The sequence below is a fragment of the Musca autumnalis genome, unplaced genomic scaffold (genome assembly GCF_047663935.1).
Source record: "Musca autumnalis isolate F117 unplaced genomic scaffold, ASM4766393v1 scaffold_5, whole genome shotgun sequence".
Classification (NCBI taxonomy): Eukaryota; Metazoa; Arthropoda; class Insecta; order Diptera; family Muscidae; genus Musca; species Musca autumnalis.
The window spans coordinates 146,449,274-146,593,452 of record NW_027412088.1 but is presented as its reverse complement, the minus strand read 5'-3'; the positions used below and the strand labels follow the sequence as shown (position 1 = coordinate 146,593,452).

General features: G+C 38.5%; 1 pseudogene; it reads right to left on the bottom strand.

The window, feature by feature from the left end:
* Positions 1-80,864: 80,864 nt before the first annotated feature.
* On the bottom strand, positions 80,865-116,933 carry LOC141386786 (uncharacterized; annotated as a pseudogene).
* Positions 116,934-144,179: the final 27,246 nt, after the last annotated feature.

Sequence of the window (144,179 nt, the reverse complement as noted above, 5' to 3'; positions counted from 1 at the left end):
AACTTTTGTATGGGAAAAGTCATGCCCGGTGAACTTTTGTATTGGGAAAGTCATGCCCGGTGATATTTTGTACTGGGAAAGTCATGCCCGGTGAACTTTTGTACTGGGAAAGTCATGCCCGGTCAAATTTTGTATGGGAAAAGTCATGCCCGGTGATCTTTTGTACTGGGAAAGTCATGCCCGGTGAACTTTTGTATGGGAAAAGTCATGCCCGTTGATCTTTTGTACTGGGAAAGTCATGCCCGGTGAACTTTTGTATGGGAAAAGTCATGCCCGGTGAACTTTTGTATGGGAAAAGTCATGCCCGGTGAACTTTTGTATTGGGAAAGTCATGCCCGGTGAACTTTTGTATTGGGAAAGTCATGCCCGGTGAACTTTTGTATTGGGAAAGTCATGCCCGGTGATCTTTTGTACTGGGAAAGTCATGCCCGGTGAACTTTTGTATGGGAAAAGTCATGCCCGGTGATCTTTTGTACTGGGAAAGTCATGCCCGGTGAACTTTTGTATGGGAAAAGTCATGCCCGGTGAACTTTTGTATGGGAAAAGTCATGCCCGGTGAACTTTTGTATTGGGAAAGTCATGCCCGGTGATCTTTTGTACTGGGAAAGTCATGCCCGGTGATCTTTTGTATGGGAAAAGTCATGCCCGGTGAACTTTTGTATGGGAAAAGTCATGCCCGGTGATCTTTTGTACTGGGAAAGTCATGCCCGGTGAACTTTTGTATGGGAAAAGTCATGCCCGGTGAACTTTTGTATTGGGAAAGTCATGCCCGGTCAACTTTTGTATGGAAAAAGTCATGCCCGGTGAACTTTTGTATGGGAAAAGTCATGCCCGGTCAAATTTTGTATTGGGAAAGTCATGCCCGGTGAACTTTTTTATGGGAAAAGTCATGCCCGGTGATCTTTTGTACTGGGAAAGTCATGCCCGGTCAACTTTTGTATGGGAAAAGTCATGCCCGGTGAACTTTTGTATTGGGAAAGTCATGCCCGGTGAACTTTTGTATTGGGAAAGTCATGCCCGGTGAACTTTTGTATTGGGAAAGTCATGCCCGGTGAACTTTTGTATTGGGAAAGTCATGCCCGGTGAACTTTTGTACTGGGAAAGTCATGCCCGGTGAACTTTTGTATTGGGAAAGTCATGCCCGGTGAACTTTTGTACTGGGAAAGTCATGCCCGGTGAACTTTTGTATTGGGAAAGTCATGCCCGGTGAACTTTTGTATTGGGAAAGTCATGCCCGGTGAACTTTTGTACTGGGAAAGTCATGCCCGGTGAAGTTTTGTACTGGGAAAGTCATGCCCGGTGAACTTTTGTATTGGGAAAGTCATGCCCGGTGAACTTTTGTATTGGGAAAGTCATGCCCGGTGAACTTTTGTACTGGGAAAGTCATGCCCGGTCAACTTTTGTATTGGGAAAGTCATGCCCGGTGATCTTTTGTACTGGGAAAGTCATGCCCGGTGAACTTTTGTATGGGAAAAGTCTTGCCCGGTGAACTTTTGTATTGGGAAAGTCATGCCCGGTGAACTTTTGTATTGGGAAAGTCATGCCCGGTGAACTTTTGTATTGGGAAAGTCATGCCCGGTGATCTTTTGTACTGGGAAAGTCATGCCCGGTGAACTTTTGTATGGGAAAAGTCATGCCCGGTGATCTTTTGTACTGGGAAAGTCATGCCCGGTGAACTTTTGTATGGGAAAAGTCATGCCCGGTGAACTTTTGTATTGGGAAAGTCATGCCCGGTTATCTTTTGTACTGGGAAAGTCATGCCCGGTGAACTTTTGTACTGGGAAAGTCATGCCCGGTCAAATTTTGTATGGGAAAAGTCATGCCCGGTGATCTTTTGTACTGGGAAAGTCATGCCCGGTGAACTTTTGTATGGGAAAAGTCATGCCCGGTGAACTTTTGTATGGGAAAAGTCATGCCCGTTGATCTTTTGTACTGGGAAAGCCATGCCCGGTGAACTTTTGTATGGGAAAAGTCATGCCCGGTGAACTTTTGTATGGGAAAAGTCATGCCCGGTGAACTTTTGTATTGGGAAAGTCATGCCCGGTGAACTTTTGTATTGGGAAAGTCATGCCCGGTGAACTTTTGTATTGGGAAAGTCATGCCCGGTGATCTTTTGTACTGGGAAAGTCATGCCCGGTGAACTTTTGTATGGGAAAAGTCATGCCCGGTGATCTTTTGTACTGGGAAAGTCATGCCCGGTGCACTTTTGTATGGGAAAAGTCATGCCCGGTGAACTTTTGTATGGGAAAAGTCATGCCCGGTGAACTTTTGTATTGGGAAAGTCATGCCCGGTGGTCTTTTGTACTGGGAAAGTCATGCCCGGTGAACTTTTGTATGGGAAAAGTGATGCCCGGTGAACTTTTGTATGGGAAAAGTCATGCTCGGTGATCTTTTGTACTGGGAAAGTCATGCCCGGTGAACTTTTGTATGGGAAAAGTCATGCCCGGTGAACTTTTGTATTGGGAAAGTCATGCCCGGTCAACTTTTGTATGGAAAAAGTCATGCCCGGTGAACTTTTGTATGGGAAAGTCATGCCCGGTGAACTTTTGTATTGGGAAAGTCATGCCCGGTGAACTTTTGTACTGGGAAAGTCATGCCCGGTGAACTTTTGTATTGGGAAAGTCATGCCCGGTGAACTTTTGTACTGGGAAAGTCATGCCCGGTGAACTTTTGTATTGGGAAAGTCATGCCCGGTGAACTTTTGTATTGGGAAAGTAATGCCCGGTGAACTTCTGTATTGGGAAAGTCATGCCCGGTGATCTTTTGTACTGGGAAAGTCATGCCCGGTCAACTTTTGTATTGGGAAAGTCATGCCCGGTGAACTTTTGTATTGGGAAAGTCATGCCCGGTGAACATTTGTACTGGGAAAGTCATGCCCGGTCAACTTTTGTATTGGGAAGGTCATGCCCGGTGATGTTTTGTACTGGGAAAGTCATGCCCGGTGAACTTTTGTATGGGAAGAGTCATGCCCGGTGAACTTTTGTATTGGGAAAGTCATGCCCGGTGAACTTTTGTATTGGGAAAGTCATGCCCGGTGAACTTTTGTATTGGGAAAGTCATCCCCGGTCAACTTTTGTATTGGGAAAGTCATGCCCGGTGATCTTTTGTACTGGGAAAGTCATGCCCGGTGAACTTTTGTATTGGGAAAGTCATGCCCGGTGAACTTTTGTATTGGGATAGTCATGCCCGGTGAACTTTTGTATTGGAAAGTCATGCCGGTGAACTTTTGTATTGGGAAAGTCATGCCCCGTGAACTTTTGTATTGGGAAAGTCATGCCCGGTGAACTTTTGTATTGGGAAAGTCATGCCCGGTGAACTTTTGTATGGGAAAGTCATGCCCGGTGAACTTTTGTATTGGGAAAGTCATGCCCGGTGAACTTTTGTATTGGGAAAGTCATGCCCGGTGAACTTTTGTACTGGGAAAGTCATGCCCGGTGAACTTTTGTACTGGGAAAGTCATGCCCGGTCAACTTTTGTATTGGGTAAGTCATGCCCGGTGATCTTTTGTACTGGGAAAGTCATGCCCGGTGAACTTTTGTATGGGAAAAGTCATGCCCGGTGATATTTTGTACTGGGAAAGTCATGCCCGGTCAACTTTTGTATGGGAAAAGTCATGCCCGGTGAACTTTTGTATTGGGAAAGTCATGCTCGGTGATCTTTTGTACTGGGAAAGTCATGCCCGGTGAACTTTTGTACTGGGAAAGTCATGCCCGGTGAACTTTTGTATTGGGAAAGTCATGCCCGGTGATCTTTTGTACTGGGAAAGTCATGCCCGGTCAACTTTTGTATTGGAAAAGTCATGCCCGGTGAACTTTTGTATGGGAAAAGTCATGCCCGGTGAACTTTTGTATTGGGAAAGTCATGCCCGGTGAATTTTTGTATTGGGAAAGTCATGCCCGGTGAACTTTTGTATTGGGAAAGTCATGCCCGGTGAACTTTTGTATTGGGAAAGTCATGCCCGGTGAACTTTTGTATTGGGAAAGTCATGCCCGGTCAACTTTTGTATTGGGAAAGTCATGCCCGGTGAACTTTTGTACTGGGAAAGTCATGCCCGGTGATCTTTTGTATTGGGAAAGTCATGCCCGGTGAACTTTTGTATTGGGAAAGTCATGCCCGGTGAACTTTTGTATTGGGAAAGTCATGCCCGGTGATCTTTTGTACTGGGAAAGTCATGCCCGGTCAACTTTTGTATTGGGAAAGTCATGCCCGGTGAACTTTTGTATGGGAAAAATCATGCCCGGTTAACTTTTGTATTGGGAAAGTCATGCCCGGTCAACTTTTGTATTGGGAAAGTCATGCCGGTCAACTTTTGTATGGGAAAAGTCATGCCCGGTGAACTTTTGTATTGGGAAAGTCATGCCCGGTGATCTTTTGTACTGGGAAAGTCATGCCCGGTGAACTTTTGTATTGGGAAAGTCATGCCCGGTGAACTTTTGTATGGGAAAAGTCATGCCCGGTGAACTTTTGTATGAGAAAAGTCATGCCCGGTTAACTTTTGTATTGGGAAAGTCATGCCCGGTCAACTTTTGTATTGGGAAAGTCATGCCCGGTGATCTTTTGTACTGGGAAAGTCATGCCCGGTGAACTTTTGTATTGGGAAAGTCATGCCCGGTCAACTTTTGTATTGGGAAAGTCATGCCCGGTGAACTTTTGTATTGGGAAAGTCATGCCCGGTCAACTTTTGTATTGGGAAAGTCATGCCCGGTGAACTTTTGTACTGGGAAAGTCATGCCCGGTGAACTTTTGTATTGGGAAAGTCATGCCCGGTCAACTTTTGTATTGGGAAAGTCATGCCCGGTGAACTTTTGTATTGGGAAAGGCATGCCCGGTGAACTTTTGTATTGGGAAAGTCATGCCCGGTGAACTTTTGTATGGGAAAAGTCATGCCCGGTGAACTTTTGTATTGGGAAAGTCATGCCCGGTGAACTTTTGTATTGGGAAAGTCATGCCCGGTGATCTTTTGTACTGGGAAAGTCATGCCCGGTGAACTTTTGTATTGGTAAAGTCATGCCAGGTCAACTTTTGTATTGGGAAAGTCATGCCCGGTGATCTTTTGTACTGGGAAAGTCATGCCCGGTGAACTTTTGTATTGGGAAAGTCATGCCCGGTCAACTTTTGTATTGGGAAAGTCATGCCCGGTGAAATTTGTATTGGGAAAGTCATGCCCGGTGAACTTTTGTATTGGGAAAGTCATGCCCGGTGAACTTTTGTACTGGGAAAGTCATGCCCGGTGAACTTTTGTATTGGGAAAGTCATGCCCGGTGAACTTTTGTATTGGGAAAGTCATGCCCGGTGAACTTTTGTACTGGGAAAGTCATGCCCGGTGAAGTTTTGTACTGGGAAAGTCATGCCCGGTGAACTTTTGTATTGGGAAAGTCATGCCCGGTGAACTTTTGTATTGGGAAAGTCATGCCCGGTGAACTTTTGTACTGGGAAAGTCATGCCCGGTGATCTTTTGTATTGGGAAAGTCATGCCCGGTGAACTTTTGTATTGGGAAAGTCATGCCCGGTGAACTTTTGTATTGGGAAAGTCATGCCCGGTGATCTTTTGTACTGGGAAAGTCATGCCCGGTCAACTTTTGTATTGGGAAAGTCATGCCCGGTGAACTTTTGTACTGGGAAAGTCATGCCCGGTGAACTTTTGTATTGGGAAAGTCATGCCCGGTGAACTTTTGTATTGGGAAAGTCATGCCCGGTGAACTTTTGTATTGGGAAAGTCATGCCCGGTGAACTTTTGTACTGGGAAAGTCATGCCCGGTGAACTTTTGTATTGGGAAAGTCATGCCCGGTGAACTTTTGTATTGGGAAAGTCATGCCCGGTGAACTTTTGTACTGGGAAAGTCATGCCCGGTGAAGTTTTGTACTGGGAAAGTCATGCCCGGTGAACTTTTGTATTGGGAAAGTCATGCCCGGTGAACTTTTGTATTGGGAAAGTCATGCCCGGTGAACTTTTGTACTGGGAAAGTCATGCCCGGTCAACTTTTGTATTGGGAAAGTCATGCCCGGTGATCTTTTGTACTGGGAAAGTCATGCCCGGTGAACTTTTGTATGGGAAAAGTCATGCCCGGTGAACTTTTGTATTGGGAAAGTCATGCCCGGTGAACTTTTGTATTGGGAAAGTCATGCCCGGTGAACTTTTGTATTGGGAAAGTCATGCCCGGTGATCTTTTGTACTGGGAAAGTCATGTCCGGTGAACTTTTGTATGGGAAAAGTCATGCCCGGTGATCTTTTGTACTGGGAAAGTCATGCCCGGTGAACTTTTGTATGGGAAAAGTCATGCCCGGTGAACTTTTGTATGGGAAAAGACATGCCCGGTGAACTTTTGTATTGGGAAAGTCATGCCCGGTGATCTTTTGTACTGGGAAAGTCATGCCCGGTGAACTTTTGTACTGGGAAAGTCATGCCCGGTCAACTTTTGTATGGGAAAAGTCATGCCCGGTGAACTTTTGTATTGGGAAAGTCATGCCCGGTGAACTTTTGTATTGGGAAAGTCATGCCCGGTGAACTTTTGTATTGGGAAAGTCATGCCCGGTGAACTTTTGTATTGGGAAAGTCATGCCCGGTGAACTTTTGTATGGGAAAAGTCATGCCCGGTGAACTTTTGTATTGGGAAAGTCATGCCCGGTCAACTTTTGTATGGAAAAAGTCATGCCCGGCGATCTTTTGTATGGGAAAAGTCATGCCCGGTGAACTTTTGTATGGGAAAAGTCATGCCCGGTGAACTTTTGTATTGGGAAAGTCATGCCCGGTGAACTTTTGTATTGGGAAAGTCATGCCCGGTGAACTTTTGTATTGGGAAAGTCATGCCCGGTGAACTTTTGTATTGGGAAAGTCATGCCCGGTGAACTTTTGTATTGGGAAAGTTATGCCCGGTGAACTTTTGTATTGGGAAAGTCATGCCCGGTGAACTTTTGTATTGGGAAAGTCATGCCCGGTGAACTTTTGTATTGGGAAAGTCATGCCCGGTGAACTTTTGTATTGGGAAAGTCATGCCCAGTGAACTTTTGTATTGGGAAAGTCATGCCCGGTGATCTTTTGTACTGGGAGAGTCATGCCCGGTGAACTTTTGTATGGGAAAATCATGCCCGGTCAAATTTTGTATTGGGAAAGTCATGCCCGGTGAACTTTTGTATGGGAAAAGTCATGCCCGGTGATCTTTTGTAGTGGGAAAGTCATGTCCGGTCAACTTTTGTATGGGGAAAGTCATGCCCGGTGAACTTTTGTATTGGGAAAGTCATGCCCGGTGAACTTTTGTATTGGGAAAGTCATGCCCGGTGAACTTTTGTATTGGGAAAGTCATGCCCGGTGAACTTTTGTATTGGGAAAGTCATGCCCGGTGAACTTTTGTATTGGGAAAGTCATGCCCGGTGAACTTTTGTATTGGGAAAGTCATGCCCGGTGAACTTTTGTATTGGGAAAGTCATGCCCGGTGAACTTTTGTATTGGGAAAGTCATGCCCGTTGAACTTTTGTATTGGGAAAGTCATGCCCGGTGAACTTTTGTATTGGGAAAGTCATGCCCGGTGAACTTTTGTATTGGGAAAGTCATGCCCGGTGATCTTTTGTACTGGGAAAGTCATGCCCGGTGAACTTTTGTATTGGGAAAGTCATGCCCGGTCAACTTTTGTATTGGGAAAGTCATGCCCGGCCAACTTTTGTATTGGGAAAGTCATGCCCGGTGATCTTTTGTACTGGGAAAGTCATGCCCGGTGAACTTTTGTATTGGGAAAGTCATGCCCGGTGATCTTTTGTACTGGGAAAGTCATGCCCGGTGAACTTTTGTATGGGAAAAGTCATGTCCGGTGAACTTTTGTATGGGAAAAGTCATGCCCGGTGAACTTTTGTATTGGGAAAGTCATGCCCGGTGAACTTTTGTATGGGAAAAGTCATGCCCGGTGATTTTTTGTACTGGGAAAGTCATGCCCGGTGATCTTTTGTACTGGGAAAGTCATGCCCGGTGAACTTTTGTATTGGGAAAGTCATGCCCGGTGAATTTTTGTACTGGGAAAGTCATGCCCGGTGAACTTTTGTACTGGGAAATTCATGCCCGGTGAACTTTTGTACTGGGAAAGTCATGCCCGGTGAACTTTTGTATTGGGAAAGTCATGCCCGGTGAACTTTTGTATTGGGAAAGTCATGCCCGGTGAACTTTTGTATTGGGAAAGTCATGCCCGGTGAACTTTTGTATTGGGAAAGTCATGCCCGGTGAACTTTTGTATTGGGAAAGTCATGCCCGGTGAACTTTTGTACTGGGAAAGTCATGCCCGGTGATCTTTTGTACTGGGAAAGTCATGCCCGGTGAACTTTTGTACTGGGAAAGTCATGCCCGGTGAACTTTTGTATGGGAAAAGTCATGCCCGGTGAACTTTTGTAGGGGAAAGTCATGCCCGGGGAACTTTTGTATTGGGAAAGTCATGCCCGGTGAACTTTTGTATTGGGAAAGTCATGCCCGGTGAACTTTTGTATTGGGAAAGTCATGCCCGGTGATCTTTTGTACTGGGAAAGTCATGCCCGGTGAACTTTTGTATTGGGAAAGTCATGCCCGGTGAACTTTTGTACTGGGAAAGTCATGCCCGGTGAACTTTTGTATTGGGAAATTCATGCCCGGTGAACTTTTGTATTGGGAAAGTCATGCCCGGTGAACTTTTGTATTGGGAAAGTCATGCCCGGTGAACTTTTGTACTGGGAAAGTCATGCCCGGTGAACTTTTGTACTGGGAAAGTCATGCCCGGTGAACTTTTGTATTGGGAAAGTCATGCCCGGTGAACTTTGTATTGGGAAAGTCATGCCCGGTGAACTTTTGTATTGGGAAAGTAATGCCCGGTGAACATTTGTACTGGGAAAGTCATGCCCGGTCAACTTTTGTATTGGGAAAGTCATGCCCGGTGATCTTTTGTACTGGGAAAGTCATGCCCGGTGAACTTTTGTATTGGGAAAGTCATGCCCGGTGAACTTTTGTATTGGGAAAGTCATGCCCGGTGAACTTTTGTATCGGGAAAGTCATGCCGGGTGAACTTTTGTATGGGAAAAGTCATGCCCGGTGAACTTTTGTATTGGGAAAGTCATGCCCGGTGAACTTTTGTATGGGAAAAGTCATGCCCGGTGAACTTTTGTATTGGGAAAGTCATGCCCGGTCAATTTTTGTATTGGGAAAGTCATTCCCGGTCAATTTTGTATGGGGAAAGTCATGCCCGGTGAACTTTTGTATGGGAAAAGTCATGCCCGGTCAACTTTTGTATTGGGAAAGTCATGCCCGGTGATCTTTGGTACTGGGAAAGTCATGCCCGGTGAACTTTTGTATGGGAAAAGTCATGCCCGGTCAACTTTTGTATTGGGAAAGTCATGCCCGGTGATCGTTGGTACTGGGAAAGTCATGCCCGGTCAACTTTTGTATTGGGAAAGTCATGCCCGGCTAACTTTTGTATAGGAAAGTCATGCCCGGTGAACTTTTGTATTGGGAAAGTCATGCCCGGTGAACTTTTGTATTGGGAAAGTCATGCCCGGTGAACTTTTGTATTGGGAAAGTCATGCCCGGTGAACATTTGTATGGGAAAAGTCATGCCCGGTGAACTTTTGTATTGGGAAAGTCATGCCCGGTGAATTTTTGTATGGGAAAAGTCATGCCCGGTGAACTTTTGTATTGGGAAAGTCGTGCCCGGTGAACTTTTGTATTGGGAAAGTCATGCCCGGTCAACTTTTGTATTGGGAAAGTCATGCCCGGTGAACTTTTGTATTGGGAAAGTCATGCCCGGTGATCTTTTGTATTGGGAAAGTCATGCCCGGTGAACTTTTGTACTGGGAAAGTCATGCCCGGTGAACTTTTGTATTGGGAAAGTCATGCCCGGTCAACTTTTGTATTGGGAAAGTCATGCCCGGTGATCTTTTGTACTGGGAAAGTCATGCCCGGTGATCTTTTGTACTGGGAAAGTCATGCCCGGTCAACTTTTGTATTGGGAAAGTCATGCCCGGTGAACTTTTGTATTGGGAAAGTCATGCCCGGTGAACTTTTGTATTGGGAAAGTCATGCCCGGTGAACTTTTGTATTGGGAAAGTCATGCCCGGTGAACTTTTGTACTGGGAAAGTCATGCCCGGTGATCTTTTGTACTGGGAAAGTCATGCCCGGTGAACTTTTGTACTGGGAAAGTCATGCCCGGTGAACTTTTGTATGGGAAAAGTCATGCCCGGTGAACTTTTGTATGGGAAAGTCATGCCCGGTGAACTTTTGTATTGGGAAAGTCATGCCCGGTGAACTTTTGTATTGGGAAAGTCATGACCGGTGATCTTTTGTACTGGGAAAGTCATGCCCGGTGAACTTTTGTATTGGGAAAGTCATGCCCGGTGAACTTTTGTACTGGGAAAGTCATGCCCGGTGAACTTTTGTATTGGGAAAGTCATGCCCGGTGAACTTTTGTATTGGGAAAGTCATGCCCGGTGAACTTTTGTATTGGGAAAGTCATGCCCGGTGAACTTTTGTACTGGGAAAGTCATGCCCGGTGAACTTTTGTACTGGGAAAGTCATGCCCGGTGAACTTTTGTATTGGGAAAGTCATGCCCGGTAAACTTTTGTATTGGGAAAGTCATGCCCGGTGAACTATTGTATTGGGAAAGTCATGCCGGGTGAACTTTTGTATTGGGAAAGTCATGCCCGGTGAACATTTGTACTGGGAAAGTCATGCCCGGTCAACTTTTGTAATGGGAAAGTCATGCCCGGTGATCTTTTGTACTGGGAAAGTCATGTCCGGTGAACTTTTGTATTGGGAAAGTCATGCCCGGTGAACTTTTGTATTGGGAAAGTCATGCCCGGTGAACTTTTGTATGGGAAAAGTCATGCCCGGTGAACTTTTGTATTGGGAAAGTCATGCCCGGTGAACTTTTGTATGGGAAAAGTCATGCCCGGTGAACTTTTGTATTGGGAAAGTCATGCCCGCTCAACTTTTGTATTGGGAAGGTCATTCCCGGTCAACTTTTGTATGGGAAAAGTCATGCCCGGTGAACTTTTGTATGGGAAAAGTCATGCCCGGTCAACTTTTGTATTGGGAAAGTCATGCCCGGTGATCTTTGGTACTGGGAAAGTCATGCCCGGTCAACTTTTGTATTGGGAAAGTCATGCCCGGTGAACTTTTGTATGGGAAAAGTCATGCCCGGTCAACTTTTGTATTGGGAAAGTCATGCCCGGTGATCTTTGGTACTGGGAAAGTCATGCCCGGTCAACTTTTGTATTGGGAAAGTCATGCCCGGTGATCTTTGGTACTGGGAAAGTCATGCCCTGTCAACTTTTGTATTGGGAAAGTCATGCCCGGTGAACTTTTGTATGGGAAAAGTCATGCCCGGTGAACTTTTGTATTGGGAAAGTCATGCCCGGTCAACTTTTGTATTGGGAAAGTCATGCCCGGTGAACTTTTGTATGGGAAAGTCATGCCCGGTGAACTTTTGTATTGGGAAAGTCATGCCCGGTGAACTTTTGTATTGGGAAAGTCATGCCCGGTGAACTTTTGTATTGGGAAAGTCATGCCCGGTGAACATTTGTATGGGAAAAGTCATGCCCGGTGAACTTTTGTATTGGGAAAGTCATGCCCGGTGAACTTTTGTATGGGAAAAGTCATGCCCGGTGAACTTTTGTATTGGGAAAGTCATGCCCGGTGAACTTTTGTATTGGGAAAGTCATGCCCGGTCAACTTTTGTATTGGGAAAGTCATGCCCGGTGAACTTTTGTTTTGGGAAAGTCATGCCCGGTGATCTTTTGTATTGGGAAAGTCATGCCCGGTGAACTTTTGTACTGGAAAAGTCATGCACGGTGAACTTTTGTATTGGGAAAGTCATGCCCGGTCAACTTTTGTATTGGGAAAGTCATGCCCGGTGATCTTTTGTACTGGGAAAGTCATGCCCGGTGATCTTTTGTACTGGGAAAGTCATGCCCGGTCAACTTTTGTATTGGGAAAGTCATGCCCGGTGATCTTTTGTACTGGGAAAGTCATGCCCGGTGAACTTTTGTACTGGGAAAGTCATGCCCGGTGAACTTTTGTATTGGGAAAGTCATGCCCGGTGAACTTTAGTATTGGGAAAGTAATGCCCGGTGAACTTTTGTATTGGGAAAGTCATGCCCGGTGAACTTTTGTATTGGGAAAGTCATGCCCGGTGATCTTTTGTAGTGGGAAAGTCATGCCCGGTGAACTTTAGTATTGGGAAAGTCATGCCCGGTGAACTTTTGTATTGGGAAAGTCATGCCCGGTGAACTTTTGTACTGGGAAAGTCATGCCCGGTGAACTTTTGTATTGGGAAAGTCATGCCCGGTGATCTTTTGTAGTGGGAAAGTCATGCCCAGTGAACTTTTGTATTGGGAAAGTCATGCCCGGTGAACTTTTGTATTGGGAAAGTCATGCCCGGTGAACTTTTGTATTGGGAAAGTCATGCCCGGTGAACTTTTGTACTGGGAAAGTCATGCCCGGTGAACTTTTGTATTGGGAAAGTCATGCCCGGTGAACTTTTGTACTGGGAAAGTCATGCCCGGTGAACTTTTGTATTGGGAATGTCATGCCCGGTGAAATTTTGTATTGGGAAAGTCATGCCCGGTGAGCATTTGTACTGGGAAAGTCATGCCCGCTCAACTTTTGTATTGGGAAAGTCATGCCCGGTGATCTTTTGTACTGGGAAAGTCATGCCCGGTGAACTTTTGTATGGGAAAAGTCATGCCCGGTCAACTTTTGTATGGGAAAAGTCATGCCCGGTGATCTTTTGTACTGGGAAAGTCATGCCCGGTGAACTTTTGTATGGGAAAGTCATGCCCGGTGAACTTTTGTATTGGGAAAGTCATGCCCGGTGAACTTTTGTATTGGGAAAGTCATGCCCGGTGAACTTTTGTATTGGGAAAGTCATGCCCGGTGAACTTTTGTATGGGAAAAGTCATGCCCGGTGAACTTTTGTATTGGGAAAGACATGCCCGGTGAACTTTTGTATGGGAAAAGTCATGCCCGGTGAACTTTTGTATTGGGAAAGTCATGCCCGGTGAACTTTTGTATTGGGAAAGTCATGCCCGGTCAACTTTTGTATGGGAAAAGTCATGCCCGGTGAACTTTTGTATGGGAAAAGTCATGCCCGGTCAACTTTTGTATTGGGAAAGTCATGCCCGGTGATCTTTGGTACTGGGAAAGTCATGCCCGGTGAACTTTTGTATGGGAAAAGTCATGCCCGGTGAACTTTTGTATTGGGAAAGTCATGCCCGGTGAACTTTTGTATTGGGAAAGTCATGCCCGGTCAACTTTTGTATTGGGAAAGTCATGCCCGGTGAACTTTTGTATTGGGAAAGTCATGCCCGGTGATCTCTTGTATTGGAAAAGTCATGCCCGGTGATCTTTTGTACTGGGAAAGTCATGCCCGGTGAACTTTTGTATGGGAAAGTCATGCCCGGTGAACTTTTGTATTGGGAAAGTCATGCCCGGTGAACTTTTGTATTGGGAAAGTCATGCACGGTGAACTTTTGTATTGGGAAAGTCATGCCCGGTGAACTTTTGTATGGGAAAAGTCATGCCCGGTGAACTTTTGTATTGGGAAAGACATGCCCGGTGAACTTTTGTATGGGAAAAGTCATGCCCGGTGAACTTTTGTATTGGGAAAGTCATGCCCGGTGAACTTTTGTATTGGGAAAGTCATGCCCGGTCAACTTTTGTATGGGAAAAGTCATGCCCGGTGAACTTTTGTATGGGAAAAGTCATGCCCGGTCAACTTTTGTATTGGGAAAGTCATGCCCGGTGATCTTTTGTACTGGGAAAGTCATGCCCGGTGAACTTTTGTATTGGGAAAGTCATGCCCGGTGAACTTTTGTGTTGGGAAAGTCATACCCGGTGAACTTTTGCATTGGGAATGTCATGCCCGGTCAACTTTTGTATTGGGAAAGTCATGCCCGGTGAACTTTTGTATTGGGAAAGTCATGCCCGGTGAACTTTTGTATTGGGAAAGTCATGCCCGGTGAACTTTTGTATTGGGAAAGTCATGCCCGGTGAACTTTTGTACTGGGAAAGTCATGCCCGGTGAACTTTTGTATTGGGAAAGTCATGCCCGGTGAACTTTTGTACTGGGAAAGTCATGCCCGGTGAACTTTTGTATTGGGAAAGTCATGCCCGGTGAACTTTTGTATTGGGAAAGTCATGCCCGGTGAACTTTTGTACTGGGAAAGTCATGCCCGGTCAATTTTTGTATTGGGAAAGTCATGCCCGGTGATCTTATGGTACTGGGAAAGTCATGCCCGGTGATCTTTTGTATGGAAAAAGTCATGCCCGGTGAACTTTTGTATTGGGAAAGTCATGCCCGGTGAACTTTTGTATTGGGAAAGTCATGCCCGGTGAACTTTTGTATTGGGAAAGTCATGACCGGTGATCTTTTGTACTGGGAAAGTCATGCCCGGTGAACTTTTGTATGGGAAAAGTCATGCCCGGTGAACTTTTGTATTGGGAAAGTCATGCCCGGTGAACTTTTGTATTGGGAAAGTCATGCCCGGTGAACTTTTGTATTGGGAAAGTCATGCCCGGTGAACTTTTGTATGGGAAAAGTCATGCCCGGTGAACTTTTGTATTGGGAAAGTCATGCCCGGTCAAATTTTGTATGGAAAAAGTCATGCCCGGTGAACTTTTGTATGGGAAAAGTCATGCCCGGTCAAATTTTGTATTGGGAAAGTCATGCCCGGTGAACTTTTGTATGGGAAAAGTCATGCCCGGTGATCTTTTGTACTGGGAAAGTCATGCCTGGTCAACTTTTGTATGGGAAAAGTCATGCCCGGTGAACTTTTGTATTGGGAAAGTCATGCCCGGTGAACTTTTGTATTGGGAAAGTCATGCCCGGTGAACTTTTGTATTGGGAAAGTCATGCCCGGTGAACTTTTGTATTGGGAAAGTCATGCCCGGTGAACTTTTGTATTGGGAAAGTCATGCCCGGTGAACTTTTGTATTGGGAAAGTAATGCCCGGTGAACTTTTGTATTGGGAAAGTCATGCCCGGTGAACTTTTGTATTGGGAAAGTCATGCCCGGTGAACTTTTGTATTGGGAAAGTCATGCCCGGTGAACTTTTGTATTGGGAAAGTCATGCCCGGTGATCTTTTGTACTGGGAGAGTCATGCCCGGTGAACTTTTGTATGGGAAAATCATGCCCGGTCAAATTTTGTATTGGGAAAGTCATGCCCGGTGAACTTTTGTATGGGAAAAGTCATGCCCGGTGATCTTTTGTACTGGGAAAGTCATGCCTGGTCAACTTTTGTATGGGAAAAGTCATGCCCGGTGAACTTTTGTATTGGGAAAGTCATGCCCGGTGAACTTTTGTATTGGGAAAGTCATGCCCGGTGAACTTTTGTATTGGGAAAGTCATGCCCTGTGAACTTTTGTATTGGGAAAGTCATGCCCGGTGAACTTTTGTATTGGGAAAGTCATGCCCGGTGAACTTTTGTATTGGGAAAGTAATGCCCGGTGAACTTTTGTATTGGGAAAGTCATGCCCGGTCAACTTTTGTATGGGAAAAGTCATGCCCGGTGATCTTTTGTACTGGGAAAGTCATGCCCGGTGATCTTTTGTACTGGGAAAGTCATGCCCGGTGAACTTTTGTATTGGGAAAGTCATGCCCGGTGAATTTTTGTACTGGGAAAGTCATGCCCGGTGAACTTTTGTACTGGGAAAGTCATGCCCGGTGAACTTTTGTACTGGGAAAGTCATGCCCGGTGAACTTTTGTATTGGGAAAGTCATGCCCGGTGAACTTTTGTATTGGGAAAGTCATGCCCGGTGAACTTTTGTATTGGGAAAGTCATGCCCGGTGAACTTTTGTATTGGGAAAGTCATGCCCGGTGAACTTTTGTATTGGGAAAGTCATGCCCGGTGATCTTTTGTACTGGGAAAGTCATGCCCGGTGATCTTTTGTACTGGGAAAGTCATGCCCGGTGAACTTTTGTATGGGAAAAGTCATGCCCGGTCAACTTTTGTATTGGGAAAGTCATGCCCGGTCAACTTTTGTATTGGGAAAGTCATGCCCGGTGATCTTTTGTATTGGGAAAGTCATTCCCGGGGATCTTTTGTACTGGGAAAGTCATGCCCGGTCAACTTTTGTATGGAAAAAGTCATGCCCGGTGAACTTTTGTATTGGGAAAGTCATGCCTGGTGAACTTTTGTATTGGGAAAGTCATGCCCGGTGAACTTTTGTATTGGGAAAGTGATGCCCGGTGAACTTTTGTATTGGGAAAGTCATGCCCTGTGAACTTTTGTATTGGGAAAGTCATGCCCGGTGATCTTTTGTACTGGGAAAGTCATGCCCGGTGAACTTTTGTATTGGGAAAGTCATGCCCGGTCAACTTTTGTATTGGGAAAGTCATGCCCGGTCAACTTTTGTATTGGGAAAGTCATGCCCGGTGATCTTTTGTACTGGGAAAGTCATGCCCGGTGAACTTTTGTATTGGGAAAGTCATTCCCGGTGATCTTTTGTACTGGGAAAGTCATGCCCGGTGAACTTTTGTATGGGAAAAGTCATGCCCGGTGAACTTTTGTATGGGAAAAGTCATGCCCGGTGAACTTTTGTATTGGGAAAGTCATGCCCGGTGAACTTTTGTATGGGAAAAGTCGTGCCCGGTGATCTTTTGTACTGGGAAAGTCATGCCCGGTGATCTTTTGTACTGGGAAAGTCATGCCCGGTGAACTTTTGTATTGGGAAAGTCATGCCCGGTGAATTTTTGTACTGGGAAAGTCATGCCCGGTGAACTTTTGTACTGGGAAAGTCATGCCCGGTGAACTTTTGTACTGGGAAAGTCATGCCCGGTGAACTTTTGTATTGGGAAAGTCATGCCCGGTGAACTTTTGTATTGGGAAAGTCATGCCCGGTGAACTTTTGTATTGGGAAAGTCATGCCCGGTGAACTTTTGTATTGGGAAAGTCATGCCCGGTGAACTTTTGTATTGGGAAAGTCATGCCCGGTGAACTTTTGTACTGGGAAAGTCATGCCCGGTGATCTTTTGTACTGGGAAAGTCATGCCCGGTGAACTTTTGTACTGGGAAAGTCATGCCCGGTGAACTTTTGTATTGGGAAAGTCATGCCCGGTGAACTTTTGTATTGGGAAAGTCATGCCCGGTGAACTTTTGTATGGGAAAAGTCATGCCCGGTGAACTTTTGTATTGGGAAAGACATGCCCGGTGAACTTTTGTATGGGAAAAGTCATGCCCGGTGAACTTTTGTATTGGGAAAGTCATGCCCGGTGAACTTTTGTATTGGGAAAGTCATGCCCGGTCAACTTTTGTATGGGAAAAGTCATGCCCGGTGAACTTTTGTATGGGAAAAGTCATGCCCGGTCAACTTTTGTATTGGGAAAGTCATGCCCGGTGATCTTTGGTACTGGGAAAGTCATGCCCGGTGAACTTTTGTATGGGAAAAGTCATGCCCGGTGAACTTTTGTATTGGGAAAGTCATGCCCGGTCAACTTTTGTATTGGGAAAGTCATGCCCGGTCAACTTTTGTATTGGGAAAGTCATGCCCGGTGAACTTTTGTATTGGGAAAGTCATGCCCGGTGATCTCTTGTATTGGAAAAGTCATGCCCGGTGATCTTTTGTACTGGGAAAGTCATGCCCGGTGAACTTTTGTATGGGAAAGTCATGCCCGGTGAACTTTTGTATTGGGAAAGTCATGCCCGGTGAACTTTTGTATTGGGAAAGTCATGCCCGGTGAACTTTTGTATGGGAAAAGTCATGCTCGGTGAACTTTTGTATTGGGAAAGTCATGCCCGGTGAACTTTTGTATTGGGAAAGTCATGCCCGGTCAACTTTTGTATGGGAAAAGTCATGCCCGGTGAACTTTTGTATGGGAAAAGTCATGCCCGGTCAACTTTTGTATTGGGAAAGTCATGCCCGGTGATCTTTTGTACTGGGAAAGTCATGCCCGGTGAACTTTTGTATTGGGAAAGTCATGCCCGGTGAACTTTTGTGTTGGGAAAGTCATGCCCGGTGAACTTTTGTATTGGGAATGTCATGCCCGGTCAACTTTTGTATTGGGAAAGTCATGCCCGGTTAACTTTTGTATTGGGAAAGTCATGCCCGGTGAACTTTTGTATTGGGAAAGTCATGCCCGGTGAACTTTTGTATTGGGAAAGTCATGCCCGGTGAACTTTTGTATGGGAAAAGTCATGCCCGGTGAACTTTTGTATTGGGAAAGTCATGCCCGGTCAACTTTTGTATTGGGAAAGTCATGCCCGGTCAAATTTTGTATTGGGAAAGTCATGCCCGGTGAACTTTTGTATTGGGAAAGTCATGCCCGGTGATCTCTTGTATTGGAAAAGTCATGCCCGGTGATCTTTTGTACTGGGAAAGTCATGCCCGGTGAACTTTTGTATGGGAAAGTCATGCCCGGTGAACTTTTGTATTGGGAAAGTCATGCCCGGTGAACTTTTGTATTGGGAAAGTCATGCCCGGTGAACTTTTGTATGGGAAAAGTCATGCTCGGTGAACTTTTGTATTGGGAAAGTCATGCCCGGTGAACTTTTGTATTGGGAAAGTCATGCCCGGTCAACTTTTGTATGGGAAAAGTCATGCCCGGTAAACTTTTGTATGGGAAAAGTCATGCCCGCTCAACTTTTGTATTGGGAAAGTCATGCCCGGTGATCTTTTGTACTGGGAAAGTCATGCCCGGTGAACTTTTGTATTGGGAAAGTCATGCCCGGTGAACTTTTGTGTTGGGAAAGTCATGCCCGGTGAACTTTTGTATTGGGAATGTCATGCCCGGTGAACTTTTGTATTGGGAAAGTCATGCCCGGTTAACTTTTGTATTGGGAAAGTCATGCCCGGTGAACTTTTGTATTGGGAAAGTCATGCCCGGTGAACTTTTGTATTGGGAAAGTCATGCCCGGTGAACTTTTGTACTGGGAAAGTCATGCCCGGTGAACTTTTGTATTGGGAAAGTCATGCCCGGTGAACTTTTGTACTGGGAAAGTCATGCCCGGTGAACTTTTGTATTGGGAAAGTCATGCCCGGTGAACTTTTGTATTGGGAAAGTCATGCCCGGTGAACTTTTGTACTGGGAAAGTCATGCCCGGTCAATTTTTGTATTGGGAAAGTCATGCCCGGTGATCTTATGGTACTGGGAAAGTCATGCCCGGTGAACTTTTGTATGGGAAAAGTCATGCCCGGTGAACTTTTGTATTGGGAAAGTCATGCCCGGTGAACTTTTGTATTGGGAAAGTCATGCCCGGTGAACTTTTGTATTGGGAAAGTCATGCCCGGTGATCTTTTGTACTGGGAAAATCATGCCCGGTGAACTTTTGTATGGGAAAAGTCATGCCCGGTGAACTTTTGTATTGGGAAAGTCATGCCCGGTGAACTTTTGTATTGGGAAAGTCATGCCCGGTGAACTTTTGTATTGGGAAAGTCATGCCCGGTGAACTTTTGTATGGGAAAAGTCATGCCCGGTGAACTTTTGTATTGGGAAAGTCATGCCCGGTCAACTTTTGTATGGAAAAAGTCATGCCCGGTGAACTTTTGTATGGGAAAAGTCATGCCCGGTCAAATTTTGTATTGGGAAAGTCATGCCCGGTGAAATTTTGTATGGGAAAAGTCATGCCTATGATCTTTTGTACTGGGAAAGTCATGCCCCGTCAACTTTTGTATGGGAAAAGTCATGCCCGGTGAACTTTTGTATTGGGAAAGTCATGCCCGGTGAACTTTTGTATTGGGAAAGTCATGCCCGGTGAACTTTTGTATTGGGAAAGTCATGCCCGGTGAACTTTTGTATTGGGAAAGTCATGCCCGGTGAACTTTTGTATTGGGAAAGTCATGCCCGGTGAACTTTTGTATTGGGAAAGTAATGCCCGGTGAGCTTTTGTATTGGGAAAGTCATGCCCGGTGAACTTTTGTATTGGGAAAGTCATGCCCGGTGAACTTTTGTATTGGGAAAGTCATGCCCGGTGAACTTTTGTATTGGGAAAGTCATGCCCGGTGATCTTTTGTACTGGGAGAGTCATGCCCGGTGAACTTTTGTATGGGAAAATCATGCCCGGTCAAATTTTGTATTGGGAAAGTCATGCCCGGTGAACTTTTGTATGGGAAAAGTCATGCCCGGTGATCTTTTGTACTGGGAAAGTCATGCCCGGTCAACTTTTGTATGGGAAAAGTCATGCCCGGTGAACTTTTGTATTGGGAAAGTCATGCCCGGTGAACTTTTGTATTGGGAAAGTCATGCCCGGTGATCTTTTGTATTGGGAAAGTCATGCCCGGTGAACTTTTGTATTGGGAAAGTCATGCCCGGTGAACTTTTGTATTGGGAAAGTCATGCCCGGTGAACTTTTGTATTGGGAAAGTCATGCCCGGTGAACTTTTGTATTGGGAAAGTCATGCCCGGTGAACTTTTGTATTGGGAAAGTCATGCCCGTTGAACTTTTGTATTGGGAAAGTCATGCCCGGTGAACTTTTGTATTGGGAAAGTCATGCCCGGTGATCTTTTGTACTGGGAAAGTCATGCCCGGTGAACTTTTGTATTGGGAAAGTCATGCCCGGTCAACTTTTGTATTGGGAAAGTCATGCCCGGTCAACTTTTGTATTGGGAAAGTCATGCCCGGTGATCTTTTGTACTGGGAAAGTCATGCCCGGTGAACTTTTGTATTGGGAAAGTCATGCCCGGTGATCTTTTGTACTGGGAAAGTCATGCCCGGTGAACTTTTGTATGGGAAAAGTCATGCCCGGTGAACTTTTGTATGGGAAAAGTCATGCCCGGTGAACTTTTGTATTGGGAAAGTCATGCCCGGTGAACTTTTGTATTGGGAAAGTCATGCCCGGTGAACTTTTGTATTGGGAAAGTCATGCCCGGTGAACTTTTGTATTGGGAAAGTCATGCCCGGTGAACTTTTGTATTGGGAAAGTCATGCCCGGTGAACTTTTGTACTGGGAAAGTCATGCCCGGTGATCTTTTGTACTGGGAAAGTCATGCCCGGTGAACTTTTGTACTGGGAAAGTCATGCCCGGTGAACTTTTGTATTGGGAAAGTCATGCCCGGTGAACTTTTGTATTGGGAAAGTCATGCCCGGTGAACTTTTGTATTGGGAAAGTCATGCCCGGTGAACTTTTGTATTGGGAAAGTCATGCCCGGTGAACTTTTGTATTGGGAAAGTCATGCCCGGTGATCTTTTGTACTGGGAAAGTCATGCCCGGTGATCTTTTGTACTGGGAAAGTCATGCCCGGTGAACTTTTGTACTGGGAAAGTCATGCCCGGTGAACTTTTGTATTGGGAAAGTCATGCCCGGTGAACTTTTGTATTGGGAAAGTCATGCCCGGTGAACTTTTGTATGGGAAAAGTCATGCCCGGTGAACTTTTGTATTGGGAAAGACATGCCCGGTGAACTTTTGTATGGGAAAAGTCATGCCCGGTGAACTTTTGTATTGGGAAAGTCATGCCCGGTGAACTTTTGTATTGGGAAAGTCATGCCCGGTCAACTTTTGTATGGGAAAAGTCATGCCCGGTGAACTTTTGTATGGGAAAAGTCATGCCCGGTCAACTTTTGTATTGGGAAAGTCATGCCCGGTGATCTTTGGTACTGGGAAAGTCATGCCCGGTGAACTTTTGTATGGGAAAAGTCATGCCCGGTGAACTTTTGTATTGGGAAAGTCATGCCCGGTCAACTTTTGTATTGGGAAAGTCATGCCCGGTCAACTTTTGTATTGGGAAAGTCATGCCCGGTGAACTTTTGTATTGGGAAAGTCATGCCCGGTGATCTCTTGTATTGGAAAAGTCATGCCCGGTGATCTTTTGTACTGGGAAAGTCATGCCCGGTGAACTTTTGTATGGGAAAGTCATGCCCGGTGAACTTTTGTATTGGGAAAGTCATGCCCGGTGAACTTTTGTATTGGGAAAGTCATGCCCGGTGAACTTTTGTATGGGAAAAGTCATGCTCGGTGAACTTTTGTATTGGGAAAGTCATGCCCGGTGAACTTTTGTATTGGGAAAGTCATGCCCGGTCAACTTTTGTATGGGAAAAGTCATGCCCGGTGAACTTTTGTATGGGAAAAGTCATGCCCGGTCAACTTTTGTATTGGGAAAGTCATGCCCGGTGATCTTTTGTACTGGGAAAGTCATGCCCGGTGAACTTTTGTATTGGGAAAGTCATGCCCGGTGAACTTTTGTGTTGGGAAAGTCATGCCCGGTGAACTTTTGTATTGGGAATGTCATGCCCGGTCAACTTTTGTATTGGGAAAGTCATGCCCGGTTAACTTTTGTATTGGGAAAGTCATGCCCGGTGAACTTTTGTATTGGGAAAGTCATGCCCGGTGAACTTTTGTATTGGGAAAGTCATGCCCGGTGAACTTTTGTATGGGAAAAGTCATGCCCGGTGAACTTTTGTATTGGGAAAGTCATGCCCGGTCAACTTTTGTATTGGGAAAGTCATGCCCGGTCAAATTTTGTATTGGGAAAGTCATGCCCGGTGAACTTTTGTATTGGGAAAGTCATGCCCGGTGATCTCTTGTATTGGAAAAGTCATGCCCGGTGATCTTTTGTACTGGGAAAGTCATGCCCGGTGAACTTTTGTATGGGAAAGTCATGCCCGGTGAACTTTTGTATTGGGAAAGTCATGCCCGGTGAACTTTTGTATTGGGAAAGTCATGCCCGGTGAACTTTTGTATGGGAAAAGTCATGCTCGGTGAACTTTTGTATTGGGAAAGTCATGCCCGGTTTACTTTTGTATTGGGAAAGTCATGCCCGGTCAACTTTTGTATGGGAAAAGTCATGCCCGGTAAACTTTTGTATGGGAAAAGTCATGCCCGCTCAACTTTTGTATTGGGAAAGTCATGCCCGGTGATCTTTTGTACTGGGAAAGTCATGCCCGGTGAACTTTTGTATTGGGAAAGTCATGCCCGGTGAACTTTTGTGTTGGGAAAGTCATGCCCGGTGAACTTTTGTATTGGGAATGTCATGCCCGGTGAACTTTTGTATTGGGAAAGTCATGCCCGGTTAACTTTTGTATTGGGAAAGTCATGCCCGGTGAACTTTTGTATTGGGAAAGTCATGCCCGGTGAACTTTTGTATTGGGAAAGTCATGCCCGGTGAACTTTTGTACTGGGAAAGTCATGCCCGGTGAACTTTTGTATTGGGAAAGTCATGCCCGGTGAACTTTTGTACTGGGAAAGTCATGCCCGGTGAACTTTTGTATTGGGAAAGTCATGCCCGGTGAACTTTTGTATTGGGAAAGTCATGCCCGGTGAACTTTTGTACTGGGAAAGTCATGCCCGGTCAATTTTTGTATTGGGAAAGTCATGCCCGGTGATCTTATGGTACTGGGAAAGTCATGCCCGGTGAACTTTTGTATGGGAAAAGTCATGCCCGGTGAACTTTTGTATTGGGAAAGTCATGCCCGGTGAACTTTTGTATTGGGAAAGTCATGCCCGGTGAACTTTTGTATTGGGAAAGTCATGCCCGGTGATCTTTTGTACTGGGAAAATCATGCCCGGTGAACTTTTGTATGGGAAAAGTCATGCCCGGTGAACTTTTGTATTGGGAAAGTCATGCCCGGTGAACTTTTGTATTGGGAAAGTCATGCCCGGTGAACTTTTGTATTGGGAAAGTCATGCCCGGTGAACTTTTGTATGGGAAAAGTCATGCCCGGTGAACTTTTGTATTGGGAAAGTCATGCCCGGTCAACTTTTGTATGGAAAAAGTCATGCCCGGTGAACTTTTGTATGGGAAAAGTCATGCCCGGTCAAATTTTGTATTGGGAAAGTCATGCCCGGTGAAATTTTGTATGGGAAAAGTCATGCCTATGATCTTTTGTACTGGGAAAGTCATGCCCCGTCAACTTTTGTATGGGAAAAGTCATGCCCGGTGAACTTTTGTATTGGGAAAGTCATGCCCGGTGAACTTTTGTATTGGGAAAGTCATGCCCGGTGAACTTTTGTATTGGGAAAGTCATGCCCGGTGAACTTTTGTATTGGGAAAGTCATGCCCGGTGAACTTTTGTATTGGGAAAGTCATGCCCGGTGAACTTTTGTATTGGGAAAGTAATGCCCGGTGAGCTTTTGTATTGGGAAAGTCATGCCCGGTGAACTTTTGTATTGGGAAAGTCATGCCCGGTGAACTTTTGTATTGGGAAAGTCATGCCCGGTGAACTTTTGTATTGGGAAAGTCATGCCCGGTGATCTTTTGTACTGGGAGAGTCATGCCCGGTGAACTTTTGTATGGGAAAATCATGCCCGGTCAAATTTTGTATTGGGAAAGTCATGCCCGGTGAACTTTTGTATGGGAAAAGTCATGCCCGGTGATCTTTTGTACTGGGAAAGTCATGCCCGGTCAACTTTTGTATGGGAAAAGTCATGCCCGGTCAACTTTTGTATTGGGAAAGTCATGCCCGGTGAACTTTTGTATTGGGAAAGTCATGCCCGGTGATCTTTTGTATTGGGAAAGTCATGCCCGGTGAACTTTTGTATTGGGAAAGTCATGCCCGGTGAACTTTTGTATTGGGAAAGTCATGCCCGGTGAACTTTTGTATTGGGAAAGTCATGCCCGGTGAACTTTTGTATTGGGAAAGTCATGCCCGGTGAACTTTTGTATTGGGAAAGTCATGCCCGTTGAACTTTTGTATTGGGAAAGTCATGCCCGGTGAACTTTTGTATTGGGAAAGTCATGCCCGGTGATCTTTTGTACTGGGAAAGTCATGCCCGGTGAACTTTTGTATTGGGAAAGTCATGCCCGGTCAACTTTTGTATTGGGAAAGTCATGCCCGGTCAACTTTTGTATTGGGAAAGTCATGCCCGGTGATCTTTTGTACTGGGAAAGTCATGCCCGGTGAACTTTTGTATTGGGAAAGTCATGCCCGGTGATCTTTTGTACTGGGAAAGTCATGCCCGGTGAACTTTTGTATGGGAAAAGTCATGCCCGGTGAACTTTTGTATGGGAAAAGTCATGCCCGGTGAACTTTTGTATTGGGAAAGTCATGCCCGGTGAACTTTTGTATTGGGAAAGTCATGCCCGGTGAACTTTTGTATTGGGAAAGTCATGCCCGGTGAACTTTTGTATTGGGAAAGTCATGCCCGGTGAACTTTTGTATTGGGAAAGTCATGCCCGGTGAACTTTTGTACTGGGAAAGTCATGCCCGGTGATCTTTTGTACTGGGAAAGTCATGCCCGGTGATCTTTTGTACTGGGAAAGTCATGCCCGGTGAACTTTTGTATGGGAAAAGTCATGCCCGGTGAACTTTTGTATGGGAAAGTCATGCCCGGTGAACTTTTGTATTGGGAAAGTCATGCCCGGTGAACTTTTGTATTGGGAAAGTCATGCCCGGTGAACTTTTGTATTGGGAAAGTCATGCCCGGTGATCTTTTGTACTGGGAAAGTCATGCCCGGTGAACTTTTGTATTGGGAAAGTCATGCCCGGTGAACTTTTGTACTGGGAAAGTCATGCCCGTTGAACTTTTGTATTGGGAAAGTCATGCCCGGTGAACTTTTGTATTGGGAAAGTCATGCCCGGCGAACTTTTGTATTGGGAAAGTCATGCCCGGTGAACTTTTGTATGGGAAAAGTCATGCCCGGTGAACTTTTGTATTGGGAAAGTCATGCCCGGTGAACTTTTGTATGGGAAAAGTCATGCCCGGTGAACTTTTGTATTGGGAAAGTCATGCCCGGTCAATTTTTGTATTGGGAAAGTCATTCCCGGTCAATTTTGTATGGGAAAAGTCATGCCCGGTGAACTTTTGTATGGAAAAGTCATGCCCGGTCAACTTTTGTATTGGGAAAGTCATGCCCGGTGATCTTTGGTACTGGGAAAGTCATGCCCGGTGAACTTTTGTATGGGAAAATCATGCCCGGTCAACTTTTGTATTGGGAAAGTCATGCCCGGTGATCGTTGGTACTGGGAAAGTCATGCCCGGTCAACTTTTGTATTGGGAAAGTCATGCCCGGCTAACTTTTGTATAGGAAAGTCATGCCCGGTGAACTTTTGTATTGGGAAAGTCATGCCCGGTGAACTTTTGTATTGGGAAAGTCATGCCCGGTGAACTTTTGTATTGGGAAAGTCATGCCCGGTGAACATTTGTATGGGAAAAGTCATGCCCGGTGAACTTTTGTATTGGGAAAGTCATGCCCGGTGAATTTTTGTATGGGAAAAGTCATGCCCGGTGAACTTTTGTATTGGGAAAGTCATGCCCGGTGAACTTTTGTATTGGGAAAGTCATGCCCGGTCAACTTTTGTATTGGGAAAGTCATGCCCGGTGAACTTTTGTATTGGGAAAGTCATGCCCGGTGATCTTTTGTATTGGGAAAGTCATGCCCGGTGAACTTTTGTACTGGGAAAGTCATGCCCGGTGAACTTTTGTATTGGGAAAGTCATGCCCGGTCAACTTTTGTATTGGGAAAGTCATGCCCGGTGATCTTTTGTACTGGGAAAGTCATGCCCGGTGATCTTTTGTACTGGGAAAGTCATGCCCGGTCAACTTTTGTATTGGGAAAATCATGCCCGGTGAACTTTTGTATTGGGAAAGTCATGCCCGGTGAACTTTTATATTGGGAAAGTCATGCCCGGTGAACTTTTGTATTGGGAAAGTCATGCCCGGTGAACTTTTGTACTGGGAAAGTCATGCCCGGTGATCTTTTGTACTGGGAAAGTCATGCCCGGTGAACTTTTGTACTGGGAAAGTCATGCCCGGTGAACTTTTGTATGGGAAAAGTCATGCCCGGTGAACTTTTGTATGGGAAAGTCATGCCCGGTGAACTTTTGTATTGGGAAAGTCATGCCCGGTGAACTTTTGTATTGGGAAAGTCATGCCCGGTGATCTTTTGTACTGGGAAAGTCATGCCCGGTGAACTTTTGTATTGGGAAAGTTATGCCCGGTGAACTTTTGTACTGGGAAAGTCATGCCCGGTGAACTTTTGTATTGGGAAAGTCATGCCCGGTGAACTTTTGTATTGGGAAAGTCATGCCCGGTGAACTTTTGTATTGGGAAAGTCATGCCCGGTGAACTTTTGTACTGGGAAAGTCATGCCCGGTGAACTTTTGTACTGGGAAAGTCATGCCCGGTGAACTTTTGTATTGGGAAAGTCATGTCCGGTGAACTTTTGTATTGGGAAAGTCATGCCCGGTGAACTTTTGTATTGGGAAAGTCATGCCCGGTGAACTTTTGTATTGGGAAAGTCATGCCCGGTGAACATTTGTACTGGGAAAGTCATGCCCGGTCAACTTTTGTATTGGGAAAGTCATGCCCGGTGATCTTTTGTACTGGGAAAGTCATGCCCGGTGAACTTTTGTATTGGGAAAGTCATGCCCGGTGAACTTTTGTATTGGGAAAGTCATGCCCGGTGAACTTTTGTATTGGGAAAGTCATGCCCGGTGAATTTTGTACTGGGAAAGTCATGCCCGGTGAAATTTTGTATTGGGAAAGTCATGCCCGGTGAACTTTTGTACTGGGAAAGTCATGCCCGGTGAACTTTTGTATTGGGAAAGTCATGCCCGGTGATCTTTTGTACTGGGAAAGTCATGCCCGGTGAACTTTTGTATTGGGAAAGTCATGCCCGGTGAACTTTTGTGTTGGGAAAGTCATGCCCGGTGAACTTTTGTATTGGGAATGTCATGGCCGGTCAACTTTTGTACTGGGAAAGTCATGCCCGGTGAACTTTTGTATTGGGAAAGTCATGCCCGGTGAACTTTTGTATTGGGAAAGTCATGCCCGGTGAGCATTTGTACTGGAAAAGTCATGCCCGGTCAACTTTTGTATTGGGAAAGTCATGCCCGGTGATCTTTTGTACTGGGAAAGTCATGCCCGGTGAACTTTTGTATGGGAAAAGTCATGCCCGGTCAACTTTTGTATGGGAAAAGTCATGCCCGGTGACCTTTTGTACTGGGAAAGTCATGCCCGGTGAACTTTTGTATGGGAAAGTCATGCCCGGTGAACTTTTGTATTGGGAAAGTCATGCCCGGTGAACTTTTGTATTGGGAAAGTCATGCCCGGTGATCTTTTGTACTGGGAAAGTCATGCCCGGTGAACTTTTGTACTGGGAAAGTCATGCCCGGTGAACTTTTGTATTGGGAAAGTCATGCCCGGTGAACTTTTGTATTGGGAAAATCATGCCCGGTGAACTTTTGTATTGGGAAAGTCATGCCCGGTGAACTTTTGTATTGGGAAAGTCATGCCCGGTGAACTTTTGTATTGGGAAAGTCATGCCCGGTGAACTTTTGTATTGGGGAAGTCATGCCCGGTGAACTTTTGTACTGGGAAAGTCATGCCCGGTCAACTTTTGTATTGGGAAAGTCATGCCCGGTGATCTTTTGTACTGGGAAAGTCATGCCCGGTGAACTTTTGTACTGGGAAAGTCATGCCCGGTGAACTTTTGTATTGGGAAAGTCATGCCCGGTGAACTTTTGTATGGGAAAGTCATGCCCGGTGAACTTTTGTATTGGGAAAGTCATGCCCGGTGAACTTTTGTATTGGGAAAGTCATGCCCGGTGAACTTTTGTACTGGGAAAGTCATGCCCGGTCAACTTTTGTATTGGGAAAGTCATACCCGGTCAACTTTTGTATTGAAAATCATGCCCGGTCAACTTTTGTATTGGGAAAGTCATGCCCGGTGATCTTTTGTATTGGGAAAGTCATGCCCGGTGAACTTTTGTATTGGGAAAGTCATGCCCGGTCAACTTTTGTATTGGGAAAATCATGCCCGGTGATCTTTTGTACTGGGAAAGTCATGCCCGGTGAACTTTTGTACTGGGAAAGTCATGCCCGGTGAACTTTTGTATTGGGAAAGTCATGACCGGTGAACTTTTGTATTGGGAAAGTCATGCCCGGTGAACTTTTGTATTGGGAAAGTCATGCCCGGTGAACTTTTGTATTGGGAAAGTCATGCCCGGTGAACTTTTGTATTGGGAAAGTCGTGCCCGGTGAACTTTTGTACTGGGAAAGTCATGCCCGGTGAACTTTTGTATTGGGAAAGTCATGCCCGGTGATCTTTTGTACTGGGAAAGTCATGCCCGGTGAACTTTTGTATTGGGAAAGTCATGCCCGGTGAACTTTTGTGTTGGGAAAGTCATGCCCGGTGAACTTTTGTATTGGGAATGTCATGCCCGGTCAACTTTTGTACTGGGAAAGTCATGCCCGGTGAACTTTTGTATTGGGAAAGTCATGCCCGGTGAACTTTTGTATTGGGAAAGTCATGCCCGGTGAGCATTTGTACTGGGAAAGTCATGCCCGGTCAACTTTTGTATTGGGAAAGTCATGCCCGGTGATCTTTTGTACTGGGAAAGTCATGCCCGGTGAACTTTTGTATGGGAAAAGTCATGCCCGGTCAACTTTTGTATGGGAAAAGTCATGCCCGGTGACCTTTTGTACTGGGAAAGTCATGCCCGGTGAACTTTTGTATGGGAAAGTCATGCCCGGTGAACTTTTGTATTGGGAAAGTCATGCCCGGTGAACTTTTGTATTGGGAAAGTCATGCCCGGTGAACTTTTGTATTGGGAAAGTCATGCCCGGTGATCTTTTGTACTGGGAAAGTCATGGTGAACTTTTGTACTGGGAAAGTCATGCCCGGTCAACTTTTGTATTGGGAAAGTCATGCCCGGTGATCTTTTGTACTGGGAAAGTCATGCCCGGTGAACTTTTGTACTGGGAAAGTCATGCCCGGTGAACTTTTGTATTGAAAAAGTCATGCCCGGTCAACTTTTGTATTGGGAAAGTCATGCCCGGTGAACTTTTGTATTGGGAAAGTCATGCCCGGTGAACTTTTGTATTGGGAAAGTCATGCCCGGTGAACTTTTGTACTGGGAAAGTCATGCCCGGTCAACTTTTGTATTGGGAAAGTCATGCCCGGTCAACTTTTGTATTGAAAAAGTCATGCCCGGTCAACTTTTGTATTGGGAAAGTCATGCCCGGTGATCTTTTGTATTGGGAAAGTCATGCCCGGTGAACTTTTGTATTGGGAAAGTCATGCCCGGTCAACTTTTGTATTGGGAAAATCATGCCCGGTGATCTTTTGTACTGGGAAAGTCATGCCCGGTGAACTTTTGTACTGGGAAAGTCATGCCCGGTGAACTTTTGTATTGGGAAAGTCATGCCCGGTGAACTTTTGTATTGGGAAAGTCATGCCCGGTGAACTTTTGTATTGGGAAAGTCATGCCCGGTGAACTTTTGTATTGGGAAAGTCATGCCCGGTGAACTTTTGTATTGGGAAAGTCATGCCCGGTGAACTTTTGTATTGGGAAAGTCATGCCCGGTGAACTTTTGTACTGGGAAAGTCATGCCCGGTCAACTTTTGTATTGGGAAAGTCATGCCCGGTGATCTTTTGTACTGGGAAAGTCATGCCCGGTGAACTTTTGTACTGGGAAAGTCATGCCCGGTGAACTTTTGTATTGGGAAAGTCATGCCCGGTGAACTTTTGTATGGGAAAGTCATGCCCGGTGAACTTTTGTATTGGGAAAGTCATGCCCGGTGAACTTTTGTATTGGGAAAGTCATGCCCGGTGAACTTTTGTACTGGGAAAGTCATGCCCGGTCAACTTTTGTATTGGGAAAGTCATGCCCGGTCAACTTTTGTATTGAAAAAGTCATGCCCGGTCAACTTTTGTATTGGGAAAGTCATGCCCGGTGATCTTTTGTATTGGGAAAGTCATGCCCGGTGAACTTTTGTATTGGGAAAGTCATGCCCGGTCAACTTTTGTATTGGGAAAATCATGCCCGGTGATCTTTTGTACTGGGAAAGTCATGCCCGGTGAACTTTTGTACTGGGAAAGTCATGCCCGGTGAACTTTTGTATTGGGAAAGTCATGCCCGGTGAACTTTTGTATTGGGAAAGTCATGCCCGGTGAACTTTTGTATTGGGAAAGTCATGCCCGGTGAACTTTTGTATTGGGAAAGTCATGCCCGGTGAACTTTTGTATTGGGAAAGTCATGCCCGGTGAACTTTTGTATTGGGAAAATCATGCCCGGTGATCTTTTGTACTGGGAAAGTCATGCCCGGTGAACTTTTGTATTGGGAAAGTCATGCCCGGTGAACTTTTGTATTGGGAAAATCATGCCCGGTGAACTTTTGTATGGGAAAAGTCATGCCCGGTCAACTTTTGTATTGGGAAAGTCATGCCCGGTGAACTTTTGTACTGGGAAAGTCATGCCCGGTGAACTTTTGTATTGGGAAAGTCATGCCCGGTCAACTTTTGTATGGGAAAAGTCATGCCCGGTGAACTTTTTTATAAGAAAAGTCATGCCCGGTGAACTTCTGTATTGGGAAAGTCATGCCCGGTGAAATTTTGTATTGGGAAAGTCATGCCCGGTGAACTTTTGTATTGGGAAAGTCATGCCCGGTGAACTTTTGTATTGGGAAAGTCATGCCCGGTGAACTTTTGTATTGGGAAAGTCATGCCCGGTCAACTTTTGTATTGGGAAAGTCATGCCCGGTGAACTTTTGTACTGGGAAAGTCATGCCCGGTGATATTTTGTATTGGGAAAGTCATGCCCGGTGCACTTTTGTATTGGGAAAGTCATGCCCGGTGAACTTTTGTACTGGGAAAGTCATGCCCGGTCAACTTTTGTATGGGAAAAGTCACGCCCGGTGAACTTTTGTATTGGGAAAGTCATGCCCGGTCAACTTTTGTATTAGGGAAGTCATGCCCGGTGAACTTTTGTACTGGGAAAGTCATGCCCGGTGAACTTTTGTACTGGGAAAGTCATGCCCGGTGAACTTTTGTATTGGGAAAGTCATGCCCGGTGAACTTTTGTATTGGGAAAGTCATGCCCGGTGAACTTTTGTATTGGGAAAGTCATGCCCGGTGAACTTTTGTATTGGGAAAGTCATGCCCGGTGAACATTTGTACTGGGAAAGTCATGCCCGGTCAACTTTTGTATTGGGAAAGTCATGCCCGGTGATCTTTTGTACTGGGAAAGTCATGCCCGGTGAACTTTTGTATTGGGAAAGTCATGCCCGGTGAACTTTTGTATTGGGAAAGTCATGCCCGGTGAACTTTTGTATTGGGAAAGTCATGCCCGGTGAACTTTTGTATGGGAAAAGTCATGCCCGGTGAACTTTTGTATTGGGAAAGTCATGCCCGGTGAACTTTTGTATGGGAAAAGTCATGCCCGGTGAACTTTTGTATTGGGAAAGTCATGCCCGGTCAACTTTTGTATTGGGAAGGTCATTCCCGGTCAACTTTTGTATGGGAAAAGTCATGCCCGGTGAACTTTTGTATGGGAAAGTCATGCCCGGTCAACTTTTGTATTGGGAAAGTCATGCCCGGTGATCTTTGGTACTGGGAAAGTCATGCCCGGTCAACTTTTGTATTGGGAAAGTCATGCCCGGTGAACTTTTGTATGGGAAAAGTCATGCCCGGTCAACTTTTGTATTGGGAAAGTCATGCCCGGTGATCTTTGGTACTGGGAAAGTCATGCCCGGTCAACTTTTGTATTGGGAAAGTCATGCCCGGTGAACTTTTGTATGGGAAAAGTCATGCCCGGTGAACTTTTGTATTGGGAAAGTCATGCCCGGTCAACTTTTGTATTGGGAAAGTCATGCCCGGTGAACTTTTGTATGGGAAAGTCATGCCCGGTGAACTTTTGTATTGGGAAAGTCATGCCCGGTGAACTTTTGTATTGGGAAAGTCATGCCCGGTGAACTTTTGTATTGGGAAAGTCATGCCCGGTGAACTTTTGTATGGGAAAAGTCATGCCCGGTGAACTTTTGTATTGGGAAAGTCATGCCCGGTGAACTTTTGTATTGGGAAAGTCATGCCCGGTCAACTTTTGTATTGGGAAAGTCATGCCCGGTGAACTTTTGTATTGGGAAAGTCATGCCCGGTGATCTTTTGTATTGGGAAAGTCATGCCCGGTGAACTTTTGTACTGGAAAAGTCATGCACGGTGAACTTTTGTATTGGGAAAGTCATTCCCGGTCAACTTTTGTATTGGGAAAGTCATGCCCGGTGATCTTTTGTACTGGGAAAGTCATGCCCGGTGATCTTTTGTACTGGGAAAGTCATGCCCGTTCAACTTTTGTATTGGGAAAGTCATGCCCGGTGATCTTTTGTACTGGGAAAGTCATGCCCGGTGAACTTTTGTACTGGGAAAGTCATGCCCGGTGAACTTTTGTACTGGGAAAGTCATGCCCGGTGAACTTTTGTATTGGGAAAGTCATGCCCGGTGAACTTTAGTATTGGGAAAGTCATGCAGGGTGAACTTTTGTATTGGGAAAGTCATGCCCGGTGAACTTTTGTACTGGGAAAGTCATGCCCGGTGAACTTTTGTATTGGGAAAGTCATGCCCGGTGATCTTTTGTACTGGGAAAGTCATGCCCTGTGAACTTTTGTATTGGGAAAGTCATGCCCGGTGAACTTTTATGTTGGGAAAGTCATGCCCGGTCAACTTTTGTATTGGGAATGTCATGCCCGGTCAACTTTTGTATTGGGAAAGTCATGCCCGGTGAACTTTTGTATTGGGAAAGTCATGCCCGGTGAACTTTTGTATTGGGAAAGTCATGCCCTGTGAACTTTTGTACTGGGAAAGTCATGCCCGGTGAACTTTTGTATTGGGAAAGTCATGCCCGGTGAACTTTTGTACTGGGAAAGTCATGCCCGGTGAACTTTTGTATTGGAAAAGTCATGCCCGGTGAACTTTTGTATTGGGAAAGTCATGCCCGGTGAGCATTTGTACTGGGAAAGTCATGCCCGGTCAACTTTTGTACTGGGAAAGTCATGCCCGGTCAACTTTTGTATTGGGAAAGTCATGCCCGGTGATCTTTTGTACTGGGAAAGTCATGCCCGGTGAACTTTTGTATGGGAAAAGTCATGCCCGGTCAACTTTTGTACTGGGAAAGTCATGCCCGGTGATCTTTTGTACTGGGAAAGTCATGCCCGGTGAACTTTTGTATTGGGAAAGTCATGCCCGGTGAACTTTTGTATTGGGAAAGTCATGCCCGGTGAACTTTTGTATTGGGAAAGTCATGCCCGGTGAACTTTTGTATTGGGGAAAGTCATGCCCGGTGAACTTTTGTATGGGAAAAGTCATGCCCGGTGAACTTTTGTATTGGGAAAGACATGCCCGGTGAACTTTTGTATGGGAAAAGTCATGCCCGGTGAACTTTTGTATTGGGAAAGTCATGCCCGGTGAACTTTTGTATTGGGAAAGTCATGCCCGGTCAACTTTTGTATGGGAAAAGTCATGCCCGGTGAACTTTTGTATGGGAAAAGTCATGCCCGGTCAACTTTTGTATTGGGAAAGTCATGCCCGGTGATCTTTGGTACTGGGAAAGTCATGCCCGGTCAACTTTTGTATTGGGAAAGTCATGCCCGGTGAACTTTTGTATGGGAAAAGTCATGCCCGGTGAACTTTTGTATTGGGAAAGTCATGCCCGGTCAACTTTTGTATTGGGAAAGTCATGCCCGGTGAACTTTTGTATGGAAAAGTCATGCCCGGTGAACTTTTGTATTGGGAAAGTCATGCCCGGTGAACTTTTGTATTGGGAAAGTCATGCCCGGTGAACTTTTGTATTGGGAAAGTCATGCCCGGTGAACATTTGTATGGGAAAAGTCATGCCCGGTGAACTTTTGTATTGGGAAAGTCATGCCCGGTGAACTTTTGTATGGGAAAAGTCATGCCCGGTGAACTTTTGTATTGTGAAAGTCATGCCCGGTGAACTTTTGTATTGGGAAAGTCATGCCCGGTCAACTTTTGTATTGGGAAAGTCATGCCCGGTGAACTTTTGTATTGGGAAAGTCATGCCCGGTGATCTTTTGTATTGGGAAAGTCATGCCCGGTGAACTTTTGTATTGGGAAAGTCATGCCCGGTGAACTTTTGTATTGGGAAAGTCATGCCCGGTCAACTTTTGTATTGGGAAAGTCATGCCCGGTGATCTTTTGTACTGGGAAAGTCATGCCCGGTGATCTTTTGTACTGGGAAAGTCATGCCCGGTCAACTTTTGTATTGGGAAAGTCATGTCCGGTGATCTTTTGTACTGGGAAAGTCATGCCCGGTGAACTTTTGTACTGGGAAAGTCATGCCCGGTGAACTTTTGTATTGGGAAAGTCATGCCCGGTGAACTTTTGTATGGGAAAGTCATGCCCGGTCAACTTTTGTATTGGGAAAGTCATGCCCGGTGAACTTTTGTATTGGGAAAGTCATGCCCGGTGAACTTTTGTACTGGGAAAGTCATGCCCGGTCAACTTTTGTATTGGGAAAGTCATGCCCGGTCAACTTTTGTATTGGGAAAGTCATGCCCGGTCAACTTTTGTATTGGGAAAGTCATGCCCGGTGATCTTTTGTATTGGGAAAGTCATGCCCGGTGAACTTTTGTATTGGCAAAGTCATGCCCGGTCAACTTTTGTATTGGAAAAGTCATGCCCGGTGATCTTTTGTACTGGGAAAGTCATGCCCGGTGAACTTTTGTACTGGGAAAGTCATGCCCGGTGAACTTTTGTATTGGGAAAGTCATGCCCGGTGAACTTTTGTATTGGGAAAATCATGCCCGGTGAACTTTTGTATTGGGAAAATCATGCCCGGTGAACTTTTGTATTGGGAAAGTCATGCCCGGTCAACTTTTGTATGGGAAAAGTCATGCCCGGTGAACTTTTTTATAAGAAAAGTCATGCCCGGTGAACTTCTGTATTGGGAAAGTCATGCCCGGTGAAATTTTGTATTGGGAAAGTCATGCCCGGTGAACTTTTGTATTGGGAAAGTCATGCCCGGTGAACTTTTGTATTGGGAAAGTCATGCCCGGTGAACTTTTGTATTGGGAAAGTCATGCCCGGTCAACTTTTGTATTGGGAAAGTCATGCCCGGTGAACTTTTGTACTGGGAAAGTCATGCCCGGTGATATTTTGTATTGGGAAAGTCATGCCCGGTGCACTTTTGTATTGGGAAAGTCATGCCCGGTGAACTTTTGTACTGGGAAAGTCATGCCCGGTCAACTTTTGTATGGGAAAAATCACGCCCGGTGAACTTTTGTATTGGGAAAGTCATGCCCGGTGAACTTTTGTACTGGGAAAGTCATGCCCGGTGAACTTTTGTACTGGGAAAGTCATGCCCGGTGAACTTTTGTATTGGGAAAGTCATGCCCGGTGAACTTTTGTATTGGGAAAGTCATGCCCGGTGAACTTTTGTATTGGGAAAGTCATGCCCGGTGAACTTTTGTATTGGGAAAGTCATGCCCGGTGAACATTTGTACTGGGAAAGTCATGCCCGGTCAACTTTTGTATTGGGAAAGTCATGCCCGGTGATCTTTTGTACTGGGAAAGTCATGCCCGGTGAACTTTTGTATTGGGAAAGTCATGCCCGGTGAACTTTTGTATTGGGAAAGTCATGCCCGGTGAACTTTTGTATTGGGAAAGTCATGCCCGGTGAACTTTTGTATGGGAAAAGTCATGCCCGGTGAACTTTTGTATTGGGAAAGTCATGCCCGGTGAACTTTTGTATGGGAAAAGTCATGCCCGGTGAACTTTTGTATTGGGAAAGTCATGCCCGGTCAACTTTTGTATTGGGAAGGTCATTCCCGGTCAACTTTTGTATGGGAAAAGTCATGCCCGGTGAACTTTTGTATGGGAAAGTCATGCCCGGTCAACTTTTGTATTGGGAAAGTCATGCCCGGTGATCTTTGGTACTGGGAAAGTCATGCCCGGTCAACTTTTGTATTGGGAAAGTCATGCCCGGTGAACTTTTGTATGGGAAAAGTCATGCCCGGTCAACTTTTGTATTGGGAAAGTCATGCCCGGTGATCTTTGGTACTGGGAAAGTCATGCCCGGTCAACTTTTGTATTGGGAAAGTCATGCCCGGTGAACTTTTGTATGGGAAAAGTCATGCCCGGTGAACTTTTGTATTGGGAAAGTCATGCCCGGTCAACTTTTGTATTGGGAAAGTCATGCCCGGTGAACTTTTGTATGGGAAAGTCATGCCCGGTGAACTTTTGTATTGGGAAAGTCATGCCCGGTGAACTTTTGTATTGGGAAAGTCATGCCCGGTGAACTTTTGTATTGGGAAAGTCATGCCCGGTGAACTTTTGTATGGGAAAAGTCATGCCCGGTGAACTTTTGTATTGGGAAAGTCATGCCCGGTGAACTTTTGTATTGGGAAAGTCATGCCCGGTCAACTTTTGTATTGGGAAAGTCATGCCCGGTGAACTTTTGTATTGGGAAAGTCATGCCCGGTGATCTTTTGTATTGGGAAAGTCATGCCCGGTGAACTTTTGTACTGGAAAAGTCATGCACGGTGAACTTTTGTATTGGGAAAGTCATGCCCGGTCAACTTTTGTATTGGGAAAGTCATGCCCGGTGATCTTTTGTACTGGGAAAGTCATGCCCGGTGATCTTTTGTACTGGGAAAGTCATGCCCGTTCAACTTTTGTATTGGGAAAGTCATGCCCGGTGATCTTTTGTACTGGGAAAGTCATGCCCGGTGAACTTTTGTACTGGGAAAGTCATGCCCGGTGAACTTTTGTACTGGGAAAGTCATGCCCGGTGAACTTTTGTATTGGGAAAGTCATGCCCGGTGAACTTTAGTATTGGGAAAGTCATGCAGGGTGAACTTTTGTATTGGGAAAGTCATGCCCGGTGAACTTTTGTACTGGGAAAGTCATGCCCGGTGAACTTTTGTATTGGGAAAGTCATGCCCGGTGATCTTTTGTACTGGGAAAGTCATGCCCTGTGAACTTTTGTATTGGGAAAGTCATGCCCGGTGAACTTTTATGTTGGGAAAGTCATGCCCGGTCAACTTTTGTATTGGGAATGTCATGCCCGGTCAACTTTTGTATTGGGAAAGTCATGCCCGGTGAACTTTTGTATTGGGAAAGTCATGCCCGGTGAACTTTTGTATTGGGAAAGTCATGCCCTGTGAACTTTTGTACTGGGAAAGTCATGCCCGGTGAACTTTTGTATTGGGAAAGTCATGCCCGGTGAACTTTTGTACTGGGAAAGTCATGCCCGGTGAACTTTTGTATTGGAAAAGTCATGCCCGGTGAACTTTTGTATTGGGAAAGTCATGCCCGGTGAGCATTTGTACTGGGAAAGTCATGCCCGGTCAACTTTTGTACTGGGAAAGTCATGCCCGGTCAACTTTTGTATTGGGAAAGTCATGCCCGGTGATCTTTTGTACTGGGAAAGTCATGCCCGGTGAACTTTTGTATGGGAAAAGTCATGCCCGGTCAACTTTTGTACTGGGAAAGTCATGCCCGGTGATCTTTTGTACTGGGAAAGTCATGCCCGGTGAACTTTTGTATTGGGAAAGTCATGCCCGGTGAACTTTTGTATTGGGAAAGTCATGCCCGGTGAACTTTTGTATTGGGAAAGTCATGCCCGGTGAACTTTTGTATTGGGGAAAGTCATGCCCGGTGAACTTTTGTATGGGAAAAGTCATGCCCGGTGAACTTTTGTATTGGGAAAGACATGCCCGGTGAACTTTTGTATGGGAAAAGTCATGCCCGGTGAACTTTTGTATTGGGAAAGTCATGCCCGGTGACCTTTTGTATTGGGAAAGTCATGCCCGGTCAACTTTTGTATGGGAAAAGTCATGCCCGGTGAACTTTTGTATGGGAAAAGTCATGCCCGGTCAACTTTTGTATTGGGAAAGTCATGCCCGGTGATCTTTGGTACTGGGAAAGTCATGCCCGGTCAACTTTTGTATTGGGAAAGTCATGCCCGGTGAACTTTTGTATGGGAAAAGTCATGCCCGGTGAACTTTTGTATTGGGAAAGTCATGCCCGGTCAACTTTTGTATTGGGAAAGTCATGCCCGGTGAACTTTTGTATGGAAAAGTCATGCCCGGTGAACTTTTGTATTGGGAAAGTCATGCCCGGTGAACTTTTGTATTGGGAAAGTCATGCCCGGTGAACTTTTGTATTGGGAAAGTCATGCCCGGTGAACATTTGTATGGGAAAAGTCATGCCCGGTGAACTTTTGTATTGGGAAAGTCATGCCCGGTGAACTTTTGTATGGGAAAAGTCATGCCCGGTGAACTTTTGTATTGTGAAAGTCATGCCCGGTGAACTTTTGTATTGGGAAAGTCATGCCCGGTCAACTTTTGTATTGGGAAAGTCATGCCCGGTGAACTTTTGTATTGGGAAAGTCATGCCCGGTGATCTTTTGTATTGGGAAAGTCATGCCCGGTGAACTTTTGTATTGGGAAAGTCATGCCCGGTGAACTTTTGTATTGGGAAAGTCATGCCCGGTCAACTTTTGTATTGGGAAAGTCATGCCCGGTGATCTTTTGTACTGGGAAAGTCATGCCCGGTGATCTTTTGTACTGGGAAAGTCATGCCCGGTCAACTTTTGTATTGGGAAAGTCATGTCCGGTGATCTTTTGTACTGGGAAAGTCATGCCCGGTGAACTTTTGTACTGGGAAAGTCATGCCCGGTGAACTTTTGTATTGGGAAAGTCATGCCCGGTGAACTTTTGTATGGGAAAGTCATGCCCGGTCAACTTTTGTATTGGGAAAGTCATGCCCGGTGAACTTTTGTATTGGGAAAGTCATGCCCGGTGAACTTTTGTACTGGGAAAGTCATGCCCGGTCAACTTTTGTATTGGGAAAGTCATGCCCGGTCAACTTTTGTATTGGGAAAGTCATGCCCGGTCAACTTTTGTATTGGGAAAGTCATGCCCGGTGATCTTTTGTATTGGGAAAGTCATGCCCGGTGAACTTTTGTATTGGCAAAGTCATGCCCGGTCAACTTTTGTATTGGAAAAGTCATGCCCGGTGATCTTTTCTACTGGGAAAGTCATGCCCGGTGAACTTTTGTACTGGGAAAGTCATGCCCGGTGAACTTTTGTATAGGGAAAGTCATGCCCGGTGAACTTTTGTATTGGGAAAATCATGCCCGGTGAACTTTTGTATTGGGAAAATCATGCCCGGTGAACTTTTGTATTGGGAAAGTCATGCCCGGTGAACTTTTGTATTGGGAAAGTCATGCCCGGTGAACTTTTGTATTGGGAAAGTCATGCCCGGTGAACTTTTGTACTGGGAAAGTCATGCCCGGTCAACTTTTGTATTGGGAAAGTCATGCCCGGTGATCTTTTGTACTGGGAAAGTCATGCCCGGTGAACTTTTGTACTGGGAAAGTCATGCCCGGTGAACTTTTGTATTGGGAAAGTCATGCCCGGTGAACTTTTGTATGGGAAAGTCATGCCCGGTGAACTTTTGTATTGGGAAAGTCATGCCCGGTGAACTTTTGTATTGGGAAAGTCATGCCCGGTGAACTTTTGTACTGGGAAAGTCATGCCCGGTCAACTTTTGTATTGGGAAAGTCATGCCCGGTCAACTTTTGTATTGAAAAAGTCATGCCCGGTCAACTTTTGTATTGGGAAAGTCATGCCCGGTGATCTTTTGTATTGGGAAAGTCATGCCCGGTGAACTTTTGTATTGGGAAAGTCATGCCCGGTGATCTTTTGTATTGGGAAAGCCATGCCCGGTGATCTTTTGTACTGGGAAAGTCATGCCCGGTGAACTTTTGTACTGGGAAAGTCATGCCCGGTGAACTTTTGTATTGGGAAAGTCATGCCCGGTGAACTTTTGTATTGGGAAAGTCATGCCCGGTGAACTTTTGTATTGGGAAAGTCATGCCCGGTGAACTTTTGTATTGGGAAACTCATGCCCGGTGAACTTTTGTATGGGAAAAGTCATGCCCGGTCAACTTTTGTATTGGGAAAGTCATGCCCGGTGAACTTTTGTATTGAAAAAGTCATGCCCGGTCAACTTTTGTATTGGGAAAGTCATGCCCGGTGATCTTTTGTATTGGGAAAGTCATGCCCGGTGAACTTTTGTATTGGGAAAGTCATGCCCGGTGATCTTTTGTACTGGGAAAGTCATGCCCGGTGATCTTTTGTACTGGGAAAGTCATGCCCGGTGAACTTTTGTACTGGGAAAGTCATGCCCGGTGAACTTTTGTATTGGGAAAGTCATGCCCGGTGAACTTTTGTATTGGGAAAGTCATGCCCGGTAAACTTTTGTATGGGAAAGTCATGCCCGGTGAACTTTTGTATGGGAAAAGTCATGCCCGGTGAACTTTTGTATGGGAAAAGTCATGCCCGGTCAACTTTTGTATTGGGAAAGTCATGCCCGGTGAACTTTTGTACTGGGAAAGTCATGCCCGGTGAACTTTTGTATTGGGAAAGTCATGCCCGGTCAACTTTTGTATGGGAAAAGTCATGCCCGGTGAACTTTTTTATGGGAAAAGTCATGCCCGGTGAACTTCTGTATTGGGAAAGTCATGCCCGGTGAACTTTTGTATTGGGAAAGTCATGCCCGGTGAACTTTTGTATTGGGAAAGTCATGCCCGGTGAACTTTTGTACTGGGAAAGTCATGCCCGGTCAACTTTTGTATGGGAAAAGTCATGCCCGGTGAACTTTTGTATTGGGAAAGTCATGCCCGGTCAACTTTTGTATTAGGGAAGTCATGCCCGGTCAACTTTTGTATTAGGGAAGTCATGCCCGGTGAACTTTTGAATTGGGAAAGTCATGCCCGGTGAACTTTTGTATTGGGAAAGTCATGCCCGGTCAACTTTTGTATTGGGAAAGTCATGCCCGGTGAACTTTTGTACTGGGAAAGTCATGCCCGGTGATCTTTGGTATTGGGAAAGTCATGCCCGGTGAACTTTTGTATTGGGAAAGTCATGCCCGGTGAACTTTTGTACTGGGAAAGTCATGCCCGGTGATCTTTTGTATTGGGAAAGTCATGCCCGGTGAACTTTTGTATTGGGAAAGTCATGCCCGGTGAACTTTTGTACTGGGAAAGTCATGCCCGGTCAACTTTTGTATGGGAAAAGTCATGCCCGGTGAACTTTTGTATTGGGAAAGTCATGCCCGGTCAACTTTTGTATTAGGAAAGTCATGCCCGGTGAACTTTTGTACTGGGAAAGTCATGCCCGGTGAAATTTTGTATTGGGAAAGTCATGCCCGGTGAACTTTTGTATTGGGAAAGTCATGCCCGGTCAACTTTTGTATTGGGAAAGTCATGCCCGGTCAACTTTTGTATTGGGAAAGTCATGCCCGGTGATCTTTTGTACTGGGAAAGTCATGCCCGGTGAACTTTTGTATTGGGAAAGTCATGCCCGGTGAACTTTTGTATTGGGAAACTCATGCCCGGTGAACTTTTGTATGGGAAAAGTCATGCCCGGTGAACTTTTGTATTGGGAAAGTCATGCCCGGTGAACTTTTGTATGGGAAAAGTCATGCCCGGTGAACTTTTGTATTGGGAAAGTCATGCCCGGTGAACTTTTGTATTGGGAAAGTCATGCCCGGTGAATTTTTGTATTGGGAAAGTCATGCCCGGTGAACTTTTGTATTGGGAAAGTCATGCACGGTCAACTTTTGTATTGGGAAAGTCATGCCCGGTGAACTTTTGTACTGCCCGGTGAACTTTTGTATTGGGAAAGTCATGCCCATTGACTTTTGTACTGGTAAAGTCATGCCCGGTCAACTTTTGTATGGGAAAAGCCATGCCCGGTAAACTTTTGTATTGGGAAAGTCATGCCCGGTGAACTTTTGTACTGGGAATGTCATGCCCGGTGATCTTTTGTATTGGGAAAGTCATGCCCGGTGAACTTTTGTATTGGGAAAGTCATGCCCGGTGAACTTTTGTACTGGGAAAGTCATGCCCGGTGAACTTTTGTATTGGGAAAGTCATGCCCGGTGAACTTTTGTATTGGGAAAGTCATGCCCGGTGAACTTTTGTATTGGGAAAGTCATGCCCGGTGAACTTTTGTATTGGGAAAGTCATGCCCGGTCAACTTTTGTATTGGGAAAGTCATGCCCGGTCAACTCTTGTATTGGGAAAGTCATGCCCGGTGAACTTTTGTACTGGGAAAGTCATGTCCGGTGATCTTTTGTATTGGGAAAGTCATGCCCGGTGTACTTTTGTATTGGGAAAGTCATGCCCGGTGAACTTTTGTACTGGGAAAGTCATGCCCGGTCAACTTTTGTATGGGAAAAGTCATGCCCGGTGAACTTTTGTATTGGGAAAGTCATGCCCGGTCAACTTTTGTATTAGGAAAGTCATGCCCGGTGAACTTTTGTACTGGGAAAGTCATGCCCGGTGAACTTTTGTATTGGGAAAGTCATGCCCGGTGAACTTTTGTATTGGGAAAGTCATGCCCGGTCAACTTTTGTATTGGGAAAGTCATGCCCGGTCAACTTTTGTATTGGGAAAGTCATGCCCGGTGATCTTTTGTACTGGGAAAGTCATGCCCGGTGAACTTTTGTATTGGGAAAGTCATGCCCGGTGATCTTTTGTACTGGGAAATTCATGCCCGGTCAACTTTTGTATTGGGAAAGTCATGCCCGGTGAACTTTTGTATGGGGAAAGTCATGCCCGGTGAACTTTTGTATTGGGAAAGTCATGCCCGGTGAACTTTTGTATTGGGAAAGTCATGCCCGGTGAACTTTTGTATTGGGAAAGTCATGCCCGGTGAACTTTTGTATTGGGAAAGTCATGCCCGGTCAACTCTTGTATTGGGAAAGTCATGCCCGGTGAACTTTTGTACTGGGAAAGTCATGCCCGGTGATCTTTTGTATTGGGAAAGTCATGCCCGGTGAACTTTTGTATTGGGAAAGTCATGCCCGGTGAACTTTTGTACTGGGAAAGTCATGCCCGTTCAACTTTTGTATGGGAAAAGTCATGCCCGGTGAACTTTTGTATTGGGAAAGTCATGCCCGGTCAACTTTTGTATTAGGAAAGTCATGCCCGGTGAACTTTTGTACTGGGAAAGTCATGCCCGGTGAACTTTTGTATTGGGAAAGTCATGCCCGGTGAACTTTTGTATTGGGAAAGTCATGCCCGGTCAACTTTTGTATTGGGAAAGTCATGCCCGGTGAACTTTTGTACTGGGAAAGTCATGCCCGGTGATCTTTTGTATTGGGAAAGTCATGCCCGGTGAACTTTTGTATTGGGAAAGTCATGCCCGGTGAACTTTTGTACTGGGAAAGTCATGCCCGGTCAACTTTTGTATGGGAAAAGCCATGCCCGTTAAACTTTTGTATTGGGAAAGTCATGCCCGGTGAACTTTTGTACTGGGAAAGTCATGCCCGGTGATCTTTTGTATTGGGAAAGTCATGCCCGGTGAACTTTTGTATTGGGAAAGTCATGCCCGGTGAACTTTTGTACTGGGAAAGTCATGCCCGGTGAACTTTTGTATTGGGAAAGTCATGCCCGGTGAACTTTTGTATTGGGAAAGTCATGCCCGGTGAACTTTTGTATTGGGAAAGTCATGCCCGGTGAACTTTTGTATTGGGAAAGTCATGCCCGGTGATCTTTTGTATTGGGAAAGTCATGCCCGGTGAACTTTTGTATTGGGAAAGTCATGCCCGGTGAACTTTTGTACTGGGAAAGTCATGCCCGGTGAACTTTTGTATTGGGAAAGTCATGCCCGGTGAACTTTTGTATTGGGAAAGTCATGCCCGGTGAACTTTTGTATTGGGAAAGTCATGCCCGGTGAACTTTTGTACTGGGAAAGTCATGCCCGGGGAACTTTTGTACTGGGAAAGTCATGCCCGGTGAACTTTTGTATTGGGAAAGTCAGCCCGGTGATCTTTTGTACTGGGAAAGTCATGCCCGGTCAACTTTTGTATGGGAAAAGTCATGCCCGGTGATCTTTTGTATTGGGAAAGTCATGCCCGGTCAACTTTTGTATTGGGAAAGTCATGCCCGGTGAACTTTTGTATTGGGAAAGTCATGCCCGGTGAACTTTTGTATTGGGAAAGTCATGCCCGGTGAACTTTTGTATGGGAAAGTCATGCCCGATGAACTTTTGTATTGGGAAAGTCATGCCCGGTGAACTTTTGTATTGGGAAAGTCATGCCCGCTGAACTTTTGTACTGGGAAAGTCATGCCCGGTAAACTTTTGTACTGGGAAAGTCATGCCCGGTCAACTTTTGTATTGGGAAAGTCATGCCCGGTGAACTTTTGTACTGGGAAAGTCATGCCCGGTCAACTTTTGTATGGGAAAAGTCATGCCCGGTGAACTTTTGTATTGGGAAAGTCATGCCCGGTGAACTTTTGTATTAGGAAAGTCATGCCCGGTGAACTTTTGTACTGGGAAAGTCATGCCCGGTGAACTTTTGTATTGGGAAAGTCATGCCCGGTGAACTTTTGTATTGGGAAAGTCATGCCCGGTCAACTTTTGTATTGGGAAAGTCATGCCCGGTGAACTTTTGTACTGGGAAAGTCATGCCCGGTGAACTTTTGTATTGGGAAAGTCATGCCCGGTGAACTTTTGTATTGGGAAAGTCATGCCCGGTCAACTTTTGTATTGGGAAAGTCATGCCCGGTGAACTTTTGTACTGGGAAAGTCATGCCCGGTAAACTTTTGTACTGGGAAAGTCATGCCCGGTCAACTTTTGTATTGGGAAAGTCATGCCCGGTCAACTCTTGTATTGGGAAAGTCATGCCCGGTGAACTTTTGTACTGGGAAAGTCATGCCCGGTGATCTTTTGTATTGGGAAAGTCATGCCCGGTGTACTTTTGTATTGGGAAAGTCATGCCCGGTGAACTTTTGTACTGGGAAAGTCATGCCCGGTGAACTTTTGTACTGGGAAAGTCATGCCCGGTCAACTTTTGTATGGGAAAAGTCATGCCCGGTGAACTTTTGTATTGGGAAAGTCATGCCCGGTGAACTTTTGTATTAGGAAAGTCATGCCCGGTGAACTTTTGTACTGGGAAAGTCATGCCCGGTGAACTTTTGTATTGGGAAAGTCATGCCCGGTGAACTTTTGTATTGGGAAAGTCATGCCCGGTCAACTTTTGTATTGGGAAAGTCATGCCCGGTGAACTTTTGTACTGGGAAAGTCATGCCCGGTGATCTTTTGTATTGGGAAAGTCATGCCCGGTGAACTTTTGTATTGGGAAAGTCATGCCCGGTGAACTTTTTTACTGGGAAAGTCATGCCCGGTCAACTTTTGTATGGGAAAAGTCATGCCAGGTGAACTTTTGTATTGGGAAAGTCATGCCCGGTGAACTTTTGTACTGGGAAAGTCATGCCCGGTGATCTTTTGTATTGGGAAAGTCATGCCCGGTGAACTTTTGTACTGGGAAAGTCATGCCCGGTGAACTTTTGTATTGGGAAAGTCATGCCCGGTCAACTTTTGTATTGGGAAAGTCATGCCCGGTGAACTTTTGTATTGGGAAAGTCATGCCCGGTGAACTTTTGTATTGGGAAAGTCATGCCCGGTGAACTTTTGTATTGGGAAAGTCATGCCCGATGAACTTTTGTATTGGGAAAGTCATGCCCAGTGAACTTTTGAATTGGGAAAGTCATGCCCGGTGAACTTTTGTATTGGGAAAGTCATGCCCGGTGAACTTTTGTATTGGGAAATTCATGCCCGGTGAACTTTTGTACTGGGAAAGTCATGCCCGGTGAACTTTTGTATTTGGAAAGTCATGCCCGGTGTATGGTCTAGGACCATACTTATTGCGAGCACTGTAGCGTTGTTTTGATGAATTTTTGGCTAGCGGTCCGCAGTATTTACATTTGTACATATATACACACATACATATAACCCGCGGTCGCTAGCTATTAACATATTGCTCTCTTTTCCAATAAATCATGGAAGTTGTCTACTTTAAAAGCAGTGCAAAGGACAGCAATCAATTAGTCCGTCATCAACCTTAAAATCGTGCGATCGTGATACAAGTTACAGTCAACAAATACAAGTTACATTCAACATCAAAACGATACACTTATCCTTGTTGAACATAAAATTTCACATAAAACAAAAGTTATAAAACATTACATTTGTAAATACGCACAAAAAACATTGAACATAAATTTAGTTTTAACATACAACATTGAATTCAAATACAAAAAGTACAAATTATCTACTTAAAACTAAAATTTGTTAATTAACCTAATATTGCACTGTGTAAAATTTGCCTAAAATTAACTAAAACTTACATCTACTTAAAATACCCTAAAAATTGTGAATTTAAACTTACCTTACATTGTGCTAGTTAAAAACCTAAATTGCATTACAAAGCCTAGTTAAAATCAACACACATTGTATATACACACTCACACATAACATCCATTGAATTACAACACAAAATAAAACCAAACACTTGAAATTAGAAAACATAAAATACCTACTTATTATTTACAAATAAAAAAGGCAAAAGGTTTGTAAATAAACATTTGGTCCATTGCGAGCCAGATAGTGTTTTTTATAAATTAATTAAAAAGTGCAAAAGTGATTTGTGAGACAAAAAAACTACAAAATTAAAAAAAAAATAATAATTTTCAAATAAATAAAATTAGTGAAAAAAGTGAACTTGAACGGTTGATTCATTACAGTGAACACATAGCAGTTGAACAGTAAAAGAAAATAAGCGATAACAAATAGAAGTAAATACTCAGTGACATTTAACAAATTAAAAGAAAAGTGCTACAAAAATACAAAAAGCAACAAAAAACACATTTTGGAATAAAAATAGTGACAGTGATAAAGGTGAAAAACGAAAAATGTCAAACAAAAGTGTTCCAATAAGAGTGAGAAAAAGCCGGTAAAACTACATTTAAATACAACAACAATACGAACAAGTGATATTTTGGAAACATCCAGTACACAACAACAACAAACATAGAAACATATTGTGAGAGAAGTGAGAAAAGAAACAATAAAAAAAACCCCAACATACAGTGGTCCCAGTGATTATTATCAAAAAATTTAAAATCAATTAAATATTTAATTAAATATTGAAACACACAAAAATACAACAACATACTGTGAATTACAACAACAAATACAAGATCTACAAAATCTACAGTGGGCCACAGATAAAACAAACAGTGAAACCAAATAACAAAACGACATAATTTTGGTGAACAAATACAATTACATTATCAAAAAGTGGAACATAGCAACAACAAATAGTGAAACAGGACAGTGGAACATTGTGAAAAACAACAAATAAATACGAAAAACAGAACTTTGGCAAATTTTTACAACAAAACAAATCAACAAAATTCAACAATTAATTATCGGTCGGTTCGGGCAAATAACAATTGCAAACCAACAGCAACAACACAAGGCGCCAAAACAGAGAGGAAGAGGAAGCACTGGACACAACACCAGGGTAAAAACACACAGACACACTCCCAACTATACAAAGAGAGTCAAAGTGAGTACCAATGAGTTTTTTGTGCTTTGAAAGCGTGGAAAGGACTACAGGGTGCGGCGAAATTTGACACCGACACTGTACCTTAAAGATTAAAACGCTATAAAACATACAATTTGACACCCTTTGACCCTAGTTTAACAACATTTTGCAACCAAGGACTGATGTTGACCCTTTCTTTGTTCGTGGGAATACACAAATACGTCCACACTTTTACACATACATACACGACTCTCTATTTCTCTCCTTGAATATTTGGAAAATTTGGAAATTTCTTCCAAAAATTGGGAAATTACCAGTGTGTTTTCAAAGGGAGATAATTTTACTGGAAAAATTGGAGCATTTGGAAAGAAATATACTCTCTTTCCTCTCTTCCTAATCTCAATATCTGTCCGTTTACAGTGGGACCTTTATGAAATTGACCCGCCATAATTAAACTTTTCCTACATTACACGTTGGTGGAGCCATATTGGAGGAAAACATTTCATATTGCCACAAACACTTTACAAATCAATTCTCTTCGAAATTATTGATTCTTTTTGGAAATAACTGTTTGTTTTTTGGAATCTTGCTGTCTCATTTTTTTGGAATATTCTGTTTACATACACAACAAGAGATTTTTTTGCAATTTGGCGCAAATTTGAGGCGTCATAATTGTGACACAATAATTTACATAAATAGAATATTTTACACAACAAGTACAATAAACACATACATAGCGTTTATATGAAAATTTTGGCGCAACTTTTGGGCGTCATCATTTAACAAACATAACCTTGCAATTTTTACATAAATTTTTGTGGGAACTTTTTTTGGAGACACAGACACTTTTGAACAAAAATTGTAGGCATCTTCTTCGACCTAAACCCCTACCTCGTGCAAAATTTCGTGACTATTGATCTATAATTGCGACCTGTATTTTGCTTTTAATTACATTACTAGCAAAACACTGGATATATTAGGCTGTAACTCTGTTATCTGACCACATAAATCAACATAATTGTCATTAATTGAAAGGGCAAGAGTTGTCCTTCCAAATATTATTTATGTGGACGGAATGTGTGGTCCAGGAATAAAAATATTACCGGTATATTAAAAATTTTCACAATTTTTACACAAAAGTTGTTGTCCATTTAACCATCTAAACATTATCCGATCACCATCTCAAAATGCAAGTTTCTTCTTTGTCATGTAATCTTACATTATTTAAAATTTCGAGGCGATCGGACTATAATTGCGACATACAGAACCGCCACAAAATCGGATAAAAATTTTGTTTTTGGTCCATTTCACCCGCTAAATATTTCTCGATCATCACCAATAAGAATAGGGATATATTCTGGCCTGAACCATAATTGCGGCCTGGAGCGTGTTTACAATTTATAATGGACAGACGGACGGACGGACACACATCTCAATATCGCTTTATCTCGTCGAGATATAAAGATTGGTATACCACATTGGGGGTCTCCGACGAATATTTCGCGGTGTTACATGAATTTTTACCAAAACAAACTTATAATACCCTTTCCACATTTTGGTGTAGGGTATAAATAGTTACAAAATCTAGGAAACGAGTTAAAAAATATGAAACAAAAATTATAAACATTGGTTTTATAAATTGCATATTATAGCAAAAACAAAAGAGAAAAAACTTATTGTTAAAATATCATTCGAAATGTATTTTTTTCATCAAGAAATATGGTTTACCTTCGCGATAGCTTAACTGCTTACTGTAATAATTTATAAGGATAGGAAATTAAGAGTAATATTGAAATTACAATCATTCAATATCTTTCAATATCGATTCATATTTCGATGTTTTACTCAGCGGTCATTGTGTGCCGTCAGTTGCATTTCACAATGCCAAAAACCTTAACGTGGGTAAAAGTCGCGCAATGTGCATACGATTTTGATGATTATAGTGGATGGATTCGATCGCGGAAGGGCTCATTAGATCCGTCGAGTAAAAAAACTAAATTCACGCTGTGTTCAATGGAAATTGAATGACATGTGTCAATTTTAAATGCAAAAAATAGGTTTTTTTAAGAAAATTCAACCATCAAATTTCTGTTTAAGACTTCAATTACTAGGATACTGTAAGTAGCGCACTCATGAGATATACATTAAACGATGTTAAATCACGAGTTCTATAATCTTATTATGAGCTTGGAATATTATCTATTATTATTATTATCCGAATTATTGAAATAATTAAAAAACCCAAAATTCCGGCTTCAAATTGTCAGCATCAATTTTACGTAGATGCAGTGGATTTATCGAAAAATTATACTATTAGCATGTTGCGGGGGTATTCTGTCATTCATTCTTTGGGCATTGGTCTATAAAATGTAAGGTTAAGCCAGAAATCGGAAGGGAACATAAAAAAGCTTATTGGCTTCAACCCACTTTTACCCATTTTTCTACCTTGATAACAACACAGCTTCCACGAAAATTAATTTTAATGGTCGACATTATGGAATCCCTCCAAAAACACTTCATTTTAAGGCATTTCAGTCATACTGTATAGAATATGTTAACAGTTCGCGAATTGTGAATGGGTGAAACTCGGATTCATCGGTTGTAAAACATTTTTGGTTTTTACCATATACTAATAATAGGAGTGTCCATACACAAAAGGGAATGCACAGTGGATGCGCCCAACGACAAAAATCAAAAAATTTATGTCGTCGTTTCAAAAATTTAAAAATGCAAATAGCTTCGAAACATTCCAAATTTTTCGAAACTCAACTTATTTTTTCCATTTTTCGCGGTTCTTAAGGAGAAAACGCCTCATGAACATGACAAATTTTGAAGAAAAATATGTATTTAAAAATGAGAAAAAAATACTTATATTCTAAGCGAATTTATGAAACAAAGGACTATTTTTAACGCCTTAACTTAAGATGACTCATTTAGTAAATTGCCTAAGCTTCATTTTTCTAGTTATGAAAATTCCTCTAAATCGTAAGGGTTGCCAAATATTTTGGTTATAATATTGGTAAAAATGAAATTATTTAATATAGATGTATGGATTTCCTTAAACTTTTAGTCACTTTCAACAAATTCGAACAAATGGCCACTAATGCCAAATTGTAGCCTAGCGCCTGTTGATTTCAAAACTGTATAGACTTTTTGCGGAAATTTGCGGTTTTGGCAGTTATTATCAAAAGTTTAACTCCCTTTTTTATTTATATTTTTTTTTGAATTTTTAAAATTATTTTTATTATTTTTTTTTATTATATGTACGTTGAATGAAATGTTTTTTGTGCTTATATATTCTAATAAGACTATTATTTATGCTATTAGCAATTTCATTTGCCATGACGTGGACAATTTTTAAATATAAATAATTATTAAGGATATAGGTATGATATGTTTAAATATAATGAATAATTCATGCAACTAAATAAAAAATAATTCTACTGTACAAAATAGTATTGACAAACCAATTACTAATTCGTGGGTCTTTATTTCAACATATTTTACAATGTTCAAAACATTTGCATAAAACAGTTTTTGCGTATGTTTGGGAATATTTTCGAGATATTCACTTCCTACTGTTTGGCCATGCCAAAACGCTGATCTGTACAGAACAATTTAAGAAGGAATTTCCCACTCTGAAAAGCAATATTACATTATTACCGGCAATTCTGTTGGAAAAGTTGGTTAAATCCTATAAAGTATAGAAAGTGGATGGTAACCCTATATGGAGGCTGTGGCCAAAATGAAGCGATATCCCATTTCCTTATAAGGTGATGTTCTCAACTCTGAGTTCGCTATTAAAGCCTACTTCGTTTGAAAATTTTGTTAATATATTTAAACTACCTTAAATCGATATAAAAATCATAGAGGGAGTAAACCAAATCATGGACCAGTACCGACAATTTTTCGCGGGGAGGTTTACTATACAATTATAACTCTTTGTACGGCATTACAGCAAATTCGGTGGAAAATGTGTTGGTAACAGTAAAATACTTCAAATCCGGATTATTCGTTGTGTGGGAACAACGCGAAAACTTGGATCTAGGGCTACAATATTTTTGTTATAGTATTTGTAGCCCGCTACGGGCCTTTGATACAAATTTCAGCTCGATAGCTTATCTAGAAGTATTTTTGTCACACCTTCCCATGTAAGTGCCACCACTGTGGAATGGTCCGAAAACAGGGTTAAATTTTTCCATTTTGGCCAATACTGTATTTGTTTATCATTGTTGACATCTCAACTGTTAATTCATTGACAAAAATGTGGCAATATGTTTTAAACTATTTACTGTCCACACCAACATTATAAATCGTATTAAAGGACGATGAAGATAAAGGACAATGAAAATATTTTTAGTAGAGTTTACGACCAAAACTGTAAATATTTTAGTTGATAGTAGTAAATCCAATAGAATTGAAGTTTGTTTGGAAACAAAAGTCCTTCGGTGGTAGCCAAAAACAGGCTATTGTCCTTGTGGCGATTTTCCCGTAGATTGGGCAATTATTGGGCAAATCAATGGATTTTAGAGGCAAAACCTTTAGTGATTAGAGTTGTTTAATACTCTGGCTGTTACCTCGAACAATTTTTAATGGTTGGTATCCCATTATTTTTTTTTTGTATTTTGATCCTTGAGCACAGGTTAAGCAAATTTCCATTAGCCCTTTATATAAGGAAGCGTATCTATAAAGCATTTATTCCTCAACCAAATAATATTTTGAGGTCCTCAGGATGTAACTTTGCGTATATAATCAATTTCGCTTCTATAAAAAAATTGTTAAAGCATGATCGGTTGAAATGTAGTTTTTTACCATTTTGTGATAGGCAGGATTTGATTACACTATGGTTGGTATATACTGTACCATATTTGTCTAAATAAACTTACGCTTTTCCTTCAAAAATACTTCATTGAGATTAGATCCATGAGAAAACTGTGTTTTTACGATGCAAAACCTAATAAACATATTTGTAGGGCAACTTCAAAAGTATTTCTCTAAAATTTCGCGTTTTGGTCATAACCGTTGTGGTGGAGGCTACCCGTGAGCACTACTTCCCATTATAAAAAAATAACTAAAAACCTATTCTCACACCTAACGATTCTACACACCAAATTTCATCGAACTCCGTCCAGCCGTTTCGAAGGAATTCAGTGTCGAACACCGTGACAGGATAATTTTATATATACATATATCTAAGTATAGATAGATATATATAGATGTCTAATAATCTATGAGATTTTGCGTTGGAAGCTGCTATTTCAGACATTTTGAAGAACTTTGGCTAATTTCCCAATCGATTGTTTTGGAATTTTGGTCAAGTGCCATTTCAAATTACCAGGATTTTGCGGTATTCCAAATTGTGAAATTTATCGCGATATCTAACTTATTGAAGCCAGTGTTTATAGCGTTTTTAAAACCACACTTACTAACATTACGGATATTATCTGCAATTATAAATTTAAAACCAGTAGGAAAAGACCAAAGTCGGGCGGGGCCGACTATTTAATACCCTACACCAGTCGAAATATGTAAAAATGGAATAATTAGATTTTAATTAATATGGAAGCTATACCAAAATTCGGGGCTATATCAAAACGTGGACATATGCATGTCCATAATTCTTGGTGGAGAAGTTTTTTAATAACCCAAAACAAACATTAAAGTAAACTTTTTGAACTCATTAAACTTCAAATGGCAAATTGGAGCCATATTTGGGGAAAATCGTTAAAATACCTAAAATCGGGAGGTACCGTTATATGGGGGCTACAAAAAAACATGGACCTATCTTAACAATTTTAAGTAGCGAAATTTCGTGGCCACTGGGAACCACATATGTAAAATTTCAGCTAGTTCAAGCAAAAAATGTGGCTAAGATCCCTAAAATACCTTAAATCGGGAGGTATCGTAATATGGGGACTATACCGAACCGTAGATCTATCTTGACAATTTTTAGTGGAGCAATTTCGCGGCCATTGGGAACCTCAAATGTAAAATTTATGCTTCATTCGGGAGGCCCTTTTTTATGGTGCCTATATCTAACTATGTATGTTGACAATTTTTGGTGGGCTAGAAATTGGGAGGTACTGTTATATAGGGGTTATAATAAAACATGGGCCTATGTTGACAGTTTTTGATGGGAGCCTTTAATGTCAAATAACTCCTAATTCGGTTAAAAAATTTAGCTAGAATCTTCAAAATATCGAAAATCGGTACATAACGTGGGAACTTCAAATGTCATTAACAGCTAGTTCGGAGGTATCTGGGCTATACGAAAATATGAACTTTAATGGGCCGTTATATGGGGGCTATACCAAAACCTGGACCTATGTCCACAAGTTTTGTCATATAAGTTTATTGACATTTAAGAACTTTAAATGTCAAATTATAGCTATATCGGTCTGAAAATGTAGCTACAAACGTCAAAACACCGCAAATCGGACGTACCGTTATATGGGGGCTATACCAAAACGTGGACCTATGTCCACAAGTTTTGTTATATAAGTTTATTGACACTTAAGAACCCTAAGTGTCAAAATATAGCTAAATCGGTCTGAAAATGTAGCTAAAACTGTCAAAATACCGTAAATCGGGGGTACCGTTATATGGGGGCTATACCGAAACGTGGACCTATGTCCACAACTTTTGTTATATAAGTTTATTGACATTTAAGAACCCTAAATGTCAAATTATAGCTACATCGGTCTGAAAATGTAGCTAAAATCGTCAAAATACCGCAAATCGGAGGTTACCGTTATATGGGGGCTATACCAAAATGTGGACCTATGTCCATAACTTTTGTTATATAAGTTTATTGACACTTAAGAACCCTAAATGTCAAATTATAGCTATATCGGTCTGAAAATGTAGCTAAAAACATCAAAACACCGTAAATAGGGGTGCACCGTTATATGGGGGCTATACCAAAACGGGGACCTATATCCACAACTATTGTTATATAAGTTTATTGACACTTAAGAACCCCAAATGTTAAATTATAGCTACATCGGTCTGAAAATGTAGCTAAAAACGTCAAAATACCGCAAATCGGAGGGTACCGTTATATGGGGGCTATACCAAAACGTGGACCTATGTCCACAACTTTTGTTATATAAGTTTATTGATACTTACGAACCCTAAATGTCAAGTTATAGCTAAATCGGTCTGAAAATGTAGCTAAAAACGTCAAAATACCGCAAATCGGGGGGTGCCGTTATATGGGGGCTATACTAAAACGTGGACCTATGCCCACAAGTTTTGTTATATATGTTTATTGACCCTTAAGAACCCTAAATGTCAAATTATAGCCAAATCGGTCTGAAAATGTAGCTGAAAACGTCAAAATACCGTAAATCGGGGGGTACCGTTATATGGGGGCTATACCAAAACGTGGACCGATATATCCCATCTTCGAACTTGATCTTCCGACGGCTAAAAAAATGGTATTCCCCAATTTTCAGCGAAATCGGTCAACAAATGCGACCTGTATGTTGCGAACGGACGGACGGACGGACGGACGGACGGACGGACATGCATAAATCGACTTAGAAAGTGATTCTATGTATATCCCTAGAAGGAACTATGGGTCTATCTCGCTTCCTTTTGTATGTTACATACAAATGCACTAACACATAATACCCCTTACCACATAGTGGTGTAGGGTATAAAAAAATGCGGACCGTGATATTTTACTTCCGTGACGACCCTTCAAGGTCAAGACAGTAATTACCATAGCATTGCAAACAATTTTTAAACAATACGTTCAAAAATATCTTTGAATTCAAGTTTCCAAAAAAACGTTTGGTATAAAAAATAGATAAAGACCTATTCTCAGACCTACAAACTACACATACAAAATTTCATCAAATTCGGTCCAGCCGTTTGGGAGGAGTTCAAAGCCGAACTCCGTTACTGGAGAATTTTATATATAATTAATTTTATTTCCTATATCATATCAATTAAAAGCGGTTTGTGCGTGACCATTTTCAATATTTAATTGTTATAAAAGTTATTTAAGTCAATAATAGGCAAAGTCACACATCCTTGTAAGAGGAAATATTAAAAAAAAATCATTTCATAGCATTTTTCAATTTTTACAGTATTTTTTTTTAACTCGCTTTGGTTTAGTTCAAATGTGGTAACTCATTTTTAACACAGTTGCAGTTGACCAATTGAACTAAAACTTTGCACACTTCCCAGATTTAGATAACAATACATGAATACGGAATCAAAACCAATATTGGTCAATGTTAGAGTGTTTTAACGGTGTTTTATTTAAATTGCATTTCAAATATGGTAACTCAATTTTGACACATTTGCCCAATCGAACTAAAACTTTGCATACTTTTCAGATTTGGATGACAATACATGAATATGAAATTAAAACAAAGATTGATCAATTTTACAGTTTCTAACGGTATTTTATTTAAATTGCATTTCAAATCTGGTAACTCGATTTTGCACACTTGCAGTTAACCAATAAGACTAAAAATTTGCACACTATTTAGATTTGGATGACAATACATGAATATGAGCCCAATTTTTTTCTACAGCCCCAATATAGCGGTACCACCCGATTTCAGGTATTTTGAGGATTTTATCTTTAGTTTTGCCCGAATTAGGTGTCATTTGGCATTTCCAATGATACAGACATTTCCCCACCAACAATTGTGAACATAAGTCCAGGTTTTGGTATAGCCCCCTTATAGCGGTACCACCCGATTTCAAGTATTATTGAGATTTTATTTTAATTTTGAGGCCAAATTGGCTGTAACTTGGAATTTGGAGTCCCCAATGGTACAGAAACTTCCCAACAAAAATTATGGACATAAGTCCAGGTTTTGGTATAGCCTTTATATAACGGTACTACACGATTTCAGGTATTTTAAAGTTTTTATCTAAATTTTCGGCCTAAATTGACTATAATTTTGTTTTCAGTGGTCAAAAAAATGTATTTACTAAAAAGTTAAAAATAAAATATAATTTAAAAAAAATTAATTTTCAAATGTACTTAAAAATGTACTTAAAACTAGGAAATAATTTGTCGCTTAGCCTCAATAAATATATTCTTTCTCGTGATGGAATCTCTCAAATAAAACGATTGCATTCAAATTATAAATGGTGGCAAAATTAAACGGCAAGCGTTTTTTTTTTTTTTTTTTTTTTTGAGAGAGATTCCATCATGAGAAAGAATATATTTATTGAGGCTAAGCTACAAATTATTTCCTAGTTTTAAGTACATTTCTAAACAAAACACTGAAACTTAATTTTTTTATACCCTCCACCATAGTATGGAGGGTATATTAAGTTTGTTTTTCCGTTTGTAACGCATTGAAATACTCATTTGCGACCCTATAAAGTATATATATTCTTGATCAGGGCAAAATTCGATCTGTGCACGTCCGTCCGTCCGTCCGTCAGTGGTAATCACTCTAGCATCCACAAAAATGGAGATAGAACGCTGCAATTTTGGGAAAATGCGTCTTTTGTATGCAGGCAGGTCAAGTTCGATGATGGGCTATATCGGTCCACGTTTTGGTATAGCCCCCATATAACGGTACCCCCCGATTTACGGTATTTTGACGTTTTTAGCTGCATTTTCAGACCGATTTAGCTATAATTTGACATTTAGGGTTCTTAAGTGTCAGTAAACTTATATAACAAAAGTTGTGGACATAGGCCCACGTTTTGGTATAGCCACCATATAACGGTACCCCCCGATTTACGGTATTTTGACGTTTTTAGCTACATTTTCAGACCGATTTAGCTGTAATTTGACATTTAGGGTTCTTAAGCATCACTAAACTTATATAACAAAAGTTGTGGAGATAGGTCCACGTTTTGGTATAGCCCCCATATAACGGTACCCCCCGATTTACGGTATTTTGACTATTTTAGCTACAGTTTCAGACCGATTTAGCTCTAATTTGACATTTAGGGCTCTTAAACGTCACTAAACTTTTATAACAAAAGTTGTGGACACAGGTCCACGTTTTGGTATAGCCCCCATATAACGGTACCCCCCGATTTACGGTATTTTGACGTTTTTAGCTACATTTTTAGACCGATTTATCTATAATGTGACATATAGGGTTAGAAAGTGTCAATAATTTTATATAACAAACGTTGTGGACGTAGGTCCACGTTTTGGTATAGCCCCCATATAACGGTACCCCCGATTTACGGTATTTTGACGTTTTTAGCTACATTTTCAGACCGATTTAGCTATAAATTGACATTTAGGGTTCAGATCAATTTAGATCAATGTTTTGGAATAGCCCCCATGTAACGTTGCCGCCCGATTTCAGGTATATTGACGATTTAAATAGCATTTCTAGACCGAATTAGCTATAGTTTGATATTTAGGGTTCTTAGTGACCAAAAAACGTATATTCGAAATAATTATGAACATAGGTCCATGTTTTGGTATAGCCCCATATAACGGTACCTCGGTATAATATATATATATATATATATATATATATATATATATATATATATATATATATATAACGGTATTTCGGTATCGCCATATAACGGATTTTCGGTATTTTGAGAATTTTACCTACAAGTTTTAACCGAATTATCTGTAATTTGAACATTTGACATTTGAAATTCTTAGTGGTCACCACACCTCTCCACCAAAAATTGTCAAGAAAGGTCGATGTATTGATAAAGCTCCCATATAAAAGTACCTCCCAATTTTCAGTAATTGGCAATTTTAGCTAAAATTTTTAACCGAACTAACTGTAATTTGACATTTGAAGGTTGTAGTGGTCACCACTCATCTGCATCAACAATTTTCGACATAGCCCCAATATAAGGATACTTCCCGATTTTCGGTACTTTGAGGATTTTACTTAAAATATTTAACCGAACGTAGGTCCATCTTTTGGTATAGCCCCAAAACAAACCTCCCGATTTTCCGTACCTTAGCTTTATTTTTTGGACGAATTTTCTGTAATTTGAAATTTAAAAGCCAACAAAAATTGTTCATTTAAGTTCATATTTTCGTATAGCCCACATGCCTCCGAACTAGCTGTTAATGACATTTGAAGTTCCCACGTTATGTACCGATTTTCGGTATTTTGAGGACTCTAGCTCTCTAGTCGAATTAGCCGAATTAGGAGTTATTTGACATTAAAGGCTCCCATCAAAAACTGTCAACATAGCACATAGGTTTCAATCAGGAAATTTTTGGCCAAAACCTTATTTTTGAAGTTTCGAAATTTTAATTTGTTTTTGCACAGAATAATAAAAAACACATCAAGTCATCTGAAAATAAATAATTTTTGCAAATAACGTTAGTATTCGTTGATTGGTGCAGTATCAAAGTTAACACTTTTTTATTTAAAAATAAAACAGACTTTGTGCTCTAAAATATACAATTTTTGTTGTATTGCGTCGCTGCATAAATATACAGAAGTGAGACCAAAGTTATTATGAATCGGGAAGCTGTTTATGAGTACTTTCATAATATTTACAAAAAGAACGATGAAATTTGTAAAATTAGCGTAATAAAATCAATGTTTTTATATATATTGAACATTATTTTTTACAAATATTTTTTAAATATATTTAAACTTTTAAAAAAATGTCCAAATTTGTCCACCTCCAAATCAAATTTCGAAGATAGCAGGGGTCTGTACTAATAAATTCAGAAGTAAAATCGTGCTCAAATTTGCCACAGTTAAAATAAAGTGGATTGTTCTATTTTAAGATGGGAGAATTTTTTGTAAATACCTGTTGTGACTGTACGTAGTATCCAATTGAAATAGAACGGTAATACGCACATTTATCAACCGAGTTCCCTTAAAATGCATATTTAAGGGTTTCAGAGTGTAGAAAACAAGCATGTATAATTTTTTTGAAAATAGGTCAATTTTTTTGTCGTAGCCCCCACATAAAATTACTATCCGATTTTAGATATTTGTGGATTTTAGCGACACTTTATGACCGATTCGGCTGAAATTTGGTATTTTGACCTCTTGGAAGATATGAATCTTTGTTACCAAAAATTATTAACATAGGTCAATGTTTTGGTTTAGACCCCACACAATGGGACCACCCTGTTCAACAAATTTTGGCAGTTTTTGGTCATTTTGGTCGTTAAAACGTAAGAATTGCTGTTTGTGCACATTTATTATAAATAATAATTAATTTCAATACAAAATGGACGTTGAAATAGTTTTGGCCAGAAAAATTGGATTTGAGACCATTGTGCATAGGTACATGTTTTATTATAACCCCTATATAACGGTACCTCCCAATTTCTAGCCCACCAAAAATTGTCAACATACATAGCACAGTGGTGGCACTTACATGGGAAGGTGTGACAAAAATACTTCTAAATGCTATATCGAACTGAAATTGTTATCAATGGGCCATAGTGGCCTAAAAACACTCTACGTAAAATATTGGGGTCCTCGGTCCAACATTTCCCGTGTTTCCTATGAAAAAATCATCTTGAATTTAAGTATTTTACTGTTACCAAAACATTGTTCAACCACATTTGCTGTAATCCGGTACCAGGAGTTATTATTGTATTGTAAGCATCCCCACGAACAATTTTCAGTATTGGTCCATGATTTGGTTTACTTCCCAATGATTTATATATCGATTTATTTGGGCAGATGTCAACCAAATATTCTAAGCGACTATATTCATATAATGATCTCAGACTTCAGAACATTATCTTATAAAGATATGTCCTATCGGTCCATTTTTGACCACAGCCTCCATATAGGGTTACCATCTTTTTTTGTACTTTATAAGATTTAACCACATTTGTTTGCAGAATTACTTGTAATAATGCATTTTTTTACTCAATGCGGGGAAAATCTCCACTTTTTAGCGTGGTCCAATATTAGGGTGTCCCAAAAATAAAAAAAATTATTTCTTAAAGTGATTACCCCCAAATCTTATTTTTCGGGAGTTTTCATTACAGGTCTAAGTTACCATGACCATAGAAATCGCTAATAGCAGAAAAAACGTTATATTGAAATCAAATTTAAGAAAGGATAATAAAATTACTTAAAAGTATTCCAAAAAATATAAATTCAGCAACTATAAAAGGGTGTTAAACTTTTGGTCATAACTGCCAAAAACGCAAATTTCCGCAAAAAGTCTATACAGTTTTGAAATCAACAGGCGCTAGGCTACAATTTGGCAGTAGTGGCCATTTGTTCGAATTAGTTGAAAGTGACTAAAAGTTTAAGGAAATCCATACATCTATATTAAATAATTTCATTTTTACCAATATTATAACCAAAATATTTGGCAACCCTTGCGATTTAGAGGAATTTTCATAACTAGAAAAATGAAGCTTAGGCAATTTACTAAATGAGTCATCTTAAGTTAAGGCGTTAAAAATAGTCCTTTGTTTCATAAATTCGCTTAGAATAAAAGTATTTTTTCTCATTTTTAAATACACATTTTTCGTTGTTGGCGTTTTTTATTGTTGGACTGCAGAATTTTACATCTTTGTGTTTATTTCAGCTTTAGTCCATATTTTGTTGTATTCAAGTATTTGAATAACAACAAAATGTTTTACAGTGGATATGAAATTGATTAGTTGCGGGCGGAGGGTAGGAAATACTATAGTTTCAGTTGTCACCAAACATCTTCATCAGTTCCCTTTTCCGCCGACTCTGTATCGATAAACAGGTCAATAAGCCCATCCAGCAAATTAAACAAAATGAGAAATTTGCTATATGGCCCTAAAACTGATTACCCTACAATTTGAGTCGAACTAAAGAATTTTATATCCACCACTGTTTTTATGTCGTCTTTGCTTTGCAAAGAATGCGAACATATGAGTGTTGCTTCAATAAGCGGGGGTAAAACAACAAGAAAGTTGTTGTTTTTGCATTACGCATTGATCAACAAGGCCGTGCTGATGCCTATTATTGTTGTTGGCGTTTTTTATTGTTGGACTGCAGAATTTTACATCTTTGTGTTTATTTCAGCTTTAGTCCATATTTTGTTGTATTCAAGTATTTGAATAACAACAAAATGTTTTACAGTGGATATGAAATTGATTAGATGCGGGCGGAGGGTAGGAAATACTATAGTTTCAGTTGTCACCAAACAACTTCATCAGTTCCCTTTATCGATACAGAGTCGGCGGAAAAGGGAACTGATGAAGTTGTTTGGTGACAACTGAAACTATAGTATTTCTTACCCTCCGCCCGCATCTAATCAATTTCATATCCACTGTAAAACATTTTGTTGTTATTCAAATACTTGAATACAACAAAATATGGACTAAAGCTGAAATAAGCACAAAGATGTAAAATTCTGCAGTCCAACAATAAAAAACGCCAACAACAATAATAGGCATCAGCACGGCCTTGTTGATCAATGCGTAATGCAAAAACAACAACTTTCTTGTTGTTTTACCCCCGCTTATTGAAGCAACACTCATATGTTCGCATTCTTTGCAAAGCAAAGACGACATAAAAACAGTGGTGGATATAAAATTCTTTAGTTCGACTCAAATTGTAGGGTAATCCGTTTTAGGGCCATATAGCAAATTTCTCATTTTGTTTAATTTGCTGGATGGGCTTATTGACCTGTTTATCGATACAGAGTCGGCGGAAAAGGGAACTGATGAAGTTGTTTGGTGACAACTGAAACTATAGTATTTCCTACCCTCCGCCCGCAACTAATCAATTTCATATCCACTGTAAAACATTTTGTTGTTATTCAAATACTTGAATACAACAAAATATGGACTAAAGCTGAAATAAACACAAAGATGTAAAATTCTGCAGTCCAACAATAAAAAACGCCAACAACAATAATAGGCATCAGCACGGCCTTGTTGATCAATGCGTAATGCAAAAACAACAACTTTCTTGTTGTTGTTGTTCGCATTCTTTGCAAAACAAAGACGACATAAAAACAGTGGTGGATATAAAATTCTTTAGTTCGACTCAAATTGTAGGGTAATCAGTTTTAGGGCCATATAGCAAATTTCTCATTTTGTTTAATTTGCTGGATGGGCTTATTGACCTGTTTATCGATACAGAGTCGGCGGAAAAGGGAACTGATGAAGTTGTTTGGTGACAACTGAAACTATAGTATTTCCTACCCTCCGCCCGCAACTAATCAATTTCATATCCACTGTAAAACATTTTGTTGTTATTCAAATACTTGAATACAACAAAATATGGACTAAAGCTGAAATAAACACAAAGATATACACATTTTTCTTCAAAATTAGTCATGTTCATGAGGCGTTTTATCCTTAAGAACCGCGAAAAATGGAAAAATAAGTTGAGTTTCGAAAAATTTGGAATGTTTTTAAGCTATTTGCATTTTTAAATGTTTGAAACGACGACATGAATTTTTTGATTTTTGTCGTTGGGCGCATCCACTGTGCATAGTTAGATATAGGCACCATAAAAAAGGGCCTCCCGAATGAAGCATTTATGTACATTATCTGATATTTTAATGTACCCACTTAAAGTTGGGGACAGGAATGAAAACTAATTATTCCAATTTTGTTCAGAATATTTTATGGTGGAGGGTATGAAAAGTTCGGCCCGGCCGAACTTAACGCTTTTTTACTTGTTTAAGTTATATTTTATTTAAAATGGTTTGGGTCTCACTTTTTTAGTACTTAAATAGAATAAAAGCTAGTTAAGTCATTAATAGGCAAAAGTCATTCACTCCTTCTACAGGAAATCATATTTGAGAAAAAGATCAAAAAGTCATAACCCTTACATATACCTTATAGGGTCGCAAGTGATTTCAAAGTGTTACAAACGGAAAAACAAACTTAATATACTCTCCATACTATGGTGGTGGGTATAGAAACGGGAAGAGAAACACTGATAAGATGAATGTAAATTAGGGTGGACAAAAAACCAATTTTTTCCTCTTCATTATAATATATTATTGCTACCCGAGCGATTATTTTTAGGATCGATGGGATCTATATTTTCATTGGAATTTGCATTAGTGGATTTTCCTCGTGGTCCCATACAAATTCCAATGTAAATAGAGATCCATTCGATTGCCATAATATCGTTTTCTAATTAAAAGTGAAAATTTTTAAATTTTGAGTTACTACCCTTTTGTTGAACAGGTGCGATATAAATTTAAACAGTTTTGGAGTTGGTAAGCAACACTTGATTAAACAAAACAGTATTTTTCAACATCAATAGAATCCATCGCATAAACAATAAAATCGAGTGTGATCATGAACACTCGCAGAAATTCGTTTCCTCTAGGAAGCAAAATGTGCAACTCAAGTGAATTCATTCCTTCGAAAAAATGCCGAAATTTAACAAGTGAACGCAGCAGCTGCGGAAGTGCCTGTTGAATAAATGAATTCAACAAAGTTTTTTATGTTGTTCATCCAATGTAGGCACGAAAGTAGAGCATACTTTTGGCGTAAGCCCTTTAAAGATTTTATGTGGTGCTTCAAATTACTATTTCGGGTTGACAATATGCAACTGAAACGTGTGGAAAATACGTATTAAATATTTCTTTAATTTTTTTTAATTACTACAAATGACAAAGATTAAACTCCATATTACATTTCACTGATTAGGCTAGGCTATATTTCTAACGAGTTTGGATTTTTTTTCTATCAAATGTATCTCCAGTCTGCAACAATTGTCTATAAAAACTTTTAAAATTTTAGTGTATTCCATATACAAATTAAAACATTCTGTATCGCATTAAAACAGATTAACAAACATTGTTCCACAACATCCCATACGGGACAAGGGAGACTCTCATATCAATGAGTGCACTCCGATTCATATTTAGCTCAATGATATGGGACCTACTGTTTATCGCCGAGTCCGAACGGCGTGTCTTAAGACACCACTTGTGGAGAAGTTTTTCAAGGCTGAAATACTCAGGAAATGTCGCCAACATTACTGAGGGGTATTTTGCCACCGTTGAAAAATGTTTGATGTTGCTTGGCCGAGGAATCAAACCCCCGACCTTCTGCGTGCAAGGCGGGCGTGCATACCATTGCACCACGGTGGCACCCGAACAGATTAAATGAACATTATTTGGTATTTGCAAAGGTGCCTTAGAAATGAATTTGTTTTCCTTCCCACCAACAAAATTTAAAACACGAGGCCAGCCAACTGCTATGTTTGTCTATAGTTTCGAAATTTATTTTGCCTTTCGGTATTTTGTTCATACAGTCAACAGTTTGTCCTTTTACTGCGAACACTTAGCGCATTTTATGCAGCAACATGCAACACCGTGCACCAACAAACCGCAAGGCAAGTAATGCCAACTAAAGCTCTAGGAAGTAAATACAGCCTGGCAACGGTGGGTGAGTAGTAAGTGGCACAGTTGATAGCTGACTAGGTGGTCTACCAATATGCGAAGCTACTTCAACAAATGCGTTGTTAAGGCTAAATTTTTTCTACCAGGGACACTATTAAGTTCTTCTTGTGGTTTTTCATTCAACTTACATATTTTCCTTCAGGTTATTTGACACTTTAACTCGGTATATCCCTGTGTAAACATGTGGTACATTTATGTGTCTGTGTATATTGTGGTTAAATACATATATTATGACAACCATAAAGTTTGTTGATATGGCCCTAATATATGACTGAGAATAAGAAAATTTGTAAATTGTTTAAGTTAACCATTTAACTGTTGTAAAATGCATATGTTTACCCAAGGTTGTTTCATAAATATTTACACATTTACATGCATATAACTTTTGGGTTATGGAAAATTGTAGGACATGAATCATACGTATTATCTATATACATATATAAAAGAGCTTAGTGATAAGTGAGTGAGTAGTGACTGACTGAAAAATCATTGCCCAGACGAAACGGCTGAAGCTAGAAGCTTGAAATTTTGAATGTGGGTTGTTGTTGGTGTGTAGGGGTGAGATAAGGCTGAGTTTTGGGAAATTCGAACTAGAAGGGTACGAAAAGTACTAAAAGGTAGCAATAATGGTACCCTTTGTATTAGACAAACGGGAAGAGCCAGAATTCTGATATTTGGAATAAGGGTCACTGATGGAAAGTTAGAAAGATGTACCAAAGGGTTTTTGGAAATTCTACCTCTAAGTGTAACAAAATTAATAAAAGTTACTAAATTTAGTACCAATTACATATTTTGAACGGATATACATAGCTAGAATCTTGGAATTTGGTATGGAAATTAAGGTTGGGAAGTGGTGTATAAAAAAGGATATTGTTTGGGAAATTCGTACTCATGTGTACGAAAAGTGCTAAATGGTACTAAATTTAGTACAATTTGGATTTGTGTGAACGAATAGAGCCGGAAACTTGAAATTTAGAATTAAGATTTATGTTGAAGTGTAGGATTGAGACATGAGGGTGGTTTTGGAAATTCGTACTAATGTGTACGAAACGTACTAAATGGTACTAAATTTGGTACAATTTGTATTTGGTTGTACGGATAGAGCTGGAAACCTGCAATTTGGAATTAAGATATTGAAGTGTAAGATTGAGATATGGAGGTAGTTTTGTAAATTCGAACTTATGTGTACGATAAGAACTAAATGGTACTAAATTTGGTAGAATTTGGATTTAAGTGAACGGATAGAGGAGGAATCCTGAAATTTTGAATAGCGATTATTGTTGGAGTATAGGATTGAAGTAGTTTTGGTAATTCGTACTTATGTGTACGAAAAATACTAAACGGTACTAAATTTGGTACAATTTGGATTTGGGTGAACGGTGGAATCCTGAAATTTGGAATTAGGATTACTGTTGAAGTGTAGGATTGAGATATGGATGTAGCTTTGGAAATTCGTTTTTATGTGTACGAAAAGTACTAAATGGTACTAAATCTGGTACAATTTGGATTTGGGTGAATGGATGGGGGTGGAATCCTGAAATTTGGAATTAAGATTACTGTTTGAGTGGAGGATGGAGGTGGTTTTGGATTATCATATCTAGGTGTACGAAAAGTACTAAATGTTGCTTTGGTACCATTAGATTTGGGTGAACAATTAGAATTTGAAACAAGTAAGCAAAGTCTATAGTCGGACGGGGCCGACCATGTGATACCCTACACCACAACCTCTAATCTAATATAAGAGGAGCCTCCCATGTCCCTACTGGGATGTTTGTAGAACAATTATATAAATTGTTCATTGTGGTTATATATTGTGATATCAAACATATATTTTATACGGGTAGGAATAACAAATATTGAATAGAAATTCAAATATTTTGCATGCAAACAAATTTATAAATCCCAAAATTATTCATATTCAATTACACACCAAAGAAGATAGTATAAGTCAGCTGCGCTTACGGTGATATACCCTCAGCATCTGACCAGAAAAAGAAACAAGCACAATAACTATACCGTATAAAAATATTTTGATTTTGTATCTCCAGTTTGCTTCAAAATACGTGGAATCTGTAGGTAACGAAATGTAAATGTTATACCAAATCAAGTTTTGTAAGGTAACTTCTGATTTTTGAAAAAGTTTGAGAATTATTTTTTAGAAATTTTGTACCATTATCTCAGGAAGTATGGACTTATTCCGGAAAATTGTACCGTTGCAATAGGGAACGAGAAAAGAACCTTCTTCAAAAAAATTCAAATAGATCCGAGACGGGTCCTCAAACTGCACATTTCCCAAATTTTGTGTGGGAGGTACTCGAAGAACGTGACTGGATGAAATAATAGGATGTGCAAAGTTTGGACAAATCAGAAAATCCCCTTAAGAGTTATCTTGCGGATTTGACATTTTAGTTAGGTTTCTTGTTTGTTGTTCATTGCTTTTTGGAACTTTTCGGCCATAATCTCAGGAAGTATGGAATTTTCCATTGCAATTGTACCATCGTAAAGGGGAACGTAAGGACAAGCTGCTGAAAATATACAAAACTATTCGAGGGGACTCTTAAATTTTACTTTTCCGAATTTTGTAAGGGAAATACTTGAAGGTGTGGACCAATTTATATCTGGAAGGAATAATAATATGTGGAAAGTTTGGACCAAATCGATTGCTCACTTCGACAGTTTCCGTTCACACAATATCAGACAAATTTTGAACTTTGGTGGGGGAGCTGCCCGAAGGAGAGAACCGATGTAGCTCATATTCGAAATTAAACTATGTTTGGGCAAAATATTATGAAGCGTATAGTGCGCACCAGCCAGCTAGACAGTAAGAGACACAGATGAACGGATAGGGCTAAATCGACTCCTAATTGTCTGAAACGAATTTCGTCCAAATATACTTGGGGTCTAAAACCATTATTTCGATGAGGCACATCTTTGGTCGTATTTTGTATATATTCCCTTTACCCTAAAGGCCGAGAATATAAAATAGTTGGCGAAGCGACCAAATGCTGCAATATTTGCATGAAAAATCCAATTAGACAACTGAACTGAAAAATTCTCTGTCATGATAGATACAATTTGTAGCATGGCAGGAAATTGTGGTTCTCTACACCAAACCCATTATATATTAGGCAGTAGGCCCGTTATCTAGAAGACACAATATTGCAATTTGCCTCTGGAGAAATGTCAGTAGTTATTTTTCCATATGTACGCTACTTTGCCGGTATATGCCCTCCAGGAATTAAAATATGGACCAAAAATAAAATTTGTATATTTTTCATACAAAAGCAATGGTGTATGTCACCCGCTAAATAATATCAGATCATCATGCATAATTGTAGGCATTTTCGTCAACCTAAACTCTTACCTTCAGCAAAATTTCGCGACTATTGAGCTGTAATTGCGACCTTTAACGTGTTTATGATAACACTACAACCAAAAAACTGGATATATTAGACTGTAACTCTGTTATCTGATCATGTACATCAACACAATTGACATCAATAGAAAGGTCAAGCGTTCCTCTTCCAAGTATAGCTTACTTGCCCGGAATGTCTCTTCCAGGAAAAAAGATATAAGCTGTATATTAAAACTTTTCACAATTTTCACACAAAAGTTGTGGTCCTTTTAACCTCCTAAATATTATCTGATCTCCATTTCAAATTGCAAGCTTCTTCTTTGTCATATCGACGCCTCCAAACAATAGTATGCTAAGTCGACTTAGCATGTTTTCAAGTTCTTTACATTTTTATATTTAACGTCCTTTAACTTAAATTCTGTCAAATTTTGGTAATAATCGGACAATCCGAACTGAAGTTATAAACAAATATTTACTTAGCATAGTACTGTAGGTCAAAGAAATTTCCACACTTTGAGAGCTTCTCCTGCAAAACTCACTTTTTAGACTTAGCATACTATTATTTGGAGGTGTCGATATGATTTTACCTTGTTTAAAATTTCGAGGCGATCGGACTATTATTGCGATCTACAGAGCAGCTACAAAATCTGATAAAAATTATGTGTTTGGTTCATTTCACCCGCTAAATATTTCACGATCATCACCAATTAAAATAGCGATCTATTCTGATGTGAAACCGACCTCCATACCAAATTTCGTAACGATCGGTCCATAATTCCGGCCTGGAGTTTGATTACAAATTATAATGGACAGACGGACACACGGACGGACGGACGGACACACATCTCAAAATAGCTTTATCTCCCCGATATATGAAGATTGGTATACCACATTGGGGGTCTCCGACTAATATTTCGCGGTGTTACATGAATTTTTACCAAAACAAACTTATAATACCCTTTCCACATTGTGGTGTAGGGTATAATAATGATTACTGGTTAAGTTTAGGATAGAGATATGGAGCTGGTTTTGGAAATTCGTACGAAAAATACTAAATGGTACTAAATTTGGTACAATTTGGATTCTGGTGAACAGAAAGAATTAGAAAATTGAAATTTGGAATAGTGATTATTGTTGGAGTATGGGAAATTCGAGTATTGGAAATTTGTACTAATGTACACGAAGAGCTCTAAATGGTACTAAATTTGGTACAATTTGGATTTTTGAGAACGGGTGGAGCTGGCATTTGAAATTAAGATTATTGTTGGAGTATAGGAAATTCGTACTTAAGTGTACGAAAAGGACCAAATATTACTAAATTTGGTACAATTTGGATTAGGATGAACGGATAGATAGGGCTTGAATCTTGAAATTTGTAATATGTAACAGTTGGAGTACGGGAAACTCGAGTATTGGAAATTCGAACTTATGTGTACGAAAAGTACTAAATGATACTAAATTTGGTACAATTTGGATTTGGGTGAACGGATAGAGCTGAAATAATGATTACTGTTGAAGTGTACGATAAAGTTATGGAGTCAGCTTCGGAAATTCATACTTATATGTACGAAAAGTACTAAGATTACTGTTGAATTGAGATATAAAGCTTGTTTTGGAAATTCGTACTTATGTGTACCAAAAGTACTAAATGGTTCTAAATTTGGTACGATGAAGTTGAAATCCTCATATTTGGAATATAGATTACTGTTGGAGTGTGTGATTGAGATATGGAGGTTGTTTAGCTCAGAGGCGCTCCACCGATGGCTGCCAGAATGGGCCGAATGCGTAGAGCAGTGGAAAATATGTGTATTTAAATAGAAGGATGAAATAAAAACACGAGATTTTTTCTTAAATAAATAGCCAAATGCTTTATTGGTTTAGTTGGTGGTTGTGGTAAACAATATTACCTTTGGCAACAATATGTCATTCTATGCACAACGATATGTGCGGTTGTAACGATCTTGCGTGTTGTTTGTCCGACTGACAGAGAGATACTCAATGATGCTTAAAGGATGCGGCAAAACAACTGAATACTAATTACTCGTTGAAATGTCAAAGGCGCTAACCCAATAAACCGATAATTAAGTACAAAAACTTGGGTCAATAAAAATCAGTATTTAACTCAAATCTAACTTTAACCGAGGCATTTTTGGAAATTCATATTAAAAGTTATTAATTTGGTACTATTTGGATTTGATTGAATGGATAGAGATGGAATTCTGAACTTTGGAAATAAGATTACCGTTAGAGTATAGGATTAAGGTAGTTTTGGAAATTCGTACTTATTGCCTACAAAAAGTACTAAATTTAGTACAGTTTGGATGTGGTGCACGAATCGAGCTAAAATTCGGAAATATCGAATTAAAATTACTGTTGGAGTGGAGGGTTGAGATAGTTATTGAAACTCGTACCTTCGAACGAATAGTATTAAATGTTTCTAAATTTGATATATGAATAGAGGTGGAATTCGGAAATTTGGTATTATACCCGCTGTTGGTGTGTAGGGTTGAGATATGGATGTGGCTGTGGATATTCGTATCATAAGTGTACGATAATTACTAAATGGCACAGCATTTTGTTCAAATTGTTATTGTGCAAAGGAGTAGAGCTGAAATTGTGAAATTCGTTATAAGGATATCAGTTGACGTTTAAAGTGGAGATAAGGATGAGGTTTGGAAATTTGCATTTATGTGTACGAAAAGTACTAAATACTACTATTATTGGTTTTGGGAGAACATATAGGGCTGTAAATAAGTAAAGCGGTTATGATATAGTTTTGGATATAGGGGTTTAATTTTTAAAACTTACTAAATTTGGTATCGTTTTGGTGTTGCATAAAGGGATATAGCTGGAATTTCGAATTTTTGTATTATGATCTATGTTAGTGTTTAGATAAGGAGTTTTCGAAACGCATACAAATTCTGAAATAATGCATGGAGGTCCCTGATGGCTGAGTTATTCAGGTCGTGTTAGAAATACGAAAAGTAAAAAATAACACTAAATTTTGTGTTGGGTATAGTAATGAAGCTGGAGTTATATAATTAGTGTGCGAAAAGTTCTAAAGTGCAACAAATTTGGTATTGGGCTAAGGAATAGAAGTGGAATTCTGATTTATTATTTATTTGTCAGGTTCACTGATGGAGATGGTCGTACAATAAATATTCTAGAAGTATTGAATAATAACAAATATTGAAAGAGAGGAATTGAGTGAACCGACAAATAAAATTTGTTATGATAATCCGCCTTTAAAATCTACGAAATGTTCATACATGTAATACCATTGGCATTGGGTGGACAAGTAGAGCTAAAACAGTAAAAGGTCCTGGATTTCAAAAATTCTACTGAGAGAAGGCGATTTCTAAATAATGAACTGAAATCAAAAAGTTAAACGTATCCCTTCAACAAAATTATTTTTATACCCTCCACCATAATATGGAGGGTATAATTAAATTTGTCATTCCGTTTGTAACACATCGAAATATTTATCGGCGACCCTATAAAGTATGTATATTCTCGATCAGGGTACAATTCTAAGTCGATATAACCATTTCCGTCTGTCCGTCCGTCTGTTGAAACCAGGATACAGCTCGAAATTTTTAAGATAGAGCTTTCTAATTTGGAATAGAAGTTTCTATTACTCCTAGGATGCTTGGTATTGCAAATGGACTATATCAGTCCACGTTTTGATATAGCCCCCATAGAACGGTACCTCCCGATTTTCGGTATTTTTAGGGTTGTGGCCACAATAATCCACCGAAATGGCTGAAATTTGGCACTTGGTCTTCATTTGGGATATTAAACGTACCATATGAAATTTGTAGGTATAGGTCTACGTTTTGATATAGCCCTCATAGAACGGTACCACCCGATTTTCGGTATTTTGAAGGTTTTAGCTTAATAACCACACCGAAATAGCTGAAATTTGGTACTTAGTCTTCGTTGCGGGTACAAAACTTTCCCCCAGAAATTTTTCGGTATAGGTCCACGCCTTCCTATAGCCCCCATAGAACGGAACCTCCCGAGTTTCGGTATTTTGAAGGTTGTGACGTCAATATCCCATCGAAAGTCTGAAATTTGTTATTTAGTCTTCCATGGGGTTAAAAAATATTTCAGAAGAGAATTATCAGTATAGGTCCACGGGTTCCTATATCTCCCATAGAAGCGTACCTCTTGACTTTCGGTATTTTAAACGTTTTACGAAATATCGTAAAATTGGTATTTAGTCTTTGAGTCTAAAAACTTTCAGCCAGAATTTTGTAGATAGAGATCGACGATTTGATATAGCCCCCATGGAATGATATCTCCCGCATTGTTTTGCCGAAGTTGCTGAAATTTGGTATTTAGCCTTCTTCATAAACGAAAGGAAACTAACTTTTTCATTATACCCTCTGCCTTTAGGCTAAGGAGGGTATATACACTTTGATACGATGAAAATGTGCCTCATCGAAATAATGGTTTTAGACCCCAAGTATGTTTGGACGAAATGTGTTTCAGACAATTTGGAGTCGATCTAGCCATGTCCGTCTGTCTGTCTGTCCTGCTGGCTGGAGCGCACGATAACTCTCGAACGGATGAACCGATTCGGTTAAAACTTTGGCTATCGTAATATTTTGCCCAAACTTAATTTAAGTTCGAAGATGGGCTACATCGGTCCACTCCTTCCGGAACCTCCCCCACAAAAGTTCGAAAATATTCGGAAAGTTTGTGCGCACGATAACTCTTGAAGGGAGTGACCGATTTGGTCCTTACTTTGTATAGCGCAAGCTTTCCACCAGAGTAATATGAGGCTCCAATATAGTCTAAATAGGTCCACTCCTTCGGGTACCTCCCACACAAAATTTCGGAAAAGTTCAGTTTAGGACCATCTCTCGAATCGCTTTGATTTTTGTTTTAGCTACCTGTATTCACTGCCCTCCATACGACGGTACGAGTTTCATCAGGGGCAAGTCCATACTTCCTGAGGAAATAGCATGAAAGTTGCAAAAAACCCCTATGACACCGTGTGAGGTGGTTGGAGCGCAAGATAACTCTCGAACGAATCTGCCGATTCGGTCCAAAATATGGCCTTAGTAATATTTTGTCCAAACATAGTTTAAGTTTGAAGATAAACCATATCTGTCCATTCCTTCAGGTACCTCCCCACAAAAGATCAAAAATGTTCGGAAAAATTGTTCGTACGGTAACTCTTGAAGGGAGTGGCCGAATTGGTCTATACTTTACACATCCTAATAGATCTACCAGATATAGATCAGGTTCAAATATGGACTATATTTGTCCACTCCATCCGGTACCTCCCACACAACATTTCGGATAAGTTCCCTTTAAGACCTAATATCTAATCACTTTGATTTTTGTTGAAGCAACTTGCTTTCGCTGCCTCAATTACGATGGTAAAAGTTTTTTAGGGGCAAGTCCATACTTCTTGAGCAAACAGCCCGAAGAGTGTAAAAACCCCCTATGGCACCATATGTTGTGGTTGGAGATCCACTTCCATAACGGTCAATGTCGATCCATTCCTTTTAGTACCTCCTCCGCAAAACTTTTGATCTTTAATACTTATCAACATTTTTGTCTGTTCAATCGCCCAACATTTTTAAAACCCCCTAAATACATACGTATTTTGGGAAAAATTGTTTCAATATACACATGCTGAGGGTATATCTCTGTCGGCAAGGTCGACTGATACTTTTTTACTTGTTTTATTTCAATTCAACTCGTTGTGGAGGGTATAATAAGTTCGGCCTTAACGCCGTTTTTACCTATTTTAAGTGTGTGCTTGATTTTGCTAATTATTCTTAGTTTATAATAACGCTTAATTACACATTTCTTGTATGTGTTTGGTTTGTGTGCCCTATTTTGGGTGGTTAAAATCAGAAGTGCTGAGTCAATATAAATTTTTCAGTATTGGGCTTCTGTTTCTCTTTTTTTTTGGTAACAAAAAAAAAATAATCGGTAAAATTAAAATACGAAATTACGATTGAAGATTTTAAATTAAATTCGATAGCACAGTTATTATGGGCGTGGCCTAGCGATTTTTGTCGGTAACCAAATAACAGACAGCTTATAGACAAATAAGATCAGTTCAACCAGTGTTTGAATTTGCTACCAGCACAGCACTGAAATCACTAAAAATATGCTATTGCTATGCTGTGCTATTTTCAAAAACAAAATCGAAAACTGTTGCTGTGCTATGCTGCGAACATAAAAGTAGCACAGCACATGGTCTATGCTGTGCTTCTGAAATTTTCACAGCACATAGCATAGCAGAGTCATCCAAAATAAAAACGAAAACTGTTGCTGTGCTATGCTGCGAACATAAAAGTAGCATAGCACATGGTCTATGCTGTGCTTCTGAAATCTGCAAAGCACATAGCATAGCATAGTCATCAAAATCAAAAACGAATGCTATTGCTATGCTGTGCTGCAAACATTTTAACAGCATAGTAAACAGCCGCAGTCAAGAAAACAAAAACGAAAACTATTGCTGTACTGTGCTATGAACAAAATCAACAGCATAGCATCAAACATAACCCAGAAAATTGTTGATGGCAACGAAGTATGTATTTGAAATATAACAGAATTTGCTATTGAGCTGTGAAACCATGACTAATTGCACATTTCGATATTTTTAACACACTACTATTATTTTGACCGCAACTATTGCTCTGTTCCAGAACCTGCAACAGTCTGCTATTTTTGAAATGTTGACACTTTTCCTTTATAAAGCGAATTTCGTGTTTCTAAATGCATGTTATTGCCACTTGTACCTTTTTATACCCTACACCACCATGTGCTAAGGGGTATTATGTCTTTGTGCATTAGTTTGTAACATGCAAAAGGAAACGAGATAGACCCATAGTTCCTTTTAGGGATGTACATAGAATCACTTTCTGAGTCGATTTACGCATGTCCGTCTGTCTGTCCGTCTGACCGTCTGTCCATGTATTTTTGTAAACAAAGTACAGGTCGCATGTATTATCCGATTCGCATGAAAATTGGGGAAGATAGTTTTTTTGGCCAAAGGACGAACGCTATTTATTTTGGTAAAAATCGGTTCAGATTTGGATATAGCCCCCGTATATATGTACATATCTTCGCCCGATTTAAGGCATTTGGTGCACGAAACACGCTATATATGTCCGATTTCAATGAAATTTGGAATGTGCGACGGAATTTAGTCTAGAAATAATCGGTTCATATTTGAATATAGCCCCCATATATATTTTCGCCCGATTTAAGGAATTTGGTACACGAAACATGCTATATATGTCCGATTTCAATTAAATTTGGAATGTGCGACGGTGTTTAATCTAGAAATAAGTGTGCCAAATTATATAGAAATCGGTTCAAATTTGGCTATAGCTCCTATATATCCTCGGCCGATTTAAGGAATTTGGTGGATGAAACACGCTATATATGCCCGATTTCAATTAAATTTGGAATGTGCGAGGGCATTTAGTCTAGAAATAACTGTGGCATATATATCTTCGACCGATATATGTAGGTATTTGATGCACGAAACACTATGGACTATGTGACGGAATTTGGTCTACAAATAAATGTGAAAAATTATATCAAAATCTGTTCTGATTTGGATTTAGCTCCCATATGTATTTTAAATATTCATAGTGGTGTAGGGTATTATATAGTCGGCCCCGCCCGACTTTGATCCTTTCCTTACAGGTTTAATATATGTACTAGAGTGGTTTTAAAAATCGATGTCGGATTTTTTATGCGGCAGCCTCCTAAAACTTTTAGTTTTGTTAAAAATTAAGATTGTTAGAGTTTGAGCTCAATCGGAGTATGTCAACACGTGCCACTGGGGCCTCAAAGTTTTCATGGGCCCTTTATATAGCCAAAATTAAAATCTGACCCGATTTTCAAAAATGTTTGTGGGATTACTTGTTAAGCAACTTGTAAACTGTTTTCATCGATTGGACAATAAATGTGATCTGTAAAGTGATTTTGTGAAAATTCGCCAATACAAATTAAAACAAGTAAAAAAGAAGTCGGCTTTGCCGACAGAGATATACCCTCAGCCTGTGTGGATTGAAATACTTTTTTCCAAAAAAAAAACGTATGTATTTAGGGGGTTTTCAACATTTTGGGCGTATGAACCGACAAAAGTATAGATGGGATTAAAGCTCAAAAATAGGCTAGTGTGAGCCTACGAAAACATAGATAGGCTAGTGTGAGCCTACGAAAACATAATATCGCTGTAAACAGGGCCACTAGGAAAACCTTCGGTAAAAATGTCCAAAAGATCCTCGAACAGACACTTAACCACACAAAAATGTTGAACATTTGTGTGGGTGGTACCAAAGGTTCGAGCTTTCCAGCCACTACATATGGTGGCATAGGGGTTTTTTACAACTTTCGGGCTGTTTTCTCAGGGTGTATGGACTTACCCCTGAAAAAACTTTTACTGTCGTAATTGAGGCAGCGAATGCAAGTTACTTCAACAAAAATCAAAGTGATTCGACAGCAAGTGAATTTATCCAAACTTTTGTGTTGAAGGTACCCGAAGGAGTGGATAAATATAGTCCATATTCGAAACTGATCTATATCTGGTAGATATGTTAGGATGTGTAAAGTATGGGCCAAATCGGTCACCCCCATCAAGAGTTATTGTGCGCACAATTTTTCCGAACATTTTTTAGCTTTTTTTGGGGGAGGTACCTGAAGGAGTGGACCGATATGGCTTATCTTCAAACTTAAACTATGTTTGGACAAAATATTACTAAGGCCATATGTTGGACCGAATCGGCAGATTCGTTCGAGAGTTATCTTGCGCTACAACCACCTCTCATGGTGTCATAGGGGTTTTTTGCAACTTTCATGCTATTTTCTCAGGAAGTATGGACTTGCCTCTGATGAAACTTGTACCGTCGTATGGAGGGCAGTGAATACAAGTTGCTAAAACAAAAATCAAAGCGATTCGAGAGATGGCCCTAAACTGAACTTTTCCGAAATTTTGTGTGGGAGGTACCCGAAGGAGCTGACCAATTGAGACCATATTGGAACCTCATATTACTCTGGTAGAAAGTTTACGCTATACAAAATATGGACCAAATCGGTCACTTCCTTAAAGAGTTATTGTGCGCACAAACTTTCCGAACATTTTCGAACTTTTGTGGGGGAGGTACCGGAAGGAGTGGACCGATGTAGCTCATCTAAGTTTGGGCAAAATATTCCGAAAGCCAAAATTTGAACCGAATCGGTTCATCCGTTCGAGAGTTATCGTGCGCTCCAGCCAGCAGGACAGACAGACGGACGGACATGGCTAGATCGACTCCAAATTGTCTGAAACACATTTCGTCCAAACATACTTGGGGTCTAAAACCATTATTTCGATGAGGCACATTTTCATCGTATGAAAGTGTATATACCCTCCTTAGCCTAAAGGCTGAGGGTATAATTAAAATTGGTCCCCATTTTATAGGGCCAAAGGCGAATTTTCACAAAATCACTCTATAGACCACATTTATTATCCAATCGATGAAAAATGTACCATGTTTGTACCTTGTAAGCAATAAACAACACTGAACAATTCATAGGGCCATTATTATAAGTTCTCTTTTACTATTGGATGTATTTGAAAACGCAAAATAAATGAATTTGAAGACATTAAAAATATAATTTTCTCATTATAAGTTAATGCCAAGAAAGTTCTCCTTGAAATTGAATGATCCCTTTTAATATTATTTTAACCGGAACGCTAAAAAATCTGATCGAAAAATCCAAACTATAACTATGTAGAAATGTTTACAGCATAGCAGAGCACAGCAATCGTTTTTCGATTTCATGACTATGCTATGTGCTATGCTACTTTTATGTTCGTAGCATAGCACAGCAACAGTTTTCGTTTTTGTTTTTGAAAACAGCACAGCATAGCAATAGCATTCGTTTTTGATTTTGATGACTATGCTATGTTATGTGCTGTGAAGATTTCAGAAGCACAGCATAGACCTTGTGCTATGCTACGTTTATGTTCGCAGCATAGCACAGCAACAGTTTTCGATTTTGTTTTTGAAGACAGCACAGCATAGCAATAGCACTCGTTTTTATTTTTGATGCTGTGGCTATGTGCTATGCTGCGTCACTTTCACAGCACCAGCATAGACCTTGTGCTGTGAAAAACTAGTAGCAAATTCAAACGCTGAGTTCAACAACCTACAAAGGCTCGATTTTACAGAATTTCAGTTTTGTACACAATTGTTTTACTTGTTTGAAATTATTTTCTTCCAAACTGAAATTGCATAATACTGATCCTTGATTTCACAATCCTGATCCTCAACTCTTGAAGAGCATTTTTAGATACTTCCAAATACATTAAGGCCTCAAAGGTTTTAAGTTACGAAAAATCTTTTGTTTTTTAATAAATTAAAACATTACATTTCTTAATTAAATAAACAATAAGATAAAAAATAATTTAAAAAAATTAAGTTTCAGTGTGTTATTTAGAAATGCAATTAAACTAAAAAATAATTTGTCGCTTAGCCTCAATAAATATATTCTTTCTCATGATAGAATCTCTCAAATTAAACGCTTGCAATTAAATTATGAATGGTGGCAAAATTAAACGACAAGCGTTTTATTTTAGAGATTCTATCATGAGAAAGAATATATTTATTGAGGCTAAGCGACAAATTATTTTTTAGTTTTAAGTGCATTTCTAAATAAAACACTGAAACTTAATTTTTTTAAATTATTTTTTATTTTTAACTTTTTAGTAAATACATTTTTTTGACCACTGAGACCCCAAACGCCGAATTACAGTCCATTTGAGCAGAAAATGTAGATTAAAATGCTTGAAATTGGGTGATACCGTTATATGGAGGCTATATTAAACCTTGACCTACGTCCACAATTTTTAGTGGAGAAGTTCCTGGCCTATTGAGAACTCCAAATGCCAAGTTACAGCAAATTCGGGCTAAAAAGGAAGACAAAATCCCCAAAATACCAGAAGTCGGGTGGTACCGTTATATTGGGGCTATAGGAAAAAATGGACCCATATTGGTTTTGGTTTCAAAATCATGTATTCTTATCCAAATATGAAAAGTGTGCAAAGTTTTAGTTCGATTGGTCAACTGCAACCGTGTTAAAAATCAGTTACCAGATTTGAAAAGGGGGTCAAGTTAGACACCGTAAAAACACTGTAGGAATGGACCAATATTAGTTTTGATTTCATATTCATGTATTGTCATCCCAATCTGAAAAGTGTGCAAAGTTTAAGTTCGATTGGTCAACTGCAACTATGTGAAAAATGAGTTACCAGATTTGAAAAGCAAAATACCGGAAATCGGGTGGTACCGTTATATGGGGGCTATAGGAAACAATAGACCCATATTGGTTTTGGTTTCATATTCATGTATTGTCATCTAAATCTGAAAAGTGTGCAAAGTTTTAGTTCGATTGGTCAACTGCAACCTTGTTAAAAATCAGTTACCAGATTTGAAAAGGGGGTCAAGTTAGACACCGTAAAAACACTGTAAGAATGGACCAATATTAGTTTTGATTTAATATTCATGTATTGTCATCCAAATCTAAAAAGTGTGCAAATTTTAAGTTCAATTGGTCAACTGCAACTATGTGAAAAATGAGTTACCAGATTTGAAAAGCAAATTAGATAAAACACTGTTAAACAGTGTAAAAATGGACCAATATTGGTTTTGATTGCATACTTATGTATTGTCATTCACATCTGTAAGATGTGCAAAGTTTTAGTTTCATTGGTAAACTGCAGCTGTGTTAAAAATGAGTTACCAGATTTGAACTAAACACACACCAAAGCAAGTTAAATAAAACACTGTAAAAACACTGTAATAAAAAACAAAATTCACAAGAGAAAACGAGGCACAATAAATAAGCAGAAGAAGAAGAAAGAGAGTTCCATTTTTTGGGGAATTAGCCATTTTCTCTAAGTAATTATCATTTTTATTCATGATCAACATTTAGAAGAGTTTGTCCTACATCTTGTTGGTCCTTCTGTTGCTGGTGTCGAGGTAGTGGCAGAATTGGGTTCCTTTTCGATATTTTGGTGTTCATTATGAATCTGTTTTATGATAGGTTGGTGTTGGTGGGGTACAACCCCAAAGCAACTTTTTATTTTCTCCAAAAAAGACAACCCATTGCACTTTTGTTGTTGTTGTTCTCCTGATTTTTTAACTACTACTGCTCCTGATGATAAAAAGAAATGCCATGTATTGCCATATATATTTTTAGTCTTTGGTGTTGTTGATAGGTCACTAGGCAAAAGAGTGATGCCATTAGCAACAATATCTGTTGCCAAGAATTGTGTAAAGCTGTTCCAACATCGCCTTTGCCATTGCGACAAATTCCCGGACGTCGTGTAAAGTCTTCGCATTAAATCTGAAATGAGTGGCATTAAAAGACATCAGAGGTTTTAACTGTAGTAGGAGAGAGATGGTCGCCTTTCAATGTTTAGATTTATAGCCTAGCAAATTTTGGGTCCTGTTGTAGGGTAGCATATTCTATCGTCCGATATGTATGTGAGTGTTTGAAAGTTATTTGGTATTGTTTCCATATACATACATATATTGATGCACAGGGCCATTATTAGGCCAATGGTTTGATATACGTACATATGGCAAATAACAAAATTCCTTTGCAATTCCATTTGAAAAAAATTAAAAAAATTTTTCGCGAGCACATCTACGATTTTTGGTATAGAGTTAAAGGGAAAAAATCTGGTTTCAAATCTCCTCGCGTTCACGAAATTGGCCGATGCGCGCAAAAGTTATAGCGGTTTTTATCCTCTTATAAAGAAAAAATATTTTTAAATTTCTTATTTTTTTGTATTGAGAAAATGTAAGCATATATCAGAAACAGCATTTGATATCCATCCGTAGATGCACCAAAATTTCCAAAATGTGTTTTTATTTTCGCGGAAAATCAAAAAAATTAAAAAAATCTGGCAATAAATTCAAATTATACTAACTCAGAGTCCGAATAAACCTCTAAAAACTAAATTAAAAATACGTACAGAAACTAGACATCGCGTAAAAAAATGTGAAATCAAAATTATAAACATTGGCTTTATAAATTGCATATTATAACAACAACAAAAGAGAAACAACTCATTGTTGGAAAATATTGTTACAAATATATTTTTTGGTTTGTTTCGAAAAATTAGAAAAAAATATTTGAGAGTTATCCAACTATTTCGCTAAAATCTGATACATAAATTAAAGTATTCTGCTAAAACTTTATCAAAATATATGGTTTACCATCGTGAAAGCTTAACTGCTTACTGTGATTACTTATAAGGATAGGAAATTAAGAGTAATATTGAAATTACTATCATTTAAAAGATATGAAAATTAAAAAGCCTGTAACTCGCGAATTAGTTAAAGTCGGTTGATGCGCATTCGATTTTGGATAAAGCGAATCAATCTCTTTCAATATTTGTGCATATTTCGATGTTTCACTCAGCGGCCATTGTGTGCCGCCAGTTGCATCATGCACTGCAAAAAACCTTAAAGTGGGTAAAAATCGCACAATTTGCATACGATTTTGATGCGCATCCGGTTTCATCAGCGCCCATCAAAAATACGTCAATATACACCTATTTCAAATAGATTCTTCAAAAACCGCGGATGTGCCTCCACATTAAATTTTTGGCGAAATACCCATATTACTCGCGTATCTCTGTTTTTTTTTTTGTGTTTTCGCAAATATTATAATCGCGAGTAAAGGATTCCATTTATATAAAAAATTTTAAAGAAAATCGCGGTTTAGTACGCGGTTTTGTCAAAATATATTTTTGCTGATTTTCCGATTTTCAAGGTATCTATATCCGCGGTTTTAGTAGATGGATTCGATCGCGGATGGGCTTATTAGATCCGCCGCGTAAAAAAACTAAATTCACGCGGGGTACAAAGGAAATTAAATGACATTTGTAAATTTTAAACGCAAAAAATAGGTTTTTTAAAAAAATGCACGCATGAAATATTGGCCTTTAGACTCCAATTGCTAGGATGCTGTAAGGAGCACACTCATGAGATATGCATTAAACGACGTAAAATCACGAGTTTTATAATCCTATTATGAGTTTTGAATATTATCTTGTTGCGCGTCCGAATTATTAAAACAATTCAAAAAACCCCGAAATTCCGGCTTCAAAATGTCAGCATCAATTTTAGGTGGATGCAGTGGATATATCGAAAAATGATACACCAGTATCATATTGCCCATGAAGTATTCTTTGAGTCTTTCTTTGGGCATATGTCTATAAAATGTAAGGTTAAGCCTAAAATCGGAAGGGAGCATAAAACAACTTGTTGGCTTCAACCCATTTTTACCTATTTTTCTACATTGATGCCAACACAGCTTCCACGTAAATTAATTTTAATGGTCGACCTTATGGGATTCCTCCTAAAACACTTCATTTTAAAGAATGTATATCATACTATATAGCATCCCAGCAAAATAAATTGGAAGTAGTGCAATGTAGACTAGTTCTTTCACGGCATGTTTTTATGCAGTTCAAACGGAGTCGTGAAAAAGGCACTCCATTCCTCACATTTTAACCGCATTTGGTTGCAATCCAAAGAATCACATCCATTTGTCACATTTTAACAACATCCGGAGGCAGTTCAACGGAGTCGTGAAAAAGGCACTCCAATTCCTCACAATTTAACAGCATCCGGATGCATTATACATACATTTTATTAGCAGTTGTTAGAGATCCCTACATGTACATAAATCAGTTTGTACATCTCTACAGGCAGCGGAATAAATTTCCAAAAAGAGATAATCGTGTTAACATTTGTTAATACAAACTAAATAATATTTAATTTGTGGACATTTTTCCGGTAACTCACGAGAAGAAAATTTCCCAATGGAGTGCTGTTGGAGTACATGTCGAAATCTTAACTAGTGATGGGAAGACAATATCAAATCCATTTAGCAGATGAAGCAAAAGCACTTAAGCTTGGATTAAATGAAGAGCGGAGGAAACACACATGTTTGCGATTGAATTCAATAGAGAATTTTCATAATTTGTGTTAATTTAATAATGTTATTAATATTTTTGTTTTACACAAATAATCAATGCATTTTATTTTGTTATTCAAAACACGTGCTCTGGACTGCCTCCTATTCAACCCCAAAGGGTCAATTAAAATGCAATGCCAAAGGGTCAGTTAAAATGCAGTGCCAAAGGTTCAGTTAAAATGCAATGCCAAAAGGTCAGTTAAAATGCGGTGCAAGGAGTGCCTCTTTCCGAGGTCACTCCCTTGTAAAAATCATGAGTGAAAATGCATAATTTGATGCACTTCCAAATCACTTGTACATATCATTTAACTGCCTCTTTGGAGGCAAACTTTTCGCTGGGATATGTTAACAGTTCGCGAATTCTGAACGGATGAAACTCGGATTCATCGATTGTAAAAAATTTTTGTTTTTCGCCATATATATTTATGTTATGTTCAAAAAACTTCTTTACTGGGTTTTCTCTGCTCACTAATGTATACCGTTTTGGTCATTACCCAATACCTTCCTTATGTTTTTACGATTTGTCGTCTTGTAGACGACAGAAAACAACTGAACAACAACACCAAAAAAATAGGACAGTAGTAACTCACCCTGGTTAAGCTGTTGGCGTATTTATCGACTAATTCACGTGTAAATTTTGCAGCATCAGGCCCACATATCTTTTTAGCAGCATTTTCGGAACAGTCGACAAGTTCAGTGATGGAGCAGTAAATTTAAAAACCGAAAGAAACAAAGATAAACGTTAGTTGGTTGCTTAATTCGAAATGACTTTTTATGTACGTGTTCATGTGTGGTCTGTATACATGAGTATTAATGTGTCTGGGAAAATATAAACTACCCCATTTGCCAATGACGTTAACAGGTAATTTGGTTTCTTTTCCCCAAGGGATATTGCATGACAAATTGTCTTCCGGTATACAGTAGGTGACTTACCAAGGAAAAGAAAAACGGCATTGAACAACATAGAAGGCATAGCGTTCGACAGGTGAAAATGTAAAAGATTCTACTATAAGTACAATATTAAGTCTCAAATCCTAAGAAGTGTACCAAAATGGAGAGTTGAAGTTATATAAGTCTCCTTCCCAAACTCGTCTTAAGAATTGTGCAAAACCGTCCTTTCGGGCGGATTTTGAATTGTGCCTTAAACCCGAACCCACTGCTACCGAAAAGAAGAATAATAAACATTGACCACTGTATGAAACCCAGCTATATCTAGGAAATACTTCACCATTAGCATCGTCATTTATTCCATTCAAATCAAACGAAATATGTATATATGTGTCTTGTAGATCTATGTATTGGTTACATTTGGAACTTACCAGCATATCGTTTTAATGTTCTCACTGAGGGTAATATTTTCATGGTTTTCTTGATTGCTGTTAGGCTTCAGGAAGAGCATTGTTTCCTTATAACGTTTGGCACATACTTCGAATTCTCTCTTGGCCTTTTGTGAGCATGGTTCAGGTTTCAGGTATTCTGCAGCCAGTGAAGGATGAACTATTGCAACAAGCAGGACGAAAAAGAAAAAAAGTACAAAACAGAATAATGAAACAAACTTCAAAAAAAGTGAAACAATACAAAAGAGTTATACTATGACAATGAATGGTCCATACACAGACAAACACTCACTAATACAGTTGCCTACTCCGTGTTCATTGGAAACTTAACAACATCAATGATTCGTTCATTTTTCGTTTAAAATGAAGCAAATCGCAATCAGAATAGAAAAGCTTGTGTTGGAAACTGAGTTTCATATATTCTCCTAGAGAATGAAAAAATGTGTGAGGAATACAAATGTTAAAAGAATTTTACAAAATATGTTGGAAAAGTCTGTGGGGGTACAGTCAAAAAGTATTCAATATGAGCCCTATACGAAGGCCTTTGGCACGAGTAAAAAATTGGATGAACTGATAAACCGAACTAGCGAATTCAAGTTGATAAGATAGGGCAAGTCCAAAAAAAACACAACAAGATCTATGAAACAAAGAGTGACGAAACGTCAATCGGTTCATCGGTTATGTTGAGAATATTAGGCCCCAAACTTAGAAATGCATTTTTTGTTGAGAGAATTTTAAACTGATCAATAAACGAAAAACAATTCCCGAGCCCCAAGAGGATTCTCTGGTCATCACATTCGACCAGAGTGCTCAACATTTTGTTTTTAGTAAATTTTTTTACAGTGTATTGCTCGAGAAGGCACACCACGACGTCTATGGCTTTATTTCGTTGCACATGACAATATATCTTCTTCGTTCTATTGTTCTTATGTATGCCGTCGCATATATACATATTCACATACATATGTACATATTTGTCTTTAATTGGAATTTCGTTCATATGCTGACCACATCTGGTCAGCATCCTGTTACGGCCGGTGTTTGGCTGCATTGATAGAGAATTTGCAAAAAAATTCTTGCAATTTAAGAACAATAAATCATCGATTCATTTATTGAATCACTCCAGTTTACCACTGAATGGATTTTTTGCAGAACCTAATAATTATCAGCTCTTTTTGTTTTGTGCTGACCTTGCAACCACTGCCTACATCATGAAAAGTATTAATAGAACATTTTAAGAATTTTATTTTTTTCCGCCATTTTTTAATGAGAGGAACATACTGATTCCGATTTAGACAATTAAAAAAATAAGCTTGAGTCTCACTACGATTTTAAATTACTTATTAATGAGTAGTACACGAATGAACTTGTTCAACTTAAAAATAGGACATTTTATAAAGATTGGAAAATTATCAAATTTTAGTGTTATTTTTCCTCATTTAATTTCAGCAATGTAACGAACTTATTGATTCCGATTTCCACAATTTAACTAATTAGATTAAGTCTGACTTATTAATGTGTAGTTCACTCGATACATCTTCGTGTGTTACTTGTTCCTTATAATTGCAGAGAAGCCCTATATGGAGCATTATTCTCCTTGGTAGCAGCACGACATTTCTGGTTATACCATAGATAACTTGGTGGAGACAAGATTAAGGATTTAGTGGATGTTTGCATGGATGGTCAATACTATACTACTGTGCTGACATGGTAGTGAAACGATGTTTTTTCGTAACTTATCCGCTACGTTTAATTGGGCGCGTAAAGAGAGAAACCTGGGGCCTAATTTCGGCATTCGATTCGATCGAGTTTTTACTTGTGAATGAAAAAATCGAACTATGAAAACCTATGTGTTCTTCAAAGAACATTAAGAAGGTAGATGGTAAAAAATGTGTTTATTTTAAAGCAAAAACTAAAAAAATATTAATACAAAATTTTAAATATTTGTTGAATTCGTTGAACAATAATTTGGGAATGAAGTTGTGCTAGAAAAATGTACGAAATGATTTATTTTTGTAAAACTTTTTTGACATTGTTGTAACAGATGTATAATGCATCTATCTTAGTAAATGTACATTTGGTGGCGCGAATAGGTTTTCATAGTTCGATTTTTTCATTCACGAGCAAATACTCGATCGAATCGAATACCGTACTTAGGTCCCAGATTGTTCTTGTTTTTGATCTTGTGACAGCTACGTGGCCTTATGTATGTATCTATTATCTCTTACTGTTACGTGTCGTGGGATGATCAATGGGATTGGGGATTTCATGAGTCGGAGGAGGATAATGGTCGCGTTGAATCTAAACATCTGTAGTCTTCGGAACTCTGATAGACACAACGTACTGCGCTTGGAACATAAGAGAATTGAAGTATGTACACCGGCCCATCTAGTACAGACCAATCTCGCTTGAGCTTGACTATAGTGACCCATACTTAGAGTTTGGGGGTAGCGGTCAAGTGTGGAAACGCCGAGAGGGAACTGATGTATGTGTACATCCCGCCGACTACAGCTGTGACCCGCGATTTTCGCTTGACATCAAGCCACTGTGAGAAAGCAGTCAGAGTCAGAGAGCTGACATTAGAAATAGATCATCTGAACTGCACCAACATTGGAACTGATAGCAGTAAACTGTGGACAACGGATAAGGTGTTATCGAAACCTGGCAAAGAGGATGATCGGGTATCTGTCTTGTTTAACGTCCTGGTTGTGGCAAATCCAAAGAGGTACGTATGTATAACATCCTCGGAGATCATTTACCATACGTGGCAGCGGATGAACAATAGCTGTGTCGACAAACAAGTGTTGTTTTAGTGTAGCTAACATCCTGATGAAGCTACCGCCTCAATTCCCACTGGGATTAATGCGTAACACAGTCCCCAAACTGAAAATGAAATAATAATTCCCCAATTTTAGAAATGAAATAAATCCCCCAAAAATAAATTGGGGACTTATTTCATTATTCTAAAATTGCAAATTATTCAAAAACTAAAACGCTTTGTTTTGTCAATTAGTTTATTAAAGAGCGTCTACAGATCACTATGGAATTCCAAAAATTATTTATGTATCCAACACCTGCATTTGCAGCATAATATGTTGCAAATCAAGAGTGAATGAGGAAGGTTTTTTAAGCAAAACAAGTAAGCCAAGGCTATAGTCGAACGGGGCCGACCATGTGACACCCTACACCACTACCCATGGTAATTAGCATTCCACAAATCAAAATTTCTGTATGAAACAAATAACTCATTGTAAGAAATAACTTTGTGGATACCTGCACCGTACCACGCCAAGCTTAAATAATAATATAATAATTGTTTCACACACATCCTAGAAGGGACAAGGGAGACTTCTATCATATCAATGAGTGAGTGTACCCCGATTTATATTTACTCAATGATATGGGACACACAGCTTATCTCCGAGTTCGAACGGCATGTCCTAAGACACCACTTGTAGAGAAGTTTTACATGGCTAAAATACTCATAAAATGTCGCCAATATTACTGAAGGGTATTTTACCACCGTTAAAAATTTGATGTTGTCTGGCTGGGGAATTGCTTCGAAAAAGGAGGCAAAGCGACCCATGTTGCAATGTATGTATAAAAATCTAATTGGACAATTAATACTCTACACGCAAAAAAACGGCCACTCTAACATATGTCCCAAACATGAATTAATATATAATATATGTTTGGGTCTGCAAACAAATATATGTTTGGGTGGAAACAATTTTATGTTTGGGTGCAAACATTTTATATGTTTGGGTGCAAAAAAGTATAAACCCAAAAGACACAAAAAAAAAAAAAAACAAAAACATGCACCAGTGGGCGCTTACTGAGAGCAAGGGAGCGTAAAATTCAATGTAAAACACTTTGAAATGTGTGCTCACTTGCTCTCAGTGAGAACTCACTGGCTATCTCTATAGTATACACACAAATGTTGAGGTTGTTTATTGAAAGGCAAAAGAACAACAAACACATAGGTACATACAAAATTCTAAAGAAATACATAACACAATTTAATAAAAGAAATACTGATTGAAATAATTTGTAAATAGTCACACTTTTAAAAAGGAAAAATATATAGAAACGTAGTTGAACGCTTCTCCTTAGTTGTGAAATAAAACAAATTGTCCTCATAGTTGAAATCATCAGCGGGGAATCGGCATCTAGAATCAAATGATTATGTTTTGTATTAAATAAATATGGATATGTATTATATAAATATGGATATGTCATATTTCAAATATACATAAGTATGTATGTAATTACCAATATTAAATGCGATTTCTTCCTTGTCCAATAAAATAATTCCATTCAACTTTCCGATTCAATTATAAAATGTATTGGGCATTTAATTTACTAAAAAGCACAATTTCTTTAAGAAAACACAAAACATTGATTTATTCACTCATTTTACCGTCTTGACTCTACAAAGGCATCTAAAACACTGAAGAAAGAAAAAAATATAATTCATATCATTTCTTCTTTTCTTCTTCGCCTGCTAAGTTGTTTAACAACAACAAAACAACAAACACACGAGTTTGTCGCATACATGCCACCAAAGCCCCCTTCTTCGCTTCTACGTCTTCTATTATACAATACACACAACTCTTCATTATAAAACAGCATTCCACAGCCGCGAGAGCACTGTTATTACTCTCGTTGACAAACATCCTCTCTCCACCCATGAAAAAAATGTTCTAATATAAAAAATATGTTTTACCCAAACATATCAAATTGAGATATGTTACAAAATGTTGCAAACATATATTTGTTTGGACCCAAACATATTATGTTTGGATCCAAGCATATATTTGTTTGCAACCGGTCCCAAACATATATTTGTTTGGATCCAAACATATTTCTAACATAAATTTTTCTGCGTGTATGGCACCATGTAATTTGCAGTAATGCAAAAACTGTGAATACGAAAATGTGGTTCTCTACACAAAACCTATTAAATATTAGGCTGTAGGCCCATTATCTAGCAGACACGTTATTGCAATTTGCATCAGGGGGGAAGGTCAGTAGGCCTTTTCCATATGTAGGCTACTTTGCCGGTATATGCCCTCCAGGAAATAAAATATAGACCAAAAATATTTTTTTTATTTTTTATACAAAAGTGATGGCCCATTTCACCCGTTAAATAATATCATATCATCATCCATCTTCTTCTACCTAATATCTTACCTCATGCAATTTCGTGATTATTGAGCTATAATTGCGACCTTTAGCGTGTTTATGATTACACTACAAACATATAACTGGTTATACTAGGCTGTAACTCTGTTATCTTATCATGTACACCAACACAATTCACATCAATAGAAAGGTCGTTCTTCTTCCAAGTATAGCTTACTTGCCCGGAATGTCTCTTCCAGCAAATTTGGGGACTTATTTCATTTTCAGTTGGGGACTTATTTCTTTGGGGAATTATTTCGTAACGGCGTCTTATACATTTGAACATGAAGTTGGAGGCAGACCAGAAACAGTAAAATAAGAACGAATACATGTGTATTAGCGGACACGACAACAACAATACTATAATGTGCTTCCTTTTTAAAAAATACAAACATATACAAATTTTATTATGTTAGACAAATGCATATAAGGCAGCGACAAATTAGCCCCTTCAAAAATATTTCACACACATCTGATTATGATCGCTAGTCCATATAATAATTCGTAATATATTCTTGTAATAACTGGAGATAGGTAAACCATTAATCACACATTTCATTGCTCCTAATTATCCTACAAATTATAAAGAATTCACAAAACTCTCTTTTAACGCGGATAAAAATATTTTCCTACTCCTAATTACTTATAGTCCGTCTAGACGGGATTAATTAATTCGTAATTACCAATTGTCCGAAACAATACTTAATATCTATTAAAAGGTCCTTTAGAGAGTTTTCATAGATTTACGAGGGCAGTTCGGAAACTTCTTAGCCTAGCACAAAAAGCGCTATATAAGCAGAAAAAAGTTAAGTGTTTTGGAAACTTCCATCTCTGTTATGAACACATGTTAAATTTTGTTTCGATCTGGCAACTCCTTCATATAGAAACAGGTGTTCAAAAAAGACGCATCCGCAATTTTTTTACAATGGAAAAATTAGAAATGCGTGCTGTCATTAAATATTTACATAAAAAAGGTTTATCGGGACAAGAAATTCATAATGATATGGTAAATGTGTTAGGTGAAAGTGCTCCTTCATATGCAACAGTAAAAAATTGGGTTGCTGAATTTAAACGTGGTCGTACAAGCATTGAAGATGAACCACGTAGTGGACGTCCAAAAACAGCAACAACAACAGAAATTGTAGCCAAAGTGCATGATATGGTATTAAAAGATCGACGAATAAAAGTGCGTGAAATTGCTGATATCATGGGCATCTCAAATGATCGAATCCATTTAATTTTGCATGAAGAACTACAGATGAAAAAGCTTTCTGCAAGATGGGTGCCGCATTTGTTAACAGTCGATCAAAAACGCATAAGAATGAACATTTCTCAAGCTTGTTTGGATCGTTTTAAGCGAAATAAAATGGATTTTAAGCGTCGTTTCATAACTGTTGATGAGACATGGATCCACCACTATACTCCAGAGACAAAAGAACAATCCAAGCAATGGACTGAAGCTGGAGGAAGTGCCCCAAAGAAGGCAAAAACAATTCAATCGGCTGGGAAGGTTATGGCAACGGTTTTTTGGGACTTCAAAGGTATTTTATTGATTGCCTATCTGCAAAAGGGTAAAACAATAAATTCAGAGTACTATTGCAACCTTTTGGATCAATTAAATGTACAAATTCGAGAAAAACTTCCTGGCTTACAACACAAAAAAATAATTTTTCATCAAGACAACGCACCAGCGCACAAGAGTGTTTTAACAATGGCTAAAATCAACGAATTAAAGTACGAGTTGCTTCACCACCCACCTTATTCTCCTGATTTAGCTCCCAGTGACTTTTACTTGTTGCCAAATCTAAAAAAAAATCCTTGCTGGCAAGCGTTTTACCTCAAATGAAGATGCAATTACAGTTGTAAACCACTATTTTGAAGACCTTGAGGAAAACTATTTTAATCAAGGGATAGAATTGCTAGAAAAGCGTTGGACTAAGTGTATTGAAGTTTCAGGAGATTATATTGAAAAATAAAAATATTTTTGAAAAAGTAACTATTCTCTTTCATTGATAGGCTAAGAATTTTCCGAACCGCCCTCGAACACGTCACAAATTGACACAAATTACATAGAATCGAACAACGGCTGCAATTGCAACATCAATAACAAAGTAGGCATTCAATTTTCAATTATCTTCTCGAGAACCTGATTAACAAAAGCCAGCTTAAAATGTTTGTGTATGTGTGTATAGATCTAAATTTTTGCAAAATGATAAATGATTTAAAATGCCACAGCAATTAATTTAGCTTTACTTCTCCATTCAAAGCAAAGCTCAAAATTACCATCTTGAAATTCGCCCTTGTTACACAGGTCCCATATGAATTGATTACTGCGATGACACAATTTGTTGAATTGATTGCGTTTCTGGGGATTCTTGCAGCGTCTGGTATAGCTTTGTGTGCAACGGACTACTTTACGTAGTTCACTGAAACGAAGAAAAAACAGACAATCAGAAAAAAAGAAGAAAAAAAACTCGGACAACAAAAAGACACTGAAATGCGACTTGAGAAGTTAAAGGAAAGATATAATGTCAAGAGTTGACAAATCGTTGTAGATCCAATTTGAAAAAGCGGTTGACATTACGAAAACGGACATTTGACACTCCTAGAAGAAGATGAAGCTGTCAAAATGAATTGGTTTTATGTAATTTTTTTACATTATTATACTATTGTTGTCCTTGCGTCTGGGATGTGTTACAATCCCTGTTACATACAGTACACTCCATGTCATTAGAATAGAACACCAAAATATCGGTTAATGTTAGCTTATTTATCCCAAAACGAATGAATCGACGTTTTCGGTATTGAAGTCTATGATGTTCCGTATCAAACACAGAAAAAAATAGTTTTTCTAGCTTTTCGCGAAATGATTTTCTGATCATTTTTCCGATAGTACTATGAAAAATAGGCATTTATTTTTGATCATTAGGATATAGCAGTAATGTTATTTTCGCGAATTGTTGAGATATTACCGTCGAATTTTCTTTCAGTTGATAAAGAGAGGTTTGTCAATCATTATACACCAAAGAAAGTCTCTAAATAATTCCGCGAACACCACGGAAAAAGCTTAAATTGACAGATAATTGAAAGATCTCGGAATATCAGAAAGAGAAGCGCGGTTAATTCATAGTTCTTCACAATAAAATTTCCCTCAGTGTATTAAAAAAGCGATTGTTTTCATATCAGATTATGTACTTATGAATGAGTAGCATATTTCAAACCTTGAAACGGCAGACGTGTTCGCGGAAATTTCATTTTATTTGCCAAAACATCAATGTTTTAATCAGAAATTTTGACGTTTTTCATATTTTTTTAAATGTTCCATCTTTTCAGCATCCCAAGCACACGATTGTATGTGTCGAGGTTGTTTGTCTCATATTCTACCTTATTGTGAAGAAATATGAATTAACCGTGCGTCTCCTTCTGATAGAAAAGGTCAATTTTTTCTGTGTTTGATACGGAACATCATAGACTTCAAATCCGCCGATTCATTTTTTTTAGTGTGAATAAGCTAACATTAACAAAAATTTAGGTGTTCTATTCTACTGACGTGGGGTATATTTTTGTTGTTGTCATCTACATAACAGCTTAAAAAAGGGTTTTTGTGTGTTTGTGGGAATATTACCATTATTTTTTACCCCATGCTAGCAGCTTGGAGAACATGGTAATAAATATTTATTGTGGACATAGATAAACTATCACTGAAGGTTGATAATGCAAAAGTAAAAAAAAAATCGCAGAAAACTTATTTGTTTGTTAGCTGTGTTGACAATGCAAACAGTCTTTCTAGTTTTGTTTGATCAAAAACTTTTTTTTTGTTGAACACTAAAAGAAATCTCAAAGCATTATCTCTAACCTTCTAACTACGATTAGGGCAAAGAGATATTTATTTTTCTTCTTATGTCAATTTTTGATTGCCATTTGATAACTTATTGCATTGAATGTTGTCATTTAACACATTTCACAATTTGACAAATTGTATTTTATAAAATTCTTCTTCAAGGGCTAACATTTTGAAAAAAAAAACAAGTAAAAACGGCGTTAAGTTCGGCCCGGCTGAACTTGTTATACATTCCACCACCAGCTGTATTGAAGTAAAATGGAACAATTAGTTTCCTTTCATTTATGAAGAAGAATACTGAACACCGCATTTCGGTAAAACAATGTGACTAAGCTTCAAAATAACGAAAGTCGCAGGTACCTTTCTATGGGGCCTGTACCAAAACATCGGTCTATACCGACAAATTTCTCGCAGAAAGTTTATATACTCAAAAAAGTCTAAATACCAAATTTCCGATGTTTCGGTAAGATATTGTGGCTAAAATCTTCAAAATACCAAAAGTCAAGAGGTACGCTTCTATGAAGACGTGGACCCATACTGATAATTCCCTTCTGGGATATTTTAGAACACAATGGAAGACAAAATAACAAATTTCATTCATTTCGGCGGGATATTGACGTCACAACCTTCTGAATTACGAAAATCGGGAGGTACCGTGCTATGGGCGCTATATAGAAACATGGACCTAAACTCACGAATTTCTGCCGGAAAGGTTTTTACCTCCAACATAGACTAAATAGCAAATATCAGCCATTTGTTGTGGCCACAACCTTCAAAATACCCAAAATCGGGAGGTACCGCTCTATGGAGCTATATGAAGGCGTGGACCTATACCGATAAATTCAGGGTGGAAAGTTTAATACCCCCAACGAAGTCATAATACCAAATTTATTGGGTTATTGTGGCCACAAACTTTAAAATACCGAATATCGTGAGGTACCCTTCTATGAGGGCTATATAAAGGCGTGGACCTATACCGACAAATTTCTTACGGAAAGTTTTTAGGCTCAAAGAAGACTAAATACCAAAGTTTCTATATTTCGGTAAGAGAATGTGGCTAAAACTTAAAACATACCGAAAATCAAGAAGTACGCTTCTATGGTGATATAGGAAGACGTGGACCTATACTGATAATACTCTTCTGGAATATTTTATAACTCTTGGAAGACTAAATAACGAATTTCTGCCATTTCGGTGGGATATTGACGTCACAATCTTCAGTATTACGAAAATCGGGAGGTACAGTTCTAAGGGGGCTATATCGAAACGTGGACCTATACCGACGAATTTTAGTCGGAAATGGGGCAATATGAAAGCGTTGACCTGTACAGACAAATTTCTGGCGAACAGTTTTATTTCACAGTGAAGACTAAATACCAAATTCCAGCCATTTTGGTGGAATATTGAAGCCACAACCTTAAAAATACGTAAAATCGGGAGGTAGCTTTCCATGGGGGCTATATGAAGGCGTGGACCTATACCGACAAATTTAAAGGGGAAGTTTGAGTACCCCCAACGTAGTCTAAATACCAAATTTCCATTTCGGTGGAATATTGGGGCCACAACGTTCAAAATACCGAAAATCGGGAGGTACCGTTTTATGGGGGCTATATGAAGGCATGGACCGAACCGACACCGACAAAATTCTGTGGAAAAGTTTTATACCCCTAAAGAAGACTACGTACCAAATTTCAGCCATTTTGGTAGGATAATGAACCTAAAATCTTAAAAATACCGAAAATCGGGAGATACCGTTCTATGGGGGATATATCAACACGTTGACCTATATATCCCATTTTCAATACCAAGCATTCTGCAAGTAATAAAAACTTCTGTACCAAATATTGACTCCCTGTCTTTAAAATTGAGAGCTGTATCTTGATTTCAACAGACAGACGGACGGACGGATAGACGGACATGGTTAAATCGACATAGAATTTTATGCTGATCATGTTTTACAAACGGAATGACAAATTTAATTATACCCTCCATATGGTGGAGGGTATACAAATGTCAACATGACTAGAACATGTCATGAGAATTGACAATACTATTTAAAATGCGCATATTTACGAGCGACATGCAGGTTGACGCAGACCACGAAAACCAAGGCTGAGATGATAATTTTTTGAGTTACCGAAAAAATCGTTAAAATTAAACGCAAAATCTTTATAAATAAAAAATCAAATGTCGTTAGTTGGTTGGTTTTTATGCAAAGAAAATTTGACCACGCCCACTTTTACGCCCACTTTTTTCAATTTTTATCTTTTCTACAAAAACTACTTAACCGATTTTTGTGAAATTGTCAGGGAATGTACAGGGATGGCCCCCCGGTTTTCTTGAATTTAGGTGGGGCGGGGTACTTCCCCTATACTCTATTTCTTTAAAAATGCTATATCTTTATAAGTAAAAATCAAATGTCGTTCGTTGGTTATGACATCAGTTGAAAACGGCTGGACCGATTTGGATAATTCTTTTTGTGAAATGTTCGCCATAACCCGACTTAGGTTTTTTTGCAAAGAAAATTTGACCACGACCACTCTTACGCCCGCTTTTTTCAATTTTAAATTTTTATCTTTTCCACAAATATTACTGAACCGATTTTCCTGAAATTGTCAGGGAATGTACAGCGATGGCCCCCTGTGAAAATAGGCTACACATTTTGTTGAATTTAGGTGGGGCGGGGAAATTCCCCTATACACGACAATTTGTATTGTTTATTTTTACAAGAAAACTATGAAAATTTAATATGAAATCCTTTATGAAAGGACACATATCAAATTAAAATTTTTATTGTTTATTTCAAATTTTCATAGAACTTGAATAATTAATTGTTTCTATTCATCTTATAAACCACGATTTATGTTAAAAAACTAAATTCTTCTTCAGCATTTTTAACCACACGTCAGTATTTAAGACAAGATTAGTGACATTACATCGTTAGCCTAAATTTCAATATTTTCATCGACTCTCCTCAAATGAAATTCAACGCCTGAATCTTTTTTATTTACAAATAGAAAACTATGTTGTACTGTTCAAATGTGTCATGGCGATAGTTTGTGTTTCTAATTCCGGCTCTCTACTTTTTTGTTCTATTGATACTTGGCAAGGATTTCATTCACTTTTGATTCATGTCCTTTGCACATGTCAATCGGCAGCTTGTTGTAGTCAATTTATTTTTCTGTTTTAAAGAAAAAGATCGGAAAAAGCATTTATTTTTTCTCAGGGAGGTGGTAACTTGAAATTTGATACTGTTTTAAGTAGCAAAACGAATTGAAATGAACTTTAAGAGCCCTTCAGAGAAGTTTTTTTGTGTGTTTTTATTTAATTTGCTATTGACTTATTTACCAATAATATTCCCAATTATGTATGTATATATCAAATTCCTTTGCAAACGAAATACTGTTTGAATATTTTCTAACTAAGGAGAAGGAGACTGTTTTGAATCCTCTTTGTATAACTTATTTGAATTTGTATTTATTTCTTCCAATTTTTAAAATAGTTAATATTCTTAAGAGAAGCAAGCTAATATTTATAAATATCATTATAGATTCAAAGCGGATCATCGAATGCCTACTAATTGAATTATCATGAACTTTGTTAGTTATTTATTTTTCGTTGACTTTACAATGCTCCAAAGATTTTGGTTGTTTGAAAAAAAAAGTTTATGGTGTTTAGGTGTTCCTTGTTTGTGTTTGGGGACATGTATTTGTTAGTTGTGAACAAAAGTTAATCCAATTTTATATTAAAATACTCCGTGGAATAAATAATTGACATGTTCCCCTCCGTAGTAGTTGTATAGGTACATTTTTATGTTTGATTTGATTTTTTGACAAATACTGAAGACATTTAAAGCCTGAACACATTAAAAAATAAATACAATTTTGACTTAAATGCAGTATAAAGGGAACACGTTGAGAATTTAATAGCGGGTAGTTGTTTTGATCATGTCTGAAACATAAGCTGAGGGAAGCTAATACTTTCTGAGATATGGGGCTTGAAATGTCCCAGTTGTCTTTTTCCAACTCTTTATTTTTATCCCCCACAATTCTTACGATAATTCAGGCCCGACTAGAGACTTGAGGACGTTATTCCTCATTCTGGTCTTATCGCAGATAGATGCGGCATGGCCGCTTTCGAATGTAATCTCCAGGACATTGAGGTAATTAGTGGTCGGAATTATTGGTCCATCGATCTACACATCCAATGGATGCTGACGCCATGATCCTACTTCAATGCCGTGGGCAGGGTGTGGAATTTCAGAAAAGTAGGCTCTATTACCCGGGCGATATCACGCCTCCTTGGGGAACTTCCTCCCCTTTTATATTCTCCGTAGAAGATAAGCTTATAAAAATTCCAAATTGTTATTGCATCGTCACTCTTTAATAATGGTGATACGTCTCTTCTTTAATGCCTATTTATACCATACACCACTATGTGGAAAGGGTGTTATACGTTTTTTTTAGAAAAAAATCATGGAAATATTCGTCGGAGACCCCCAATGTGGTATACCAATCTTCATATCTCGACGAGATAAAGCGATTTTGAGATGTGTGTCTGTCCGTCCGTCCGTCCGTGTGTCCATTATAAATTGTAAACACGCTCCAGGCCGCAATTATGGACCGATCGTCACGAAATTTTGTATGGAGGTCGGGTTCAGATCAGAATAGATCCCTATTCTTATTGCTGATGATCGTGAAATATTTAGCGGGTGAAATGGACCAAAAACATAATATTTATCCAATTTTCTAGCGGCTCTGTAGGTCTCAATAATAGTCAGATCAACGCGTAATTTTAAATAAGGTAAGAGTATATCACAAAGGAGAAGCTTGCAATTTGAAATGGCGATCGGATAATATTTAGAGCGTTAAATGGACCAAAACTTTTGTGTGAAAATTGTGAAAATTTTTAGTATACAGCTTATATCTTAATCCCTGGAAGTGACATTCCGGACAAGTGAGATATACTTGAAAGTGGAACGCTTGACTTTTCAATTGGTGCCAATTATGTTGGTGTGCATGATCAGATAACAGAGTTACAGCCTAATATATTCCGTTATTTGTTTGTAGTATAATAATAAACTCGCTAGTAGTCGCAATTAGACATAAATAGTCACGAAATTTTGCACCCGGTAAGAGTTTAGGTCGAAAAAGATGCCTACAATTTTGAATGATGATCTGATATTCTTAAGCGGGTGAAATGGACCATTACTTTTGTATGAAAATATAAAAATTTTATTTTTGGTCGATATTTTAATTCCTTGAGGACATATATATTTCGCAAAGTAGCCTACATATGGAAAAAACTACTGACCTTTCCTCTGATGTTAATTGCAATAAAGTGTTTGCTAGATAACGGGCCTACTGCATAATATATAATGGGTTATGTGTAGAGAACTACATTTTTATCCCATGCTATATATTGTCTCTCCAAAAGTTTATGTAACACCACGAAGTATTCGTCCTAGACCCCTTATTTGGTGTGCCAAAATTCATATCTCGACGAGATAATGCGATTTAGCGATGTGTGTCCGTCCATTAAAAATTGTAAACAAGCTTAAGGCCGCAATTATGGACCGATTTCAACGAATTTTTTAAGGAGGTTGGATTCGGGCCAGTGTAGAAATGATTAGTTTTTGGTGATGATCGTGAAATGTTCAGGGGATGAACTGGACCAAAACCAAAATTTTAACCAACTTTGTAGCGGCTCTGTAAGTCAAAATAATAACCCGCAAAATTTTAAACAAAGTTTGAGTTTATGATGAAGAAGAAGCGTACAAACCAACGTTTGTGTGAACTAAATTTTCCTTTCCTGCAACAAAAATGTCTTTGTCATGCTGGATAACTTTTTGTTTTTGGTCATAAGTATTATACATTACATCTCTGATATTTCATAATAAAATTTTCACAATCATTGAAAAGAAGTTCCGTGGAGAGCGATTGTCCAGGGATAGTGGTACAGGGTATCCCATGGTCGGCTCCGTCCGACTATAGACTTTTCTTACTTGTTTGTTTGTAGTGTAATCAGAAGCTCGCTAGACGTCGCTCAATAGTCACGAAATTTTGCACGATGTAAGAGTTTAGGTCGAAGAACATACCTACAATTTTGAATGATGCTCTCATATTATCTAGTGGGTTAAATGGACTATTACTTTTGTATGAAAAATATAAAAATATTATTTTTGGTCCATATTTTAATTCCTGGATGGCATATACCGTCAAAGTAGCCTACATATGAAAAAATAGCTACTGACATTTCCCCTGATTGCAATAATGTGTCTGCTAGATAACGGGCCTACTACCTAATATATAATGGGTTTTGTGTAGAGAACCATAATTTTCTCCCATACTGCAAATTGTCTCTATCATGACAGAGAAATTTTCAGTTCAGTTGTCTAATTGGATATTTAGACAAATATTGCAGCATGGGGTCGCGTAGCCACCTCTTTTATACTCTCAGCCTTTAGGATGAAGGGATTATATACAAAATACGACCAAAGATGTGTCTCATCGAAATAATGTTTGTAGACCCCAAGTATGTTTGGACGAAATCCGTTTTAGACAATTTGGAGTTGATTCAGCCTTGTCCGTTCATCTGTCTCTCTTACTGACAAATAAAAAAAAATCAGAGATATGGTAAATTGCATTGTATATATATTTATTTATATTAGGTGCATTTCAAAATGGAACCTGATATTTAAAGACAATTTAAAGATGTAGCAAGAGATGCTAATCAATGTGAAAATTCACAATTTTGGCATATTGTTTAGAAATGTATAATTTATACAAATATACCAGTAGGGACAAGTGAGCCTTATCTTATATCAATGGATTCATGTTATGTCATTGATTATCGCCGAACCCGAAAGGCGTGTCCTGAGTTGCCACTCGTCCTTCATAAATATCTTTTATGATAACTCAAATTTCAATGGTGAAAAACTACATGATGCGAACGTTTGCGGATCATAGTTACTTTTGATGTTTAAGGCGCTTAAATCTCGAACATCAGATTCAAACCTAGCACGCTAAGCATAGTTGCGCCAATCTCAAATAATCACATTTTTCTCAAGTAAAATTGGAATAATTTATGTAAAACCATTAAAAAGATATTTTGGCAACGTTTGCCAGAACCAAATTTTGGTCTGCCTTATAACATGGGCTCTTATTTATCAGACTAAATCAAAACATTTGATTGCGACCCAATCATTCGTAAAAAGTTGAATTTACCTGTTAGCAATGCCAGAGCATGTGCTTAAAATATTATGTAACTTTTTCAGGCACCGTATTGATGTTCCAAAAACTAAGCCGATAATATATTTTCCTTTCAATAAGGGCCTGTAACATGTACAGTATGGCATGCAATCGATTCTAATATGCAACATATCCCTTGGAATCGATTTCAATTGAATAATGCCAAACTTCCTAACCAAAAGTATTCCTGTCGAATGATTAATATGTAATACCAAATTTGTGGTATTATTAAAGTGGTTCTTTTGAAATGTGTCCTTTATTAGACTTCGTTATATCGAGCCTTTCCCGCGAAAAAGGTGTAAGCGACAAAAAGCAAATTTTACAGGAGACGGTTTTTATTGAATAACTTTTGATCTAACCAAATTTTTTTTATTAAATTTTGGTATAGTTCCGTTACTAACTCCTATTTACTAAAAAAATAAATCAATGGTGGAATATCTTCAATGTAACGGTAATTTGTGTCGCTTACATCCTTTTCGCTGTCACGTAATCAGGCAATTAAATAAAAAAGTGGCGGTTACATTAAATTTAAAAACAAGTAAGAAAAGTCTATAGTCGGACGGAGCCGACCATGGGATACCCTATACCACTATCCCTGGACAATCGTTCTCCACGGAACTTCTTTTCAATGATTGTGAAAATTTAATTATCAAATATCAGAGATGTAATGTATAATACTTATGACCAAAAGCAAAAAGTTATCTAGCATGACAAAGACATTTTTGTTCACACAAACTAAAATGTAAAGAAACACACTTATGTTGTACTACTACCTCCGTTGTTTAACCGCTACGTTATTGAAATTTTTACCAATTTCACACAAAAGTTTCAGTCCATTTAACCCGCTAAGCAGTACTTGATCTTCACGTTGGTTTGTACGCTTCTCCTTCATCATAAACTTAAACTTTGTTTAAAATTTTGCGGGTTATTATTTTGACCTACAGAGCCGCTACAAAATTGGTTAAAATTTTGTTTTTGGTCCATTTCATCCCCTGAACATTTCACGATCATCACCAAAAACTAATCACTTCTATTCCGGCCCGCACCCAACCTCCTTAAAAAATTCGTTACAATCGGTCCATAATTGCGGCCTTAAGCTTGTTTACAATTTTTAATGGACGGACACACATCGCTAAATCGCTTTATCTCGTCGATATATGAATTTTGGCATACCAAATAAGGGGTCTAGGACGAATATTTCTAAAAATAAAATTTTTATATTTTGCATACAAAAGTAATGGTTCATTTTACCCGCTAATGAATATCAGATCATCATTCAAAATTGTAGGCATCTTTTTCGACCTATACTCTTACCCGGTGCAAAATTTCGTGACTATTGATGTATAATTGCGACTTCTAGCGAGTTTATTATTACACTACAAACAAATAACGGAATATATTAGGCTGTAACTCTGTTATCTGATCATGCACACCAACATAATTGGCATCACTTGAAAGGTCAAGCGTTCCACTTTCAAGTATATCTGAGTTGTCCGGAATATCAATTCCAGGAATTAAGATATAAGCTGTATATTAATTATATATAAGCTGTATAAAAATTTTCACAATTTTCACACAAAAGTCTTGTTCTATTTAACCCTCTAAATGTTATCCGATCGCCATCTCAAATTGCAAGCTCCTTTGTGATATACTCTTACCTTATTTAAAATTACGCGTTAATCGGACTATTATTGAGACCTACAGAGCCGCTAGAAAACTGGATAAATATTATGTTTTTGGTCCATTTCAGACGCTAAATATTTCACGATCATCACCAATAAGAATAGGGATCATTTCTGATCTAAACCCGAACTCCATACAAAATTTCGTGACGATCGGTCCATAATTGCGGCCTGGAGCGTGTTTACAATTTATAATGGACAGACGGACGGACGGACGGACAGACACACATCTCAAAATCGCTTTATTTCGTCGAGATATGAAGATCGGTATACCACATTGGGGGTCTCCCACGAATATTTCGCGGTGTTACATGAATTTTTACAAAAACAAACTTATAATACCCTTTTCCACATTGTGGTATAGGGTATAACAAAGGAACTTACGTTTATAGCAAGTATTTATTCGAACAAATTATAAGAATAAAGCGTATTTCTTGTAAGATAGTCAAATAAGTACATGGCGTGTTAATGTGCAATTTTGATGTAAGCGACAATTCGCTGTCACCTAAAAATATAAACAAAACAAAAAGGGAGTTTACATCAAAATAGTTTTGGCTGTAATTTCGTAACGGTACATGGCAGAGTTATAAAAATTTGGGAGATGGCGTATTGGAATATTCTTTATCGATTTCTGTAAAAAAAGAAAATCGAAAAAATGTCGCTTACATATTTTTCGCGGGAAGGGCTCGATATATCTTCCTATATAACAATAACCTTATGTGTGCAATATAGTAGGAGGAGACGATACAGTCAATGCATTGTCCCAATTTGAACTTCTATTTCTCAATAACGGTAAACCCTTTGAAAATATGATACAGGTCAATCTTATAGAGAATTTTCATAACTACAATATTTTCTTAAGTCCCATTTCCATAGAACTTGCGGTTTCCAAGCAAAACCGTGAAAACCTAAAAACCCTTAAAAATGTCAACTTGAATAACGATTTATTAAAAAAGCACTCCGGCTATTTTTTTTTTTAATTTTTCTTATCTATGAACATTGCAGTTTCAGAATCCACCTTCCATTTAAAGTTGTTTCAAGAGCATTGTGTACCCCATGTAGTAGTTACGATGCGGATACATAAATTTACAAGTTTTATCATTCGCATTATACAATTCAAAGAAGATTTTGTTCTCATGTCTCATATTCCCGAACAGAGCCTGTTTTCTTCAAAACCTCTTATACAAGCGTTAAAATTGTGATGAAATATGTATGCATGTTAAATTATCACATTGACAAGGATGATATATTAATTTCTCTGTCATGTCCCTTTGTCTGTGAAATCAATCAATGTAGAGTAGGGTGGGGCGATTTGTGTGGAAGGAAAAAAACCTTAATGAGCTCTTCGCGTTTCTGATTCCTGGGATTGAACTGAGCAAAAAAGTCCACTGGACCATATATCTACCGTGAAAATCGAGCCTCCCGATTTGGACTTTAAGTTTTTTATTGACGTTTTTTGGATATATTGGCATATAACAGCCAAACCATTGAGATTTTCGATCCAACACAAAGACAAACATTGTAGCCAAGACAGTAATTGAAAACTCTCTAATACATCGCAAAAGCATTGGAACGCTCCTTCAGACAGTTTTGGCCTTAATGACATTGTGCTACAAAATTTGACCCGAAAAATATTCAAGTGTTCTGATGCAAAATTATATCGTGTTGGGATCCATGGACAACGACAATGCCTTTATTTCGTTTGGGTCACTTCGTTTTATTTTATTATAACGGTAAAAGTAGTGAAAATCTGGGTTTCTTATATTTTCAAATTTAAACGGGCATATCTTATTTTTTCCACAACGGATTTCTTTTGATCCTTCTTCCTTTTAAAGGGTTGAATAATGTCTTTTGAATAAGCTATTATTGTTTTAAATCGGTTAACAAATGGCTAAGTTATAGTGGTTCATGTCTGAAAAAACCCACAAAAAACCTATAAAGGAATTTCTCATAATTTTCAAAATAAATATTGAACAAAACAAAAAAACATTATATTTTTGAAAATTATGAGAAATTCCTTTATAGGTTTTTGTGGTGTTTTTCAGACATGAACCACTATAACTTAGCCATTTGTTAACCGATTTAAAACAATAATAGCTTATTCAAAAGACATTATTCAACCCTTTAAAAGGAAGAAGGATCAAAAGAAATCCGTTGTGGAAAAAATAAGATATGCCCGTTTAAATTTGAAAATATAAGAAACCCAGATTTTCACTACTTTTACCGTTATAATAAATTAAAACGAAGTGACCCAAACGAAATAAAGGCATTGTCGTTGTCCATGGATCCCAACACGATATAATTTTGCATCAGAACACTTGAATATTTTTCGGGTCAAATTTTGTAGCACAATGTCATTTATCGACATTTTCCGAAAAGTTTGCACATTCTTAAGGCCAAAACTGTCTGAAGGAGCGTTCCAATGCTTTTGCGATGTATTAGAGAGTTTTCAATTACTGTCTTGGCTACAATGTTTGTCTTTGTGTTGGATCGAAAATCTCAATGGTTTGGCTGTTATATGCCAATATATCCAAAAAACGTCAATAAAAAACTTAAAGTCAAAATCGGGAGGCTCGATTTTCACGGTAGATATATGGTCCAGTAGACTTGTTTGCTCAGTTCAACCCCCGGAATCAGAAACGCGAAGGGCCCATTAAGGTTTTCAAATCGCCCCAGCCTAATGTAGAGGTTATTGAAATATGACACAGAAGTTTTATCCAACCTAATTTTAAAAATCTTTCGGCAAAACCGACTTAAACTTTCTAACTTGTTTCTCTTGCAACTTTTCCATGTAAGATACAGCAGAATCAATATTAGGCCGGGGCGATTTGTATGGAAGGAAAAAAGTGCTATCGGGCGCCTGGAGTTTCTGATTCTTGGGATTGTACTGAGCAAAAAAGTCAACTAGACCATATGTCTACGGTGAAAATCGAGCCCCCGGATTTTGACTGGAAGTTTTTATTCAAGGATTTTTGGATATTTTGGCAAAGAACAACCAAACCACTGAGATTTTCGATCCAACATAAAGACAACAATTGTAGCCAAGACAATAATAAAGAACTCTCTAGTACATCGCAAACGCATTGGAACGCTCCTTCAGGCAGTTATGGCCTCGAGAAGGTGCACATTTTTCGGAAAATATCGATAAATGACACTGTGCTACAAAATGGGACACAAATTCAGTGGGTGGAAAATCCCTTTTGGAGATGAAAGCCCTTGGTGAATGTACTCTTCTTCTTTATTTGCATATTCGATCTCCGAATATAAGCGACCAATACAATTATATATCATTATTTGTTACAAATTTTAAGGTATATTCATATATTATTCGTGATCTCCATAAAAGCTTCTCTATTTCTGGCTTCACTCAGTAGGAATGAGAAATTTTCAATGCCGGTCCATTTCAGAATATTGTCAATCCATGATGTTTCTTTCCGTCCTCTGGATGGCTTCCCTTCTATCGTTCCACCGATTATGGTTTGGAGCAGCTTGTATTTTCGGTTCCTCATTATATGTCCAAGATATGACACTATTCTTTTTTTTATTGTTGTAATTAGTTCACGTTCTCGATTAACCCTTGTCAGAACTACTGAATTGGGTATCAAATGTGTCCATGGGATTTTTAGGATACGTCGATAAATCCACGTTTCAAAAGATTCTAGTTTCTTTATGTCAACGGCTTTTAGCGTCCATACTTCTGAGGCGTACAGCAAGACCGACCAGACATAAGTTTTAACAAATCGAATTTTTGTTTCCATGTTTATGTCATGACTGCATAAGACATTTTTGTATTTGAAAAATGCACCTCTCGCCATTTCTATTCTGCATCGTATTTCTTTTGTGTTATCCCAGTTTTCATTTATTTTGACGCCGAGATATTTAAAAGTCTGTACTCTATCTATATGTACATTATTTATTTGTAATTCGGTTGTTTCTTCTTTTCTGGATTTGGATATAATCATATATTTAGTTTTTGGGATGTTGATCTTTAACCCATACTTTTCGCTACAGATATTTAGACGAGTCAGAAGGAATTGTAATTCTGACAGGCTACTTGCAATTAACGTGGTATCATCTGCATATCTGATGTTGTTGACGAATGTTCCACCAATATATATGCCTTTACGAACGTTAGAGACTGATTCTTGAAAAATTCTTTCGGCGTAAATATTAAATAGTAATGGTGATAGTATGCAGCCCTGTCTAACTCCTCTCGATATTGCAATGGATTCTGTAAGTTCTCCATTAATGTCGACTTGTGCTGTTTGGTTCCAATATAGTTCCTTGATACACTGTAGTTCCTTTCCTTGGATGCCAATAGAAATGAGGATTTCCACCATTTTGTCATGCTGTACGGTATCGAAGGCTTTTTCATAATCCACAAAACAAATGTATACGTCCTTTTGTACATGTCTACATTTCTGTATTAAAACTTGTATAGAGAGTAGGGCTTCTCTCGTACCCATGCCTTCTTTAAATCCAAATTGCGATAGCCCCATGTATTCTTCACATTTTTTATATATTCTGGAATGTATAACTCTTAGAAATATTTTGAGAGCGTGGCTCATCAAACTTATTAGTCTGTAATCGGTACATTGTCTTGGGTGGTTTTTCTTCGGAATTGTGATGAAAGTAGATTTCAGCCAGTCCTGGGGGTATCTGCCTGAGTCGTATATGTAGTTAAAAAGTAATACTAAAAGCTGTATGTTTTCGTCGTCTATCAATTTTAGTAATTCGGAAGGAATTTCGTCTGGTCCACAAGATTTTTTATTACGTAATAATTTTATTGCAGATTCCACCTCAGTTTTAGATATTGGGTTCCCTGTGAGTGGTTGTTGGTTAGCCGAAACGTTGTTTGATCGGTTACTGTCAGTAAATGTTTGTTTTATGTATTCACTCCATACTATTATTTTTTCATTTGTCTCAAAAACAGCTTTGTTGTTAATATATAGTATTTTCGGTATTGATTTGTAATATACTCCTGAGGCTTCTTTAAGTCGTTTATGTAAATTGAAGTCGTCATGAAGCTCCTGCAGACGTTCAATGTCCTGACATTGCTTGTTTAAGTGCTCAATTTTTGCGGTTCGTATTGCCGATTGAATTTCTCTTTTAAGTTCAAAGTATATTTCATAATTTATGTGTTTATATTTTCGCCGCTCTTCCATCAATTTGAGTATGTCGTTTGTCATCCATTCTTTATTTTTAGGTTTTTTGTAGTTTCCTAGGTTATTGCTGGCAATATTTTTTAATGTATTTTTGATAGAACTCCATATGTTCTCTACTTCCTCCCTGTTTATATTGTCTAATTCACGATTTATATGTTGCTTCACAACTGCGAGTGTATTATGGTTATCAAGTTTCTCCACAGCAAATTTCCTTCGCCCAACCGTTTTCCTTGCTAGGGATATTCTGCAACACATATTTGCTAATAGAAGATTATGATCGGATGGCACGTCAGCTCCTGGATAAGTGGATGTTTTCTTTATGCATGAGAAAACCCGTTTATTTATGATTATATAATCTATTTGATTTCTCACAATGTTGTCTTTTCGATCTTGTGGAGATTTCCAAGTATACAGTCTTCTTTTGGGAAGACAGAAAAATGTGTTTGTTATTTTCATTTTATATTCTTGGCAGAATTGAATCAGTCTGTCCCCTCTTTCATTTCGATCTCCAAGTCCGTATTTTCCCGATACACTAGGTACAGCTTCTTCTCCAACTTTTGCGTTAAAGTCACCTTGGATAATATTTATCTCATGGGATTTTGTAGTTTTCAATAAATATGTGATTTCGTCATAGAATACTTCTTCATCACTTTTATCTGCAGTTGGCGCGTACGCTTGTATTATGTTTATATTCATAGGCTTTGCTTCTATTTTTATGAGCATTGTTCTATCTGATTTTGGTATAAATCCTATTACAGAATTCGCAATATTCTTTTTTACTATGATTCCAACTCCATTCCGGTGGTTGTTATTTTGATTGCCCGAGTGGTATACCTTTGTGTTGTTAGATGTAAACTCGCCATTATCAGGCCACCATGTTTCACTTACACCCAATATGTCTATGTTGTAATGGTTCATTTCGTTTATTGTGTTGGCTAGTTTTCCTGGTTCGTAGAGACTTCTTACATTCCAGGTACCGATATTTAGCTTTCTTTTTGTTTTACCTCCGGGGATTCTTAGCACCCTTGTATTGCCGGAGACTAAGGGCCGTGTATTTGATTCATTGTTCATAATTGTATGGTTTTCTAGGGAGGGAATACATCAGTGGTTTCCCCTTGCCTTCTGATGGGTTTATAGTTTTCCGTCTACATACTCAGCCGCTCCAATGGAGTACAGACGCTGTTTGCTGCCGCTTAATTTAAGGCAGACGCAGCTACCTGTTGGTCCGCGGGACGTATTTGATTTCCGTCCTACCACCCATATCTGGGAAGCTTTCCCCTATCCGCCACCTGGGGACGCGCCCTATAGGGGTTACAGGCTCCCCCTAGGGGTGAATGTACTAAGAACCCAAAAGAAAATTTTCACCATAGGTCAAGTTTCCGAGATTTTGCGTGATTAATGGTTTAATTTTGGACCCTTAATTTGTGAAAAAATAGCTCTATATCTCTCTAAAACGTTATTGTAGCTTCATTTTGACATTACATGTCTTCAGTCAAATCGAATGGCGAATCTTTTTGTAGAATATTTTATCCCTCTGACTCCATTCCTTTTATGTCCTTTTCGTCCTTTATTTTTTGAACCGTAGTAAAAGTACCACAAGACGAGATTTTACAGCATCCAAATATTCTACAAAAATGTTGTTCAGAAGATTTTAGGAACGGTTCTCATTGATGACTAATCGATGTTTCCCCGGTTTTTGTTTAGAAAACTATGTTTTGTTTTTATGTATATTCGTTATTGGTCTGCGGTGATTCTGAAATACTTACCATAAATAGCTCTTGTAATGACAAACACATTAATAAAGAATTTTATTAAAGGATAGATCCGGTTATCTACATTTTTGAACCGGATATTCTGATATCAAAACCGATTTTGGAACCGGTTTTAAGTAACCGATTAACCGTATATGTATATCATTAGAAAGCTAATAAAATGGTTAATCAAATGACAGCAAGTAGCTGATTACAACTTTGTTGGTTCCGAAGCTAGAACAAAAAACCCGCTTTCTTAAACCGATTTTGATGTAAAGTATCACTGGGTTGAAAAATTCTTTTTGGCGATGAAAGTCGATTTAGATAGTATTAAAAATCTGGAAAGACAGTTATGCCATAGGTCAAACTTCTGAGTTATGGTGAGATGAATTTGTGTTATTTTGTTTTTTTATCATGCACTTAAAGTTCATCTTCTTCCTTATTTGCCTATTCGTTTTACGAATTTATGGTGATCAATGCAGTTACATAAAATGTATTACAGTATATTCGGTATATATGTGTATTTATAAGTTGTTGATTATTTCAGCAAAAGATTGTCGATTTCTGCACACGCTGAGTAGAGTTGCAACATCATTTATACCGGTCCATTCCTGAATATTGTTTATCCAAGACTTCTCTTTTCTTCCCCTGGACTGTCTTCCCTCTATTTTTCAGTTCATCAAGAATGACTTAATTTCGCCGTAACTCAGAAGTTTGAATCACGTCAACCCTGTGATATTTTACATCAAAATCGGTTTGAGAAAGCGGTTTTTTTGTTCTAGCTTCGGAACCAACAAAGTTGTAATCAGCTACTTGCTGTCATTTGATTAACCATTTTATTAGCTTTCTAATGATATACATATACGGTTAATCGGTTACTTAAAACCGGTTCCAAAATCGGTTTTGATATCAGAATATCCGGTTCAAAAATGTAGATAACCGGATCTATCCTTTAATAAAATTCTTTATTAATGTGTTTTCATTACAAGAGCTATTTATGGTAAGTATTTCAGAAGCACCGCAGACCAATAACGAATATCAAGCTTTTTGTAGAAAATTAACTTATGTTGAAACTGAGGTATGGGGTATTGTAACTCGCGATCAGTTTTACTATACCATAACTTTTGACCGCATTTCGGTAAAATAAACTGTTTTAGCCCGATTCACCGAGGGGTTTCTTAAAATAATATTTTGAGCGGAAGCTGTGGTCGTACTAATGTAAAAAAATCGGAAAAAATCGTTGAAAAAAAACGAGTTTCATTATGTTATTTTCCAATTAGTGGTTTTACAACACAATTTAGAGCTTAAAGCTCAAAGGAGAAGTTAAAGAGTACACTTCAGAGTTGAAGTTTCTAAAGTATGATTTTTTAATATATCCACTGTATCTACCTCAAACGGATGCTGACATTTTGAAACCAGAAAAATGGGGGTTTTTGAATTTTTGTTCTAATCGGGACGCGCAGCTGGATTTCACTAAAAGCTTATTATTTGATTATAGTACTCACGATTTCGCATCTTTTAATGTATAACATGAGGGTGTAGCCCTCACAGGATCACAGTAATCTGCGCCCAAACACGAAATTTTTGTGCGTAAACTTTTCTCAAAAACCTATTTTTTTTGGTTTAAAATTTACAAACGTCAATCGATTTCCGTGGAAACCCGCGTAAATTTAGTTTTTTTGCGTTCTGAATCTAACAAGCCACGACGCGTAAAAATCCACCCACTAGATCGGCGGATATGATACCCCTCAAATTTTGAAAATTTGCAAAAAATTATTTTGAAAATATCGCATATTAAAACGCGTTTTGGATGTGTCAGTTCTACTCAAATAAATAGATCGATACGCGAGTTTAAACTGCGCGAAAACAGATATTTAAAAACTCTCGTAAATCCAGAGATATAATAGATTTTTTCTAAAAATTGAGTGCGATGCTACATCCACGGTTCTTGATGGATCGCATTGAAACGGCATAGAATGATGTATTTTTTAATGGTGATTATTGAAATCGGATGCGCATAAAAAGTAAATTAACTTCGCGGAAATTATGACCATTTTACTGTGTTTTGCACCCTAATATGCAGCAGATGCTACATCGTGGTCGCCAAATAGAATTTGACAAACTGTACATCAAATAAGAGGGATTGATTCGCTGTGGTGGAAAATCGGATGCGCATCATGTCATTTTCACAATTGCGCGGTTTATATGCATCTCAAATGTTGTAATATTCAATATAACATTATTTTAACGTTATGCCACCATTGGGATTCCTTGTGATTTGATATAAGGTTCTAATAATATTATCCAATAGGAAAACTATAAGCGAAAAATTTGTTACAACGAAATATCATCATTTTCGCGTGAAATTTTGACGAAAATGCCGAAGAACTCAAACATTTTTTCTCCAACTTTTCCTAGAAAACCATAAAAAAAATAAAATTAGAATAATATGATTTTAATTTTTTCGTAATATTTTCTTCGTATTTTTGCAAATAACTTGAATACTATAGCTCCAACCTTCACAACTTAGGTTTCATTTTACTCCTCAAAATGTCTGGATGCTGTTATAATTTTTTTTATATATTTTTCGTAAGTATGAGCGCTATTGTTTCAAAAATATGTTTGTAAATACGTGAAATTATTTAACAAATTTGATTTTTCGCGAATCCATTGAGACTTTGCGATTATTTTTTTGCATCATCGCAAAGGTTACGAATTCAGTTCACGATAATAGGATATAACAGCTAACAATATTAAGCCGCGATTTTTTTAGAATTTTTTCTAATTATCATAATTAAAACAGTCATATCTTTTGCGCGCAACGATCAAAGTTAGTAACGAAAACAGATTTGGAATGCTGATTTTTTTCTTAATCTATGTTCCAAAAATCATTGATGTAGTATCAAAAATTTTTTTTAATTTTTTTGAAATGAAAAAGACAATTTTAGACATTTTTCCTGATATATGTACATAAAAACAAAACATAGTTTTCTAAACAAAAACCGGGGAAATGTCAAAAAGGACCATGAAAACGGGGAAACATCGATTAGTCATCAATGAGAACCGTACCTAAAATCTTCTGAACAACATTTTTGTAGAATATTTGGATGCTGTAAAATCTCGTCTTGTGGTACTTTTACTACGGTTCAAAAAATAAAGGACGAAAAGGACATAAAAGGAATGGAGTTAGAGGGATAAAATATTCTACAAAAAGATTCGATTTGACTGAAGACATGTAATGTCAAAATGAAGCTACAATAACGTTTTAGAGAGATATAGAGCTATTTTTTCACAAATTAAGGGTCCAAAATTAAACCATTAATCACGCAAAATCTCGGAAACTTGACCTATGGTGAACATTTTCTTTTGGGTTCTTAGTACATTCACCAAGGGCTTTCATCTCCAAAAGGGATTTTCCACCCACTGAATTTGTGTCCCATTTTGTAGCACAGTGTCATTTATCGATATTTTCCGAAAAATGTGCACCTTCTCGAGGCCATAACTGCCTGAAGGAGCGTTCCAATGCTTTTGCGATGTACTAGAGAGTTCTTTATTATTGTCTTGGCTACAATTGTTGTCTTTATGTTGGATCCAAAATCTCAGTGGTTTGGTTGTTCTTTGCCAAAATATCCAAAAATCCTTGAATAAAAACGTCAAGTCAAAATCCGGGGGCTCGATTTTCACCGTAGACATATGGTCTAGTTGACTTTTTTGCTCAGTACAACCCCAAGAATCAGAAACTCCAGGCGCCCGTGATGGTGTTCAAATCGCCCCACTCTAATCAATATGGAAGTTGCATTACAAAATACCTTAGGGAGAAAAACATACATATATGCATATATGGTCCACGTATAGGAACAAGTTAAAAGTGGTGAAAGTTTTTCATTTTCAGTATAGGAAATTACCCTCGGAGTCGACCCCGGACACGTAGTCGAAGTCGTGAAAAAAAACTGGCCTGGAGTCGGAGTCGAAGAAAAATGACTTGACTCCGAAACCCTGATTACAACGGAATAGTTTATTCTCGAGAAAGTCCGTACTTTCCATGGCTCATATGTCGTGTATCTAATCCAAATTAAATTCAATCGAAATAGCATATATTACTTCCGTATCTTTTGCGGCATGACATTTATAACATCTAAAAAAGTGACCAAATTTAAAACAACTGGGGAAAAAACTTTTTAATTCAATTTGACCTTGTTTGCTGATGAGAAACAGAGTGATAGCAATACATGCGAAAAAAGGCACACACACATGACAATGTGTCCTTGTTGGGCCATGACCGTTTCTTTATTTGATTTAACATTTTGAAATTTAGTGCTGGTCACAAAGGCTAGTCACAAAGGACATTATAAAATCCTTAAAATACCCAATGGAGACACATAAATATTGTAGAGCGAAAGCTAACATATGAAATAAAATTTTAATGACTCGGTGTGAGAAAGGACATCTCTCACAAAATATTTTTTATTTCTGCCGGTTCGAAATTTATTTTTTAACTAATTTATGGACAACAATGTAACCGGTGAACCATATCCAAGCAGACAGACAGTTGAAAGAAAAAAGTCACAAATTCAGAAGAAACATTAAATTATGGGGTTACAACTTACAACAAATTGTATTTTCTTCTTTTTCGGCTATCTTTTCGACTAGTGTCAAAAAGTTTGGTGGCTAATAAAATGCTTCTGGTCCCTCTAAAACTCTAACTCTTTCTCTCCCACTCTGCTATGTTTTCTGATGTCTGTTTTGCATTGCTTGGTTATACCAGTCACCAATGTTTGATTCTCATTGGGAATGCCATGCTCATGTCTGTCAACTTGTATGTAATGGCCAGCTGAAGGTCTGCTTAACATCCGCCAACTACAGCATCACAAGTTTTCCCATACAAAGGTATCGTGGAACAAAAAAAATCCCAGATATAAATCTGTGAAATGAATTTTCCATTCTGCCATCCAGCTGCCAACCGGAAGTGGCAGCGGAAGCCAATACCAACACTGTGGGGAGACTTTCGACCACCCGCAATTAGTTTTGTTCACTAATTTACAGTTATTTCTCACCGCCGCACATTCCTTTGGTTCCCCAGTACTTTCATTTGATATTCCCACTGAGCTTTTTCATGTTTCTCCTCTTTTGACTTGTTAGCCGTTTTATTTTGGGACAATAACTTTTACGCTGTTCATTCTTTGCTATGTTTGGAGTTTCATTTTTTATTTTAATGAAAAATTCATACATGACGATGGACTGGATTAATGTTGTCGAGAAAGGAACAAAGAGAAAAGGTATTTGAAAACAGAATTGAAAGGATAAATATAAAAAATGATATAACATGTAAGTTTATCTATATCAGACCATGCCCCTATAGTTGTTTTCATTGGCATACCGTCCGATTTCATCACCTCTGAACGTTGCACTTTTATCAATAATTGACCGACTTTCAGAGAGTTCACCAATCACCGCTTTAAAAAACTAACCAAATCTCCTGATATTCGGGTAGCATAAGGGACGTTTCTGGACACCATCAGCGCTCGTCGAATACCCGAAGTGAGATCAAATTTTCCAACAGAGACGGCGGGAAATAAGCCTGATGAGCTTCGTCAAGCCAAGCCCAGGGTCCTGTGGCTGACAGTGTTAACAGATTGGTCGGTGAACATAAGAAGACGTGGCTTGATCATCTGAAGATTTGGAGCCGCAATATGTGAATTGTGGGCAACGAAAGCCTTTCCGCCTATAAGTATTCCTAATGATTTAGATATATCATAATAAAACATAAATCTTAAGAAGTCTCTCAAAAATATGATACTTAATAGGTGTAGCCTTGGTCAATTCCTTCCCAACTATAAGTACTTCTGTAAATAATGATGCCTTTTACTGAATGCTAAGTCTTCAAAATTTCATTGAAATTGAACATACGTAACAAAAACATTAAATCGACCGAAAATATATATGGGTAGCTATGTTACTATATGAACCGCTCTCGATATAATTTGTCATATTTATTTTTAGACCAAATCCCGTCTCACATTCACATTTTGTGCATAAAATACAGAAAATCAGCCGAAAATATATATGGGAGCTATATTCTAATCTGAACCGATTTCGGTATAATTTGTCCCATTTATTTCTAGAACAAATTCCGCGATAAATTCAAAATTTCAGCGTAATTGGACATATATAGCGTGTTTGGTGCATAAAATAAGGAAGTCGGCCGAAAATATATGTGTATGGGAGCTATATCCAAATCTGAACCGATTTGAATATAATTTGGTAAATTTATTTCTACATCAAATTCCGTCACGCATACAAAATTTGGAGATTGTATCGGTAACAGTTCTAAAGATATTTGCATACAAAATCTAAATTTTTTGGAGGTACCTCCGGTTTTGATGCTATATCTCCAGATCAACGCGAAATTTCAAAAATTGATATAACCTATTTTCATTCCAGGCCATGTAGCAATGTACCCTAAACATTTCAGTAAGATCTGTTTAGCGGTTTTCGAGTCTATAAGGCACAAACAAACAAACAGACAAACAAATTTCAATTTTATATATATAGATATGTCGAACACCCTGGGAGTGACAGGGCAAAGAGAAGAGTACTACGTCGCATTAGTTATCTTCCTGCCGAAGAAAGTGTCATTAGGAACACAGAATCACCCAAAGCGGTTGGTCCTGACAGAATCTCCAAGATAATGCGGAAACAGCAAGATGAGCCCGGAAATTGAGGAGGGTGGTACCGCTTCTGAAGACAGGCAAGGATGCCAGCAAAGGTGAGGTGTTACCTTGAGACTTTACTCCTTCCATATCTTTTCCATACGTTTCGTTCCTTCATTTTTTGCTTTTCTTGACAATTTGTTACATTTCCCTGTAAATACTTACATACAAAGTTTATCCAATTCCTCTTTTATGGCAGCACCAATCGAAAAGTCTGATGTTAAATGCAACATCTCTAATGGGTCAGTACATTTGGTAAATTCCTGTTGGCCGCATTCTGCAGCACTGACACGTGTCACCATGGCGAGGCAAACAGTGATTGCAACTGGAAATATACAAAACAAACACAAGTAAGTAAAAAGCCGGACGGGGCCGACCATGTGATACCCTACACTACTACCCCTCAGAATTAGCTTTCAGCAAATCAAAATTCCTTTAATAAACTTATTGTAAGAAACAACTTTGTGGATTCTGCCACCTTATCACATCAAGCTTAAATAATAATATAATAATTGTTCCACAAACATTCCAGAAGTGACAGGAACTGCACCCCGATTCATATTAGCGCAATGATATGGGACCTACTGTTTATCGCCGAGTCCGAACGGCGTGACCTAAGACACCACCTGTAGAGAAACATAAGCGATCAGAAATATTTTTTCAGTGTGCATGCCATGGGTATAAGAGGTGTAAACATCATAACCAAGAACATTTAACAATTTTCTACCGAAAAAATAGTGACTGCCTTCCCCTACCACTAAGTTGGTACGGCAGTTCAAATGCCTTAGAATCTTTTGAAATTTTCGGGCCTTGATGTTGATATGAAGCGTCCAGCGGTGGGATTTTCGTTATTTTTCGAAACTCTAGATGTGCAGAAGAGACAACAAAACCGCGTGGAGATCATCGATTCGCAATAATTTTCTTTAGATAAAAAATTAATTTTTTGATTGGAAAGGCATAAATTGGAGTTATTTTTACCATATTTCCCCTGTTTTGAACTGATGAAACTATCAAATGTAACTTTCAAACTATCAAATGTAACTTTTGCACAAAATTCAGTATAAAATTTTGACAATACAGAAGACTATATGTATATTAACACGAGGGCGTTGACCTATACCGACAAATTTCAGGTGGAAAGTTCTATACCCTTAACGAAGTCTAACCACCAAATTTCAGTCATTTCTGTGGGATATTGAGGTCACAACCCTCAAAATACCGAAAATCAGGAGGTACCGTTCTATGGGGGCTATATGAAGACGCGGAACTATACCGATAATTTTCAGGTGGAAAGTTCTATACCCTTAACGAAGACTTACTACCAAATTTCAGTCACTTCGGTGGGGTATTGAGGTCATAAGCTTCAAAATACCGAAAATCAGGAGGTACCGTTCTATGGGGGCTATACTAAGGCGTGGACCTGTACCGACACGTTTCTTAGAGCAAGTTTTATTCCCCAACGAAGACCAAATACCAAATATCGGCCATTTCTGGGGAATATTGAAGCCACAACCTTCAAAACATCGAAATCGGGAGGTAAGTTCTATGGGGGCTATATAAAGGCGTGGACCTATACCAACAAATTTCATATGGAACTTTTAATACCCCAAATGAACCCCAAATACCAAATTTCAGCCATTTCGGTGGATTAATGTGGCCACAACCTTCAAAATACCGAAAATCTGGAGGAACCGTTCTATGGGGGCTATATGAGGGCGTGGACCTATACCTACAAACTTTTGATGGAAAGTTCTGTACCCCCAACAAAGACTAAATACTAAATTTCAGCCATTTTGGTATGATAATGAGGCTAAAAGCTTCAAAATACCGAAAATCGGGAGGTATCGTCCTATGGGGACTATATCAAAACGTGGACCTCTGTAAACATTTTATGGTAGAAATGGTTCTTAGCCTCTGGAAACACAAAATACAAAGTTAGAACCGATTCTGTGGTCAAATTGGACTAACACATTCAAACTATGGTAAAGTGACGCGTACTATATACGGGGTGTTATATGGGGGGCTATACAAAAACGTGGACCTATATAAACAAACTTTGGTAGAAATATTTGTTAGCCTCTGAAAAGACATAATACCAAATTACAACCGATTCGGTGGTCAAATGGGAAAAATATCTTAAAAATTCCTTAAAACGACGACGTGTCACGCGTCACTTTGTATGGGGGCTATACGAAAACGTGGACCTACATAGCCCGCTTTCAATACCAAAAGTCGTACGTATATATAACAGATTTTACCAAAGTTTCATCCACCTACTTCAATCCGTTCGGACGCTAGAGTGATTTCCACAGACGGACGGACATGGCTATATCGATGTAGAATTGCACACTGATCAATAATATATATAGTTTGTGGGGTCTACAATGATTATTTCGAGTAGTTACAAACGGAATGACAAACTTAATATACCCCAAAATTTCACACAAACGTTGTGGTCCATTTAACCCTCTAAATATTACCTGAACACCATCTCAAATTACACGCTTCTTTCTGTCATATACTCTTACCTTATATAAAACTTCGAGGCGATCGGACTATTATTTCGACCTACAGAGCAGAGCGGCTGATTACAATTTATAATGGACGGTCGGACGGACACACATCTCAAAATTGCTTTATCTCGTCGAGATATGAAGATTTTTATACCACATGAATTTTTACCAAAACAAACTTATAATAGAATTTCCACATAGTGGTGTAGGGTATAACAACAACACATTTAGTTTAACAAACTTTTTTGATAAATTAATAAGATAAGAATGCAAAAAATTCAATAACGACATAAAGTAACAGTGGTGATTAAGAAGCGTATTAGGTGGGGTGGACAAAAAAGGAGACAAATGCTGAATGATGGAAACTTGGTATGGCGCAGTTGGTTGTTAAAGCAATAAGATGTTGATTGTAAAGCGGGTTACATACGATTAGTTTTGACTGTCGATTTTTCGGAAATAACGATAACTGTCAAATTGTCCGCAACACCAAAATATTTTGTGGTTGCCTCATGACTGACAAAAATGAACGGCCACACTGCAAGCAACCGATTATTTGAGCAAAACTGACAGTCAAAACTGATCGCGTGTAACCCACTTAACAATCAGATTAGACAATGTTGCCACCTTTTGATCACCAAATCCAAACTGCGTGCCGCAATTACAAAACCAATTAAAATCGTTTATTTGCTTGGAGAAATATTCCATAGAAGTGTTAACTTTCTGCTCCAAGTGCTATCGACGGTAATGCATTGACACAAAATATAAACCGTGGTCAAAATCATTTACACAGCATGTAGAACTCATAGAGTGGCCGTGCCTGGACCATAGGAACTTGTGCCGGCAGGTATGGCCATATTTTTGTTTTATTTGTGAACTTAATGGCTTCAATATGGTTTTTATGTTCCGTCCAACAACCCTATACCACTTCGCTTGTTGTTCCCCACCCACCCCCCAATTTCATTTAACAACTTCAGAAAGCTTCAAAATGATAAATGTATCGACACACTTGCCATTGGAGTTAAAACAGAAGAACCCAACAACACCTATCAAAACGATGACAAAAACAATACGAAATTTTGAAATTTTAGCTTTGCAACAGGGACGTAAGCAGGGGAGGCCCGGTCCCGGGCTCCCGTTATGGTTTGGTCCGATAAAATTTGTTGAGCCACTTTAACAAATTATTACGAGTTTTCTCTAAAATAAATTTTATTTTTGGAAATTTAAAATGAAAAATTATATTCTTCAGAAGATTCTGTACTGAAAATGTATTTTATTAACAAATTGTCTTTTTATACCCTCCACCATAGTATGGAGGGTATATTAAGTTTGTTTTTCCGTTTGTAACGCATTGAAATACTCATTTGCGACCCTATAAAGTATATATATTCTTGATCAGGGTAAAATTCTAAGTCGATCTGAGCACGTCCGTCCGTCCGTCCGTCTGTGGTAATCACTCTAGCATCCACAAAAATGGAGATAGGACGCTGAAATTTTGGGAAAATGCGTCTTTTGTTTGCAGGCAGGTCAAGTTCGATGATGGGCTATATCGGTCCACGTTTTGGTATAGCCCCCATATAACGGTACCCCCCGATTTACGGTATTTTGACGTTTTTAGCTACATTTTCAGACCGATTTGGCTATAATTTGACATTTAGGGTCCTTAAGTATCAATAAACTTATATAACAAAAGTTGTGGACATAGGTCCACGTTTTGGTATAGCCCCCATATAACGGTACCCCCCGATTTGCGGTATTTTGACGTTTTTAGCTACATTTTTAGACCGATTTAGCTATAATTTGACATTTAGAGTTCCTAAGTATCAATAAACTTATATAACAAAAGTTGTGGGCATAGGTCCACGTTTTGGTATAGCCCCCATATAACGGTACCCCCCGATATACGGTATTTTGACGTTTTTAGCTACATTATCAGACCGATGTAGCTATAATTTAACATTTAGGGTTCTTAAGTGTTGATAAACTTATATATTAGAAGTTGTGGACATAGGTCCACGTTTTGGTATAGCCCCCATATAACGGTACCCCCGATTTGCGGTATTTTGACGTTTTTAGCTACATTTTCCGACCGATGTAGCTATAATTTGACATTTAGGGTTCTTAAATGTCAATAAACTTATATAACAAAAGTTGTGGACATAGGTCCACGTTTTGGTATAGCCCCCATATAACGGTACCCCCCGATTTACGGTATTTTGACGGTTTTAGCTACATTTTCAGACCGATTTGGCTATAATTTGACATTTAGGGTTCTTAAGTGTCATTAAACTTATATTACAAAATTTGTGGACATAGGTCCACGTTTTGGTATAGCCCCCATATAACGGTAACCCCCGATTTACGGTATTTTGACGTTTTTATCTACATTTTCAGACCGATGTAGCTATAATTTGACATTTAGGGTTCTTAAATGTCAATAAACTTATATAACAAAAGTTGTGGACATAGGTCCTCGTTTTGGTATAGCCCCCATATAACGGTACCCCCCGATTTACGGTATTTTGACGTTTTTAGCTACATTTTCAGACCGATGTAGCTATAATTTGACATTTAGGGTTCTTAAATGTCAATAAACTTTTATAACAAAAGTTGTGGACATAGGTCCTCGTTTTGGTATAGCCCCCATATAACGGTACCCCCGATTTACGGTATTTTGACGGTTTTAGCTACATTTTCAGACCGATTTAGCAATAATTTGTCATTTAGGGTTCTTAAGTGTAACTAAACTTATATAACAAAAGTTGTGGACCTAGGTCCACGTTTTGGTATAGCCCACCATATAACGGTACCCCCGATTTACGGCATTTTGACGTTTTTATCTACATTTTCAGACCGATTTAGCTATCAATTGACATTTAGGGTTCTTAAATGTCAATAAACTTATATAACTTGTGGACATAAGTCCACGTTTTGGAATATCCCCCACATAACGTTACCGCCCGATTTCAGGTATTTGAGAATTTTACTAACAAGTTTTAACCGAATTATCTGTAATTTGAACATTTGACATTTGAAATTCTTAGTGGTCACCACACCTCTCCACCAAGAAAGCCCCCATATAACGGTACCTCCCGATTTTCAGTAATTTGATGATTTTAGCTACAATATTAAACCGAACTAGCAGTAATTTGACATTTGAAGTTCTTAGTGATCGCAACACCTCTCCATCAAAAATTGTCAACATAGGTCCATGTTCGGATATAGCTCCCATGTAACGGTACCTCCCAATTTTCAGTAATTTGGCAATTTTAGCTACAATTTTTAACAGAACTAACTGTAATTTGACATTTGAAGGTTGTAGTGGTCACCACACATCTGCATCAACAATTTTCAACATAGCCCCAATATAACGATACTTCCCGATTTTCGGTACTTTGAGGATTTTACTTAAAATGTTTAACCGAACGTAAGTCCATGTTTTTGTATAGCCCCAAAACAAACCTCCCGATTTTCCGTACCTTAGCTTTATTTTTTGGACGAACTTTCTGTAATTTGAAATTTAAAAGTCAACAAAAATTCTACAACAAAAATTGTTCATTTAAGTTCATATTTTCGTATAGCCCACATACCTCCAAACTAGCTGTTAATGACATTTGAAGTTCCCATGTTATGTAAGAATTTTCGGTTTTTTGAGGATTCTAGCTGCAATTTTTAACCGAATTAGGAGTTGTTTGACATTAAAGGCTCCCATCAAAAACTGTCAACATAGGCCCATGATTTATTATAACCCCTATATAACAGTACCTCCCAATTTCTAGCCCACCAAAAATTGTCAACAGTTAGATATAGGCACCATAAAAAGGGCCTCCCGAATAAAGCATGTTATGTACATTATCTGACATTTTAACGTACTCACTTAAAGTTGGGGACAGGAATGAATATTTTATGGTGGAGGGTATGAAAAATTCGGCCCGGCCGAACTTAATGCTTTTTTACTTGTTTATTTTTTATTTTTTTACTTCTTTATGCCATGGCATTTCATTTGTACTGAATAAAAAGGTCTTGAGAATTTAAACTCATTATGTATTCGAAAAAAATTACGAGTTCAGTATTGGGCGGATTAGAAGTGCATGCAATGGGATGTCTATTGGACAAAATCTACGATATATCAAGGGCTTTCCGTAGAGTATATCTCGAAATTTATGCCCAAACATTGATTATATGGTATTAAAATCTGCTGTAATTTGTATATTGTCTAGGGTTTTGGGTAGGGAAATCCCGCACCGGGAATTCCCGTTTATTCTCGGTTTTTTGGTTACGGGATTTTCCTGGGAAACAAAATCATATTTCCGGGAAATCGGGAAATATCCTTTTACATTTATCACAACTAATATTGAATAAACTATGCCCATCACTTTTTTACCATAGAATCAGAATTCGATTAGATTTTACAGAAGAATATTTTCTATTTTAAAGACCCATTTTTATAACCTCAGCCATTGGGCTAAAGAGGGTCCAGCTTGCTGGCTGGTGCGCACGATAACTTTCGAACGAAGCCAAAAATTTTGCATTCGAGATTTTTTTCAAACTTAGTTTAAGTTAGCAGATGGACCATATCGGTGGCCCACTGCTTCCGGTACCCTCCCCACAAAAGTTCAACAATTATCGCTAAAATGGTGCGCGCGATAACTCTCGAAGGGAATAACCGAATTGGTCATAATTTTGCATATGGTAATATAAGTTCCAGGCATAGAACTGATTTCACACAAAATTCGGAAAAAGTGAAGTTTTAGAGCTCCTCTCCGATCGATTTGAAATTTTTTTTTGGGAGGGCAAGTCCACTCTTCCTGAGGTAAAGGCACAAAATCCGAAAAAAACCTGCCGATACTAACTACATTGGCTAGTACGTAAGATAACCGTCGAAATTGGCTCAAAAACTCAAAAAAGCCCCTAGAAACGTCAGAAGTATTGTGTTTGCTTCTTTTCTTTAGGTCCGAGGCTGAGGGTATACCTCAGTCGGCAAAGCTGACTGATACTTTCTTACTTGTCTCAAGCAATCTTAAGCATAAGAATAAAATTAACGATTTTCGAGGTCCATAAAATTGGAATTTCTTATTAATAACTTAATTGTTTGAGCCAAATCACTTTCCATAGAGCGATTTCATTAGCTTTGAATAATAGAAATGGTCAGTGTGGGCAACATGGTGCATTTTTCCATATTTTTTCGTTTTTAATCGATAGAGCGACAACGTGTCATCCATTTTTGAGCCCGCAACTCTTTGAAAATATTGTATTTCATATAAGTTACTATGGGAAGATAAAAAAATCACGGAAATATTGATCCACTCTCGTATTTTAAAATTTCCCGGGAAATCCCGGATTCCCGGGAATGGCGATTTTTTAATTCCCGTTTCCCGGGAATGACAAAAACCGTGAAAACCCAAAGCCATAATATTGTCCCTCCACCTTTAGACTAACGATTTTTGAATCTCGCAATATTTTGTCCAACCTTTAAGGCATATCGATCCTCTCCGTCTGGCACTTTCCTCACAAGAATTCAAGATGTTTCGTTAAAATGATGCGCACAATAACTCTCGAAGGTCCGAATCGATTTCTCCTTCAGGTACCTCCATACAAAAATTCAAATATACGATTTCACCGAAACTTTGAACATCCTAAAATTACCTCCAGACGTGCATATATCAAGTAACAAGATGGTCTATATGGGACAACATCTTCGGATACCTCCCTCGCAAAAGCTCAACATAAGTGTGGTTTAAGGGCTGTTCGAAGATTCATTGGATATTTTGACCAATCGTACGTACACCTTGCGGTCTTGACACAATGGTCCAAAAGCTCTAAATCTTACGGTAACTAACCAAAGTGACGTCTTGACACGATAACTATCAAAAGGAATGAATCCGAAATTAGGTCCACTTCCAAAATGGACTATATAGGTCCATTCTTTCAGGTATCTTCTTCGCAAAAGTGCAAAACGTTTGAGCTTTTATCGAAGTCAAATTTATGAGCACAACATAAGCATTTATTCGCGACGCCCACACTCATGAGGTTATATACACCAAATGTTTCAATATTTTTGTCGGAAAGTTTTTACAACCAAAACGGCCACGAAATTCTGAAATTCCCTGACTACACAATTTTTAAGGAAAATATTTTGGTTAGCCTAAACTCACACAAACAGGTTGATACTTTATTATTTGTTTTTCAGAAAACAAAAGTTATGAATTTTCACAGCATCCGCTGTGCCGACAGAAGTGATTAATCTTTGGGCATAGTCCTTGGAAGGTTTATAATGTCATCGAGTCCATAAACGTCTACTCCTACCATTAAGATATAATTATGCTGGAACAACAACCATTGGGGTATCAGATGGATTTTTTTCGATTTAACACATTTTGTCAGGACTTTGTTAAAATTTAGGTACAATTTTTTTGTAAATCCTAAATATGGATTTCGTAGTCTCAATCAGTACTGCGAGTAGGATTCGGAGTCTATGAGTCGTAGTTTGCATCTCCCGACTTCTGATAAAATTTTTTTCTTTTTTTTTTGTTTCTTAATGTCATTTTCTGATTTTTAGTTGGCTTCCACGGACTCTATCACTTCTGGTAAAAGTAGTATTTTTGGACGAAATTCGTTTCAGACAATTTGGAGAAGATTTAGCCATGTCCGTCCGTCTATCTTACTGGCTGGATGGCTGGTGCGCACGATAACTTTCGAACGGATCAACTGATTCCAACCAAATTTTGGGTATTATAATATTTTGTCCAAACTTAGTTTTAGTTCGAAGATGGTTTTAGTTCGGTCCATTCCTTCGGGTACCTGCCCCACAGAGTTCAACATTTTTCTGTAAAAATGTGTGAACGATAGCTCTCGAAGGGAGCAGTTGATTTGGCCCAAACTTTGGCCATCGTATTATAGATCGGGTTTGAATATGGACTATATCGGTCCACTATTTCGGGTAGCTCCCAAACAAAATTCGGATAAAGTGAAATTAAAAGCTCTTCTCTGATCGGATTTCAGCGGATAGAAAACTTATGTACAAAATATTTTCAATATAGATTCGCGTTGCGGTATAGCTCCCATTGAACGGTTCCGGCCGATAGGACATATTTTAGAGGTTCCAAACACATTTTCCAACGTATTTGGTTGTATTTTGGCATTTTATGATCTTTGTAGATAGAAAACCTCTATGCGAAATATTAGCAACGTAGGTTAACGTTTAGATATGACGGGTCCCACCATTTGACGTATTTTAAAGGTTATAGACTTAAATTGCTACCTCTTCACACAAAAATGGCAACATTAATCCTCGTTTGGGTGCAGCAAATTCCAAAGTTTTTATTTTATTTTTATCTTTAAAGTTTCTTGGAATATTCAGCAGGTCTATACCATTAATTTTATTCATGCTTACTCCATAGCATCTAAAACTGTTCACTATATACACATAAATCATCAACGTTTTCAGGTCCAAACTATGAAAAATTGCGAGAGGATTCTTAATATCACAGATATCCTCATTGTCGCGTCGTTTACCTTCCACTTTTGTAAAATGCAAGTAATGAAATTTCCTAAGTCATTTAAAAATCTTGAATATCTCCGAAGACTGCGCTTTTTCGCAGCTGTTTTATAGCTTTGCCAGCAGAGGAGGATCCAATCTTTCAGATTATATGGGATTGTACGGGAATCACTTTAGTAATGTCCACGGAAAATAAAAACATTTAAGTAAATTTTTAAGTCGTTTCGCGACTTGAGTATTGGCCATTTGCAGTGGAGTACTTAGCAAAGGAATTCAATAAAATTTTATTTATTTATTTCAATTAATTAATAATAATGGTAACATTAAAAGGTTTTTGAGATAAATCTTTTTATCAGAATAAGTCCTCGTGGTCAAAAATGTGCTCAACTGAAAACTTAATGGGACAGAAGTTAGTGTCTGATATCTGGATATGTACTTTAAAGAAGAAGAAAATGCGTTATGATCGGGCCGAATTGTTTATACCTCCACCACATTAAAACATTGTCTCTATTCGAAATATTCACGAATGCAATCTCTGTATTCAAACGTGGGTCTATTTTATCCACTTTCTGCATGGAGGTTCTCACACCAAAAGGATTTCCAAACTCCATATTACAATATTACAGACAGGTAGATATTTTTAAAAGTTAGAATAATAATTTCGAAATATCGAAAATCTTCGATAGCGAAAACGTGGACATATATTAGCAATTCTCTGGGGGAATTAGAACCCAAATTGCCAAATAAGAGCGAATGTGGTTGAAAATTCTGACATATACCAAACCGTAAACCTGTAAGGGTAACACTCATTTGAAAGATTTTTTAGTTATTGCGTCAATGCTGTTGGAGAATTCGGTTTAAATCTTGAAAATACTGGGAGAAACCTTTGTATAGGGACTATACCGAACTTTGTTTGATATGGTTTATTTTCAATTCTAATCATCCAAGGACTGATAAAGTATACTCTGTTCCAAATTTCAAACTTGTATCTAAAATATTCTGCACTCTCTCTATTGAATATATATAATTTGTGTCAATATTGCGTATAAAATTACCTGAAAAAACCTTATAAACAGCTTTACGTAACGCTATACAACTTTTTTAAATTTAATGATTTTTGGTCAAGGTGGCCCCCCGAAATGGAATCCTGCGTACGTCCCTGCTTTGCAATCAATCTCAAACAAAATTGAAATATACAACAAGGGTAATAAAGATTTTGCAACTTAAATTGCGCTCACATAATGTGCAACAAAACCCTACGCCAGCATTAAAAACAACAATGACAAAACAAGATAGCATTTTTACATTCAGCATTGGCAGCTCAATTGTTGTCAATAACAAGGGAAGAAAAAGAAGAATAAAAATAAGCAACGTTGAAATGTAAGCAACTATGGTTGCAGCTGTAAAAAGATATATGTGGCAACGACGAAAAGTTGCATGTTCACCATAACGAAAAGCTAAACTGAGCAACAGTTGAACATTTTGTTGAAATGACTTGTTTGCTTCCTTTTGGTTGGCTTGGCTGATTTGTTGTTGGATAAAAAGCGGTTGAATAGAAATATTGCACTGTTTTATTGTCATTTCCTTGGCCAAGAAACATTGATAAATTGCCAGAAAAAAAGGGAAAAGAACAAAAAATACTAGAAAACATTTTATTTTGAATTTTTCAAATAATATAATACAACACTACCAGATGTGTCAGATATGTTGTTTTTGTGGAACTGCAATGCGAATCCCACAAGCAACTAAAACGACACAAATAATCGGCTACGCACCCTATTCAGTATCCCGTTATGCCATGACCACACTCGCAGTCAGTGCAGATACCCAGCCAACATTTTTTCCGAATTCGGTCGGAATCTCTGCACAAGTTTCCGATTCTGATGCCGAATTCTTTTCGTATTCGGTACAAAAGTTGTATGGACGCGTCCATCGAATTCGGAAAGTTTTGTTGGAGGAAATTCGCAAAAATCTTCAGTTTCTAAACGAATTCTTTTCGAATTCGGAAAAACATTCAGAGGAAATTTAGATTTTCGTGATAATTTCGGACAAAACTAAAACAAAATACGAAAATCCATTGAAATTAGAAATTTTTTCAGACATTTTTTTCCGAGATTCTAAAAAATATCGGAACAAGTTCGAAAAAAATCGAGATGTTTGATCCGAAAGTCGGACACTGTTCGGTTTTTTGATCCGAAAATTGGAAACTTTTCGTATGTTTGAATCGATATGAACACCTATTTCATTTGTTTACATTATTATAATGTGAATTTAATAGGTTATTTACAAAATTATAAAATCCAGACCTTCCTAACACAGTTTCTGTATGTCATCACGCTGTTATGTTTCTATTTTATTTATCTAAAATAGAACCAACAATATTTAATTTCCGTTTGTTTATTTCGATCACAAAATAACTTGTTCCTCTGCGTCTTAGTCATCTAACAGCTGCGAAATAACTAAAAACACGTTGCAGCGTGCAAACAAAACAAAAAGCCTCCCTTAATTGCTATCAATCGATGTTCGGGAATTTTGTTCGCGAAAATAAGAAACGAATAGAAATTTTCCTTTAGAGTATGTTCAGATATTCGAAAGATTTTCGCAAACAAGCACAGGTAAATATGCACAGATTCGTATACAAAATCTAGTGGAAAATCGTTGAATTTCTAAGGGAAATTTAGAGAAATCGCCAAATTTTCTAAACAAACGTCAGAAAAACTCGGAAAAAAATCTGCAATCAGAGCACTCGTCAAAAATTGCTAGCTGGGTATTTGTTGAGCAAAGAATATATTGCAAAACAAAAAAAAAAAAAGTTAACAATACTGTCCCATATCGCCCATATCATGAGGATAAATGACAAGGACACATTGTTGTCATTAAATTTTTCACAATTGTAAAAGTTTTTTATTTGAGTTTCTTTAGTATCATTTTTTTGCTATGCACATTTCCACACATAATTCAATTAATGGGTCATTTTAAAAATGAAATTTAAACTAATGGTCATACATACATACATATTAGGGTGGGGCGATTTGTGTGGAAGGAAAAAAACCTTAATGATTTCTGATTCCTGGGATTGAACTGATCAAAAAAGTCTACTGGACCATATGTCTACCGCGAAAATCGAGCCTCCCGATTTTGACTTTAAGTTTTTTATTGGCGTTTTTGGATATTTTAGCATATAACAGCCAAACCATTGAGATTTGCGACCCAACACAAATGCCAAAATTGTAGCCAACACAATAATAACTCTCTAGTACATCGCGAAATTCTTGGAATGCTCTTTCAGGCAGTTTTTGCCTTAATAATGTGCACATTTGTCGGCAAATATCGATAAATGACATTGTGCTACAAAAGTTGACCAGAAAAATATTCAAGCGTTCTGTTACAAAATTCTATCGTGGTAATGCTATTAGTTCGTGAGAGTCACTTCGTATTATTTTTTTATAAGGGTAAAAGTAGTGAAAGTCTGGGTTTCTAACATTTTCAAATTTAAACGGGCATATCTTCTTTTTATACCCTCCACCGTCCGTCCGTCCGTCTGTCTGTCTGTTGAAATCAAAATACAGCTCGCAATTTTAAAGATAGAAAGTCAAAATTTCTTACAGAAGTTTTTATTACTTGCAGGATGGTTGGTATTGAAAATGGGATATATCGGTCCACGTTTTGATATAGCCCCCATAGAACGGTACCTCCCGATTTTCGGTATTTTTAAGGTTTTAGCTTCATTATCCTACCAAAATGGCTGAAATTTGGTACGTAGTCTTCTTTAGGGGTATAAAACTTTTCCCTAGATTTTGTCGGTATCGGTCCACACCTTCATATAGCCCCCATAGAACGGTACCTCCTGATTTTCGGTATTTTTAAGGTTTTAACTTCATTATCCTACCAAAATGGCTGAAATTTGGTACGTAGTCTTATTTAGGGGTACAAAACTTTCCCCTAGAATTTTGTCGGTATCTTCATATAGCCCCCATAGAACGGTACCTCCCGATTTTCGGTATTTTTAAGGTTTTAGCTTCATTATCCTAACAAAATGGCAGAAATTTGGTACGTAGTCTTCTTTAGGGGTATAAAACTTTCCCCCAGAATTTTGTCGGTATCGGTCCACACCTTCATATAGCCCCCATAGAACGGTACCTCCCGATTTTCGGTATTTTTAAGGTTTTAGCTTCATTAACCTAACAAAATGGCTGAAATTTGGAACGTAGTCTTCTTTAGGGGTATAAAACTTTCCCCCAGAATTTTGTCGGTATCGGTCTACACCTTCCTATAGCACCCATAGAACGGTACCTCCCGATTTTCGTTATTTTTAAGGTTTTAGCTTCATTATCCTACCAAAATGGCTGAAATTTGGTACGTAGTCTTCTTTAGGGGTACAAAGCTTTCCCCCAGAATTTTGTCGGTATCGGTCCACACCTTCATATAGCCCCCATATAACGGTACCTCCCGATTTTCGGTATTTTGAAGGTTTTAGCTTCATTATCACACCGAAATGGCTGAAATTTGGTACTTAGTCTACGTCGGTGGTATAAAACTTTCCCCCAGAACTTGTCGGTATCGGTCCATGCCTGAAGATTGTGACGTCAATATCCAACCGAAATGGCTGAAATTCGTTATTTCGTCTTCCAAGAGTTATAAAATATTCGAGAAGGGTATTATAAGTATAGGTCCACGTCTTCCTATATCCCCATAGAAGCGTAGATCTTGATTTTCTGTATTTTTTAAGTTTTAGGCACATTCTATTACCGAAATACAGGAAATTTGGTATTTTGTCTTCTTTGAGCCTAAAAACTTTCCGTCAGAAATTTGTCGGTATAGACCGACGTTTTGAAAAAGCCCCCATAGAATGGTGCCTCACATTGTTTTACCGAAATTGCTGAAATTTAGTATTAAGTCTTCTTCATACACGAAAGTAATCTAATTATTCCATTTTACTTCAATACAACTTGTGGTGGAGGGTATAACAAGTTCGGCCCGGCCGAACTTAACGCCGTTCTTACTTGTTTTTACAACATATTTCTTTTAAAGGGGTGAATAATATCTTTTGAACAAGTTACTATTTTTTTAAATCGGTTAACAAATTGCTAAGTTATAGTGGTTTACGTCTGAAAAACCCCACAAAAAAACTATAACTGAAATTTTCATAATTTTCAAAAAAATAATGTTTTGTTGTTTTGTTTAATCTCACTGTGCAACACGAAAATTATTAACCATATTCTGACACCGCAGCGTGATAGAAGACCAAAAAATAGAAGACACGTGTCTCGCCGTTTTTCCTATCTCATCAACATTCGCGGTTATAGGCCTCCAAAGGTTTGAGGCTTTGATGTAAAAAGGGGTCATTTTTCAATACTATATCTCAAAGGCAAAGTTGTAGATCTTGTCTTAGGGAATAAAAAAGTCAAATTTCTTTAAAAAATTGTTCTCGGGTTTTGGTCTGTCGATCAAATTTGAAGCAAACAACCAACTACAAAAATGTACCTCAGATCCCAATAAACATCTTTCTAGAACATACGATCTCTGTATAGACGGTTCTTAAAGGTCAAAATAACAATGCAAATGGGATTTTTATCCTGTTTTCTCTGGTGCTGGTCCACAGATACTAAACCGTTCAGAAAACAACCAACTGCAATAATGTAGCAAAGACATCAATGAACAACTTTCTGGAATATGCGAAATGTCTATGAACGGTTCTTTAAACTGAAAATAGCAAAAAACTCAAAAATACTTTTTTCTCCAATTCCGGTCCAATGATACCCGACAGAAATTTGACTTTGGCGATTTTGACCTTGCAGATGAAGTTTGATGGATTATATGTGTTGACAATTTTTGTTCCTTAAGACAAGATCTACAACTTTGCCTTTGAGATAAATTCAAAAATCTTAACAGTTTGGAAGATATAGTCTTGAAAAATGACCCCTATTTACATCAAAGCCTCAAACGTGTCTTTTATTTTTTGGTCTTCTATCACGCTGTGATGTCAGAATATGGTTAATAAACCATGACTCAAAAAATGACACACAGTGTATTTATTTTGAAAATTGTGAGAAATTCAGTTATAATTTTTTGTGGGGTTTTTCAGACACAAACCACTATAACTTAGCCATTTGTCAACCGATTTAAAAAAATAATAACTTGTTCAAAAGATATTATTCACCCCTTTAAAAGGAAGAAGAATCAATAGAAATCCGTTGTGAAAAAAGAAGATATGCCCGTTTAAATTTGAAAATGTTAGAAACCCAGATTTTCACTACTTTTACCGTTATAAAAAAATAAAACGAAGTGACCCACACGAACTAATAGCATTATCGTTGTCCATGGATCCCAGCACGATAGAATTTTGTAACAGAACGCTTGAATATTTTTCTGGTCAACTTTTGTGGCACAATGTCATTTATCGATATTTGCCGACAAATGTGCACATTATCAAGGCAAAAACTGCCTGAAGGAGCATTCCAATAATTTCGCGATGTACTCGAGAGTTCTTAATTATTGTGTTGGCTACAATGTTGGCCATTGTGTTGGGTCGCAAATCTCAATGGTTTGGCTGTTATATGCCAAAATATCCAAAAAACGACAATAAAAAACTTAAAGTCAAAATCGGGAGGCTCGATTTTCGCGGTAGACATATGGTCCAGTGGACTTTTTTGCTCAGTTCAATCCCAGGAATCAGAAACGCGAAGGGCCCATTATGGTTTTCAAATCGCCCCTAATACATATATCCAAATGTATTCCATTTAAATTTGCCGTTATTGCGTTATTAATATCACTGGTCAACAAAATGAAAAATTGGCTGTTTCGTCTGAATTTGTTTGTGTCTCTAACTCCAATTTGGCGAATTATTTTCAAATCAGGAAACAGCTTTTCTCTATCAGCTGTTGTTTTCAAGATATACTTTACGATTTTTACCAAGATTTTCGTTATCCTTTGTCACCAAAAATAAATAAATCACCAAACTTCGGGTACTTATTTGTGCAACCAATAATAAAACGGAGGTTAAGGACACAGGCGGCTGCAGAGGCGACACAAAGTTCTGCTCCGTTACTTCCCTTTTGTGTAGTTTAAGCAAATCCCAAACATCTGTCATTCTACCTCTTATTGCGTTTATTCCAATAGGTGGAAGCAGAAACAGGTTGCGTAAAATCTATTCTTTCACTTCTTATTCACGGGCTGATCATTGGTACAATAGTCAGTTGTTTCTCGCTGAAGATTTTGTAGAGCTATCTGAAGCTCTGAACAACTAACAAAATGTTCTCAAATGTTTGAAGACCCACTGAAAAAACATAGTCTCCAATCATCGTTTCCCGAAGAACCAGAACCGCTTACAGAAGCGTGCGGTCAAAGTTATGTAAGACTTGTAGAACTCCTACCGCAAGAAGATTCATCCTTTCCAATGACACTGTGAATGCGTACAATTTTTCTTAGTTTTTTTTCTGAAGGCTATACAAAGAGGTGGATATCACTGTGTGTAATTTTTTGTGTCATGGAAAATTAACCACATTCTGACACCGCAGCGTGATAGAAGACGAAAAATAAGAAGGCACGTGTCTCGGCGTTTTTCCCTGTTACTTCGAATTTCGCGGTTATGGGCCCCCAAAGACCTGAGGCCTTGATGTCAAAAAGGACCATTTTGTCAGGCTCATATCTTCTAAACCGCTAAGAATTTTGGTTTACTCGTGGAGGCAAAGTTGTAGCTCTTATCTTAAAGAATAATAATTGTGAAGACATAACATGCATTCAACCTTATCTTCAAGTTCAAAATCGTTAAGGTCAAGTTTCCGTTATAATTTTTTCTCAGATTTTGGCCTACAGATATCAAACCGATCAAAATTGAATCAAACAAACAACTACAAAAATGTACCTTAAATCTCAGTAAACAACTTTCTAGAACATACGAACCCTGTAGAAATAGTTCTTAAAGGTCAAAATAGCAAAACAAATGCAATTTTTATTTTCTTCTTTCGGTTTCTGCTCCATAGAAATTAAACCATTCAAAATTCAAGAAAACATTCAACCACAATAATGTAGCGAATATATCAGTATACAACTTTGTGGAACATCAGAGCCCACTACGAACTGTTCTTAAAGGTCAAAATAGCAAAAAACTTTAGAAAATATTCGATTTTTATACTTTTTTCTCCGATTCTGGTCCATAGATACCGAACCGTTCAAAATTCAAGAATACAAGCAACTACAAAAATGTACCTAAGATCTCAGTTAACAACTTTCTAGAACATATGAACATTCTAGGAGCGGCCCTTTAAGCTCAAAATTCCATTAGTTTTACCCATTCTTTCCTGGTCAGGTCCGTAAATAACAAACCTTTCAAATTTTCTAGAGTGTTATTTTCAGACCTTAGCATTAACCATAATATAATTGTTAGTGAATTTTGTACATGAAGGACGGTTCCTAGGATGTTCATATGTTCTAGGAAGTTGTTAACTGAGATCTTAGGTAAATTTTTGTAGTTCATTTTATTCTTGAATTTTGAACGGTTCGGTATCTATGGACCAGAATCTGAGAAAAAAGTATAAAAATCGAATATTTTCTAAAGTTTTTTGCTATTTTGACCTTTAAGAACAGTTCGTAGTGGGCTCTGATGTTCCACAAAGTTGTATACCTATGTATATATTCGCTACATTATTGTGGTTGAATGCTTTCTTGAATTTTGAATGGTTTAATTTCTATGGAGCAGACCTTTAAGAACCATTTCTACTGGGTTCGTATGTTCTAGAAAGTTGTTTACTGAGATCTAAGGTACATTTTTGTAGTTGGTTGTTTGATTCAATTTTGATCGGTTTGATATCTGTAGGCCAAAATCTGAGAAAAAATTATAACGGAAACTTGACCTTAACGATTTTGACCTTGAAGATAAGGTTGAATGCATTTTATGTCTTAACAATTATTATTCTTTAGGATGAGAGCTACAACTTTGCCTCCACGAGTAAACCAAAATTCTTAGCGGTTTAGAAGATATGAGCCTGACAAAATGGTCCTTTTTGACATCAAGGCCTCAGGTCTTTGGGGGCCCATAACCGCGAAATTCGAAGTAACAGGGAAAAACGCCGAGACACGTGTCTTCTTATTTTTCGTCTTCTATCACGCTGCGGTGTCAGAATGTGGTTAATTTTTTTCGTGTCGCACAGTGTATACATATCTCCCCAAGTTTTAGAAGTGAAGTTTTCTGACCTCTGAAACTTCGAAGTGCTTTGGTTAAAATATGTGCGCAACACCTACAAAATCATCGAATCAGTCAGCTTTGCCTACAAATTTCAAAATATTTTGTTCAAATGTTGTGAAAATGACTGTCGAACGGATCAACCTAATTTGTCCAAAATGTTGTCCTCTTCTTTGGGTACTTCCCATACAAAAAAGCGAATATTATTGAATATTCTTTTGATTTATGTCTGTGGTTTGGTAGAAAAAGTACCAAGAGGAAATTAATGTAAATTGAAGCCGTTTCCAGCGCATTCGAATTTTAAATTCAATTTGTCCAGAACATAACATATTTACACGCATACAGGGAAAAACCATTTATCTTTAATCAGGATCGATTTTATTGACTGCTGTGCGTATGTGTGTCCGTTCATATATGGCTGTGGGAGTAAAAAACACAAACATATTTGCATAAGTTCATATAATCACATATAAAAATGCGCTGGAATGTGTTTTATATACATATGCACATTCTACATAAACAAAGACAGTAGGATCCAAAAATAGCAAAACTATGAATGTTTATTGTTTCCTGTACCACCAAAAGTATTTGTTCACAATAAGTTTTCTCTCTGTCCTCTTTTTTCATGGTAACTAGTTTCCCATTTGGCTAGCATCGGCTCGGATTCCCGAAAATAGGCAGAACGACAACAGAATTGCATACATATGATCCCAGCAAAATTTTATGGAAGTGGTTCCATGAGATGCCATGATTTCACTGGATCTTTTGCATTGGTTCAAATGAAGTCGTGAAAGATCCGATCGTTTCATCAGCATTTGAATCAATTCAATGGAAGTCGTGATAGATCCGATCTTTTCCTTAGCATTTAAACCCATTCCATCGATCCAATAGAGATGAATTTTGTGTTTTTATTTTTACACATGTATATATTCTTTTATTTATCTAAATATGTGCGTTTAAAGCAATGTAAGATTTATTATGCTAGGAAGTCCCAATCATTGAGCTAAAAGTAGAGTCGGACTGCACTCTTTGGTATTAGTCGTGTTCCTTTACGTGCCTGAGGTTACCAGTTTTTACCCGCAAAGTGTTTCCTAACTTTTAAAAGCATACAATTTATATGAGAGCAGTTCACCACTTTTACCATTTTTGCAACAATTACCATTTTTAAAAGTAAATCAACAGACCAATTATAAAAGTTTCCTTGCCTGCTCTAGAGAACCCTGCTCAACAAGTCGATTTGTAGATGCCTACAAAACAACAATCATTTCCAAAACGTTGTAAAATAAAATTCACGAAATAGTAATCTGCAGTTGGAGTCAATGTCGAAATCTGCACTGCACTGATGGGAAGTAAAATCCTTTTGTAAGATGAGTCAAAACCTGTTGCGGAGTAAGTAAACTCTGTTGCGTGCAGCGGCGGTGTTTAGACTGCAACAGCTGGGACGGCCGGAAGTCAAGTTTCTCACTTAAATTTACAACCTGTCGCTTGCCAAACACATCGTTCCCGAAGTCTGGAAAATAGGCCAGCTACTGAAGCCCGAAAAGGATGCCAGCAAAGGTGAATCTTACAAACCGATTTCGCTTTTGTCGCCCGTAGCAAGGACCCTTGTGGCTATAGTTCTTCCAGCATCAGAAATAACTTTCCAGTTGCCGATCAATAGCATAGGATCCGTAAGCAGCACAACAACTGCGCTGAAGGCCATCTCCATCTCCATATTAGCAGAGGACTCACTCATAGCAAGCCGTGCTCATAATCTAGAAAGAGAAGTCTAACGTTACAAGAGAGAACCTCTAGATCAACAAGCCTTTCAACCAGGTTTAAGTAGCATTCACACGAATGCAGTCGCAGATGCAGTGAACAGTTATCGTGTGAATGCGGTCCTTGGAGAACATCCACCATCTATATCGCAGCTGAGAAGCGCCAGCTGTCAGGACAAACCAGAGTAGTTTTGCGTCAATACGCTCGGGATGGTGCAGCCGTCAAAATTCCTATAGGGCAAGTACTGATGACACCGTGGAAAACATCTGCCCAGCATACAGCACAGGCCCCCACGACACACAGCTCCTTTTCAATTGCCCTACCAATCCTGCTAAGAAACTTAAGTTTGCAGCTTTGTGGTTACAAACCATATAAATAGCGAAATAGCCACATTCTTACGACTGATAGACCCAGAGTCAGATAAGCAGAAAAATGAGAATACAAACAACGAGAACAAACTGCAATTATAGATGTAAATTTTATGATGATAAATTAATTATAGTTATTTCATTAATTCCTTTGAATTAATAAAATAAAAAAATGAAAATCATTTTTCAATACAGCATTTTCCATTTTCCGAACAAGACGTGAAAATTACATGCCAAAGGGTTGGTGAAAATGACATGCCAAAGATTAGTGAAAATGCTATTCTTGGGAATTGGTTAAGATGGCATGCCAAAGGATTGGTATAGATGCCATGCCAAAGAATTGTTGAAGATGCCATTCCATCGAGTTAGTAAAGATGACATGCTTAGGATTTGAAAATGAATTACATCTTTTGGGGGTCACGCTCTTGTAAAAAGAATGAGTGAAGATGCTGAAAAAATGACTTGCACCCATTCTTGAATAGCATCTTTGGCATCGAACATTTTACTGGGATATGTATGTATATCCGTCGAGAACTGAAACATGGCCCATGCGACCGAACATTCATTATGGCCATTTACATATCGAAGGCCTTCGATACCACTAGGATTGCAAGAATAGTATGATCTCCTACTTCTGTAAGGCTGAATTTACTGCGGACAAAATAATAACGAGGGGGTGTTCAGCTAAAAGAAAAGAAGAAACAAATATTGGAGCAGTGGGAAATAAAAAAAGGTTACAGTGCAGGGTCCAAGTAACCTAATATCGGCCGAGATCTACCTCGCCATTGTCTACATAATCTTCCTCGAACAGCCCATTAACTCCACTTTAACGAAAATTTTGAACTTTTGGGAACGATGTACCCGAAGGTGTTGTCCGATATAGATCTTCATGGGAATTGATGTACTTTTGGAAGAACTTTTACGATGTACGACTATTCAGCCACGCCTTAAACTGCAATATTAATAACAATTTTGAATTTTTTGTGGAATTGTATCTATATAGTCCATATTCGAATCTGATCTATGCCTGTAAGAAATATTACGAAGTGCAAAGTTTGACAAAATCAGTTACTTCTTTGAGAATTATCGTGCTCGCCAATTTAACGAAAAATTGTGAACTTTTATGGGGAAGATACCCGAATGAGAGGACCGATATGATCCATCTTCAATGTACAACGTTTGGACCGATCCGACTCGACTGGTGTACTCGTATACACTAACCAGTCACGCAGACGGATAAACTGGCATAAATTCACTTCAAATCGTCTGAAACGAGTTTCGTCCAAACATACTTGGAGTTAAAAACCAAAACTTATCGAAATAAGGCTAATTTTTGCGTAACAAGGTGTATATACCCTCCTTAGCCTAAATACTGAGCATTTTAAAAAGTTTCGGTAGATAGATCGATTGCTTGCCAGCTCTAATTGGTATTCAATTCTGAGTAGCATTTTAGGTACGGCTTTCTGAGGTTGTAAATATTAAAATAGACAGTTATTATATTGGGTTGCTGCAGACCAAAGTAACCCAATATAATTATTGTCTTTTTTACTATTTTCAACCTTAAAACGATTCGTTGAAGAGCGGATTTATGCGAATGTCACCTCACTCGTTTCTGTCGGTTCTGTTACAAAAGTAGGTCAAAACAACAACAGCAACACAATACGAACGAAAAACTTAATGGAAAAAAAAATTAAATATTTCAAGACCTATCCTTATGGACATGGTGTTCGAATGACGCATGTTATTGTCGGAATCAGTTATTCTGACTGATTGCTGACCACCAATAACATATTGGCATATTTCCACAATAAAATTGTACGAAAACAAAATTATGATTTATTATCATCGCTCTGAAACAAAAGTACGGGATGCCGTACCGACAGAACGTAAATGACACCATGGCAGATGAGGATAATTACGCACATTTAATACAACAAATATGTTTCCAACACACATACATATATAGGTATAAATAAGTGCATGCGTTTCGTCAATGCGTCAATAAGAATGACCATACACATAAATCATTCCATCTGTTTCATGGGTGAAATATTCACAATATTTGCAAAATTGTGTGAATACTTTTTGGAGGTTTTAAGTTGAAAAACTGTGGTATAAAACAAAATTTTAAATATAAAGGAGCCTAATGATAATTACGGTAAGAAGAGAATATAGATTTAATGTCAAAAAATTACTTTTTTCCAAATATTTATAATTTGTTACATACAAATGAACTGTTTTGTAGGATCTAGAGGGGGACAGCTGCCCCTCCCTAGCTATTCCTGGCTACGCCCATGCACGCTGGGGTTCGCAGTTAGAGTTAATACTGACAAATTTTTACACGATGCCAATAATTTTGAAAAATGATCGAATAGTAAATTTTATCCAAACTTAGTTTAATTTCGAAGATAGACCATATCGGTCCACCCCTTCCGTAAATTGCTCCCACAAAATGTCAAATTTATCGCTAAGAATATTCGCACGATAGTTCCAGAAGGGACTAACCGAATTGTTCCAAAGTAGGGATGTGGAAATATTATTTCCATGCATATATCAGGTTTGAATATAGTCCATATTCGGCCATATCGGCCCACTCCATTGGGAAGGGATTCTGAGCTGACTGATACTTTCTAACTTGTTTTAATAATATGTAGCGAAAGAGCCGCGATTGGCCATTATAAAATACGGAAAATGATACCTTACGTTTCCATTAATGACGGCGTATATATATATATATATATATATATATATATATATATATATATATATATATATATATATGCATGTTCTATATCTCCAGTATGTTACCATGTATATAAACTTATGTATGTATGACCAGACGGCTAAAATATGTCGCACTCATATAAAAGAAGTTCCTTGGAAAATAGTGCCCAGGTGTAGTGGAGTAGCGTATTACATGGTCGGCCCTCTCCAACTATAACCCTCTCTTACTTGTTTTTTCATAAATTTTTAAACCTTTAACCTTATTTTTTTGCAAACGTTTCGTATTTTCTCCAAATTGAATGGACTTTATTCTGGTACACATTCGGGCATGCAAACCACTCATTGTTGGTGGATCTACTGAATACCAATTTTTATTTGTAGGCGAACAAACACACAAGCCCGCCCGCCGATTTGTAAATGAAGCTAACAATTTGTAATCTGCATTTGTTGATATGATGCGGATTTACTTTGTAGCCGTATTAAATAGCTGCTATGTATTTACAACTATTGTTGCCTTTTTTATATTGTTGTTATTCTATTATTTTCTGGCATTAGTTTAAATGTCCAGTCGAAAAGTTTAACACAGTAAAATGACTGCTAAATGGGTTTAAATTTCATTATTCAAAGCGTCGAAGGAATGGCTGGCAAGTTGGAATATTACTCTAACATACATTACAAAAATAACGAAAAGCTAACAGCAGACAATATAACTCCGATTATGTGCTTCCTTGAGCATTTATTAACGCATACTTTATAAAAAATTGCCTACAATTTGAATGTGTTGTAGTAAAAACAATAATGCGAAGAGGTCTTTTAGCGGGTTGAAGTGGTGGTCTGGTGAAAATCATTTCTCTTTCACTGCGAATCCTCATATTGGACAGTTCGGAAACTTCTTAGCCTAGCACAAAAAGCACGGTATAAACAGAAAAAAGTGTTAAGTGTTTTGGAAACTTCCATCTCTGTTATGAACACATGTTAAATTTTGTTTCGATCTGGCAACTCCTTCATATAGAAACAAGTGTTCAAAAAAGACACATCCGCAATTTTTTTCCAATGGAAAAAATAGAAATGCCTGCTGTCATTAAATATTTACATAACAAGTAACAAGTAAAAAAGCGTTAAGTTCGGCCGGGCCGAACTTTTAATACCCTTCACCATAAAATATTCTGAACTAAAATGGAATAATTAGTTTTCATTCCTGTCCCCAACTTTACGTGGGTACTTTAAAATGTCAGATAATGTACATAAAATGCTTCATTCGGGAGGCCCTTTTTTATGGTGCCTATATCTAACTATGTATGTTGACAATTTTTGGTGGGGTAGAAATTGGGAGGTATCGTTATATAGGGATTATAATAAAACACGGACCTATGTTGACAGTTTTTGATGGGAGTCTTTAATGTCAAATAACTCCTAATTCGGTTAAAAATTGTAGCTGAAATCCTCAAAATACCGAAAATCGGTACATAACGTGGGAACTTCAAATGTCATTAACAGCTAGTCCGGAGGTGTGGGCTATACGAAAATATGAACTTAAATGAACAATTTTTGTTGCAAGTTCGGTTAAATATTTTAAGTAAAATCCTCAAAGTACCGAAAATCGGGAGGTATCGTTATATTGGGGCTATGTTGAAAATTGTTGATGCAGATGTGTGGTGAAGCTAAAATTGCCAAATTACTGAAAATCGGGAGGTACCGTTATTTGGGAGCTATATCCAAACATGGACCAATGTTGACAATTTTTGATGGAGAGGTGTTGTGACCACTAAGAACTTCAAATGTCAAAATACCTCTAGTTCGGTTTAATATTGTAGCTAAAATCATCAAATTACTGAAAATCGGGAGGTACCGTTATGTGGGGGCTTTATCCATACATGGACCTTTCTTGACAATTTTTGGTGGAGAGGTGTGGTGGCCACTAAGAACTTCAAATGTCAAATCTTCAAATTACAGCTAATTCGGTTAAAACTTGTAGGTAAAATTCTCAAAATACCGAAAATCGGGAAGGTACCGTTATATGTGGCTATACCAAGACATGGACCTATGTTCATAATTTTTTCGAATATAAGTTTTTTGGTCACTAAGAACCCTAAATATCAAATTATAGCTAATTCGGTGTAGAAATGTGACTTAAAACGTCAAAATACCTGAAATCGGGCGTTAACGTTATATGGGGGCTATTCCAAAACATGGACCTATGTTCACAAGTTTTGTTATATAAGTTTATTGACACTTAAGAACCCTAAATGTCAAATTATAGCTAAATCGGTCTGAAAATGTAGCTAATAACGTCAAAATACCGTAAATCGGGGGGTACCGTTATATGGGGGCTATACCAAAACGTGGACCTATGTTCACAAGTTTTGTTATATAAGTTTATTGACACTTAAGAACCCTAAATATAAAATTTTAGCTAAATCGGTCTGCAAATGTAGCTAAAAACGTCAAAATACCGTAAATCGGGGGGTACCGTTATATGGGGGCTATACCAAAACGTGGACCGATATAGCCCATCATCGAACTGCAAACAAAAGAAGCCTTTTCCCAAAATTTCAGCGTCCTATCTCTATTTTTGTGAGTGCTAGAGTGATTACCACAGACGGACGGACGGACGGACGTGCACAGATCGACTCAGAATTTTACCCTGATCAAGAATATATATACTGTATAGGGTCGCAAATGAGTATTTCAATGCGTTACAAACGGAAAAACAAACTTGATATACCCTCCATACTATGGTGGAGGGTATAAAAAAGGTTTATCGGGACAAGAAATTCATAATGATATGGTGAATGTGTTAGGTGAAAGTGCTCCTTCATTTGCAACAGTAAAAAATTGGGTTGCTGAATTTAAACGTGGTCATACAAGCATTGAAGATGAACCACCTAGAGGACGTCCAAAAACAGCAACAACAACAGAAATTGTAGCCAAAGTGCATGATATGGTATTAAATGATCGACGAATAAAAGTGCGTGAAATTGCTAATATCATGGGCATCTCAAATGATCGAGTCCATTTAATTTTGCATGAAGAACTACAGATGAAAAAGCTTTCTGCAAGATGGGTGCCGCATTTGTTAACAGTCGATCAAAAACGCATAAGAATGAACATTTCTCAAGCTTGTTTGGATCGTTTTAAGCGAAATAAAATGGATTCTAAGCGTCGTTTCATAACTGTTGATGAGACATGGATCCACCACTATACTCCAGAGACAAAAGAACAGTCCAAACAATGGACTGAAGCTGGAGGAAGTGCCCCAAAGAAGGCAAAAACAATTCATTCGGCTGGTAAGATTATGGCAACGGTTTTTTTGGGACTTCAAAGGTATTTTATTGATTGACTATCTGCAAAAGGGTAAAACAATAAATTTAGAGTACTATTGCAACCTTTTGGATCAATTAAATGTACAAATTCGAGAAAAACGTTCTGGCTTACAACACAAAAAAATAATTTTTCATCAAGACAACGCACCAGCGCACAAGAGTGTTTTAACAATGGCTAAAATCAAC